General features: G+C 39.2%; 1 protein-coding gene and 1 long non-coding RNA gene across 3 annotated transcripts; one reads left to right on the top strand and one right to left on the bottom strand.

Annotated features, from left to right (window-relative positions):
• The first annotated feature begins 45738 nt into the window (after window positions 1-45738).
• Window positions 45739-129208, top strand: tox3 (TOX high mobility group box family member 3). Of its 2 annotated transcripts, none has more exons than XM_057837546.1 (7): window positions 45739-46361; window positions 93188-93250; window positions 106543-106794; window positions 123404-123670; window positions 125292-125522; window positions 125680-125760; window positions 125847-129208. In XM_057837546.1, the coding sequence occupies exons 1-7, from the start codon at window positions 46260-46262 to the stop codon at window positions 126609-126611; spliced, it is 1761 nt and encodes a 586-aa protein (XP_057693529.1). In that variant the 5' UTR covers window positions 45739-46259; the 3' UTR covers window positions 126612-129208. The 2 variants fall into 2 exon arrangements, with proteins under 2 accessions (XP_057693529.1, XP_057693540.1); XM_057837557.1 differs by having other exon boundaries at window positions 45740-46361; window positions 123407-123670.
• LOC130916677 (uncharacterized) lies at window positions 57894-102708 on the bottom strand. Its single transcript, XR_009063324.1, has 3 exons — window positions 102551-102708; window positions 102106-102328; window positions 57894-58383 (listed from the first exon to the last, which is right to left on the bottom strand). It is a non-coding gene; the product is annotated as an uncharacterized LOC130916677 (long non-coding RNA).
• Window positions 129209-144179: the final 14971 nt, after the last annotated feature.

Raw genomic sequence — 144179 nt, 5'->3', positions numbered from 1 at the left:
TTTTTTTTAAAATAAATAATTTCCCAGTGTTAAATAAATTCCTTTTTTCATTTTAAACTTCAATATTCAATTCAATAGAGGTGCACTATAATTATCGTTCTGATAATTTTCGGTCCGATAATAGGAATTATGACGTCATCCGAGATTATTACCATATTGGCCCGAATATAAGACAGTGTTTTTTGCATTGAAATAAGACTGAAAAAGTGGCAGTCATCTTGTATTCGGGGTCTAGACATTATACCCATTCACGACGCTAGATGGCGCCAGATCTCATTGAAGCGAATGCTGAACTTGAGGAATAATGTTCTGTCTGTCATGACAGAAGTTTTTTAGTTTTTTACAAAATCCTTAATAATTACTGCCGTTACTATTGCAAAAAGCAATTACAAGAGGAAAACAAATGCATTATGTATTTTGCATAGTGTACCTAAATGCACCGCGGGGCTGACGGCAGAGTGAGAGAGTGCAGTTGACTTTCTCTTTTCACGTCCTGTTGTTGCTATCGGTTGGCGATGCGTTTTTTTGTTGCACAAGTTCTGAATTAAATGATTAAAAACCTGATGAAGCTGGTAATGTCTTTGGCGATGGTACCAGAATAATAATTGTTACCTTAACGTATAAAGACTGGAGAACAGAGGTCGTGGGAGTATTGTGAAACAGTTCATGGACGTCCACCCCATGCTCATATTTTTCCATCATTCCGTCTTCATTTCAATGGTAAGCCTCACCTTTTCTTTTTACATCACCTGCTTTAACATTCTTGGAACCCATGTTGATTTTTCTCACAAGAAAATCCGCTGTGCGTCAGTCTTGCGGGAAAACAATTAAATTTCGACGCTGTCATGAATCGTCGTATTTCGAGCATTTCGTCTGATGTAGAAACAAATGGCGTCAAATTTTGCGTCGGATGTTGAAAAGATCGTGCGTCGAAGCAAACGTATGTCAAGGTACTACTGTATATAATAAACACACAACTTGATGGTTAAAGAAATTAAACCTTTGAACTATTAATATAAAATTTGTTTGAAAATACTGAAGTATTTTAAACTATGTTACAGTAACATGGAAGGTTAGCAAGAAAACTTCCCAGAGATAATAATCTAAGGCAAAACCTCTCAATTGTAAGGTAGATGTGCTAACCATTATACCACTCCACTGCCTGATATAATGTTTCATCAATTTCTGTAGCAAGGTTTCCATCTAAGCCATGAAACAGTTGAAAAGCTCTACACAAGGTCCTCGAGGATGCAAAGCAGTTCGGCCAAACATTCTACATTTGCTTTGTCAACTTGGAAGAGGCTTTCCATCATGTCACTCTGGGGTGTTTCTGCAAGTTGCTTCTGGATTATGGGTTACTGGATTTGTTTCCAGGAACGGTTGGAATCTGAAAAGACTATCTTTGTTGCTGATTTTGTGTTTAACTATTGTGAAAATAATTTCTAAGTGGAGGCAATGAAGGAGTACCTTTTGGTGACATAAGTACACTGATGATGTCGTTCTTTTGGCGTCTTTAGGCAACAATCTACAACTCTCATTTGAATGTTTTGAAGTCATATGTGGAGTAGTTCAAGTGTCTTTCAGTCTTGAGGCTCCAAACAAATGAAGAATAGAAATGACAGGCAGATGGTGCGGTGTCTGCAGTCATGTGGATTGTGTATCGGTTTAAAAGAATTTTAATTTACCAGTAGATTTACTTTCACGGCCTCACCAATGGTCGTAATCACTGAAGATGTAGTGGTGCATTTGGCTGACTTCGTGGGATCAATTACGACTCAGTGGCGGTGTGATTGAGGGTGCGAGACTGGCGACCAGTTTAGGGTGTAGTCCGCCTTTCACCTGAGGTCAGCTGGGATAGGCTCCAGCACCCAGCGACTCTGACAAGGATAAGCAGTGTTGAAATTGGATGGATGGACCTATGGTCTTGAGCTGCTGGCAAGAGGAAGATCATGTGTACAAATAACCGAAAGGATTTTCCGCTGCGGGGTGTCTCAGTCTGTCAGATTTCAAATTCAACATTCTTGGGTTCTGTGCAGGCTTGGAGTGACGTCAACTTGTTAAAATCCTCTGACTGGTTGATGGTTGGAGAAGGAAGAATGGTGTATTTTTTTTTTTTTTTACATTCAATTTTGATCTGAACTTTTAATGAGAAACTGGACATTTTGATGAACAGATAACTCATTTTAATCTGGAAGAGGATTCATTTGGCACTTTTGGAGTAGCACGGTCAAACTAGATAGATCTCACTACACAGTTAACTACCTCAATAGCGGGCGACTGCGTGCCGGATGCGGCCTCAGCTCGCCAAATCCGCATAGCAATCACACCTGCTTAACGTCAGTGCGCCAGATGTGGCCTGAATCAGCACTATGACAGTCCAAATGATAGTTTACGCGCTGTTCTGGGGCAGACTTTGCTGACTGGACGTGCTCAAACTCCCGCTTAACGTCAGTGCGCCAGATGCGGCCCGGATCAGCACTATGACAGCTCTGCCTTAATTGTAGCCTTGATTGCACAGATGGGTGAGCTGGTACCAGGTGCCGCTGATCATAGTCAGCAGCTTACTTAAACCGGTCCTTGGCCTCACATCATCGCCAGATCAACAACTCACCAACAGGTATGTGACTTTCAGCTAACAAAGAATCTTGTAATCCTGATACTGAGCTCATTTTTGTGTTTTTCCCTCCCAGATCCTGTACTGCTTCCCTGGCAAAACGCCTGCCTGCTCGTTCACCTTTTCTATCACGAAACTGCCCACCAAATTCTTCGGACACTGTCTAACACTCCCTCTCATCATCAATTAATTAGGTCCCCCGTTATCCCACCACCTTAACAAATACAATGTTTTTTGCAGTCTAACAATGGGTCATCTCTAATGTTGAGTTGCTTGTTCCAATTAAAATATTTTGTGAAAAAACAATGTTATATTGTTATGTTGTTGTATGTTGCATTAATATTTTAGCATTAATAAATGGCATGAAAAGGAAGTGTTGTCAGTACTGCTTTTAATAAACAAATTTAATTTGCAATATAAGCACATTACAGCATGATGCATTGAATTAAATGGATTCCAAATTTAATATTGAAAACTGTTTTGATACAAATCTGGGCCAGATTGGTAAGATGTGTGCCATATCCGGGCCATACATTAGTTTTGTGTCTGCTACTTTGGACCAGTTCTGGCCCAAAACTGGTGCTGATCCAGCAAGTGACTTCTTACTGAGTTTGGGCTATTATTCAAAAAGACACTGGGGTGGATCCGTTTTACGAAGTTGGGCCGAAATTTGCAGTACATCTGGCCCATGTCCGCTCCAGTTATATTTTGCTATCTGGGTAATAAGCCCTGAGGAACAAAAAAGAATTGTCAGCAACTTTGGTGACTTTGATGTACAGTGGGGCAAATAAGTATTAAGTCAACCACCAATTGTGCAAGTTTTCCTACTTGAAAAGGTTAGAGAGGCCTGTAATTGTCAACATGGGTAAACCTCAACCATGAGAGACAGAAAGTGGAAAAAAAAAACAGAAAATCCCATTGTTTGATTTTTAAAGAATTTATTTCCGAATTAGAGTGGAAAATAAGTATTTGGTCACCTACAAACAAGATTTCTGGCTGTCAAAGAGGTCTAACTTCTTCTAACGAGGTCTAACGAGGCTCCACTCGTCACCTGTATTAATGGCACCTGTTTTAGCTCATTATCGGTATAAAAGACACCTGTCCACAATCTCTGTCAGTCACACGCCAAATTCAACTATGTCAAAGACCAAAGAGCTGTCGAAGGACACCAGAGACAAAATTGTAGACCTACACCAGGCTGGGAAGACTGAATCTGCAATAGGTAAAACGCTTGGTGTACAGAAATCAACTGTGGGAGCAATTATTAGAAAATGGAAGACATACAAGACCACTGATAATCTCCCTCGATCTGGGGCTCCATGCAAGATCTCACCCCGTGGCGTCAAAATGATAACAAGAACGCTGAGCAAAAATCCCAGAACCACATGGGGGGACCTAGTGAATGACCTATGAGCTTGGACCACAATAACAAAGGCTACTATCAGTAACACAATGCGCCGCCAGGGGCTCAAATCCTGCACTGTCAGACGTGTCCCCCTGCTGAAGCCAGTACACGTCCAGGCCCGTCTGCGGTTTGCTAGAGAGCATTTGGATGAGCCAGAAGAGGGAGAATGTGTTATGTTCAGATGAAACCAAAATAGAACTTTTTGGTAGAAACACAGGTTCTCGTGTTTGGAGGAGAAAGAATACTGAATTGCATCCGAAGAACACCATACCCACTGTGAAGCATGGGGTGGAAACATCAGGCTTTGGGGCTGTTTTTCTGCAAAGGGACCAGGACGACTGATCTGTGTAAAGGAAAGAATGTATGGGGCCATGTATCGAGAAATTTTGAGTGAAAATCTCCTTCCATCACCAAGGGCATTGAAGATGAGACGTGGCTGGGTCTTTCAGCATGACAATGATCCCAAACACACAGCCAGGGCAACAAAGGAGTGGCTTCGTAAGAAGCATTTCAAGGTCCTGGAGTGGCCTAGCCAGTCTCCAGATCTCAACCCCATAGAAAATCTGTGGAGGGAGTTGAAAGTCTGTGTTGCCCAACGACAGCCCCAAAACATCACTGCCCTAGAGGAGATCTGTATGGAGGAATGGGCCAAAATACCAGCAACAGTGTGTGAAAAGCTTGTGAAGAGTTACAGAAAGCGTTTGGCCTCCGTTATTGCCAGCAAAGGGTACATAACAAAGTATTGAGATGACATTTTGGTATTGACCAAATACTTATTTTCCACCATGTTTTGCAAATAAATTCTTTAAAAATCAAACATCGTGATTTTCTGTTTTTTTTTCCCACATTCTTTCTGTTATGGTTGAGGTTTACCCAAGTTGACAGGCCTCTCGAATATTTTCAAGTGGGAGAGCTCTCACAATTAGTGGTTGACTAAATACTTATTTGCCCCACTGTATCTTATTGAAATATGTTTGTTTTGTGCTCGATAATGATATCTTAGTTTAGAGTTTTGGAGTTGGTCTGGGGGAAGACAAAGGATTAATTATTGTATGTTTCTTGCTTTAGTAATCCAGTACAGTTCAGAATTTTTTTTATTTTTTTTATTTTTTAAACATAGATAATAGCGAACAAAAGTCTTAACATTTGATCGGTGGAGAAGGAGTCCAATTAAAGTCAGTTTTTCATAATAATTGCCCTATGCAGATACAGCATGACTACTGCTCTAAGAAAATAGGCGCTGCTGCATTGTTTGACTTTTTAAGTCATAATGAAAAAGAACATTGCAGACATTGTGCTTTGAAAACGACCGGCGTGCTTGTGGGGTTAATAAGTAACACATTTTGTCACCTGTTATCAGCAGCGAGATAAAAACATCAGTATTTGTGATATTTCATTCTCGGGAGTGATTTCCTGTCTACACAATGACAGCGGGCTAAATTGCGCGAAGTGGGGGGAAGGTGTTTGCAGTAAAGAATGTTTGTATCATATTCATTTTACAACAGATTATGTGACGTGTTGGCTTTTGTAAAACAGCCACTGATGAAAAGGTGAGAATCTTCAGCCAGACACAATGGGAGTGTGTGCGTGCACGCTTGTGAGTGCGACATCTGAAATATTACCAACACCAATTCATCATTTTCACACTTGGATAATAGAAAGCAATCTTCCTAGCCGTCCGGGCTCACACTTCTCCAAGAAATCATATTTCATGTAAGGGAAGACATGCTCTGCGGAATTTCTAAAGTGCCAATCACAAAGTGTAAACACTCCAAAGCCTACAATGCAAAAGGATACATGGCAGTGTATCATTCGGCCTCATGGGAGGTGTGGAATAAATATGTACTGTGTAGGTTTGACCCCCTAGAAAATGTATTTCTGTTGATGCAGAGCACATCACAGATAATATGACAACATGAAAAAGTGGGAATGTTGCACATGAGAACATATTTCAAAGAGTTTGGACGTGTTCAGTATCCCTTAAAATGTGGCTGGCAAAACACATACAGTAAGTTGGTTTTTGATACCTTTCACTCATTCTGTTCCACGAAAAATGTCCATGAACACTTCAGAATATCTTGGGTTTCCTTTTCTGCTCAAATTGATGTGTGATTGAATGTTCTTCTAAGTTAGAAAAATAGATTAAGTTTCCCTGTTTTAGTCACAGCTATTGCCTTAACTGGGCCGTGATCATTGGCTAAACTCTTCCTGTATGATGTGAGGAAATTTCATAAAACTTTCAGTTGTGTACTTCATTTGCCAAATTTTCTTTTTTTAATTGGTCAGTAAGGCCAACGAGGAAAGTGTATCAACACTATTGATCAGGTAATGGAACGGAGTCTGACGAAATCATTAAACTACAGTGGTGTTGCTAGGGTCTCTTGAGGCTCCAAGCAAGAAATTCCTGGGCTCCCCACCTCACCTGTGCACACTGCAAAAATGCTTTTTGCACACATAAATGCACACTAAATAAGTAAACAATGTAAAAGGCCACATCAAAAGAAAAATTAAGTTGCCAGACAACATATACAGTGAGGAGCAGAAGTATTTGCACCCCTCGTGATTTTGCAAATTCACCCACTTAGAAAATAGGTAGAGGTCTAAAATTTCAATCATAGATGCATTTCCACTTATAGAGACATAACATAGACTTCATAATGATATTGACAGGACACGGGGTGCGGGGGCGATTAATAGGGGGCCTGCCTTGTTGGTGTGGCCGAGTGGAATCACAGACAAAGAGCTTTTTTCGTTGACGATTCATGTGAATAAATGCTTAAATCCCTGAATTCTTTATAGCTATGGACGTAAAACATTCTCAATTGTTGGTTAAAAGCAAAAACGTGAAATTAGTATTTATTTTACGTAAATATGTCGAAGTATGATGCTAATCTGTCAGTCAATGTGGCGACCGCCATATCTTTTCCGGTTAAAAATGTGTGTGAAAAAATGCTTAAACCCCTGAATCATTTATAGTTATGGATGTAAAACAGTCTCCATTCTCGGTTAAAAGCAAAAAAACAAAACAAAAAACAAACAAAAAAAAATGTGTAGTTAGCATTTATTTTACGTAAATAGGTCGAAGTACTATGCTAGTCTATTAGTCAATGTGGCGGCCGCCTTGTTTTAACTGAGCTTTTCCGGGGGAAATTCTTGTGAATAAATGCTTAAACCCCTGAATTTTTTTTATAGTTATAGACGTAAAACAGTCTCCATTCTTGGTTAAAACCAAAAACTCGATTATTGGTTAAAAGCAAAAAAAAAAAAAAAAAAAAAACCTGCAGTTAGCATTTATTTTACGTAAATATGTCGAAGTACGATGCTAGTCTGTCAGTCAATGTGGTGGCCGCCATATTTAAACAGAGCTTTTACGGTTAAAAATTTGTGTGAAAAAATGCTTAAACCCCTGAATTTTTTATAGTTATGGACGTAAAACAGTCTCCATTCTTGGTTAAAAGCAAAAAAAAAAAAAGTGTAGTTAGTATTTATTTTTTGTAAATATGTCGAAGTACAATGCTAGTCTGTTTGTCAATGTGGCGGCCGCGTTATTTAAACAGAGCTTTTCCGTGAAAATTCTTGTGAATAAATGCTTAAATTGCTGAATTCTTCATTGATATGGACGTAAAACAGTCTTTATTTTTGGTTAAAGGCAAAAAAAACATGCAGTTAGCATTTATTTTACGTAAATATGTGGAAGAATGATGCTAGTCTGTTAGAAAATGTGGCGGCAGCCTTACAACAAAGAGCTTTTTACATTGCGAGTTCTTGTGAAAAAACAAACAATATAATAATTACCTTGAATCCTCGAACAAATCACTCCTGAGACAATCCTTCCTGTTTGTATGCGGCTTTTTACGCAGCCACTCCTTGGTCAGCTTGGCTGTGTGCTTTGGATCATTGTCATGTTGATCCAGCCACGACTCATCTTCAAGTTTCTGACTGAGGGAAGGAGGTTGTGGCTCAAAATCTGACGATACATTTCTCCATTCATCCTCTGCTTTATACAGTAAAGTTGTCCTGTCCCCTTTGCCGAAAAGCAGCCCCAAAGCATGAGGTTTCCACCCCGATTCACAGTAGGGATGGTGTTCTTGGGATTGTACTTATCTTTCTTTTTCCTCCACACACGATGAGTAAAGTTTGCACCAAAAGTTCTACTGTCGTCTCATCTGACTACATGACTTTCTCTGACTGCGCTGGCTTGAACAGGGAACCTTCTGAGCAATGCACGGTTATAAACCATTGCACTGTAGTGGTCTAATAACAGTAGCCTTTGAAAATGCATCCAGCTCTCTTCAGGCCATTGACCAGCTCCTGCCGTGTAGTTGTAGGCTGAGTCCTCATTTTTCTCATCATGAGTGATCCCCCACAAGGAGAGATTTTACATGGAGCCCCGGTCCGAGGAAGATTTTCAGTCACGTTTAGCCTTTTCCATTTTCTAACGATTGCTGCAACTATTCATTTATTCTCACCAAGCTGCTTTCCAATTGTCCCATAGCCTTTTCCAGCTTTGTGGAGCCCAGCAATTTTTTTCTCTGGTGTCTTTTTAAAGCTCTCTGGTCTTACCTTACCTCTTGACTGTGAGTGCACAGGTGACAATATTGAGCTCAAACGGGTGTTGCTCATTGGGTGTCACAGGTGGACTGACAACTCTTTGAGTGTCATAATTATTGCTGATTCTCAGGGGTACAAATACTTATAAACTCTAGTAAATTACACATTAATTATTTTGATTATTAAAAAAACATACAATGTGATTTCTGTTTTTGTTATTTTAGATTATGTCTTTATGAGTGGAAATACATCTATGATTGAAATTTCAGACCTCTACCTATTTTCTAAGTGGGTGAACTTCCAAATCACAAGGGGTGCAAATACTTCTGCTCCTCACTTTATACGAAGCACTTTAATAGGAAAACATTTTATAGTATAAATACCGTATTGGGCCCAATAGAAGATTATAAGACGACCCCCTCTTTTTCAAGACTCAAGTTTGAAAAAAAGACTTTTTGAACACCAAATTATTTTTTATACAAAAAATAATTACAGTACATCTGAAAGAAATGATTATAACAACATATTTGAGAGAAAAAGCATGTTACTTTGCCTCATTCAAATCTTAATATCTGAACATTTAAATATGTAAACTAAAGTGCAATCACATTCGTAAATGAATGGCTTCTGGTTTTTGAAATGTAAACAAACCAATCTATTGTGATAAAACAGTAAAATTGCAATAACTGCATTAACCATCAAAGTGAAGTCTAACTGTAGCTGTAGTTTGAAACAAATCTGAATAAGGAAAAACATTGCAATAAAATAATGCAAACTGGTTAAACTTGAGAGTAGCTGAGATCTGTCATGACAGAACATCGCTTCAATGATATCTGGTGCCATCTAGCATCGTGAATGGGTATAATGTCTAGACAGCGAATATAAGACGACCCCCACTTTTTCAGTCTTATTTCAATGCAAAAAACACCATCTTGTACTCCGGCCAATACTGTAAATAACGTTATATAAAATAAATCTTCTCAAAATTACAAACCTAAGTTTCACTTGTCACGAAATGCGCGCCTAGTGCAGGCTGCTGCAGCAGATGGAATGGAGCCCCAAAAGGGGGTTTGTTACAGCAGTGTTATTTCAAATGGCCAATTCTTGTCGTTTCTATGATGTGGAGTTTGGCAGCCCTCAAGGGAGCCCCTATATTTGCTGGGGCCCCGAGCAACTGCCTAGTTTGCCTGTCCGCTAGCCCTGTCTCTGTCTACACTAGATAATCTCTAAGTGATAGTGTAATCAAATTTGTACAGCGATTAGCTTTTTAGGTGTTTAATATTTTAAGTAGCAACTATGAGCAAATGAGCTGCTAACTTTTAATCTGTTTGACAGTAAAGTCCGTGTCAGACTTGCGCCGTCAAGGAAGACCTGATTTATGACCCTGCGCCATAGCCTGACGTGCTCCTATTGAATTTTCAAACCCTAGCGTTACGTCGACGCATATGACGTGGCAGAAATGGACTGTGATTGGCCTGCTCAGACTCTTGTTTTTGGTTCAGCACGAAATAACCGCCATTGTTAAACATTATTTTTCTACACGCAAAAATGGACCAAGCCAACGGGAGTATCATCAAAGAGCAAGTCTTGTCAAGACATCATAAAGATTGCCAAATGGCAAGGTCAGTGATTGAATAAAAAAATGGAAGAACCACTGAGACATGTGTGTTCGGAATCGAGTGGCCACATGAAGCGGTGACCCAGTCGGGCAAAAACCTTTTATCACTTTATGTCGCGTTTTCGGTTGGTGCACTTCATCATTTGTTGTGTACATATGCTGTGAGTCTGTGACTTATTTACGTGTCACATTTCAAGTATATGAAGAATAAAGCATAGGTTTGGTGTCAAAAAAAGTTGTTTTGATGTTTCATTTTCAATAACAGACAGTTCACACACGATACATCATCACTGATTGAGAGTGTCTCGGTGCTTTTATGATAACGTTAACATCAAGGCTTCCAACGCAGTTTGGGAAGTTCCATAGAATCCAGAAATCTGCTATGGCTTCCCACTGGCTGGTTGTAGAGAATGGCAAATATATCGGGCTGGAGGGCTTTGCAGACCTCAGACAAAACGCTGGATGTAGTGCTCGACGCCCGTTTGAAACTAGCAGCCACAGCTAGCTGGTTTCCACCCGAGACTAGAACTCTCCCAGCGGCATCAAAAGTTGGACAGACCGTCTCGAAACGGTCTTCTGTGTCGCCTGCGCCTCAACATTTGTATGATCAACATTTATTCAATGTTGATGAGCTGAAGATCCACATTCAAGCGTTCCATCTTGCAATGTTTATTTTTTTTCTCCGTTAAACTAGACAAGAGGAAGTCAACAAGCATGCCCCATAACCGTATAAACATAACGCCACACCCCTCTACTGGCTTGGCGGCGAATTACACAGCAACGCGTCACCTGGCCGAAGAACCATCGAATGACGAATGACGCCGTAGTCGCTGCGCCGTCCTCGCAACACGGGAGGATAACTCTAAATAATGTGCATGAACCCAGGTCTATATGGTTCCTATTTGGCTATTTGATGGAGGTGTTTATGTATCTGAAGTGGATGACAGACCACTATTTGTGTAAATACACAAAGTTCACATTGTATCAGCACTTTGTCACAACTAATGTACTATCAAGGTTCACAACTGAGCATGTTTTCTTTTCAACACATTTATGCTCTCGTCCCTCGGCGTCTCTCTATATGTTTCCGCAGTCTGACTGTTTATGTTCTTATCCACTGCAGACGGCAGTGTGTTGTGATTGTGCTGCTGAAAGGGGAGAGAGATAGAGAGAAGAGTGGGGGGATGGGTAAAAGTAGGAGGAGAGTACATGCCAGTGAGTGTCCCAAGCCATTACAACAAGGGATATTTCTGCTTGACTGAGCAATTCATTCTCTACATGTCACATTGAATTTCTTCCATTATAAAACACCGCTGCCTTTTCCACTCCAAAGGCAGATTGCCTGCACCTCTTTGGCCTGCTGAAATATTGCCTCGTTCGCCCTCAAACCATCTTTTCTCATGGCGAAAAAACTTGTGAGAGGTGTTTGCAAACAGTGATTAGTCTATGCTCACTCTCAAGGTTGCGCTTCATGAGGTGAGCCACGCATGCAAATATACACGGATGGAAAAAGTTTTCAAATGAGCGTTTGCTTATGTAAATGCGGCAACCACCGAGTGTAAAAATACTCTTGAGAGCAAGTACAAAAGCAAAGGTGGCAGCACATTATGAATGGAAAATAGAAAAGATTAGTAAACATTTTAGTTCCTTAAATAATGATTAACTGCTAATTGGTGCCATGCCCCAAAGGCCACAGCTTCCACTTAGGATTATTAAGTGATTTTCTGATTTCTCACCAGAAAGAAATACAAAGTGGTTGTAAATCTCAGTACACAGACTCACACAGGACTTTCAATATTTAAATACTGAGATTATTTGATCTCTGAAGCTATCCAAGTCAAACTTGGCTCAACCCCAACATTAACTTTGTATGTCAGTTGAGCAGAGGTGGGTGGAGTTGCCCATAAAATGACTCAAGTAAGAGTACTTCAAAATAATATTACTCAAGTAAAAGTAAAAGTAGTCATCCAAAAAATGTACTAAAGTACAAGTAAAAAAAGTCTCCATTGAAAAGAATACGCAAGTAATGAGTAACATTGTGAGTAACTGCTTATTTTTGTTTGACTTTTTTTTTCTCTAGTAATGATACTTTACAATAACCAATTACATAACCACTTTAAGCCAAAGAAATACAAAAAAAAAAAAAAAGACAGAAAGGAAGCATTATTCGTCCAACGACTATGAGTGCCCTCAGTGGAGAAAATAGTTCCTAGTTTGGATAGTGATAAGTTTCTTCATAGTTACTATTATGAAATTAAAAGGATCATATCTCCAGTTTTCCGTGTTCAATTGGTGCCATATAAAAACTGGGAGAGATGTTTGAATTTGCGTTTTCGAGGGCAGCACTCTATGTCAAATACTTCCATTTTTTACAGTGCTTTAAAGACTCAACTTGATTGAACAGGGTTTGCGTGATCATAGAACAGCTAGCTTGCATCAGATTTGTGTAATGGAGTCATGTGATTATTGTTGCAACATCTCATTGGTGAAATTGGTAGAGCTACTCTTGGCATCGCTGGAAAAAAAAAAAAAAAAAAAGATAAATCTAATTTGTAGAATAAAGAGGAAAAATGTAACAACTCTTGTGTAGCCAAAGTAGCAGAGTAAGAGTAGTGATTTTTCTTCATAAATCTACTCAAGTAAAAGTAAAAAGTTTGGCTTAGTCAAACTACTCTTAGAAGTATACTTTTCTCAAAAAAGTTACACATACACAGAGTTTAAAGGGGCATGGCCGCCCTGGTGGCCGAAAAGTGTCATTGCATGTAATTGACTTTTCTACAGTGTATCACAAAAGTGAGTACACCCCTCGCATTTCTACAGATATTTAAGTACTGTATATCTTTTCATGGGACAACACTGACAAAATGACACTTTGACACAATGAAAAGTAGTCTATATCCAGCTTATATAATAGAGTTCATTTATTTCCCCCTCAAAATATAGCCATTAATATCTAAACCCCTGGCAACAAAAGTGAGTACATCCCTGTGAAAAAACGTACATACCTAAATGTCCAAATTGAGTACTGCTTGTCAAAAAAGCCCGCCTGTCTCATCAGACCATAGGACATGGTTCCAGTAATCCATGTGCTCTGTTGACATGTCTTCAGCAAACTGTTTGCGGGGTTTCTTGTGTACTGTCTTCAGAAGAGGCTTCCTCCTGGGGTGACAGCCATGCACACCACCTTGATGTAGAGTGCAGCGTATAGTCTGAGCACTAACAGGCTGACCCCCCCACCTCTTCAATCTCTGCAGCAATACTGACAGCACTCCTGTAACGAGTCACAGGACATTTTGAAGAGAAAATGACAAGCAGTATTCAATTTGGACATTTAGGGACGTACGTTTTTTCATAGGGGTGTCCTCACTTTTGTTGCCAGGGGTTTAGATATGCTATATTTGTAGTTATTTTGGGTGGAAAATAAATGAACGCCGTAATATAAGATGCACACAGACTACTTTTCATTGTGTCAAAGTGTCATTTTGTCAGTGTTGTCCCATGAAAAGATATACTTAAATATCGAGGGGTGTACTCACTTTTGTGATACACTGTATCTATGATTTTAAAATTAAGAGTTTTCCGGTAAAATATTGTCCATAAAAGTTGTAAAGCCATAAAACAAACAACAAAAATGAATGAAATGAACAAAAAAAATATATTTTTATAGTGGGTCAAAATTATTTTCCGAACAGATCATTTGACTGGCACCTTAGACCGTCATTTGCTTTGGATAGCCAAAACCACCTGAGGACAGAAGAGGTAAGATGGATATACGTAATTTATTTAAACCTTAGCTTTCAAAAGTGACAACAACTACTGAGCAAGAACCAAGGATTGAAAATGTGGATCATGAAACACCAGAGAGTAATGCCAAAATGGTGAGCGGAGTTTCAATTTGCCCCACTAAAGACGCTAATTGTACAATTGAGCCATCGCCGGCGGGCGTACCATATTCAATGGATGATGATCTTGGCGAAAATTATAGCTTTCCTAAGCAGCCTGATTTAGAATTCCCCTCAAAATGATGGGAAACAAAAAAACGCTCATTTTCAACTTATTATCATAAATATTCTTGTAAGTTAATTTTATTCCTGACACTACGTTTCGGATGGTTTTCATGAAAATATCTAAAATGCTTCAGCAACAAAGCAGTCAAACACATCTAAATTTGCATGGCATTTTTTATTGGTTTAGGTGAAATGGAACTGATTGTGTAGAGTTTGTCCATAATGTATTAAATCGATCAGAGGCCCTCGCAGTAAATCGAATTGTGGCATACTTTGTAATATCGGCAAATATTACAGTGGGGCAAATAAGTATTTAGTCAACCACTAATTGTGCATGTTCTTCCACTTGAAAATATTAGAGGCCTGTAATTGTCAACATGGGTAAACCTCAACCATGAGAGACAGAATATGGAAAAAAAACAGAAAATCACATTGTTTGATTTACTTGCAAATCATGGTGGAAATAAGTATTTGGTCTATACAAAAAGTTCAAGGCCAAACGTTTTCTGTAACTCTTCACAAGCTTTTCACACACTGTTGCTGGTATTTTGGCCCATTGCTCCATGCAGATCTCTTCTAGAGCAGTGATGTTTTGGGGCTGTCGTTGGGCAACATGGACTTTCAACTCCCTCCTTACCCCGTGGCGTCAAAATGATAACAAGAACGGGGAGCAAAAATCCCAGAACCACACAGTGGGACCTAGTGAATGACCTACAGAGAGCTGGGATCACAGTAACATAGGCTACTATCAGTAACACAATGCGCTGCCAGGGACTCAAATCCTGCACTGCCAGACGTGTCCCCCTGCTGCAGAAAGTACACGTCCTGGCCCGTCTGCAGTTCGCTAGAGAGCATTTGGATGATCCAGAAGAGGACTGGGAGAACGTGTTATGGTCAGATGAAACCAAAATAGAACTTTTTGGTAGAAACACAGGTTCTCTTGTATGGAGGAAAAAGAATACTGAATTGCACCATACCCACTCTGAAGCATGGAGGTGGAAACATCATGATTTGGGGCTGTTTTTCTGCAAAGGGACCAGGATGACTGATCTGTGTAAGGAAAAGAATGAATGGGGCCATGTATCGAGAGATTTTGAGTGAAAATCTCCTTCCATCAGCAAGGGCATTGAAGATGAGACGTGGCTGGGTCTTTCAGCATCACAATCATCCCAAACACACAGCCAGGGCAACAAAGGAGTGGCTTCGTAAGAAGCATTTCAAGGTCCTGCAGTGGCCTAGCCAGTCTCCAGGTCTCAACCCCGTAGAAAATCTGCGGAGGGAGTTGAAAGTCCATATTTCCCAACAACAGCCCCAAAACATCACAGCTCTAGAGGAGATCTGCATGGAGGAATGGGCCAAAATACCAGCAACAGTGTGTGAAAAGCTTGTGAAGAGTTACAGAAAACGTTTGGCCTCTGTTATTGCCAACAAAGGGTACATAAAAAAGTATTGAGATGAAATTTTGGTATTGACCAAATACTTATTTTCCACCATGATTTGCAAATAAATTATTCAAAAATCAAACAATGTGATTTTCTGTTTTTTTTCCACATTCTGTCTCCCATGGTTGAGGTTTAACCATGTTGACAATTACAGGCCTCTCTAATATTTTCAAGTGGGAGAACTTGCACAATTAGTGGTTGACTAAATACTTATTTGCCCCACCGTACATATTTGTATATTTGTCTAAAGAGATGACATCACATTGGAGCGTCATGAAATTGTTGATTTACACCCTTATTTTATGCAGTTACTGTACTATTTTTGAACCAACAATATGCATATTACTGTATGTACACTGCCGTCTTGCCAAGCTCAATTAGAATAGACTCTATATCTCACCCCCCACCCTCATGGATAAAAATCAACTATTGAAAATGGATGAATAGATAGATATTTTCAAAATCTTTCGGGAGAACTATTGAACTACTTTTAAAAGGGTGCAGACACTCCTAACATACATAAATTGATATACTTATAATGCACTTTGTTATTGTTAGCGTGTAGTGACATGCGAGCAAGTGTTTAAGTTGAACCGCTTGCATGGTGTCTCATCTTCCTTCTGACACTTTCCCCAAAGCCCAACTTCACTCCGTGAGCCTCCCGACAGCTCTGACAAGAACAGCAACAGAGATTGATGTTGCCTGGCTAGAAAATATAACAAGAGCAGGGCAATTATGTGCTGTGTAGCAGCGCACCAAACGGCCCTGCCTGCATTGTTATCGTTCACAATATCGCCAAGGTGTGTTGTGGGGAGTAAATGGATTGTCTGTGAGAACGTTTCATCCCCTGCACTTCAGCTCTGTTCAATCTCACTCACTTTTTCTCTCCTCTCTTTTATATGACTGCATGTTGCCTGTTAGTTTACTCTGAGGAAACTACATTGCTGATTTCACGCACTGCACGCGCAAAGGCAAGAATGCAACCTATTTTTGGCGTAGCAAGACACCATTTATTATCATCATGTACTAACGTCCACATTAACCGGCTCCAAACAGTATTCCACATGCAGATGAGAGGGAAGTTACACTACAACACAATATTATGTACACAGTGTGATTGCTTTTACCAGCACAGCGAAGGCATTCATGCCTCAAAAAGCGCTGTCATTTATGAAGACTTTAAGGACACAGTCCAATGCATGTCCAATCGAATCGAGTTGAGAGAGTTTGTCAGGGCGCTGGCAGCTCGACACTAATGGAAATGACATCTTTCAGAGACAGATGGGAAAAGGGTCGAGGCTTCTATTCGTCTACACTAAGTCGTATCAAGCGATTAAACTCACAATATCACGTATCCTGACTTTCAAATAACTTGAAACCAAAATAAGTTGGTTTATTATCTTTGTGGGGAAGATTTTTTCTCTCCGGTTGATTATAATGCAGCCGCACAAGTTGATGTGTTATTCTGTGCTAATTATACAATGAGATATACTGTATATATTATAATAACTGCACAGATTCGACAAAACTTATTTGCACAAGAAGTGGCTGGTTCTGTTTATTTTTGCAACTGTAGCATCTAAATCTGGCAAAGAAAACACAGGTATGGGGGCTACAATGGAGAAATGAAGTTAAATGTGATGTATTTTTTTCCTGTAGAATGACATATCCAGCACTTACAATAACTAAACAATCCAAACACTAAGGAGCGATCACCCGTCAGAGTCTGGCAAATCAAATCCTTATTAACTGGTTTTATCTCATTCACTCCCAGCCATTTTCACCGGAGCAAGACCCTTCGCTCCTGGCCGTTTTACTGGATTTTGACTGATTTTGCAAGGCCCACAGAAAATTCTGTTCTATTGCTATCTAAACATGGAACCCAGCAAAAGAAAGATTAGACCTTCTTCTATCAGCAGATAAAAAGTTAGTTCATCTTTTTCCATTCTTTCGAAATCAGCATTAGAAACTAGCTTAGCTTTAGCAATTTTCCAATTTCTGATGGAAAAACGGAGAAATTGAGCTTTTTGTGAAAGCATACATTTCAAACATAACTTTGACTTACACACAGCTATTTTTTTTTTTGCTTTAGTTACATCCCAAACATCTGAATAATGTTTTCCTTTTATAAAATAAGACAAACAACAAGCCAAATAGAGCTTTTGATAGCAAAGTAACAATTTATTTAGACATAACTAACTGAAAGATGACGCTGTTCTGGCCGTGACAGCCGGTTAAACTTTTCCCTCATCGCCGTCTGTCTCATAAAGAGTCTCTGCGGGGTCTGCTCGGGAGCAGCATGGACTCAAAGGCATCGTCCGCTGCATTACTGGTCCCAATTGTTCTGCTCGGTCGTCCAGCGCCTGGAATCCCGGGCGTCCTACCGGTTGTTCTGCTCGGTCGTCCGCTGCCTGGCATCCATTTGGTCGTCTTCTGCCGGCGCCCAGCCGTGTGGCTTGGCCGTTCGTTGCCGTTGAATCGGGTTGCGGGTCTTTCCAAATGCACTACTGCCCTCCTGTGGCCAGTTTTATTGCTATAAAATGGATTTTCAGGTTTGTGCTTTGGAGCTAAATTGAATCACAACCCAGAGATGTATTTTTTGGGGAAAAAAAAAAAAAAAAACGTAAAAGACGTATAAATTCGTCTTTGCAACACTGAAACAATTAAAAATAGAACGTATTTATATGTTTTGGGGAGCAAATGAGTTATTGGACCCACTGTATCAAAACTCTGCAGTTACAGAAACTCTTTCACATCCCCAAGTAAACAAAGTCACATAGATGTGATATGATTCAATCTACTATCCATTTTTTACAGGCAGAAGGCCTGTCAAATTGCCGTTCATAGTGTTGTTGGGGATGTGTACCCTATCATTTCTTATCGTTGATCCGTTATTCATGAATGGGTCACAATGAAATTTGGTAGGTATATTCTAGGAGTTGATCCTCAGAGCTGAATTTATTATTATTATACTTTGTATTAGGGCAGAATAATTGCTTGCCACTGACAATAAAAGACACCTAATTAATTCATTCGCTGCCAGCCTCTCCCACTCATATTGGATTGGACCTCTAGTGTCGTCAATGGGAACCAATAAGTTATTTACTTGCATACTTACTGTATATTTGCCTGTCGGTTAAACGTTAGCCAATAGAGGGAATCTGTGCATGTTATCACAGCTCTCCGCCTGTAGTGGCACAGGAGTGCTTGTTTTTTAAACATGCATGGTAATGAGTCAGAATACAAATCATCTTCAAATCTTATCGGCTGCTTGCATTTAACTCCTCTCTCTGGACTTAGTGTTGCTTGTTGCAACTGTACGAATTAGGGATGGGAACCTCAGGGTACTTCACATAAATATCCAGTTTGCCATGCAAGGCTCTCGATAATGATAATCTGATGACATCGCGAAACGACTATCGATACATTGGTCAGAAAATCAATCTACGATACAAGTATTAAAATGAAAAACAAAAACATTCATAATAGGAATAAAATACTATTCATTGCGTCCTCCAGTGCACCTTTTCTGTGCAGCGTTGCTGTAAAATGTAAATCTATTGCATAGCATTTAGCTGCACATACAGAAGGAACAAATACAAAACAAAATGACTTTAACAAGTTCAGGTCCAATTACATAAATAAAATATTTCTTATGGATCATGTAACTTAGGTTATACTGAGCACAAAACATAACTTGAACAAGCTCAAGTTTAGCATTAAAAATAAAAAGCTTCAGATTTTGGTTCACTAATTCAAGGTGATGTCGCTGCAAGTGGCTGCGCATATTCTTTGTGTTCATTGTACCATATTTTTGTTACAGTTCTTCCATATAGAAAAGTCCTTGTCCAGTTTAGTTCCTTTCATATTAGTGTAAAATCCCAAGTGTATCCACACGTGTGATTTGTAGGCAGCCAGTGCATCTTTTATGTTTCTCACATTTTCCTCCGCCATTCTCTCTAAACTTATATTTCAACCCAAGTTGTGTCTTCTTTTCTATACAACTTCCATACTCTTCACCTTCATCACCACTTGGACGACCCCCCCCCCCCCCCCCCCCCCCGGACCACCAAGGAGTTCCCCAAAAAACAAACTTGAATTAACAGTTTAGAGTGTCCATTGTATGTCCACTATTCTGTCAATTTTTCTTCCCCGTCGAATTGATATTCAAAGCGCTACTGGCAACCACACCCCCCATCACCGGTCAAATGTCCATCGAGTTGATCTACCATTTTGAATACAATGTCTTTGCTGTTGTTGATGCTGCAAATGAGTAATATTTTTAAAGTATATTAATTTTATAGAGGCATTGGAACACTAACCTTTGTAAGCAATTACGTACTGTATGCACAAAAGACTAGAATAGAATATTGATGATATTGTGAGATAATAGTGTATAAGCCTACAAAATACTGTGTATATATATAATATATACAAGCCTATTGTATATATATAAGCCTACAAAATACTGTGTATATATATAATATATACAAGCCTATTAAAATGCTAATCATAGTAGAATATTATTTAAAGGAATTTATAAGCACTTCTAGTGATAGTCTTATTTCAAGGACGTTATAACCCTGCTAAAAAACACTATACCTGCTAGCATACCTCTTCAACATTATTTAGAGGACATTATAAACCTGATAAACTGTCCCACCGCTTCCCATAATCTTATTGGTGTTTCGACAGTGGGAGTACCCAAATACGCGTGTCTAAACGTAAGGTAGATTTGTACAACAGAACAGCTTGCATCGATAGTCCCCGCCGTCGAGTTAAACTGCTGTCAACAACGGGGAGTTTACGTTGACGACGGAAAATCGAACACCACTATATGCCAAGTAAAAGTATCAGTACTTGGCAGGAGTGTATCGATGACCTATCTGGTCAAAAAAATATCACGATATATCATCATATCGAGATATTTTCATATTCTTAACACAAATATTGCACTTGTCATCCATAAGCAGGAAAGAAGGAGGCTTTTTGCGTGAGAAGACGTCATCTTTTTAAAACATAAATCCAGAAAGTGTGAAAAAGTGAGTGTAAAGTATGCTGTAATTCTACAGGATATCCTTTTGGCATTTTGACAAGCAAATCAAACATCCATCCATCCATCCATCCATCTGCCGCTTAATCCGGGGTCGGGTCGTGGGGCAGCAGATTTAGCAGGGAAGCCCAGACTTCCCTCTCCCCAGCCACTTCAATCTCCTCTGGCGGGATTCCAAGGGGTTCCCAGGCCAGCCGAGAGACATAGTCTCTCCAGCGTGTCCTGGATTGTCCCCGGGGCCTCCCGCTGGTGGGACATTCCCGGAACACCTCTCCAGGGAGGCGTCCAGGAGGCATCCGAATCAGATGCCGAGCCGCCTCAACTTGTTCCACTGCATGCGGAGGAGTAGCGGCTCGACACCAAATCCCTCCCGGATTAACGAGCTTCTCATCCCATCTCTAAGGGAGAGCCCGGAAACTCCGCAGGAAACTCATTTCGGCCGCTTGTATCCGGGATCTTGTTCTTTCCGTCACGACCCACAGCTCATGAACATAGGTGAGGGTAGGAACCAGTGTTGTTAATCTTACTGAAAAAAAGTAATTAATTATAGTTACAAATTACTTCTCCCAAAAAGTAATTGCGTTAGTAACTCAATTACCTGAATGTAAGAGTAATTAGTTACTTGGCAAAGTAATTGGTGATAATTACTTTTTTTTTTTTTTTCCTGGGGAAAAAAAAAAAAAAAAAAACATTGGCCACACTATGTGAAGTTTTTTGTGAAGGTTTTTGGTACAATTGGCCCGAGCCCAATTCTTTACCCTAATTTACCCTTTACCCTGAATCAACTGTTCAAAGTTGTTAAAATTGCTCCCATTATTGCATTAGTTCCCTTCTCTCTACTTTCGACATATGAACGTTTTAAAACTGTTTCATCATTTAAAGATAGATTCAAGTCAAGATTTTGCCGATTTAGAAGTATTTTAGATGAAAAGTTACTTAGGTTCGCTAGGAAGGTTCTCTACAACAGAGCCGTCCTAAAAAGTCTACTGCTTTAAGATGGCGGCTGTCTACTAACGCATTTAGTGCCATGTCTGTCATTTTGCATCTAGTTATATCTATATACAGTACATGTGATATCTACCATGTCTACCATATCTACCATAACATGCGGGGCGTAGTTTGTAGGCTATGGGCTACAACATGTATTATTGGAGCTACCTAGCATCGCGTTTGCTCCTCGTCACAACTTTCTTGCCTCCTCCTCACTCCTGCTCTGCTCTGTCGTCTCGGTGAGTCCGTCTCCCTCAGACTTTTTGACCAATATAGTAACGCATAGTAACGCATGCCTTTCCGTCCTCATTAACGGTAACGGCGTTGCCAAGATGAGAAAAGTAATTAATTACATTACCCACTACTGAAAAAAATAACGCCGTTATTAACAACACTGGTAGGAACGTAGATGGACTGGTAAATCGAGAGCTTAGCTTTTTGGCTCAGTTCTTTCTTCACCACGACGGACCGGTGCAGAGTCCGCATCACTGCAGACGCTGCACCGATCCTCCTGTCGATCTCCCGCTCCCTCCTACCCTCACTCGTGAACAAGACCCCAAGATACTTGAACTCCCCCATTTGGGGCAGGATCTTATCCCTGACCCGGAGAGGGCCAGGGCCACCCTTTTCCTACTGAGGACCATGGATCTGATTTGGAGGTGCTGATCGTCATCCCAACCGCTTCACAATTGGCTGCGAACCGCTCCACTGGGAATTGGAAGTCACGGCTTGATGAAGCCAGCAGCACCCCAGCACCACACCAGGGGGCCCGGGTGAAGAGTTGTAGTGTAAAACACAACTCTGTAAATATTGATCACTCGCCACTTTACGAGCTGTCACAAATCCAACATTCAGGACAGAAGATAGATACTGTGTCCGTGCCTCATATGGTGAAGAGTAGAAAAAAATAGTACCATAGGAATGAGACCAAAGAATGTAATACATATAGCCCCCGATAGCAGTGAAAATAAAATAATTCCTATTAAACATATAAAATGCGGATTATTAAACATCAGGTCAATCTCTCCCAAATCTCCGTTAGTTAATGATTTAATTGGGGATTATAATATTCATATTTTGGCCCTGACTGAAACTTGGCTTCAGCAGGATGACTTTGTCAGACTTAATGAATTCACACCCCCAAGTCACGTGAATTTTCACACAGCTAGAAGCACAGGCAGAGGGGGAGGAGTGGCAGTAATATCACACTCTTGTTTACGTCTGAGCCCAAAAAGTAAAGTTAATTACATTTATAACTCCTTTGAAAGTCTAGTACTATCAATTATTGATGCTAACTGGAAGAACCAAAAACCAGTTATTTTCATAGTGGTTTACCGTCCCCCTGGTCCCTACTCACAGTTTTTGTTAGATTTCTCTGACTTTTTATCCAGTATTTTGCTAAACTGGGATAGAATTATAATTGTAGGGGATTTTAATATACATGTTGATGATAACGTTGACTGTCTTGGTAAGGCTTTTAATGACCTACTAGATGGGACTGGCTTTATTCAAAATGTAAATAAACCAACTCATAAAATGAATTGAACATCATCTGCAAAAAGCAGAGATTTAATGCTGAGGCCACCAAACCGGAACCCCCTCAACGCTTCGGATGCGCCTAGAAATTCTGTCCATAAAAGTTATGAACAGAATCGATGACAAAGGGATATGGAGGTAGATTTGTGTCTTTATTATTCAATCAAAAAAAAAGTTGCTTCAATCAAATAAAAAGTTGCTTCAATCAAAATATATATTTTCAATCGAAGAAAACGTCACTTCAATCAAAAAAATGTGTTTAAATGCAAAAATAAATTTGAAACTCACAAAAATATATTTGAAAACTATTTTTCTTTGATTGAAAAAAATTTTTTTTTTGATTGAAGTCAAGTTTTTTTTGATTGAAACACCATTTTTGATTGAAGTCATGTAATTTTGCGTTGGGACCACATTTTGGCTAGGACATTTGTGTCTTTATTATTCAATCAAAAATTAAGTTGCTTCAAACAAAAAATATATATTTTCAAAAGAAAAATCACTTCAATCAAAAATTTTAAAAATATTCAATCGTAGAAAAAAAGGTTTCAATGTGAAAAAATATTTGAGACTCAGAAATTCGCATTTGAACACTTTATTTTTCATTCAAACTGTTTTCTTTGATTAAAGCAATCCTTTTTGTGTTTGAACCATATTAGGGGTAGGACATTTGTGTCAAAATCATTCAATCGCAATAAAAGTTGCTTTAATCAAAAAACTATTTTTAATCAAAGAAAAAAATAATTTGCAAAAATATATATTTTTTTGAAAATATTTTTTTTAATTTGAAATATATATATTTTTTATTGAAGTGTCACTTTTTTTGAAAAGCAAAAAGTTTTAAACTTTTTTTTTTCAAAGTGGAAAAAGTTTTGAACACACTTTTTTTTTTTGAAGTGGAAAAAGTTTTGAAGGCACTTTTTTTCGATTGAATCATTTTGACACAAAGATTCAACTTCAACGCTAGTTCCGGTGTGTTTGAGTGGCAGCTGATTGCCCCAATGACATAAAAGTATGAAGCAAGCATAATGGCCACCAGGGCTCCATCAAGCTATCGGAGTCTGTTGGGGGTCTAAGCCGAATATAGGGCACCGGTACGGGCGTGTGACATCGGCATTTCACCGGAGTACGGTGCCCTGTTGCTTAATGTGATTTAACACGGCGAACTTCACCCGCTGCCCTGACGTGACGGTTGGCAATTGGTTCCAACCGGAGTGTCCGCGACGCGCCGGTACGGGAGTGGTCGGCGAGTGGCCCGACACTAGCCTGCCCAGTAAGCGAGTGGACGACCAGCGAGTCCACGCCGGCAGCCCCATCGCTTCAGCTTTGAATGAGTGCCATGTCATTCGCGGGCCGTCCACTCGACAGCCGGCGCCTGGGGGGTGATATCGGGGTCCGACCAGTGTGCCGCGACAGGGCAACGTGCCGTTGCGGGTACTCCGGTGAAATGCCGATGTTACACCCCCGTACCAGTGCCCTATAATCGGCTTGGACTCCAGGAGACTCCGATGGCTGGATGGAGACCTGGTGGCCAATGGCCATTATTCTTGCTTCATACTTTTATGCAATTGGCGCAATCAGCTGCCACTCAAACACACCGGAACTAGCGTTGAAGTTGAATCTTTGTGTCAAAATGATTCAATCGAAAAAAAGTGCCTTCAAAACTTTTTCCACTTCAAAAAAAAAAAGTGTGTTCAAAACTTTTTCCACTTTGAAAAAAAAAAAGTTTAAAACTTTTTGCTTTTCAAAAAAAGTGACACTTCAATAAAAAATATATATATTTCAAATTAAAAAAAATATTTTCAAAAAAAATATATTTTTGCAAATTATTTTTTTCTTTGATTAAAAATAGTTTTTTGATTAAAGCAACTTTTATTGCGATTGAATGATTTTGACACAAATGTCCTACCCCTAATATGGTTCAAACACAAAAAGGATTGCTTTAATCAAAGAAAACAGTTTGAATGAAAAATAAAGTGTTCAAATGCGAATTTCTGAGTCTCAAATATTTTTTCACATTCAAACCTTTTTTTCTACGATTGAATATTTTTAAAAGTTTTGATTGAAGTGATTTTTCTTTTGAAAATATATATTTTTTGTATGAAGCAACTTAATTTTTGATTGAATAATAAAGACACAAATGTCCTAGCCAAAATGTGGTCCCAACGCAAAATTACATGACTTCAATCAAAAACGGTGTTTCAATCAAAAAAAACTTGACTTCAATCAAAAAAAAATTTTTTTTCAATCAAAGAAAAATAGTTTTCAAATATATTTTTGGGAGTTTCAAATTTATTTTTGCATTTAAACACATTTTTTTGATTGAAGTGACGTTTTCTTCGATTGAAAATATATATTTTGATTGAAGCAACTTTTTATTTGATTGAAGCAACTTTTTTTTTGATTGAATAATAAAGACACAAATCTACCTCCATAAAGGGAAGCCTTGGCGGAGTCCAACCCTACTGGGAATGAATTCGACTTACTGCCGGCAATCCGGACCAAACTCTGACACCGGTCGTTTAGAGACCAAACAGCCCTTACCAAGGGGCTCGGTACCCCGTACTCATGGAGCACCCCCCATAGGACTCCCCGAGGCACACGGTCGAACGCCTTTCCCAGATCCACAAAACACATGTCGACTGGTTGGGCGAACTTCCATGTACCCTCGAGGACTCTGCTGAGGGTGTAGACCTGGTCCACTGTATCACAGCCGGGACGAAAACCACACTGCTCCTGCGGAATTCGAGATATGACTTCCTGACGGACCCTTCTCTCAAATCAAACATACTGTATGTTAAGACATCTGCTTTAAATTCTGAAAAATAATTTATAGTTTGTCCCCTGAATAGATTCACACACATCCTAGCATAATTAAGCAGCAAAAATCAATTCCATTAGAGAAATATTATCATCAGCGCCATCAGCAATTTGTTTTGACTCGTTAAATTAGGTTGATTTAAATTACGTTCCATCGCCTTGATTCTACTTCAGCTTACATTAGCAAATAAGTTTCACTTATTAGATGTCTGCATATTACTCTTCTCCCCGAATGACTGCGAAGGGAGCGAGAAACCGTGAGGAATTATAGCGGATTGAAATGAACTGTTTGCTGCAAATCAAAGATGTGTCACTCAAGTGCAGACACCCTCTCTTATTAATTTATGAGCGCGCAGATGAGTCTCACTCTCTTCGGGCTGGACATCTCATCCATATCAGCAGAGTGGCACATTTATATTCCGTCAGAGATGAGGTTACATTTAGTTTTACACCTTTGTTGACATTTAATTCAAAAGACAACGTTCAAGAGGGCAAGGGTATTCTCCGAGTCGTTTTAATGTGTTTCAACATTCAGCCGTTGTAAAAAAAAAAAAAGAAAAGAAAAGAAAAAAAGAACCCCAATTTTATTGCGATAATGGAAAAGTAGACTGGAAAAGTGGATTTGGAATTGGTTTGCACATAATATCGGGCCGCTATAAAAATGAGATTTGCAGCCATGGGGGAAAACAAATCAAGCTCCTTTCTTCAGTTATTGGAGCATGGAAGAGAAAATGCAGTTATTTTAATGTAGCTGGGAAAAGTGCACTGTGTTCATAGTGTCTGTCTCGATGCTCTGAGCCTGATGTGATTGTGAGTCAAGAAACATGATTGTCTGTAAATGTGCATTGGCAAAATGACACTCCCCCAGCCTTTTCCCCCTTGCCTATCTAAAATATGTATTTTACTGCAGCACAAACAGTCAAACACAACAGATATAAAATGTGCACGTTCAAAATAACAAAGCAAGCTATTTCTCAATATCTGATGGGACTGGTAGAAAGAGCCTGCAGGTTTTCCCTGTGTCCAATTGTATGCAACGGGCCGTATGTAGATTTAGATTTGTCTAAGCAGCGTACTATTTCACTTCAAGCTGAGTGTACAGTTGCACTGGAGGGCATACATATGCAGGAGGAATACGCTTCCTGTGATATAAACACAGGAATATGGCCAGTGACAGGCATTAGTGAGCTGGGCCACATTGGATCAAATAGAATAACCTGTCTTTGATACTACAGAGGCGTCGGCATCATTACTGTGATTACAGCAAATGTACAAGGGACAAATAGGACTCGTTATAGCTGCTTTGCCAGCTTTTTTTATGCTGTAATGCACTGTGATGATTGCATCACATCTATGCTTCCCTTCAAAAGCATCGGAACAATGAAGCCAATTCCTTTTGGATGATGTGACCGATAATGGCACAACACATACTGTGAAAACAACGAAGGAGTTCATCAGGGACAAGAAGAGGACAGTTGTAGACTGATCAAATCAATGACCAGACCTAAACAAAATAGAGCATGCAGTTTTCAGTTACAATGCTGTACTGATTTAACATAATTCAAGGTTATAATGTCAGATTAAACAAGAATGAAATCCTTTAAAAAAAATAAAATAAAATGTTTATGACCCAAATTTATTTAATCTTGTAATTTTGACATGTAAATATTGCTTCTAGGGATGAAATACACAGAGATGAGTGGCGTTTATTTTAATATATTTTAGTTACTGAATAAACAATACATTTTCAGTTAGTTATTGTTTTTCTTTTTCTTAATTATTTTTAATTTATTTCAATAAATGATTTTTTTTTTTTTTTTTTTCAATTCAAGTTTTCGTCATCTCATTCTTCGTTAACGATGATAACCTTTCATCCAACAATGGAATATATACGGCTCTGTGAAGAGACTGCTACACTTAAACACACTTGATAGCTTGAAATAGATGAGTTTTGTTTAGTCTTTTGGACAAAATACTTATTAGTCTTCGTCATACTTTAGTCATTTCAAAATGTGTTCGTCTTTGTCTAGTTTTAGTCAATGAAAACTCAGACAAATATATCTAGTTTTGGTTGACAATTACTCAAAATGTTTTCGTCTGTGAACTTAACTAACTTATAGTTTTAGTACAAGAATAAATAAATAAATAAAAGGTTTCCAACAATTTCGAATGAACATTGACAGAGGAGCACATAATTGTAGAGTTTATAAGGACATCACCATCTTTGTGATGATGATACACACTCAGCAGGACAGCAGTAAATTATTTTAAATTCATTCAACTCTACGTCACCAACTGTATGTAAAATGTTTTCCAAGAGTTTAAGACGACACTCACCATGCTAAATTCTAAAGTGAACACTATGCTAACGCTAGAGGTTACATTTAGCATGTGATGATCGCACAGCCGAACCGGTGAGTAAGTATGTGTGTGTGTGTGTGGGGGGGGGGGGGGGGCAGCACATCACATTAGTGACACGACCAAACACTGCTACTATGCGTGCTAACTACACATACTATAGGAAAATGTCACACATTGTGAACTTTGAATTGTGAATTTTATCTCCTTCTCGTCTCGTAAGACCAAAACTGTCATTCCTCTCGTCATGTTTTATTCTCCCAAGACGCGTTTTTAGCTCGTCACCATCATGAAAAACTTGTCCGTCGATAAAATATTTTCGTTATCGTCATCATTGACGAAAACAACACTGCTGCAAACGCCCACTTGTGTAAAATTGTTGAAGTAAGTCTTGGGTGTAAAACTTTGAACCCTGATCTTGGGCACTGTGCAATATGCTTACATACTGGACTTGTGACAACTCTGATACTACAATATACTTTACATAAGAGGTCAAAAAAAAATTTGCAGGGTCAAATCTATGACATTTATAGCTAAACTGACATGGAAAAGTGCTGTGTGCGTCTCAAACTACTACTACTACTATTGCACACAGTGGAAAATGGCAGAGTTGACTTTGACCTCCCATTCCAGGTACAGCAATGCAAATAGTAGATTTGAGCAGAAATAACAAAGTAATCTCAATAGAGTTTACCCAACATGTTGAGATTACATTTGGTGATTAGGTTTTGTGAAGATGAGCGTGGCACATGGAGCTTAATTACCATTTAAAAAATAGCACAGAAGAACGTATTTGTCTTCATGTTGGTACTCTGATATTTTTCACTTACTCACAGCCCATGTGCATTGTCAAAGAGGAGGAGGAGACATTTTTTTGAGCATGCAATAGACAGCTTTGATACTGTGAATTCATACTATCCAAATAAATTGAATGAGTTTATTTAGAGAGCGTTCATTTCCTTTAGTCTCTGGAACCTAAGCAGCCAACAGAAATTGACTTCTTTCAATTGAGAATGGAAGTGCTGTTCCTATGTTGTGAGGCTCAGGAGACAGTGCGAAAGTGGGTTCTGTTATCACATATGAAGGTGAAAAATTCTGAACCAACTCTATCCTCAATTCCATGCCATTTATACTGAAATATATCATCAGACCATCACTGCAAAGTGCAAGCTTTTACTGACAGGGTGACAGTGAATACAGGATTCGGAGTGTTTTAGTCCTTATGTTCAGCTGTAAAGTCACATATAAAAAACAAACAAACTAATCCTTCTTGTTTCCATCCTATTAGGCATACCAAGAAATTTTTGCTTGCAGAATAATTGACTGTGTTCTAGCTAAGAGCTATTAATCATCCCACATTGAAATTTCATTATTAAAAACTCATTACGACGCAGCATTTAGGGGACATACACAACCACAGGAGACACACATAATGTTTTCTTGCGAGCCAACATTTCCGCAATAACAGATGTCCTGTCAAAATGTAAGGTAATTAATGTTTGGCGGCAATGGAATAAATATTTAAGACATTCGAGACTCTGTATGTGTGTGTGTGTTTGTGCATGTGCTTTTAATTTAAGTTTGGAGAGTGAGCTGCAGCTCAGAAGAGCCACTTTACACCGCTTTAAATCAGCAAATCATTAAAATTTCACACAATCCTTTCCCTACGCCAAAACTGCCATGCGGAATGAAGACATGCATCCAAGTAACTGTTCAGCACTGTGATTTTAATTTTATACGGTTAACAGAGGCAGATGTACGCTGTTCAATTTAGATGAATGACTGCACACAGCTGCGCTTTGACAATGAAGAACCCACTTTAAATCAAATGTAAACATAAGAAATTGATTATTCGCAGTGTGGAATAGCACAACTTGAACTTTAAAAAAAATAAATAAAAAAATAAAACTCAAATCATTAAATGAAAAAGTGAAGCACATAATTTAATACCCTCCCGCGTTTAAATGGAACGTCAATCAAGTATGAGCTTTATCTTGGAATGGCCTAATGGGATATTCAAATGTCCTTTTTCCAGCACACGGCACACAAGACTAGTGCTAATTAGTAGGAATGGTTAGCGCTAAGATGACTAACGTGGCCGAGGACAGATATTTAATTGGGAGTAATGTAATGAAGTGTTCTGCATATTTGTCTTTGTGTAGTCCTTGCACCATGTTGGCTACCAACGTGCAATTAAATAAGTTGGTTTTAGAAACATGGGTTTTGAATGTGAAGACTACATTTATTTTGGAGTGTAACCACATGGAAACCAGAAAAAAAGTGAATATATCGGTTGGCCCTTCACGATGCATCACGCCAGCCAAAGTTAAGGGCGTATTCAAACCTGCACCTTCGTGGTGCGCACCTTTTGGGCATGTGTGAATACAAAACAGCTCTGGTGCGGACCAAAGAGCTGGTCCAAGACCTCGCAGGATAGGTGGTCTCGTTTCGCTTCCAACCGTCCGGACTATAGCTGAAATCAACATACTTTTGTTTTTTTGGTTCGCATCAAAATCTGTGGTTAGCAGTACGTTGGCTAATATGAGTCGGGGTTCAACGTAAAGCAATGAGGAGCCAAATGTAAATGCACGTTTGCAGTACTCTGGAGCTCTGTGATTGTTTCGATCCTTATTTTACCAGGTTACCCCACCCAGACAGTGTTGCCAACTACCCAATAAGGAAAGTAGCTATTGGCTGTCCAGTGTTTCCCACAGGATTTTAGGAGACTGCGGTGGGAGGGTCTCTGACCCTCGGGGTAGGGTGTGTGTGTACATTTTCAAGCCTGGTGTATCTCTTTAGGGCATTTTGAGACCACTGAATGTAATATAAATTGCTGTATGCGGTGTCGCCGGATCGTGCCAAATGCAGCAGAATGCAGCAGACAGTAGTCCCGTAGCCTGGTACACCAGACTCAGCGGCAATATGTTCCAATCCGCGGTAAATTCAGTTTTACATGACCAAAAACACATCGAGTCGCTAAAACCAACAGTCTGTCTCGCGCTAGCCATGTTGAATATGTTGAAATGTCTCTCGCTAGTTTCTTGTCGCTTAACCGACGTCGCGTCAGCCCGTCACTGATTGGCCTGCTCCGCTGTCTATTTGCTGTGGCTGGCTCCGCCCTGGAAATTTTTTTCTGCTTAATGGTGGCCAGACTCATACTCTCATAGCCAGGCATGAAAATGGGTCAGGGGTTAAAAAGGTGAGAAGGGTGTGGAGGAAATATGTTCCAGTACACTGTACACCCCAACAAAATATTGAGCTCTGTCGACCCACACTGTGTTTCAGCAGGGCCGTGCAGAGACCGGTGGAGGGGCGGGTGCTCGTAGATCAAAAGGGGCACATGAACAAGTATTTAATACACCTTAAAACAACATAACTTCAATTTTAACCAGCTTTAGATAATAATTTGCTGCGATTGTGACATACTTTAATTGGGAGGGGGCAACAGTGAATAGAAATCAAAACTGTCATCAACACTTTCTGGCTATGACTCAGTCAGTCTGCCTATTTTCTTCCTTCAACCTCTGCATCAAAACTTCCTTCCTCAACTTGTTCATCTGAGAACAAACCACATCAGATGGTCACTGAGCCACCAACAGCAGTTTTCTTAAAACTATTATTTCATTATTATCCATACTTAACAACTCTAGCACCTAATGATTAATAAAGCAATGACATAAAATCTTACAGAAAAATAACAATGTAATTGTGTTTATAATTGGATTTAATACCCGACTATCCTTGCAAACTTGTTCTTACCAGGTCTGCTATTCACCCAGCTGATGAAGTATCCACTGCCTTTAGCAGCCTCATCTAACTCCTTTTTTATCCCTCAATCTCCCTTCCCTACGGGGCATGTCTATGTAATGAAATATAAATATTTAAAAAAACAAAAAAACAGACTCCCGGTGGATTTTAGTTTTAAAGCTTTCTTAATTTCTTTTTCTCTCAATAACGATGGAGGTAGATTTGTGTTTTTATTATTCAATCAAAAAACACACTTCTATCAAAAACAAAGTTGCTTCAATCAAAATACAGTATATACTTTTAATCCCCAAAAAGTCACTTCAATTAAAAAAAATTGTTTTTGATTGCAAAAATAAATTTGAGACAAAAAAAGCATTTGAAAACTATTTTTCTTGACTGAAACAAATTTTTCCATTGAAGTAATGTTGTTTTGCGTTTGGGCCACATTTTGGCTAGGACATTTGTGTCTTTATTATTCAATCAAATAAGTTGCTTCAAACAAAAAAAATATATATAAAAAGAAAAACTTTGCACATGTGTCAATCACCGTTTACCAAAGCCTGAGAGGGTTTGAGTAGACTCACTATGAAGCATTTAATAAAGCCAAGCATTTTCTTACTAATTTATTCTTGTTTAAAAATAATTCGGTGGGCCAGTAACATGTTTAAAACTTATCATAATTCTTACATTTTGAAGTGCTTGAAAACCATCTATAAATGATACTTTGGTGAAAAAAGTGAAAAAAACATGTCTTGTATATATGTATCTTTTTTCCAATGCAAAATCTGAATAAATGCATTGAACACGCACAAAAAAATGGGGGGGGGGGGGGGGGGGCGCTACTTCGCGGTTTTCACTTATTGCGGCAGGTTCTGGTCCCCATTAACCGCGAAAAACGAGGGATCCCTGTATTTCTGAAAAGCTTTAAGAAGCAGGACTCATACCCACCACTCGTCGGGCCGGTGTTGTGCCGACACCGGCCGTCAGCTCAAGTCTCAGCCGAAAATAACGCGTTTCAGGTGGACGACGGGAGCGATGCGAGGCGCCCCCCCCCATCCGAGAGCATGCCGCTTAATTTGACTCAACAGTGTGTTTCTTCGTTTATATTACCGCTAAATACACAAGCTTGACGCCAATTTAACGGGACCTATTTTTTTTCATGGGAGATTTGGCTAGCTCTGGCAGTGTTCAACGCAAGCTGCAACGAATAGCAGTAACTTTTTTATATCACAAAATGTGAAAACGATTGAAACCATTACTCACCAAATTCAATCTGCTGGCAAATACAGGCAAGTGTGGATGCTGCGCTCTGGTCTGCCCCGGTGTGGATAAGGCCTGCATTTTGTTTTCGCAGCTTTGCAATGGAACCAAAGGCTCACCGAGCACTCCATGTTCACGTAAGGAGTGCGCGCGTTTGGAATAATGGAACGCAGCTTGGGCCGATGATTGGTTCTCGTCAGCGAAGCATCTAGAAGGATTTGCTGACTGTCCAAGTGTCTCTTTTTTAAAGAACCGATTTCTTAAGTGCTCAGTTTACGTACTAAGTTAATCACATGATGATAATAATAATAATAATTAAATAAAACCTCCCGACCCCCCCCCCTCCAAAAAGAATTTCTCCTCGGATCTACGCAATTCACGTAGGTCGCCCTTTTTGACTTCAAAACGGCGAATTTCGCCGAAAGGTGAGAGATTTTCATGCCTGCATAGCACAGCTATGAGTCTGGTGTACCAGGCTAGTAGTCCCGTCTATGAGCGCGACCTGTTGGCGCGTGTGTCTGTGTGCTCTCGCTCGCGCGGGTAGTAGAGTGGAGTGGGCTACAGCTGTGTAATCGGCTGACTGACGCATCTGATTTTATTTATTTATTTTTTCTTCTTCTCGGCGGGGGGGCAAACGAGACTGTGGCGGCCCGCCACATTCTCGTTCATTGGTGGGAAACACTGCTGTCCTAAAATTCGCTTGATGATGGAATCACCTAATTTGCATAGTAGGCAATTTGCATGTAACTGTAATGGACGCTGTAGAAGAGAGGAATAACGTTGGGGGGAGAAGCAAAAAGTGAGTAAAAAAAAAAAAAAAAAAAAAAAAAAAAAAAAACTACCCCAAATATGTTTAGAACTACAAATGAATGCAAACCCTAACTTTTTGTGAACATTGGCAAACTAAATGGACCAGAACTACAATACAGTACAATAGACAAAAAATGGTGATGGTAACTTGTCGCTAGATTTGTCGCAAGTCGCTTTTGACAGAAAAAAGTCACCAAGAGGCTTTGGGAAGTTTCTAGATTTAGCGAGAAAGTTGCCAAGTTGGCAATACTGCACCCAGACCGTTTTGTCCAATGATTGAACGAGTTTTGCACATGTCAGTTTGTTGTCAAATGCTGAGTCGCTTGCTCAAATTGCAATGTGAAAAGAAATCGCATCAAAAAATTCCAGACCAAATGTATTTTGGTGCGGACCAAAGAAAGCAAACTACGGCCTTTCCTGGTGTGAATACACCCATAGCCTAACAATTGTTCAGACAAACAGGCAATTTATTTTTTTTCTTTTTTTGTTTCGCAAAACACCTTTGTAATGTGACACGCAGTCGCATAAAACATGTGACATGTCGCAGTGGTTAGGAAAGTAAATATGCTGCCTTTGGTAGTTCTCAGTACTCATGCTTTTGTGGCAATTTCGAGGATTTGTTCGTCTAAGCCTATAGTTTGTTTGTCAAACAGTAGTGACCTTTTTTTACCTGTTAATGACGTAGTGATCGGATGTGTATGAATGAGCATTCATGCAGATATATAGCATAGATACTCGATCTAATTTCTATCCACATTTAACTCATTTGCTCCAAAAAACTTATAAATACGTTCTATTTTTAATGGTTGCAGTGTCCCAAAAACGTATTTATATGTCTTTTACGTTTTTTTTCATAAGAGACATCTCTAGGTTCTGATGCAACTTTGCTCCAAAGCACAATGCTGAAAATCAATTTTAAAGCAATAAAACTGGCCACTGGAGGGCAGTAGCGCATTTGGTAAGACCCGCAACCCGATTCAACGGAATGAACGGCCAGGCCACACGGCCGAGTTGCCGGCGGAAGACAACCAGGACGCCAGGCGCAGGAAGTCCGAGCAGGACGATCGGGGGGACGTCCAGGACGCCAGGCGACGAATGACCAAGTGCGCCAACCAGGAGGATGTCCAGGATTCCGGGCAGCCGATGACCGAGCAGAATGACCGGGACCACCAGTGCAGCAGACGATGCCGTTGAGCCTGTGCTGCTCGCGAGCAGAGCCCGCGTCGCCGTGCTTGGCCGCTCGCGTCCCCCGCACCCTCCAGTGTCCCGCTACTCAGCCGGAAACGCGCACGGCCAAACCAGTTCCCCCCCAGGAACACAAGTTCCCCAGGCGAACTCCGCCACGAGGCAGTGGCCACCACAAAAGAAAGACTAAAAAAAAATCATCTTGATGAGACATTACAGGTGTTGACGAGGGAAAAACCCCACCCCGTCCACCGAGACAGCCGCGGCGGCCACAACAGCGCCATCTCCCAGCCCAACAATCCAATCATGTGCAAATAAATTGTTACTTTGCTATCAAAAGCTCTATTTGTCTTGTTGTTTATGTTATTTTGTAAAAGGAAAACATTATTCAGATGTTTGCGATGTCACATAAGCAAAAAATAGCTGTGTTAAAGTCAAAGTTATGTTTGAAATGTATGCTTTTACAAAAAGCTCAATTTCTTTTTTTTCATCAGAAATTGGAAAATTGCTCAAACTAAGCTATTTTCTAATGCTGATTTCTAAAGAATGGAAAAATATATGCACTAACTTTTTCATTTTTTCCTGCTGAAAGAAGAGAGTCTAATCTTTCTTTTGGTGGGTTCCATGTTTATATAGCAATAGAACAGAATTTACTGTGGGCCTTGCAAAATCAGTCAAAATCCAGTAAAACTGCCGGGAGCGAAGGGCCTTGCTCCGGTGAAAATGGCAGGGAGTGAATGAGTTAAAAGAGGCCCAAGTCACACTTGAAAAAATCGGAATTAAACTCCTCACACTGTATGAAAAAAATCAATTTCACAACTATAGACAATTTAGAGGTTTCTATTAATCAACCACAGTACGCATGTTTTTGGAAAGTAGGGGGAAACTAGAGTTCTTGGTAAAACTCCACACAGGAAGGTTGGGGCCAAGATTTGAACCCTTGGTTCTGAATTGTGAAACAAATGTGCTAACTGGTCATCCACCGTACCTATATGAAAAGTTTAATTGCTTGTGTAAAGATTTACAGATACTGGGAGTGTGGTTGTGAAATAAAAAAGCAAGGTTATCTTTTGTCATCTGATTTTTTCTAAAAATATGTTTGAGTGAGCAGTTGTGTTTTAACTATATTTACATAATAACTTCCTCATGCCCAGAGTTTCTTGCCGATTATTGGGCTGCTTAGCTTCTAGACGTCATGAAGTGCGCCTCAGTTTTACAACCGAAGTCTCCAATATCACTACAAAACTTTGCGAGAAAGGGCGCTCATAACTCTTCTTTAAAAACAGTCGCTGGGAGCGTTGGAGAAGTTACAGAAATATCAAGAATGTAATAAACATCTGTTAATAAAAGCCATACTCTGCATTACACTACATTACAAAACGAGTGATTTGCACCAGAATGTGAAGAATATATGTTAAATGTTCTGTCATTATTCATTCTTTGATTATATTTTGACCAGGGAATGCCAAAAACATGCTACTAAGATTCATGAAAACTGTTTTTAAAATGCCACCTTCAAACAAAATGAGCCAGGAACATAATTGCTGTTCCTGAGAAACTTAATAGGAGGATTAACTTACATTTCCTGCTTTGATTTTAGGTGACCTCTCTTTTAAAAGACCAATAAGTTTTTTGTATTGATACTGAAAAGCAGAGCACTGACATTATTGGCTTGAAAAAGTCGTTACATTTCTTTATTACTGCAATAACTTGTGACATTAGAAATACCCCCTTGTGGATCAATATACTGATGGGAGTGAGCTAAAAAGATGAAACAGTTTAAAATTCCACTGCTGGATTTCATTTTTAATGAAAGATTCATGGGAACCCTTGAATGCCTTAAATGTCATTAACCTTGGAATCAAAACAAAAAGAATTCCACTCAAACTGTGTCATGTACAGTGGTGATTGCTCTAAGACTGTGAGGGAACCTCAGTTTCCCACAAAATGTCAAAAAAATTATTAAGTGATCAAATGTACACTGTTCTTCGTACATGTCATTGACTACGGTATATATGTGCTACAACACGCTCAACTTTTGTTCATAATTAGCTTCTTATCACTGGTTACGATGCGCCTCGCTTTTCATTCATTCGCGTAGCTTCCCAGTCCTTTAAACAATGTGGACGCTGTGCGTCTCCAGAGTTCAGAGTGCATTGTTCCACGACAGCGAAGTGAGATGAGTTATTGGCTAAAGGCTGGGTTTATCCAATTCATTGGACGCAGTGCGTCTCTTGGGTATTTCGGTAGTGGGCAGGGCTCAGCTGGCCCGGACGTTCTGCTTCTCTGCGTAATGATTGGATGATTTGTCTGAGGCTGAACCCCTTTTTGATTGACAACGAAATGAACGAATCAGTGATTTTTTTTTTTTTTTTTTTCTATTAACATCCACGGGAAGCATTTTTCAATTCTTATTCTGTTGTTTTGAGTCGAAATGGAGACTTTGTTAATCATCCTAGCGACACCTACTTTATTAAAATCAACTGCCGTATTTTTCGGATGATGAAGAGGAAAAAAAAAACATATAAGTCGCACTGGAGTACAAGTTGTGTTTTGGGAGGAAATTAACTTGATAAAATCCAACACATAGAACAGATATGTCACCTTGAAAGGCAATTTAAAATAAAAATACAATAGAGAACAACATGCTGAATAAGTGTACAGTATGATAATGTTACATGATGCATGAACAACGAAATGCGAACGTATCCGGTATGTTAACGTAACATACAGGGGGGCAAATAAGTATTTAGTCAACTACCAATTGTGAAAGTTCTCCTATTTGAAAAGATTACAGAGGCCTGTAATTGTCAACATAGGTAAACCTCAACCATGAGAGACAGAATGTGGGGGGAAAAAAAACTGGAAATAACATTGTTTGATTTTTAAAGAATTTATTTCCAAATTAGAGTGGAAAATAAGTATTTGGTCACCTACAAACAAGAAAGATTTCTGGCTGTCAAAGAGGTCTAACTTCTCTCTAACGAGGTCTAACGAGGCTCCACTCGTTACCTGTATTAATGGCACCTGTTTTAACTCATTATCAGTATAAAAGACACCTGTTCAGTCAGTCACACTCGCAACTCCACTATGGCCAAGACCAAAGAGCTGTCAAAGGACACCAGAGACAAAATTGTAGACCTGCACCAGGCTGGGAAGACTGAATCTGCAATAGGTAAAATGCTTAGTGTAAAGAAATGAACTGTGGGAGCAATTATTATAAAATTGGAAGACATACAAGACCACTGATAATCTCCCTCGATCTGGGGCTCCATGCAAGATCTTATACAAGAGCGGTGAGCAAAAATCCCAGAACCACACGGGGGGACCTAGAGACCTACAGAGAGCTGGGACCCCAGTAACAAAGGCTACTATCAGTAACACAATGCGCCGCCAGGGACTCAAACCCTGGACTGCCAGATGTGTCCCCCTGCTGAAGAAAGTACATGTCCAGGCCTGTCTGTGGTTCGCTAGAGAGCATTTGGATGATCAAGAAGAGGACTGGGAGAATGTGTTATGGTCAGATGAAACTAAAAGAGAACTTTTTGGTAGAAACACAGGTTCTCGTGTTTGGAGGAGAAAGAATACTGAATTGCATCCGAAGAACACCATACCCACTGTGAAGCGTGGGTGTGTAAACATCATGCTTTAGGGCTGTTTTTTTGGGACCAGGATGACTGATCTGTGTAAATGAAAGAATGAATGGGGCCATGTATCGAGAGATTTTGAGTGAAAATCTCCTTCCATCAGCAAGGGCATTGAAGATGAGACGTGGCTGGGTCTTTCAGCTTGACAATGATCCCAGACACACAGCCAGGGTGACAAAGGAGTGGCTTCGTAAGAAGCATTTCATGGTCCTGGAGTGGCCTAGCCAGTCTCCAGATCTCAACCACATAGAAAATCTGTGGAGGAAGTTGAAAGTCCGTGATGCCCAACGACAGCCCCAAAACATCACTGCTCTAGAGGAGATCTGCATGGAGGAATGGGCCAAAATACCAGCAACAGTGTGTGAAAAGCTTGTGAAGAGTTACAAAAAACGTTTGGCCTCCGTTATTGCCAACAAAGGGTTCATAACAAAGTATTGAGATGAACTTTTGGTATTGACCAAATACTTATTTTCCACCATGGTTTGCAAATAAATTCTTTAAAAATCAAACAATGTAATTTTCTGTTTTTTTTTTTTTTTTCCCCCCCATATTCTGTCTCTCATGGTTGAGGTTTACCCATGTTGACAATTACAGGCCTGTCTAATATTTAGAAGTGGGAGAATTTACACAATTAGTGGTTGACTAAATACTTATTTGCCCCACTGTAGCTTTTAAGAGTTATTCAGATAATTATAGCATAAGGAACATGCTAGTTTACCAAACCATCAGTGTCACTCCAAAACACCAAAATTACATGTGAAATATTATAATATTGTGTTAATAATTTCACACATAAGTCGCTCCAGAGCATAAGTCGCACCCCCAGCCAAACTATGAAAAAAAAACTGCGACTTGTAGTCTGAAAAATACGGTAGTTAAAAATTTAGCTTTTATTTCTGGAGGTTTTCTTCTTTTTTTATTGTAGCTGATTGTGTTTGGAGAATTGACTTCTGGCACTCTAGTTTCTTTCCCTACAGAGCAGCGGGAGCCCCTCCACTGTCACAAACCACTCACAGGCGGACACACTTTGAGCTTCCCCTCATTGAAATACCAGCATCCGCCACTGGTTACTTGTCAAGACAATTGTTTATTGTTGTATTAGCAATCCATATTTTACATTTGTATCATGACTATATTGTTTAGTTTTCAGATCCACCTAAAATAATAATAATCCTTATCATTGTGGGCTGTTGTAATTAAAACAAGCATAAGATTGTCTTTATTGTTTTCATTTGAGAAGCAATTTGTGAGGTGTCACACAGAATCAACAAATGTCGGATGTTCGCTGTAAACAAAAGATTATTAGACTAATGAATTATTTTGCATTTATCACTTATTTTGTAAGTGGTCCTAATCGCACCGCTCTACTTTAATTGCAGGCGCTAGTGGATGATGATAATTTGTTTTCATGTCGCTGCAGTGTTGCCCGGCTAAGGCGGAAATGGCATACGGTGGAGAAGAGTAACTCATCTTTGCTTTTCCCAACAGCAGAGGAGAGAAAAGGAAATGAATTTTACCAGCTTGTTGCACTGCTAAACAACAACAACAATAATAATAAAACACAGAATAAGGTGGGGAAAATAGACACACAATGATTGTGTTACGTGGCCAAAAGAACATCCAATAACCAGGCATGAAGTGGAAGCTTGCTTATCTGATGTGTGCTGTGTGGGAGACGGTTTGGGATGTTTTATGTGTCACTTGAATGGGATTTGATTGGGTGGGCGTATCTGCAAGTGTAGCAATGTTTGGTTATGCATGCAGATGGGTGGAATGTGGGGGAAAACGATATCAAACAGGAACACGTTTTGCATGTAGGCCAATATCAATGTGTCCGTAATTACAAAGCACATTTCTTGGCGACGCTTCCGGATTGTTGACCATCGCATGAGCAAGGAGGCTGGAGAGTGCTCAAATGGGGATTATCTGCCTCGAGCACAGCAGCACACTGTAAGACATTGATTACGCTCACACACAAACATGCCAACACATATCTTGCTCACTTACATTGGCTTCTCTGTCTTGTACAAAATACTCTGAAAGGCACCGCAACTTTGACATTTAGTTAAATTGTTAGATATATTCCATTATTAGATTATATTAAAAAAGTAAAATAATGACTAAAATTTAATATTTATTCAAAACAGACAACCAGATATATTGATGCTCAAAAATGAAAATGGTACATTTTTAAGTTTAGTTGAAGCTATACTGGCAATGGAAAATATAATTATATTGTTTAATGTTTTTAATAACAAATGTAATAAGAACAAATTCATACTGTTTAAACTGTTGTAACATTAATATCAGTGATGTAAAGTGATTGATTCACTGATTTAAGTCACGTTACAGAATCTTTAATCATTTTTACATGTTGCCTAAAAAAGCTCATGAAAGGTTGAAATTAGGGGTGTGCCATCTTAGGCACCCCACGATTCCATTCGATTACGATTCAGGGTGCTGCAATTCGATTATTGGATGATGATCACGGTATCGATGATGATCACGGTTATCACGGTTATCGATGCATCGTACATTACTAATTAATACAGTAGCCAAACAAATTCATGTCCATTATTTATTTAAAGGCGGCACGGTGGCTGAGCCGTTAGCACGTCCGCCTCACAGTTCTGAGATCAAGGGTTCAATCCCAGGCTTTGGCCTTCCTGTGTGTAGTTTGCATGTTCTCCCCGTGCCTGTGTGGGTTTCCTCCGGGAACTCCAGTTTCCTCCCACATCCCAAAAACATGCATGGTAGGCTGATTGAGCACTCTAAATTGTCCGTAGGTGTGGGTGTGTGAGTGAATGGTTGTTTGTCTCCTTGTGCCCTGCGATTGGCTGGCAACCGGTTCAGGGTGTCCCCTGCCTACTGCCTGTAGTTAGCTGGGATAGGCTCCAGCACCTCCACGACCCTTGTGAGGATAAAGCGGCATGAAAAATGAAAATGATATTTATTTCAAATTCAACAGGAACAATGGAAACATGCCCATACAACAAAATGCTGCCCTCAAGCTGCTTTTTTATTTTTACAAGAAAGTGCAAAAACATTAACCATTTTAAAGGGAGTACTTATTTCTCTCAACAATACAATAACATTTACACAGGTGGAATGAATTACGCATTTTCTGGAAAGAAATAAGACTTCATTTAACCAATATACTTTGTTTTCACAGATTTCTGTACTATTTCACATGTTTGTGGTGTTACCGCTGTAGTCAATCATGGTTTTACACATTCTGCATATGAAATACACGTTAGCAAATTAGCTAATTAGCTTAGCGCTCAGCTCTTACTGTTAACATCTCAAATGCAACAACAGTAAAGGCTAAACAGTACAAGAAGGTTCGTGTACTCACCTCTTATAGATGCAACAACACACTCAGGATATTTTTCAATTGAAATGCCTTAAAACTACTGCTGGACAACTAAAAGACAAGGAGCAACAAACTATCTCTCTTCCCCTCTTGCCTCTAAAAAATAACTTACCTGTCTTATACACAAATTTATTTTCCAGTGTTTTAAAAACGAGTAAATCTCTCTCTCAGTAACCGGCAGCATCCATCATAACATGCGTGCGCCCGTTAACGGTGCCTGGGCGGCAGACGTGTCTTGAATTTCGTTCTGCTACGAGTTATAAAGTTATGAGGGAAAATTCATCGTTTTTGAACGTTTATGAATCGTAATTGAATCGTCACGTGCCGAATCGAGATGCATGTAATAATCGATTTTTTGGAACTCCTCTAGTTGAAATTTATTTGGCTCTATAGGGTAAGCAGCAATCTTTTTGGGGAATAGGATGGAGGAGAAAAGGTACACCAGGATGTTTCAGGAGGAGCCTAGCCTAAAAACATGGAACGGCTGCAAAAGAAACTTCTCTGACTGGTGTGCGTGTGGCAAAAAAAATTTGCAATAAAATTTTTTTTTGTTTTTTTTTTGAAAGTGTGCTAACTTTCAGGGACAAAGAAGGAGGTGTGTGGCTTGGAAAGTTTGTAAAAGCTCCAATAAAACTCTATAACAGCAACAGAGTCACAGGTCTCCTATATACTGTTGGATGGATTTCCTAGAAGAGAATTGTTTGTATGTCATATTTTGCAGACAAACAACAAAGCTTTTCTCTTGTGTTATGCTCAAGGCTGACGACATTGATTTTTAAGTTTATTCACACTTTTTTGCACCCCCCAGAGTCAGATGTGACAACCGCACAGTAAGACTTCTGTTTAAAAAAAAAAAAAAAAAAACATGGTCGTAAGTAGCGAGGTAGAAATCCATCATCAGTCAATATATTTGACAAGGAGTATGGAGCGAAGACTGTTGTTAACTTCTCTCGCTAGCTGCCAACTGGTTGCTTTTAAAGACAAATATACTGTTCATTTTGTGTGTTTTATCACCTTCATCTCACTTAAAATGTTGGATTACACTGCTGATGAAAAGCAGTGACCTATTTATTAAAACATCCAGGAAAGAAAAATCTGTGACTCCTCAGAGGAGTAACCTATTTCTTCAGACAATGTATTATTAATGCTTGCAGAACTTTGTAGTTTAACGACTTGTATTTGTGTATGACTTGAAATACTGGAATAAGCATGGAGATGCAACGATAGCATTAGTTCGGGTTGTGGTGGCGTGAATAAAATGTAACCTACGAGAAACTCTGGTCAACAGTACTAATGCTACACTGCTAGTTATTCCCTTGCAGTGGGAATGTAGTTTTACACTGTTTTAATTTAGGTGCGATACATGCACTCGGTTTGCTCCAGTGGCAAGCAAAAACGTACAGCTTTTCGCAAAGCAATTTTAACCTCAACATGTTTGTGTTTTGGTTATAACTTGTGACAGTGATTTTTAGGTAGTGGTGCACTACTGCCAAAAAGTGACTTTAAAATGTATTTTCGGTTTCTGAAATACTTTTTTTTTGTTGTTGATAAAATTAAAAATGAAACTGTTCTTCGATAGTTCAAAGTGACGTTGACAATATAGGTCCTCTGAAAAAATGCAATGGGTGACACTTTTGTTCATGTAGTCGGAGGCTCAAACCTCCAGTTTACAAAATGAAGTCCCAGAAGGGTTTGAAAAAGTATGCAGTAGAGAATATTTGACCACTGGGTCTGGCTCCTCTGGTTGCAATAGTGAAGCAGTTTACATTGACACTTAGGCCCCTTTCAGACTTATATCCCGGTAAAGTCCCGTGTTTCACACATGGAGAGATATCCCGGGAATAACATGGGAAGTACACTTTCACAGACTTGTCCGTGTATCCGACTCTCTGTGCGGGGGGGGGGGGGGGGGGGGGGGGGGGGGGGGCGGCTGGCGCGATTTAATAACCCAGACATTACGTCAGTTTTGGTCAGCATCGGCAACAAAATAAACCACACATTTCCATAGATGGACGATGGACTCTGTTCCCCCGGCTCTACTATCTAGTAGCAATTTAATTTTGTTATGTTTTCAGTTTTTTAATTTTGCTATTTCCATTTTGCCATGTTAATAATTGCGATGTTTGTTTATCGCCTCAGTAAATGTCCGCTTCATCTCCGTGTCAGTCTACCTGGGAAATTGCTTTCACACATAACACATTTAAATCCCGGGATTCTAACAGTGTTTAGGTTCACTGGTCATTGAGATCTCACCCATAGACTGATGTAGAGAACACGTACCAGCCAAATATCCCAATTGTGGGTTCCATGTACGCGAAGGAAAACATAGCGTCAGTCATGTCAGCGCCCTGAAGCAAACTTAAAGGGGAAGTTCAGGATTTTGACATTAGGCTTAATCTTCGAGTTAGCGAAGCTATTGATTTCAACAAATTCCATTTCGTTTGCAAGTTATTTGTGAGTTTCACTACTTGTCAATATTTTTTAAAATACTTTTTTTCTATGTTATATATATATATATATATATATATTTTTTTTTTCTTCCCTATAATCTTTTCAATTTTATGTAGATGTGTGTTCAAGAAGCTTGATTGCATGTACGTATATAATTTTGATAAGGTGATGGGTACAACACCTAACTTCACAAAGAGATATCCTCCAAACCCTTTTTGTGTTAGATATATATAATCTTTTTTCTCACTATTTTGCACTGCAACCTGTTTTGACCATAGTATGTGTAAAGGCCAAAAACGCCTATGACCATACCTGCGCTTTGTGTTGAATTGTCAATCATAAAACTATTCAATCTTATTTTTTTCTATTGAATGTTTATCCTAACAAGTTGAATAAATATTATCAAGCTTCAAAACGGTTGGTCGAGCATGTTTGGTTGTCAATGGGACATCAACATTACAAATTTTGAAAAAAGATTGTCTTTTTGGGTCCAAAATGTGGATTATAATTGGTCAGTGAAGAAAACAACAGTTTGGACATGAAGTTCAAGGTGTCTTGAAAAAAGGGACCCAACTTGGCCATTGTAAACATTTTTTTCTTTGAAATATAAAGGCAACATCAAATGCATGTAAATTCGGCCAAAATAGGCTTAGGTGTTAAAGGGTTAATGAGTTAATAGCCTAAGAAAAGTTTTTAAAGGGAAACTTAAAAATATGCCGTGACAAAACGTTTTATTTTTTTCCCCCCAACATGTTGAAACTCAATATTTGTGTCAACCAACTTGGCATTATGGCGAGACTTTGAACAATTGTACATTTAGCATCATGTTAGCATGGGCGTGTCTATCCGTGTAGTCTCCTCCGCACACTTTACCTTGTTCTCCTTTGGAGTGTTCAGTCAGAGCTGAAGGCTTTAACAACAGCACATCACTTCCACTCACCGCGTGTCGTTGGAGTCCCAGCGCTATCTAGCTCTTCATCTTCCTCCGCTAAGTTGTTTTAACTTCCTTGGCAATGCGTCGGGAGTATTAACTTTTAACTTGCGTGTGAGAAGGAGCAGGAGGAGAAGTAGGAGGAGGAGGTGGACTCGCGCGCACTCGAGCCTTGCTCAATCACCCACTCGCTTGCTCCCACCCGGTCTTTTGTATCCAGCAGCTGCGTGTACATGCTCGGCCACTGGCACTCCATGAGGGGCACTTTCTTTCAGCCTTCCTGCAGGGATTCCTCGCGCGTAGAAGAGGGATAACCCAAACTTCTACTACTATATCATTTACTACTTCTACCAACACCGCCATCACCACCAGGTTCCGCGGTGCACTTTGGATTGTAAAGCCAAGAAAAGCACCCCGTAACCCGGTGCGCCCCAGTCTGGCGACCCCCTCTGCGGACTTTTGCCATGGATGTACGTTTTTACCCCAATGCTGGAGGAAATGCTATTCCTGGAGAACCAGGAAACCTGGATTTCTCCCACTGTTTGGGATACTACAACTTCAACAAGGTGAGAGGGGCTTTTTTGGTGATGTTTATCTTAAAAGTAACACCATCGTGCACCTCTTGCTAATTGACATGTCCTTTTTTGTGATTTTCACTTAACCTCGCTGCAATTAAAGCAACTCAGGTGATTTCATATGACGCACAGGCAAAGTTTTGACAAACTTTAGAGCAACAACTTCAAATCTATTAAGAGCAGCAAAGAATTGGACAGGAAGCATGAATTTTCTGCTACAGACGTGATTTATTAAACCACAAACGATCGATATCACAGCATTTTACAACCTGGGAAAAACAAAAAGGACAACACCAATTCTGATTGCGATCCATTTTTGGACCCAACGCCATAGTTTGGTCAACATTGAACTTGAAGTCATGCCATGAAGCCATCCAACTAAACAAGCATTGATTATGTAATTGTATTGAATTACAAACTGTGAAAACTTATTCATTGATTTGAAAATGATTTTTTTCTGATATTGTTTAACTACATTTACTTGAGTTTTGTTTGCAAACATCATTTCCAATCATAGCCTATACATATTTACATACATATATACAGTAATTAGCATTTCCTTTATTTGCCTCTTGCTTTGACTGTTCTTGTAAATGCTTGAGTAACAGTTTCTGATAATCCTTCCTCTTAAAATAATTTCAAAAAGATTGTTACCAAATAATATTTCAAACAAACAGCAGAATTCCAGGCTGTTTTTGCACACTCCCAGAACAAATTTTTTCAAAGCCAGTTAATTAAGAATTACAAGGAGTCCTCGGTTTATTACAGTACTGAAATTGGTGTGTTATAAAATGATTTTGCACAATGCATTATTATACTGTATGTCATTAGGTAGCTCGAGAAGTTATGACCATATTTGCTGTTTTTCGTTTCTTTTAAATCATGAGCACAGCAAGCACATTATTTACTTATAAAGCCATCTTATTGTCACTGTTACATTTGAACATGATTAAATATATGCTTTTGTATTAACTTTACAATTCCTCGTTGATAGCTTCAAATGCTTTGCCAAAGTTTGAGCAACTGTTTAAAATAATAATAAAAAAAAAAAATGTTTTTAGCAACTTGTTCATATGATAACGGAGTTGTGGAAAGTAAAATGCTAACATTTTGAAAATCTCACGTCATAATTCCAGTTTGAAAATACACAGTAGACATGCTTGACTTGACTACGTAACGTTCCAAGTAACAATGGACGAACGCAAGGCCAGTTGTGGCACTTGGGTCTTTGGTTCATGATGGGTGTCTCATTTCAGGTTTTGACGTTACCAATGGAATACAAACATAGCTGAGTTACTGCAGTACTTTTTAAAATTCATTTTTTATTTGATAGTTTTATATCATTCGTTCTCTTGAATGTTTCCTACAAATTTTTACTGTATGGCTTGACGACTGCGTTAGCAAGCATAGGTTAGTGATGGACTACGGTGCGTTTGGACGTATTTAGATACTTCCGTAGTTTGAGTGTCGAAGTACCAGTAGTGTGTTGTGGCAGTGGTGATCCATCACTTTGACAGAAAAATAATCTCACAACTGCAATTTTTTTTGTTATGGTAAAGTCCAAACAATGTTTCTGCTCTTCTAGGTTATCAGGTCTATTTAGCCTCTGCTGCTGAGGAGGGGGAAAAAAACAGTTGCCGGTTTTGTCGTACTGTTTCATCAGCTGAATTGTGGCCAACTTGTCATATGTGCCCAATTTCATCATGTCTTCATCAGTCCCCAGAGTACACTGCTTTGATTCGGCTTTATTTCTTGTTCTTCATTTGCTCCTAAAGTCCCCAGGTCAAGTGGAATCATTTGTGACATTTAATTGACCACAATGCAAAAGAAGGTTTATCCTATATACTGTGTCTATCAGTTATAATAGAAAGGAAGTGTAGGTTAGAACACGCACAAAGCAAGTGTTTCATGCAAATGATTACAGTTTGCATGGCGAACACATGCTATCTCTTTTGCATACATCAGTCAAGCTGTTCCTTCTGTTTGTTTTTCACTTTGCAGAGCTTCAAGTCAGTTGGTGTTAAAACCACTTTTAAAAAAAATCTCTGAATAACACCCTGACAATATCTTAAACAACAGAAAAACAAACACACAGAGGCACTTCTTTTGTGACATGAGTGGCTCTTTTTTAAATTGACAGAAAATCAAAACGAGTGACACAGAGTTAATTAGGCACTCTAGTGATGACTAATGGAGCTGCAATGGAGGCGGAACGAGCTGTGACTTACAGAGGAGAGTAATCTGTAAAATGATTTGGAGTGGGAATTTCATCATTAAGTGGAATCTATAAAGTTCAATGTACCTTATGTAGTTCAGTCTGTAAAATGATGAAAACAAGTTTGGGAAACTGGGGCCGTAGAAAAATTAGGTTTCCTTTGGCATACTGTACAGTGACATGCCAAAGTTAGGGTATACCCTGAGGTCCCAAACCTTTGCTTGCCACTTTATCCATAGACAAGTTAACATGCATATACAGTAATTGGAAAGTGGGAAGATAAGCATTAGACGAACATTAAAAGTTAAGGCAAGAAGGCTTTATAGATTGGAACCCAGAATGTCAGAACTCCGAATTTCTTACTTTGAAAATAAGTTTTAGCCAGTATGCCGAATAATTCTGTTCCATTTACTGTCAAGTGTTGACATCATTGCTCTTCACTAATTGGTTGTTGTGCTGCTGACTCAGCATTGTGACTCAAGGTTATATTTTTCATTGCCTCTTTGGATAACGTGAAACAACACTTCCTTGTAGACAGTAACAAAGCTGCTTTCATTGCTAGGAAAACATCAGAGTTTAGTTCTATATACTGTATTCAGTGTTGATCTCTTCGATTTAAGCACACGATGTCTGACAGCGAAGGTTATGTGTTGATGTCTCAGCACTCAGCACAAGATGAGGCACTGTTTGGGGGGTGTCTGGGTTTTTGTTGTTTGTAAAGGCAGATGTGATCAATTTAAATGCTTTCATGAAAAAGATGCAGAATATACCTTAGATTTATGACCATCTGGTATGACCCCACTTTTTTTTAAATAATGTTTCAGTTACAGTATCCATATAGTGTGGGATTTCATTGCCTCCTGGCGCAGAGAGATTGAAATTACTAACAGATGTTCTGACAAACTCTTCACCTGCTCTGGTGCTAATGCTCGAATGAAAAGGAACTCCACTAGAGCTTAAACATATGGACTGGCATGTACCAACTTTGTGTGTGGGGGTAAAATGGGGGGTACAAATGAAAGGAAATACATTAGCAAAATCAAATAGTAGTTTCTTCATAGAAACATTTGAGTATACAAGGCTTGAAATGACATAAATATATAGTACATGCTATTAGCTTGCGCTGTAGTATAGTATTGTACTTCATTACATTTTCTAGAGCAGATTTTTTTTTTTGCTGATCCACGTGCTCCATAAACCAATCAAAAATCACATTACAGTATAACATTTGAGTTAATGTGACTTTGAAATACAAAACTAAATGTATGTAATGTGTATATATATATATATATATATGTGTGTGTGTATATATATACACACAGTGGGGCAAATAAGTATTTAGTCAACCACCAATTGTGCAAGTTCTCCTACTTGAAAATATTAGAGAAGCCTGTAATTGCCCACATGGGTAAACCTCAACCATGAGAGACAGAATGCGGAAAAAAAAAACAGAAAACAACATTTTCTGATTTTTAATGAATTTATTTCCAAATTAGAGTGGAAAATAAGTATTTGGTCACCTACAAACAAGCAAGATTTCTGGCTGTCAAAGAGGCCTAACTTCTTCTAACGAGGTCTAACGAGGCTTCACTCGTTACTTGTATTAATGTCACCTGTTTTAATCATTATCGGTATAAAAGACACCTGTCCACAACCTCAGTCAGTCACACTCCAAACTCCACTATGGCCAAGACCAAAGAGCTGTCGAAGGACACCAGAGACAAAATTGTAAACCTGCACCAGGCTGGGAAGACTGAATCTGCAATAGGTAAAACGCTTGGTGTAAATAAATTAACTGTGGGAGCAATTATTAGAAAATGGAAGACATACAAGACCACTGATAATCTCCCTCGATCTGGGGCTCCATGCAAGATCTCACCCCGTGGCGTCAAAATGATAAGAATGGTGAGCAAAAAATCCCAGAACCACACGGGGGGGGACCTAGTGAATGACCTACAGAGAGCTGGGACCACAGTAACAAAGGCTACTATCAGTAACAGAATGCGCCGCCAGGGACTCAAATCCTGCACTGCCAGACGTGTCCCCCTACTGAAGAAAGTACACGTCCAAGCCCGTCACTATCACTGTTTACTATCATGGTTTGGTTGTATGTGTTTTTTCTTTTCAGTTTACTGCCACTATTAGGAAAAGCAATATAAAATTGTGTTTACGATAGGTGACACTTTCTTCCAAAGGTGTTATTGCTGCTGATTTACCCTTATACTGAATGTTCATTGTCCCCTTGAACTCTTCTAGTACATGATGTGTGTAAAACACAATTTTTCAATAACGTTTTTTTTTTTTTTTAATTTCCATTCCTATTTTTTTGCAAGCCACAGATGATCCCATTGAGTCATTTATATTTGGGCTGTGAAAAAAATGGCCGTTGAAGGCTTGCAGCTGTAATTACCTGAGGCATTTACTAGGTCTGTAAAAAGAAACTGATCCTGACACTGAATAGTTGCAAAAGCACTCTCTCCCCTCTCCCCAGTCCCATTGTGTCCTTTTGTACTGCCTTCTGCAGTTAGCAGTTAAGGGGTTAAAGCTTTGCCTCTACTAGTGGGCCTTGTGCATCCCTCCAGTGTACACAGCTGGTGCCATTTCATCACACACATTCTAAACATACATATCCAAACACAACTTAAACTGTGTGCCCGGAAAGAAGGAGTGCGTATGTGTGTATGTGCGTGCACGCGTGAGTGACCTCACAAGCTGTTTTTTCAAGCCCCACAGTTGACAGATAGGACTCCAGGGTGCGTGTAAAATGTGTAATTGTACAAGACGTGAATAGCTGACGCTATTTTTTTTCTTGAGCAGCCTTTTAATTGTAGCCTGTCAGGAAATGTAGTTTGCCAGATTTATTAAACACCCAATTTTCCCACTGAGATGAGAGAGGGTTTATTTTTAGTGCACCGTCATTGGCACAGTACTCTTGCATTGAGCTCCCATATCTGAAGTTCTCGATGAGGACAAAAACTGACAACTGCACAGTACGATGATACTCATGACCATCTTCTTGCAAAGTACAGGGTCAAGCACTGGTAACTGTGCATGTTAACTTTCTTAATAGTCATACCTTGGTGAAGAAAAATATGTTTGGATTTGGAGTTGTGGGGAAAAAAAGAAGCAACACAACCAACTTTCGTACCCAGATGAAACCCAGCTGTAGACATCTTGGCAAAACATTTCTGACAGTCGACACTTACTGAGGTTGCAACAGATACACTATAAAGATGGACTGTTCAGAGTACATCTGTTTGTTCTGCACGTTGTGTTTATCCATGGCTCTAACTGGATTGGGTGTATTACTAACTTGCTGTGCAACTACAGTATATACTGTACCTCTGTTTGTGTTGATCTGGTATCCTTTTGTAGCATCTTTAGAGGATCAAAGATGACTCTAGTCAGTGAACTCCATTTATTGGCAACAAAAGCATAGGCATTGTATAGAACAGGTGACACCAGCTAAATTGAAAAATCTTAACCTGGCTTAATGTTCATAAACAACAATCAGTTATCACTGAAATGTTGGGGCTTACATGGATCACTCTAATATTTGCTGTTTTTATGGTCAATGAAAGTTAGATAATACAAAACAAAAAACAAAAGAACAGAAATTCTTAAAAAAAAAAAAAAAAAAAATATATATGTCAATCTCTTTGCAGATGCTTAAATTGGGAGCATGTATGCCAACAAATCAGGGAAACCTAATCATTCATATGTACCACAGAGAATACTGCTTTTAATGGGAGATTTTGGGGGTGGAAACATGAAAGGGAGTTATATTCAAGAAACTATGGTATCTTTGGTACCTTTTGCCACAATAGTTTGTAGGGTTGTGACCGACCCAAGGATAAAGTATTTTCCAAACGTGATCTTAAACTTCATTTAAAAAGTAGCTCGGCATTGGGATTTAATATTATTATTTTTTTAACATTACTACTAAGGTTGTAACAGTACACGGTGGAGGAGTTCCAAAAAATCGATTATTACATGCATCGCGATTGGACACGTGACGATTCGATTACGATTCATAAAGGCTCAAAAACGATAATTTTCTCTCATAACTTTATGACAGCCGCTCGTAGCGGAATGAAATTCAAGACACGTCTGCCGCCCGGACACCTTTAACAGACGCACGCACGTTATGATAGATGCTGCCTGTAACTGAATGAGAGATTCACTCTTTTTCAAAAGACTGGAAAATAAATTTGTGTATGAGACGGGCCTTGGCCAGTTAAAGACTGTGCTGTTTTAGGCTTCCTCGTTAAACTTATCAATAGACGAAGGCAAGTGGATAAATCCATAGATATGTCTGCAATTGCTGCACGAATATGTTAACCCACTTAAAACGACACAATCAGACAATGAATGTTGAATCTACATGTAAGTCAGCTAGATATTGTCACTGTAACCCGATATGTGCTTTCAGCAGAAAATATGGATATGTTCATCTCTCTGGCAAAAAGCCTAAAACTTGGATAAGTACATTTGTCATAATAATAATGAATTTTATTTCTAGAGCCTTTTTACAGATGCTCAAAGACGCTTTACAGCTTAAACAAAGAATCCAGCAAATGACATAAGCAGAATAAGACAATAGATAAAAACAGAACTATCATTTAAAATCGAGTTTGAAAAGGTGGGTTTTAGCACTTTTTTGAATCGTGTGAGGGTGATGGGTTTGGGGAGTGAGTTCCAGCGGGAGAGGGCAGCAAGTTCATGTTCATGGTCATGTTCAGGTTGTTGCTGCTAAGGACTCAAAGCTAATTTTGTTTGTTCATTCATAATTTTAAGATGTTATAATTGTTACAATTATTTGTTTTGATTTTATGAACTCCAAGAGAAATTTATTTGAAATATCATCCAAAAGGGTCACTTATATTTATCTACACAAGTTACCTTTTCCAAGATAAAAACATTTTAGTTTTTTGTTTCTCCCCTGCCTTTTTTTTTCCTGAAAACCGAGCACTTCAAAACCTGAACCAAAATTACATTTAGCGTACTGTTACACCCCTAATTACTACATGTTGTTCTAGTTCTTAAGTATCAAAGACAAACGTTTAAAGAATTCAGTTCGGTTAAAATAAAGTACGTTTAGAGTAGTAGGCGACACAATTAAAGTCAGCTTCAATTGAAAATAGACCACATGTCCCAGCCCTAAAATAATTAAACACTAACATACTGTAATTCATGTTTTCCACCAATCATTTGAAACACTCCCTCAAAGCCAACTTTTAAAGCCCCTAAATGATGTTTGCACATGTTGATTGAGTGCTTTTTACGCCCGAGCTTACGTGCGAACCCACAGCTGCCTACGAAGTCTGCTGCTCATATTATGCTGCTTATCTCTCAGTTGTGAGGTTGTACAATGTAGATAGATGGTTGTTAGGTTGGCTTCTATGGACACTTTTTCCCCACCACTGCAATGGTCTCTTTACACTCAGTGTAAATCTAAACATTGGTTTTAATTTTAAATACTGTATAGGAAAGCATTGCTTCATTTATGTATTGCATCTGTGAACATTAGATTTCTACTCAAATCTTTAAATTGATAATTTTATTAGCAATGTAATTTCATGTTCCTCTTCCATTATAAAATATTTAAGACATGTTTACATTCATTTGCCGTGAGGTCAGCTTTTGCTTCCTCATAATGTGCGCGGCAACCATCTAGTGAACCATCCTCATGTCTAAGACAAGCAGCGTGCTACAAGCATGCCACTCTACTCACTCTTCTCACTCTTGCCCATTGGTACAAGAGGAAGGCAAAGCACTTCTCGACAACACTACAAAAACATGGTCTTAAATGCCCCTGTGATTGCATCAAGTTTGCGTTGTCTGTGCCAGCTATAAAAATTGATCTCGACTCCCTAAATTTTTGTTTTTCACTTTGTATCAATACTTCAAAGTCTTGGTATCGATCTTCCATGGTGTTGCTTAACTCCAAATATTGGCCTTATCTCAGTTTATGGAGTTGAAGATTAAAAGTTTACTTCTTGCAAAACAACTCAGCAGTTTTATTTTTAATCTGAACTATCAAACATAGCATACATACTGAAGTCATCAATGGGAATGTGTTAACCTTATCTATTGGTCCTCCAAGAAGTAAAAAAATCGGACATCAGCAGGGGGCCAAGAGTGCTTGACATTTAGGGGCAGTTTACATGGCGACTCTGCGACACAAAGACGCAATGACTAAGTAGCGGACTCGCCTCGCCTGCATATGGTGTCGGCGAAGACGAACAATTCTGAATCCTGCCTCCAAAGTGGAAGAATCTGATTGCGTGGGGTTGAGGGGGGGCTTCCTCGGCATGCATATCAAAGGCTCCTGCGGCGCAAGACCGCGCCGTAACGCCAGCACTCGTACACGTCACATTGGGCGTGCGCAGCGGTGCTACTAAACATTAAAAACAGCAAATATGGCGGAATGTCGGCTTTAATTTACTGTTTTAATAATATTTTTAAATTAAATATGTTGAACGTTTCAATTTTTGTGCCTTTTTGAACAAAAGAAAAATGACATTGCTTCGAGTGGGCGGGCATATTTTTTTCCGGGCTGAGGGAGCTCAATGGGGTGAAAGTGCATCATTCTCTGTCGCCCTGTAAATCTGCACTGCCCCCTAGGGCCTGGCAGGAATACTACATCGTTTTCATGCGGAATTGCGACATTGTTCAAATGGAGACGCAAATGAAAATGCAAATTTGAAATTTTTCGTATTCTCGTAGAGTCACCATGTAAACGACCCCTTAGGGGTCTATGGATAAGAGTTGATAAAGTGCTACTGTACATGGTAACATGGCAAGTTACTGATTTAATAGGTCACTTTATCTTTAGCTTCAAGGGGAAATAAACCTTCTGTCAAAGCGTATATATTTAGTATAATTATACATTGATTTATTTTAGCTTGCCACATCTTTGACAGTCTTGATCGTATTAAAAGGGGAGAAAAGTTACTGTCCAGCCTTAGAAGCTGCTTTTATCCTGAGTGAAGAAGCACTTCACAATAGCACCAGTCAATCACTTCTAGTTGGTTTATTCAATAAGTGTGTCCCTGCAGTGGTTAGGATACATCCATTTTTAAAGCTTTCCAGATGGGGCAGCACTCCCATGTTTCATAGCTGTAATATCCAATCCCTCTAATGGGCTCATGGGCTATATTAAAACAGTTGTCTTTTAGCTTGACATGCTTGATTTAAACCCTGTCCCCCCTTTTGTGATAAATGCCCTCCCCTCTCTATTCACTTGGTCCTATTTTGTTGCATTCCTCTAAATTTTCCTGCAGGTTATCTTCAAGTCAGCTTATAATCATGATGAATATGTTATATTATGAATATGGAATACACTGTAGTGTATACTGTAGATGGCCCCTGCCAAGCCAGTTTAAACAAATATAAATTTATATAAACCTTCATTCCAACAACAGGGTTAAAATTTCTTCCTCCTGGCCTGCAGGTGTGTTTTGTATGATTTATCTGTGCAACACAGCCAACCCCCCTTCTTCTACCCTCACATGACACATTCCCATAATGCAACGTGTTACCAGGCTGCACTCAAAAGGACTGACAAAAGCAGCAGGTGTGCAAATATCTCTCAGAGCCATTGAACAAAGAGCTTCAATATTAGCTTTAAATAAAAATGCTCTCATTATAATGGGTAAATGGGTGCGCGGCCGAACATGGAGCTTGTTTATCGTTGCGATGAAAAGATAGTGTGGCAGTGTTGTTAAAACAGTGGTCTAGTGTAACTAAGTACAACTCAATCAGCCGGTACCTTGACGACTGTTGAAAAAACTTTGAGTATTAAAAAAAAGAAAAAAAAACAAACAAACTTAATATGTACCTGATGAATGACATTTATTATGATTTTTTTGGGTGTGGTTTTACCTTGTTTTGGAAAAGAGCTTTTTGTCACCAGTTTCAGATCAGTACTAAATTATACATTGTCATATTGGATATGCGAGAATGTATTTGCACCAACATTTCATGAGATCTCCTTTACACTCCCCACATGTATTTTAATTAATAATCCCTCAGGGATGAAGATGGAGCACAGATAATAGGGTGGAGATAAATATTAAGTGAACAAAAACCATTTTTCTTCAAAGGCTGTGTTAAGATTGCTTGAAACACAAGGAAGACTACTACTGATTGCACCATAAGCCTGCACATAAGTATGTCATAACAATACTGCAGCAAGCCTTTTGACCCATCCATATTTTTCGTGAATTCAGTCCTTTTACAGTATTTCCAAGCAGGATTAGACTGCTGTAATGAAAATACCACACTGATAACGGTATTTGTGCGACAGCATGATCATTTTGTTAGACATTTTCCTTATTTATGGTGACAGACAGTTCTGCGAGAGTAATTTATATAAATAAATAAGACTGGGATTAAAACACAGGGTACTGAAGGGGCAATTGTACTGTAGGAGAGTAGTACCTTTAGTTGAGTTGTGGAATTATAGAAATTTGCACTAGAAAAAGTCATTACAATCCTGGGACAAGGAGTAAAATCGTTACTTGGGTCATTTTCAAGTAAAACTCAGTAGTGAGAAGATTGAGCATTCCCAATTTGGTGGTCTGATTTGTTAGCTTGACAAATGTCTGGTAGATTCACTGCTTTTGAAATACACCTTAGTTCCTAAATTAAACCCGCAATTCTTATTTTCTGGAAGTTTTGATTTTTCTAGCTCACAATCTCTTACTTTTTGGTCTTCCCTTACACTGTCAATTAGGGTTGGGCATCGAGCATCGATAACACTAACACATAACACTTTGATGCTCATGGAATCGTTCGAATTTTAAAATTTCGATTCCTTTTTTTTTGATGCCCTGACCACCGAGCGGAAAAAAATTGCTCTAGTTTAAAGACTGATATTTATATACAAGTTATAATTAGCCCTGTGAGAAGTTCATTTAATTTCAAAAACGTAGAGAAGTTAGGACTTTAATATAAACTATGCAATTTTTTCGACCCTGCATTTTTGTTTTTTTTGACCCTGCCTCTTAAAAGAATCTGAATCGGGAATCGTTCGGAACCGGAATAGAAACGTGGAATCGGAATCGGAACCGGAATCGTTCAATTTCAAACGATGCTTAGACTTTACTTGCCAATGTCAAGTCCAACCTAAAAAGACCAGACACTGAAATATCAATTGTCATTATACTCTAAGGGGGTCAATAAAATTCTTGATAACACTTTTGATTTTTAAAAGTCCACAGCATGTCCTAGTTGTTTCCTTTGGCGGCTAAATGCTTCTGTGAGGCGGGTAAGCAGATGAAGGCCTCGACATTGGTAGAGTTTGCCCCTAATGACACGTCTTTTTTTTTTTTTCCCCAGACTATTTGAATTGACTTTTCTAATACCTGTGCAGGAAGTAAAATTGTACATTTGATGTATTTTCCTGACTGATAAACAAAGAGCATGGCGGTGTGATTGCGCTGTTTGGAAGGCATTACTGGCAGCTGATTACAGTGTTAGGTCAAAGTTAGCCAAGGTTAACCATCCATAATGAAACACTTTGAAAATAATGATACGCCGCATGGTTTTATGAAGGCCTACTGCTGGCTGCTTTGCTCCACGGTGGTGACCTTCAGCAGCTCCACTGACTAATCGAAGCTAAGCACTCCCTGTAGCTAAGAGACTCCTTTAGCTTTCTGGCAACACAACTTTCAGATGTGTTCATTTCTTTTATTGAGGGTCGTCGGTGTACTTCACCTTGAAGCTGATCTTCTTTCTTCCCAAACAAAAAAGTTGTCCAAACAAGACTTAAATTCCCACCAGTTGATCATCCTGAGAACAGAGGTAAAATTATACAGTTCACATCTGTTTGGGGATTAACAACACAACCAAATTGGACAGCCATAATCAGAAGCACATTGTGTTACTAGAGTTATTTCATGGAATGGGGCCTGTTAAAACAGCTACATATTGGACATCTGGATTTCTGTATATTAATGTTTCATATCCAGGACTGAGCTCGCTTCATGACTTTACACAGTCGTTTCTTTACATTCACTTGTATTTGTGTGGGTGGGTAAATACACATGTACAATAGAATATGTGCGTGTACGTATGCCAAGAACATTTGTTCTGTTTTGTACTTGTTCTGCATTTGCTGTGGATGAAAATCCTGGAGCATTGGATATCCATTAATCATTTGCATTGTACCATATCGATACCAAGGATGTTAAAATAGGGAAGGCTAATTTTTTTTTGCCTTGTAATTCGGACAATGTTTTATACCTGTCCGCACAACGTTTAAGGTGCGTTTATAAACGCCACACTCCAACAAGGTACGCCTGCATTTGCGCAGACTACGCCTGCGCAAAAAGCAGCAGCCTCGTGGGTGACGTCATCGTCTGTGCAGGTCACTTCTGAACCGGAAGCTAATAATTTATGGGCGTTGGTCGATGTCTTCTCCGGACATTTTCAAGCGTAAAATTGACAAACTCTTTTATTTGTAAAAAGAGGAGCAGGAAAGCCACGTCTGTACCATTCGCCTCCGTTGTTTACGATGCCGTAATGCCAAACATAAAAAGGCGATGGCGCGCCCCATGACGTCATTTCCGTTGGCTCCGATTTTACGTGGGCAGCCGGCAGCTACACTACGCAGGTTATCTGGCGTTTAACAAATTAGCTGGTTCTCTAGCCCGAGTAATAGAATATCCGGACAAGAGGTACATTACTGTAGCTGACATGCCGGATAGTATAATAATTAAAACGTTTAACGCCGTTATCCGTCCGAGTGTAGATGTAGCCTAAGAATTATAGGGGATGACACGAATAATGAAATTCTGTGGAAAATTGATTATAGAATTAATAAATATTGCAAAAAAATATTGACTTTTTACACTGTGCATAGAGATGTCCCATCACCTGATTTTGAGAATCTGTCTTTTCTGATCCAATTTTTTCGCAATGTTTTGCTGACACAATCCTATTCCGATCCGATACCCACTGCATATTTTTAGACCAATGAAAATAATGGAAACATAATCATAAAAGCAACCAGCATTACATATATCCTTATTATTATGGTTTACAAAATTAATTTTATTGCTAAAAAACGTTTTAGCTTCCCTGCCATTGGCTGGCAACCAATTCAGGGTGTACCCTGCCTACTGCCCACGTGAGGAAAAAGCGGCATAGAAAATGAATGAATGAAAACGTTTTAGCCAACTAGTTCATACACTGTAAAAAAATAGGAAAAAAAAATAATAATAAAGTTGTGCTAACATAAAGGTACTATGAAATACTACAGCAAGTGACTTTAAAATGTTGGCAGACCATTTTTTGGACACAAATCCATCCAAACGGGATATGAACGGCTTAATAATGAAATTAAATCCTAATGTGTCTTATTTTCTCAGATGGCTTCCACTATTAAAATCTCCAAACAACAGATGATGTCACACCCAGAATGTGCTGTAGATTTTTGCAGTTTGCTAGCATGCTATGGATAGGCTTTCTATTCTCTTGTTGCCGCATGAACTGTCTGTCATTCTGTGAAAATGTTCTCTCTAATGCAGCACTAGAACGCTAGACATGATCATCAATTCTTGTTGTGATGTCACACTGGGCACACATCACACTTCCCTGATGCATCGTTCTGGGTGGAATAACTATGAAATGGTTAAAAAAAAAACTGATTTGAGTGCAGAGGTTGCGCTAGACTTTTTCGTTGTCTGTCATTTTGACTGACAGTGTCATAAAAATCCGGTCATAATCTATTTTTACCCGTCACTTACATTTTTAAAATGATAATAATGACATATTCAATAGTATTTAATTTTCATTCATTTTTAATTAATATTCTGTCTGAACAAGCTTAACAAGAGGCAAACAGACAGCGGAGTGCACCAATCAGCGACGGGCAGACGTGCCGTTAGCAAAGCGACGAGGGCAGGACGAGGGACTTGCGCGCAGAAGTAAACATACAAGGAGAACGGAGTTTATTCAACATGGCTAGCGTGAGACAGACTTTTGTCAATGTCTCGTGTCGATGTGTTTTAGGTCATTTAAAACTGAATTTACCGCGGATTGGAACATATTGTCGGCTCTCCCGCCATCCGTGTTGTTGTAGAGACGACTTTCGGCGCGCAAGAGTGACGTTGCTCGTGAAGAACACGTCACGCAAAGAAACAAATCTGATTTGTCGATTGATTTTGTACCTACTCGAGAGGCTGTGTCCCAGACTTTTCTCTCAGTGTTTGAAAAATACAGGGAGAACAGTCTGGCCGTGCCAGGCAAACACTCAGTTGCCTGTACATTTTTCCGAGTAAGGCCAACGACGTCATGCATCAAGAGAGACAATAGCTAATTAATATGCTCACTCGCCACCCTGTGGTCTGGGGTGTGAATTGCAACCTGTCAAAATGACGGATGAACTTCAGTTTTTTCCGTCACCGTTTTAAAAAACCGGTCAACGACGGAAAATATTCGGTTAACGCGACCCCTGTTTGAGTGCCAAATTCATTTTCAACATGTACAATTACATTGGTGCAGTATTTTTAATTTTTTGACAGTCACCATTTCATAGCACCTTTAAGATATAAACTATAGGGTTATGTGCATCGGGTTGCTCGCTATCTCACCCTCGATTTTTGTGGGAAAGGTCGCTAGTTACATTCAGTGAGGTATACATTCAGCCTGGCACTTTCATGTTTAATAGATATTCACTCGTTTTGATGCTTACAGAAGAACTGACGGGAACTAATTAACAAATAAGAAAGAACATTGCCTGAATTCTTTCATTCATCAATGCAACACTCTCATAAGAGGCAAACTTCAAGTGGAAACAACAAAGTAGTAAATCAAAGTGGTTTCCTTTGCCAAGTCAGAGCCCTTTGGGAGTTACCTTGGTGCTTAATTAAAATCCAGAAGGATCATGTTTTAAGTGTAGGTGAGCGAGCACTGAATTACAATGACAAATCACACCCCAGAGCATTAAGTGCCTTTTTTTATTCATTTCTTTTATTTTTTTATTTTCTTATTTTTTCCTCAAGAGTTACATACTGTTATTTCTTTTGTGTTGCATGAACTAGACGTGACAGGGAGTAATTTTTGCCGCACTGTGTTGCCTTTCCTGTCTGGAGAACATTAAAAAACAGGATTGACATACTATATTAATCTCGTCATTATTCAAATAGGATTAAAAGGAATTATTAGACATTATTGTGATGGCTTGCTGTTTGCATTGCTTTGTACAAGGCATTACAGAATGTAGTCATAATATGCTGTATGATTGCAAATTGAGAGATTCATGGTGAAAAATGGCTGTTTTTGAATTCGAAAATCTCATGAAAACAGGATTTCCATCTTATTCTTCGACGAGAAAAATAATTTTTGGACTGGCTATAACAGTGCTTTTTTCATTATGCTTATATATGCACTTCAATGGCTGTCATGGGCTATTGTGGCCCTCCTTTGGTCTATTATTATTTTGGTCTTTCAGTTTGTGTTGATGACATTTCCAAAGTGACACAGATTTATCTTGGATCTCAACATAAGATGCATAAAAAAACAACAACAAAATATTAATTTTGATTTAAATCACTTTATCTGTCCCCATTGGGCAATTTTAAAATGGCATGACACTATCTCATATACCAATAGGCCTGCATAATTACAGATTTGGATTTTTTAAAAAAAAACAACATATAACAGTGGTTTTATGAAAACACTTGTTTGCTTTCTTTTTTTAATAGAATAGGTGAATTAGAATGCATTTAGATTCTTAACGTTCAAGAAGAGGAAGGATGTCTTGCTCCTCTGCGTCCTGCTGCCTGGTCTGTTTACGAAGAAAAGCCACTCAAACACAGGGCACAGAATGTGAGAATAGTCCTTAAAAATCACGAGTGCTGTTTTTCTTGTCTGTTGATCACTCAGGAAAATGAGTGTGTGGATGGGCTGTTCAATTAGTTTACTGTAGACCTTCACTGTGTTCGATAGGCGGTTTCTGTGCTGTAGTGTCATGGAATGAAACAGCATATAAAGCTCAAGGTTATTGTATTTTCAATAAAATCATAATAGAATCTTATGACAATGCTCTTGCTGACTGTAAAGGATTTAAGGTTCTTTAGTGAGTACTAAGGGTGTAACGCAGTACTTCTCAAATGGTGGGGCGCGCCCCCCCAGGGGGGCGCAGAGCGATGCCAGGGGTGGCGCGAGTGACCTCGGGGAATATGCTTTTTTTTTTTTTTTTTTTTTTTTTTTTTGCCGTACTAGAATAAAGTGTACTTGCACATCCACTCCGTGGGTGGCAGTGGCGCTCTCATTTTCATAGTGCGTGCAGTATTTTTTAAGTAAGCAAGAGCACACGGAAGAGACTCATGCAGAGCTGGCCTCACGCAGCGACCCACGGTCTTCTCCGGTTCTCACGTGTCCGGCTGAGAAGTGCCGTTTTCGGCTTGGGATCGTCACGACCACCGCCCTCACCTACGGTTCGCCCTCGGCCGCCGAGAATGCGCTTTTTTTCGGGCCGTTTGCCTTTTGGCTTTGACTTTTAATACAGTGGGAAATGAGGAAAGACCACTGTTTACTGAGTCTAAAAATGATTATAGCGGAGAGTCTGAAGCCAAATCAGTTAAGACGCCACTTAAAGACATTAGACCTCAATCTCATTGATAAGCCGCTTGATTGTTTTTCAGCGAAAACGTGCCGAATATTGCCAATTGTCACAATCGTCCCGCTTTGTCAGTGTTATATCAGTAAACCAGTGAGCACTGTGGTGAATCAGCGAAAATAAAAACTTTCCTTCTGTCCAAAGACATCCCCCCCCCCATTCAGTTTTGTTTTTTTGATCAATTTTTTTGGCATGTTGTCCTGAAGAGTAAATGTTTCTAATCAATTTAAATTTGTTATTATTTACTGATTTTATTACATTTTATTTTTCAGTATCAAATGGTCAAAAATGTACCTTGAGTGTATTTTTACAGTTTGGATGTGCCTTTTTTTTTTTTTTTTACCTTAGGCAAATTGATGCGCTATAAGTCTTTTCTGTTACACGCAAAACAATGTTAATAAAGTTATACTTTATTATAAATTGATCTATGTTACTTTTTTTCTTTGATAGAAAAAAAGGACACAATGTCAGGCTGAGGCGTACTTATAATTGTAATATTATAGACAAATGATACTATTTACAGTGGCGGCAGAGAGTTGGGGGGGGGGCGAAACATTTACGTCTTCCTTGGGGGGGCGTAACAGAAAATAATTGAGAAGCACTGGTGTAACGGTACATGTATTTATATTGAACCGTTTCGGTACGTGTTGCTCGGTTCGGAACGGAGGCATACCGAACGAGTTTCTGACGTAATGTAACCCTTACTTTTCGAGGCTGTGAGTTGATCGGGTTACAGTTTCTTTGTGTACATTATATTTACTCTGTCATCTCTACTGTAATGAGGACCAACACGGTAGGACAGTATAACCCAGAAACGTCAACGGCGCGACAACGTGGCCGCCGCGAGAACGCAGTGAAACGCGGGCGTTAAAGTCAATCAGCCAATGCACACCAGTCGCAATGCGGCCGCATGTTAGACGCGTCCCAGATGCGGCTCAACACGACGCACGCAAAAAGAACGGCAGAGTTTATTATTTGACGTGAGACGGGACCCTCCTGCGTCAATACTACTACCGGTAGCTAGGATCGGGCAGACCGGAAGTCACTCGTGTAAAAATACGGTGGATCCGGTCGATTTTCAAACCAATATGCAATCGTAATCCTCTTTTTGAGTCCATCAGATCTCTTGAGTGGTAGATCGGGGCACAGTTGACTTGTCTTTGTTGATTTACTGCTGTCTTCTCTGCTGTAATAATAACCAACTAACCCAGTGTTCAATACAAAACCCTCCTACCACGACAAAACAAGTAGGAACTAATATTCACATAGGAACTAAAGTTATACAACATAAAATATACAATATAAATGAATACTACATCACATTTGTAAAAAATAAACACATAATAAAATACATAATAGCCCATTTAAATAAAATAAATTGAAATGAGCTAAAACACCTGTAATTAAATAATAAGAATAATATACAGATTCTGCTTACACAATTACATTTATTAATTTCTGTGTGGCACTTTAACTTAAGAAAATCCACCAATAAAGCTTTTGAAAACCATTCATAAGAAAAAAAAAAAAGTTTGATTTAGGCATTTCATTTGTAAAATACATGTTAAAATCTTTGTCATTGGGATTGCTTTTCTCTTTAGCACAGGACTTCTTTTTTCTTCTTTCTTTCAGAAAGAAAGCCGACCTATACGCGGGGTCTGAAAGGCAAATTGTTGTTGGATTATCTTTAAATACCCGCTACTTTTTGAGCAGAATTCTAGCTTTGTATAGGCTAATGTTCCAATTGTTGAAAGCACAAATGTGTGTAATAAACAACTAGCACATTTATATTTTGCATTTTGTTTTCTTACTGTACCTAAAATGAACCGACCCGTTACCTCAAAACCGAGGTACGTACTGAACCGAGATTTTTGTGTACCGTTACACCCCTAGTGAGTACTGTCTCTCATGGAAATATTTATTATTTCCTATGTGTTAGAGTAAAACTGGAGCATTTGTCAAAAATAATACCCAAGTACCTGTACTCCTCCACAATCTCAATGGTCTACTCCGGAATTATGGTGATGATGCCTTTATTCATCTGTCTATGTTTAGGTGAAAAGTTCAAGATCATCTCTTTACTTTCATCTGCAGTATGTTGATCTCAAGGCAGGAGCTGCCACATCACTCCACAAAGTCCTCCAGAGCAGGAATGGGAGAATTGTGTCAGTTTCACCAGATGATAGACTGAGAATGGTCAGGGAGAGAGGGGACACAATCCTGTGGTGAGGTGAAAATGATGTCAAACAGCAGTGTTTGACATTGAGCTGTCAAACCCACATGAACCAAGTTGTGGTGCAACGCTCATAACTAATAACTTGTCAGTCAAATTTTTGAAAATCTTATTTGAGGTTTTTGGTGGCAAAATAAGTATTGGCACTTTTTTTCTGTTTTGTTTTATGCTTAATTTGTTGAGTCACTGATGGTGTAGTCAAGTCTTAACTTTGACTGACTTGGGTGCAGGCATAATGTGCGTTCCCCTTCAGAGATAGTGGGACCGGCGGTCCATCTCTATATGTGCCGTTTGACTGAATCTCTACCAGTTTAGGTTTCAATCAAACTTTTGCCTAAAATGGTCTGAAATGAACTTCAGCAGCCTGCAACCCTTAACAGGGTTAGCAGTGTTGAAAATTGATCAGGGAATGTTGTGTGAATGTATTAGCATTGTATCACTAATCTAATAATATAGTGATTACTTTGTGCTCATGTGGCAATATGTCAATAATCAGGTTTAGTGATATACTTATTGGAAAGTTAGTTGAGCAGACAAAAATATGATTTGCCTATGAAATTATCATTCCTTGCGTGCAAAAACTTTGGATGGATAATTTTTTCAGAATGGGTTGAACTAAGGACCTGATTTACAAAAGGCTTTCAGAAGCAAGTTTGGCATAAACCTGGTTGTGCACGAATGCTGATCTATTTACTGTGTGCAACTGTGCTTCCATAATTGCTGCACATTAACTTTACATGTTGTTGGAAAGGTATATGGCGGAAAACACTCAAGTGACTTGAAGCTCCGCTCTGAGACCCTCAATTTTCAACTTTCAAAATTGTCCGAAATGCATGTGTGATACATCATTGGAAAGCCTAAAATCTCAATTTTCTGGGGGAACAAAAATTTAGAACAGGGAACAGCAGAAATCGCAGACAACAAGGAGTGGTTGAGATTTTCTTTTTCATATAGTTACCCTTTTAAAAATTATTTTTCAATTTTTTTGTTTGGATTGATTATATATCAACTAACATATCGGGGGAAATGCGACAGTAACAAAAAAAATACAATTAAGCGATAGTTATAAAGTAGATATCTGTGACTTTTTTACAGACGGCAAAATTTTCATTCAATTGATAGACATTTTGAAAAATAAATATAATTACTTCTTTTTCTGGCTAGTTTGAAACAAAAGCGGTTGCGCGACGTCTGTAAACGGGGGTTTTCAGTGTAAAACGGACAAATTAAAAATAGTTCGGAGGCTTAGTGCACCATGAATCTGCTATGGCAGCATATAGACATATTGTTCTATCAAACACAACAGTTCTTTTGGCTTAAAATACAGCAGTTAATTTTAAAGAGGTGTGCAATAGCAGAAACTGCTTTTTCAGTCTTGTCTGTGTTTTCCGCCATATACAAATACGTGTATTTAGCATGTGCAATGTGATATACCATAGTTTTTGCAAAAAGAGAGTGCTTTCTTGCTCACATAAACATTTTTTTAATGTAATAAAAATGATCACAGCTTTGCAGCAATACAATTTTGGAGCTTCTGATGTAAAGGGTTTCAAAGCTGACTTAAAGCCAATCACATGAAGGAATCATGCTATCATATGACTCCTTTCAACTTCGCATTTCCATGTGTCTGACAATGCATTGTAACAACTGATGCCGTGTAGGTGTTGCATATAATAAAAGGTGATTGACAAGCATTTTATGGTGTGATGAACACCATAAAATGCATCTATCTGGAATGCTAGAGGATAAATAGCAGCAACAAAGATCAAAGGGGAAAAAAATGACATGGACATTCCACGCTGATGTAGGGAATCAAGGGATGCACATAATTTATCATCTACCTCTTGAAATCAAACTCAAGCAATAAACTTCACGTTGCTAGCATCAGGGCTGTCACTTTGCATGGTGATTTGTTTGATCAATTTTACAATAACAAAGATTAACTCTCCTTATGTTCCGGTTAATATGTCCTTCTGACTGCAGTTAAATGACGTAATGACAAGCTGGCTGTGAGATTTGAGTCTTCTCCAGGTGCTCCCACCGACTTCAACATTTGAATGAATAGTTTCCCAATATTTTTACATCGGCGGTTTACCCTCCAGGGCTTATTGCCCATCCACCTGACTGAAAGAGTTTGTACTTTTTTTTAAAGCATTGACATAATTCTGTCATAGGTGTAAATAAAAATTCAAGTCCATAAAGTCCATGAGCAGGCTGACCTTATCTAGTCTATTTGAGAAGAGAAATTTGCCTCCTGGTCCAAAAATGCAGGTCAAGGCTCAAGTACAGAAAATGTCAATGGACCCCTTTCTTTTTAAAACTACTTGCAGTGAAGAAACAAGGGGGATGGGAAATGGTGAGGGCTCTAACAGGAGGTGTAGATGGGGGAGGAGATCAATATTGCTGGAAGGGGGAGATGGACATTCAGAACAAGGTTATTTCAATATGTTGTCATAGCAGAGGAACAAGAGCAATTCATATAATGATGTTCCTGTATGTGGGCGTGCATCAAATGGTCTTTATTCATAATCGCTAATTTAATTGTGCTCATTGTGTCAGTTGTGTGCTACAAGCTTTACTCCCTGGGATTAATTTTATACTTGATCCAATCAATCATGAAATCAATGAAGGAATAGTGGTTTACCACAATCTTGTTTATGCTGTGTTTTAACATTCCATTGTGTCATTTTTTTTTTTTTTTAGTCCAGTTCTAATCACTCACAATACTGTCTTATACAGTCAATACCCCAAAGACCTAACTATTGGATGCCCAAACAATTACCTTGTTGTGGTGGCATACGAACACCAACAACTAACAAATAAGTACATTCATTTATCTCAAACCTCCATCCATATTAAGACAGTCCATTCATCCAAATGCTGCCAGAGTCCGGATAAATTTCCTGCTCTCCCTGTCTTTACAATGTCCCTCTCCCCTCAAATCACATTCCCTTGCAAGTTGCATGTGTTAGATCACATGGCCATGTGAGAAACCTGAAATTGTGTGCAATAATCTGAGAATAGGGCTCCCACTAGGGAACTTTATTGTCCAAGTCTCTGCACATTATTATCGCGGCACAGCGAATGTCATGAACATACACTCAGGCTTGTCTTCATATTTAATGTCCAACTGAAGGAATATGGATATTTTTTATTCCAAACATGTAGCCTAATGGCACCTGTAATTTGATGTAGGCCTATAATGATAATTACTTTATCGATTTATCGTGCCATGTATAAAAAAGTGATCGTTTTTCAACATGTGATGCAGAAAATTACATATACCATCACTAATCATTCACACTGCCTCGTCGTTTCCTCTTTTGTAAACCAACTATTGTATCTCTGGGGGAGACGGAACTCACGGGCAAACACACAGAGGGTGTAGAGAATAATAGTGTAGTGTGCATGTTTTAGCGTCATTCTGGTCCAAGTATTTTTTTCATGAACTTAAATTGTTTCTGTGATGATTAAGCTCTGTTGCAATAATTATGTAAGCAGTGAAAATAATTAAGGATACCATCTCTTAATGTAGTTTCTGGGAAAACATCTTCCTCAAATATCGTGACTGGACAAATGGGAAAAACAATATCTGTATTTATACTATGTAATATTAATGGTTGCAATTGATATTTACCCTACAACTGGGTGTCAACCATCCATATACAGTATCCCTGTGTATATCTGGGAAAACATGGTCATCTTTCGACAGCTACAGCGTATGCACTGTATGCCATACATTTAATACATACTTAAAATATCATTTCAGAGTCATCTGACAGCACTAACCTTAAAATATACACTATCTAACTGACCATTTGATTTAGAAGTGCTAGCCATTTCATAATGTATAACAAAAATCTTCAATAGACTATGGCTAGAACAAATTCTACCCCAACCTTCAAAGCTCTTTAGGTGCTAAAATGTATCACTTCAATATACTTCCATGACACCAATTACTACTTAACTATTTCATTCCCAGCCATTTTCACCGGTGCAACCCCCTTCGCTCCCGGCCGTTTTACTGGATTTTGACTGATTTTGCAAGGCCCACAGAAAATTCTGTTCTATTGCTATATAAACATGGAACCTACCAAAATAGAGATTAGACTCCCTTTCTTTCAGCAGGCAAAAAAAAGACAAGTTCATATCATTTTCCAATCTTTAGAAATCAGCATTAGAAAATAGCTTAGTTTGAGCAATTTTCCAATTTCTGATGAAAAAAAAGAGAAATTGACCTTTTTGTGAAAGCATACATTTCAGACATAACTTTGACTTTAACACAGCTATAATGTTTCCTTTTACAAAATAACATAAACAACAAGACAAATAGAGCTTTTGATAGCAAAGTAATAATTTATTTACACATAACTAACTGAGAGATGACGCTGTTGTGGCCTCGACAGCCGGGTAAACTTTTGCCTCATCGCCGCCTGTCTCATAAAGTTGGATTTTTTTGAGTCTCTGCGGGGTCTGCTCAGCGGGCAGCACAGACTCAACGGCATCGTCCGCTGCATTGGTGGTCCCAGTCGTTCTGCTCGGTCATCCAGCGCCTGGCATCCCGGGCGTCCTCTAGGTTGTTCTCCATTCGGTCGTCTTCTGCCGGCCCCGGCCGTGCGGCCCGGCCGTTCGTTGCAGTTGAATCGGGTTGCGGGTCTTACCAAATGTGCTACTCCAGTGGCCAGTTTTATTGCTTTAAAACTGATTTTCAGCCTTGTGCTTTGAAGCTAAATTGAATCAGAACCTTGAGATGTCTCTTGTAAGAAAAAAAAACAAAAACGTAAAAGACGTATAAATACGTCTTTGGGACACTGAAACTATTAAAAATAGAACGTATTCATACGTTTTTGGGAGCAAATGAGTTAACTAACAGTCAGGGCTTTGTCGGCATGTTGTGGTGTTGCAGAAAGAGCACCAAAAATGTGAATAGGTGAGTAATTAAGTGAAAGCTAGGAACACATTCCAGAGAGACCACAAAGATGTCAATTTGTGACCAGGTGGGGGTTTACTGTATTCACAATTATAACAATATTAAACTTTAAATACTAAATGCGTGAAATAATTTTTGTTTTTACTCTCTGGAAAGATATAGCAATTAAGTTATCGAACTAGTTGCAGAAAAAGTTGTGTCACACAATCTGCATTTTCCACATTGTCATGATTTCTCTTTAATTTGGCCCGGCTGTTGCCGTTTATTCCCTGCCAACTTGTTGATTGTCAGTTTTTCAAAGACACATTTCTGGAGAGCAGCCCGAGAGTATTTGCAGTGCCGGACCTCTGTCGGGGAGTGCCAAGCAACACAGCCACAAATTGGAATGTGGCACAGCTCCGGGAACACAGCCAACATTTAAATTAGACAATAACCTCTGCTCTCTCCATATTGCTTCTCTTTTCCAGCTGCAGGCCCTGGCTATTTGTCTAATACAGTTGAGCCCAGTGCTATATAATACACTGATATACGAGTCGTCACTCGGCAGTTTGTGTGTTTCAGATTTTAGAGATTGAACAACTGGTCATGCTTACATGTTTGCTGCAGGTTTATGCCATGAATACTAGCGAGGACAGAGGCGGCACTGGGACTCTGTCTCATTAAAAAAAAAGAGAAACAGATGAGAATTGAATGCGTTTATTGATATTCTGTGTTTTTCTTCCACCCTTTACCTTCAATGCGCTGAAGCATGCAAAGCAAACACAGCACTTCATACGGAACTAGTTTAACTGGATTGAACATGACTTTGCATCCCAAATGAGTTTGCACTAAAAATAGGTTGACAAAAATTTGTTTCTTTTGCTGGCAAGATAACATTGGGCTATGTTAATTTCACATTCACTACACCTGTTATAAAAGGTATGTTATCCAATAATAGCGCTGTGTGTGCGTGTGTCAGCCTTTATGTGAATCCATAACTTGCCTATTGAATCACCAAAAGTAGAAAGAGAACCTGCAGCAATTGCGTGAAAGGGAGTAATTGGCATGTGTGAAATGTACAGTTGCACACCGGCATTGCATCATTGTGCCCCCGGCCACAAAAATATAGCTCGAGATGGGTTTATGTAATGGTATGGCGTATCTATAAAATATATATATGTTTGTAAATACTTAGAGTAGAAAGAGTGCGGTGTGAAAAAACACGTAAAGCGATGAGGTGGACACTTTGGAAACAAGTACAAAAGTAAATTAAAATACACTAAAATGTGAATCGTTGTTGTTAGGATTGGAAATCAAGCATCCCCTGATGGAGTTGCCCTTTGGACTGGGGTGTTGCACAGAGCACCATTGAATCTTAATTACGATGGATTTTAGTACCCAGTTTGGTTCCATATTTGGCATGCAAGGTAAATATTTCAAAATATCAATGATTTTCTTATATTGGTGTACTGGTACGCGATTTGAAGTGGGCAACAGTTGGACCTAGATACACAAATGTGTTTGTACCACAAATTAATTGTCCCATTCTTGGTGGATAGCTCTACTCATCCTCATAGCAAAGTAAGTTTATTCCTGAGAGAATCTTGGAATTTATTCAAAGTTACAAGGAACAAACAGCCTCAAGACGATGTGAGGGCTCAAGCTGCGACAAGAGCCCACCATCAGACCTCTCATGTCGTTGCCTCTCGAGCCCGTGTGTTCATGCACTCGCCCCAGCCATTGTGAGAAGACTGCACCATATTTCTGAGGCCCTCTTCATCTCCTAAGCTTCTTTTGTGGCTGCCGGCCAATGGCTGCGCACCCTGCAAGATCAAAGATGGCACCCCATTTATCTGGTTGCTTTCTTCTAGGATTGTCTCATCTCAAAGATGGGAGGCAGTTCGAAACAACAGGGATGTTGAATGTTGACCTACACAACTGCAGTGTTGACTTACTGACATAAGCTACCAAACACAGCAAAAACAAATGCTAACCTTGTTATTTAATTTTTAAATTTAATTAACACTTGATACAAGTTAATCGGGCAGTCATACCATTAACTATAATTAGAACATTTTAAGTCAAATACGAATTTGACTATAACTAGCATTGAAGGTAAAAAATCCAACCCTAAGGAATAAACCAACACTAACAATAGCTTGCCTTCAACAATGTTGTAAAGAATGAGTCCCATAAAAATGCATTTGATTGGTCATAGGAGTGGATTTCATTGACAATTGGATGGCAAGTGGATTTATAGCAGGATTTTAAACCGCACTGCCAGGCTTCAATAACACTCAGTGGTCAATGCACTCGCTGAGATAATCAACAAGACTAGAAATGAACTAAACCATTGCTGTTCTGAGTCTGAGCCCCACCACTGAGATGACATACAGTGATAATCGGAACAAACTTCCCCTTGGCGCTGCCTTTCTTGAGGACTGGCTGTCCTAATAGTGGAAGACAGTGCTGGGTCGGGGGAGTAATGATTTTAGCTTTAAACTGAATTAACTATTGATTCAGCAGCAGCTCGTCCTAGAGCCTGCTGTGTTGAAGTGCTGTTCTGTGGACTTGGTTTTTGAAACATAGCTCGCTCTACACACGCACACATATGAGGAGATACAGTACATTTATATATGTCAGCTCAGCACTGTATCTGCGCTAGCCTGCTGGGTGTGAATGGTCCCTGTGAGGGATTCAGAAGCAGCTGCACTGTGTTGATGCTAACTAAATGAGCTTGTAGATGAGTACAGATTTTGGCGATGAAATGTGGTATTGTTTCCCACCAGGATTTGTAGATGTTTTTCCATTTTTTTTCATGTTCAGGTTTGCTGTTTTATTTGGAACATGTTCTTAAATCCTTATTTCCATCAAGGGGATTTCTGTTAAATTCTGCAGAGGCTGTCGGCAGGATGGTGATAGCATGACATCATTCCATGCCAGCATCTAAAGTACGAAATAATAATTATTCACCCTTTGTAATCACTATCTTTTTATTTTGCTTATTTAATCAGTGCATTGAACCCTTACCCATTTATGGTTGGCTTTCCCACAGATTTACCCATTTGAAATCCTGTAAGCAACCATAATTTTCTTTTGTATTATTGTTCTCGAGTATAATATGCACTCCCAAAATCGCACTTTCACAGCTTGATTTTTCTTTTACCTTCATAATTAACAGGTATGGTACACACCAGAAAAATAGCTGGCATCCATCTAACCTTTTGATTTTTTTGCCAATCACAGGGCACATATAAATATAACCATTCACACCCACATTCCCACAAATGGACAAATATAAAAGTGTTAATAAAAAACTTATGATGTAAATGGTAAGTTGGAATGTGATGGGAAACAGAAGGACTCGAAGAAAAGCCACCACCTCAAAACTGAGACCGATATGCAAACCAGTTTTTTGCCATGCCTTCCTCGGATCCATGCTTAAAGTTTTTACTACAATCCACATTACCAATGGATCCCAGATGTCCGCAGACAAATTCCTCTTTAAAAAAGCAATATTTATCTGCTCGTTGAAACACGTCACCATTTCATTATAAAACCCTGTTAACACCCCACTCCTGTTGACGAATCCTTATGTTGGTAAAATTTGTTCGCATATTAGTCTATTACAAAATTACAGGTGAGCTTTTCTACTGTCGTGTAAACTTAAGATGCTAGTCTTGCAAGCAAGACAGTCCTGACTAGGTCTTTCATTCATTGTACTGTCTTGACAACCTTAAGTGTCTAAGCACTTTGCAGCCATCTGATGACTAAGGGGCGAGACACACGGGAGACGACGTCGCTTGCGTTCAATACATTTTCTATGGCACGAGTGCGAAGAGGCGAAAATCGGCAACGCTCTTGTGGCGAAGCGATATTTGACTTTCATGCACTTCAATTTTCACGTGACGCGATATAAGAAAATAGGAAATGGTTTCATTTCTGTTGCTGCCACCTGGCACTACAACCAATCAGCAATGGATTTATTGATCAACAAATCATCTGTGACGACACTGGCCAATGCCGAAATTGACATCAACACGCCACACTTTGTCAACATGGGGGGGAAAAAAAACTGTCAATATGGACATGTAATTTTTCTCTTGTATCTCTTGTACGTTTGCTGTTCATTACAAGTTGCAATGATTGTATAACATTGCTTGTCATAAATAAAAACAAATAAACAAAACATTGTCAACTTGGAGGACCGCATCATTTTAGCAGTGTGCGACCCGCACATACTTCATGATACCTCTCAGCATGATTTCCATGACATAAATAAAAAAGCCTCAGTATGGGAAGTTATTAGATGACGGTATTCTCCATTGACCATGCTAGTTTTTAAGATGAGGTGGATCAAGAGTCATTTCTTTATAAAGTAAGGTTAAAATCAGTATCTCCGTTAATTCCAACAAAACGTTCTGCCATAGCATGGTTGCAATCGGAAAACACCAGAATTTTTTAAAAATTCCCTCCAAATTCATAGCCGATCAGAGACTAGCGATGACGCACAGACAGAAGGCGGTGCGTGCCACTGTAGCTTGCCGCTGCAGTCGCTGTCGCTCAACGCCTCCCGTGTGTCTTGCCCCTGACTCATGGAAAAGAGGCAGGCACTGCAGATGTGACCAGGAAGTGACTATCTGCTTGAATACAATGGCGGCTTGCAAAGCAGATGTTGTGTATAGGTCAGTTTCCGAAGTTTTATCATAAATACTTTTAATTTCCTCATTAAAAGAGGAGCAAAGAACATCCCTAAAAGTTTTGGACAGGAAACAATGTTTTTGTGCTTTTCTTTGACCGATTTTGTCAAACTGTGGCTTAATGTGGATTGGTCAGTGATGAGTGTACAAGAAGAGCCATCGTCCAATCATCAGCTGTTTATTTTTAGAAGCTTCCTCCCTTGATATTTCAACTGGATCTTTCCCAGATTGATATGTGTAATATATCTGTAGCAGATACATATATGCAACAATCAATCTAGCGTGCCAGGTTACTATAACGCTGAATTCAAGGTGGTGTTATGACAAATAGAAATGGCTGCAACAGATATGATAAGACATATAAATATGGAGACACTTTGGCTAGGTTCATACTGTAGGTCGTAATGCACAATTCCGATTTTTCGTCATGTCTGTTTTTTTGGCGTGCCCTTTTAGACACGCGTTGAGCAAACCGACTCGCATGTGCAGAAGCATCAAAACAATACACGTCACGACACATGCTGGCTGTCATCCGTCATTCCAGGGTGATCATATTTTGATTTCCAAAAATAGGACACAAATAGCAGACATTAATAATCCCCTTTTAGTCTTTTATTCAAAGTTGATGTGGATTGATAGAACGCATGCACGCGCGTGCATAACGCACAAACGTTATGTGTGTGTCAGTTTGCCTTAAATCGGCCATGTAAACAATACTAAAATATTGCTTATTTGCGCACATAGAGAAAACCGAGCATAATCAGGCTTATCTTTTACATCATTTTATTTTTTTGACTGTCAAACTTGCCTCCTGCGTAGAAGCTGAGTTCAAGCTAGTTACTAGGGTGCTACCACTAATGCACAGCTATGACTGCCTTCCTGCCTGCCGGTCTCGCTCTTTGCTGACGTAATTGCTGCATGAATTCCGATTTGGGACACTTCGCAGTTCAGACCGCCGCCACATTGTGGAAAAATGTGGCCCAGATCGGATTTAAACCACATATAAAAGTGACCCAGATCGGATTTAAAATGGTCCAGTTATTTGCGACTTCTCCTGTTAAGACCATCAAGTTAATGCCTCACTCGAGTCGAAAAAATATGAAAAAATCGATTTGTGCATTAAGACCTGCAGTATGAACCTAGCCTTACAGTAAGCAGTGAAAATCAGTGTTGTCCTAATTCGATACGCAGTATCTTTATGGGCGTCCGGTACGGCTCTTGGACGGTGGTAAATGGTGTTATACTTGCACAGCACTTCTCCACCTTTCAAGGCACTCAAAGCGCTTTACACTACATCGCCATCCACCTACTGGTGACGCAGCACCAGGATCAATTGGGTTCAGTATGTTGCTCAAGGATACTTTCATAAGGGTGGAGAATAGAACCCACAACCTCTAGGTTGGGGGTTGGGGGACAACTACTCTACCACTGAGCCACACCACCCCCAGTGTTAGATATGGTCATAGGATTGGTTTCGTTCCAGTACGTGTGTGTTTTCAGCACAATATTTGTTTGTGTTTAAAACTACCATCTCTATAATGCGTCATTTTTCAAAGGACCTGGCTCAGCTGGAATATCATTTATCAGTAATTTATGTGTTGCTGGAAATAGGTAGCTTGAATTAGTTCAGTGGTTTCTAATTTTCTAACATCAGGCATGAAAATGGGTCAGGGGTTAAAAAGGTGAGAAGGGTGTGGAGGAAATATATTCCAGTACACTGTATTGTATACCCCAACAAAATATTGAGCTCTGTCGACCCACACTGTGTTTCAGCAGGGCCATGCAGAGACCGGTGGAGGGGTGGGTGCTCGTAGATCAAAAGGGGCACATGAACAAGTATTTAATACACCTTAAAACAACATAACTTCTATTTTAACCAGTTTTAGATAATAATTGGCGGCGACTGACATACTTTAATTGGGAGGGGGCAACAGTGAATAGAAATCAAAACTGTCATCAACACTTTCTGGCTGTGACTCAGTCAGTCTGCCTCTTTTCTTCCTTCAACCTCTGCATCAAAACTTCCTTCCTCAACTTGTTCATCTGAGAACAAACCACATCAGATGGTCACTGAGCCACCAACAGCACAGTTTTCTTAAAACTATTATTTCATTATTATCCATACTTAACAACTCTAGCACCTAATGATTAATAAAGCAATGACATAAAAATCTTATAGAAAAATAACATTGTAATTGTGTTTATAATTGGATTTAATACCCGACTATCCTTGCAAACTTGTTCTTACCAGGTCTGCTATTCACCCAGCTGATGAGGTATCCACTGCCTTTAGCAGCCTCATCTAACTATTTTTTTTTAATCCCTCAATCTCCCTTCCCTACGACGCATGTCTATGTAATGAAATATAAATATTTAAAAAAACAAACAGACTCCCCGGTGGCTTTTAGTTTTAAAGCTTTCTTAATTTCCTTCTCACTCAATAACGATGGAGTTAGATTTGTGTTTTTATTATTCAATCAAAAAATAAAGTTACTTCTATCAAAAACAAAGTTGCTTCAATCAAAATACAGTATATACTTTTAATCCCAAAAAGTAGCTTCAATTAAAAAAAAAGTTTTTGATTGCAATAATAAATTTGAGACAAAAAAAGCATTTGAAAACTATTTTTCTTGATTGAAACAAATGTTTCCATTTAAGTAATGTTTTGCGTTTGGGCCACATTTTGGCTAGGACATTTGTGTCTTTATTATTCAATCAAATAAGTTGCTTCAAACAAAAAAATATATATAAAAAGAAAAACTTTGCACATGTGCCAATCACCGTTTACCAAAGCCTGAGAGGGTTTGAGTAGACTCACTATGAAGCTTTTAATAAAGCCAAGCATTTTCTAACTACTTTATTCTTGTTTAAAAATAATTCGGTGGGGCAGTAACATGTTTAAAACTTATCATAATTCTTACATTTTGAAGTGCTTGAAAACCATTTATAAATGATACTTTGGTGAAAAAAGTGAAAAAAACATGTCTTATATATATATCTATCTTTTTTCCAATGTAAAATCTGAATAAATGCATTGAACACGCACAAAAAAATGGGGGGGGGCGCTACTTCGCGGTTTTCACTTATTGCGGCGGGTTCTGGTCCCCATTAACCGCGAAAAACGAGGGATCCCTGTATTTCTGAAAAGCTTTAAGAAGCAGGACTCATTCCCACCACTCGTCGGGCCGCTGTTGTGCCGACACCGGCCGTCAGCTCAAATCCAAGCTGAAAATAACGCGTCTCCGGCGGACGACGGGAGCGATGTGAGGCGCCCCCTCCATCCGAGAGAATGCCGCTTAATTTGACTCAACAGTATGTTTCTTCGTTTATATTACCGTTAAATACACAAGCTTGACGCCAATTTAACGGGAACTATTTTTTTTCATGGGAGATTTGGCTAGCTCTGGCAGTGTTCAACGCAAGCTGCAACGAATGGCAGTAACTTTTTTATATCGCAAAACGTGAAAACGATTGAAACCATTACTCACCAAATTCAATCTGCTGGCAAATACAGGCAAGTGTGTATGCTGCGCTCTGGTCTGCCCCGATGTGGATAAGGCCTGCTTTTTAGCTTTGCAATGCAACCGAAGGCTCTCCGAGCACTCCATGTACACGCGTAAGGAGTGCGCGCGTTTGGAATAATGGAACGCAGCTTGGGCCGATGATTGGTTCTCGTCAGCGAAGCATCTAGAAGGATTTGCTGACTGTGTTCTTAAGTGCTCAGTTTACGTAATAAGTTAATCACATGATGATAATAATAATAATTAAATAAAACCTCCCAACCCCCCCCCCCCCCCCAAAAATAATTTCTCCTCGGATCTACGCAATTCACGTAGGTCGCCCTTTTTGACTTCAAAACGGCGAATTTCGCCGAAAGGTGAGAGATTTTCATGCCTGTAACATGTTATGACATTTAAACTGCACCCTATAAAATAATGGCAAAGCTCATAAAATATAAAAAAGAGAAGCAAGTGTTCTGTCATTTCCAAGCTCACGTATGCAGTTGAGGAGGCATTGTTTGATCTTTTAATGATGAGCGCATGCAGACATTGATGGTCCTCAGCTGCAGATTTTAGCATTCCCAGTTCATCTATACCGATGCATGTTACTTCATCAGATTTGGGGTGAAGATGGGTCATATCGGTGCAATATTGTGTTCACCCAAAAGGTTGAAATAATTTTGCGCGGGATAATAGCTGCAAAGCACCTTATTTCCCACCGGACTTTCTTTCACACAAATATTCTTCTGCTGTGATTTAAGAGGGAGGTGAGAAAAGGCCAGAAAACAAATCAAAATTGACACAGACAAAAGGATATATACTTGTATTCATGCCGCATGCTGGGTTTGAATAGACACTGGTGTCTGTTCACACAAGCACATCATCCGTGTAGAGCTCTTAATACTCCATCTTATTGAAGAAATATGCTCTTTGTGCACAAAGAGGAATAAAAACACTTGTGGCTTTTTCTTTATGCTACTAAATTTCATCAACCGCATCTGCCATAAGCCACCATTTTCTATTAAAACTGTAATGCATTTTTATTGAAAGGGCATAATGTCATTGGCTCTTGACATTTCAGTTGAATGAATTTAAGGAGTGGTGACTGAAAATAAATCGACTTTTCTCAATCTTTTACTCTTGTTATGCTGGTAGCAAAAAATTCAAATCTATTGAAAAATAACATTTGGACCTTCTCGGGGGAGAAATGAGCATTTCTTGTTTCTTTCGTCACCCAAATCTGAATGTGTCTTCAGCCAGGTGCTCACTCAGTGATTTTAATGAATGCTTCACGTATGGGAGTCACAAGTGATGTGACGAGTGTGATTTCTGTTCTTACAGTGTTGTGTAATCAAGATGCTCAACATACAGTAACTGCATATTGCATATTCTTGGACAATCATGAGTCTTCTCCATATATGCTACAATATAAAAACTTTCTTGTGAGGATAAATGAAACAATAGTTGTAGGACAAGGAATACAAGGAGCTAAACTAATAATAAATTAATAGATTGTGGTATCAAGCTCTTCTTGTTATTTTTATTGGGGTGAGGGACTTGTAACATGCATCCTAGTATCCAGTTCCCTTTCTATTTGAGTCTGGGAATAGCGCGAGCGTGAAATAAATGAGTGAAATTAAAACAGTCATTCAATCTAGATTCTTTTCAAGATTTTAAAAAACTTTTTACGGGTTCTGTTTGTGAGTGTGTTTTTTTTTAGTTCATACAGTGGCCTCTTTATCCTATAGACCCTACCCACGTGACGTCACAACTCCGTCCTCCTGACTGGTACCGCCCAATTGTCCGTCAACACATCGTGTTTACCTGTTACGGCTACGTACATTCCTCCTATTTACGGCGTGTTTTTCTGCTCGTTAACATTAATAATCAAAATGGTGAAGGCGTGTGTGGCGGTCGGTTGCAATAACAGAGAAGATAGACGGAGAGACTTGAAGTTCTACCGGATTCCGAGAGACCCGGAGAGGAGAGAGCGAGATGTGCTGCTGCAATTCGACGAGAAAACGGCTCCAAACGATTACCACAGATTATGTAGTAGTCATTTTATATCTGGTAAGATGCATTTAATATATATTTAGAGGGTTTTGGGCTGACAACCACAATTAAGATCATTGCTAGGCTAATCGCCGACAACATACATGTATGTATGTAGTGAGAGTGCTATCGCTAAACCATATAAACATTAAAAGCCCTAGCTCTATTGACAAATGACATGAAATACATTAGACTTGACAGTGGATGTTAGCAAGAACAAAACATTTTGAATTGAAAATTTCGTAACTCACCTTTCCAAGCACAAGATAGATTCCTGCCGAATTTTCGTGTACGAGGACCTGTTTCACCCAACCAGCAACGAAGTATTTATAAGCCTCCAAGCTCTTAAAGTTTTTCAAACTTTCGTGAGAATAGGCTGATTTTGTGTGGACAAGATAGTTGTTCATATCAGGGTAGCTAGCAGATGTCAGGCAAATACGGCGGAGACAGCGGGTCGAAAAACATCGATTTAGGCATCAAATATGGATCTGGCGAATGGATAAACTGAAGCTTTTCCACATAACGCCTTTTATGCAACGCATCAAGTGAGTTTACGGCATCCGAAAGCACCGGGTCTTCCATGAAATGCATGATAAGTTGCTCGATCAATTGAGACCATTGATAATACAGACACAAAATGACGGAAAAGGGGGCGGAACAATACAGCGATCACGTGATTTTGTGACGTCGGTGGGTAGGGTCTATAGTAGCTTGAAGCTCGCAGGTGCTTGAAAAATTAAATGCATTTTGTATTTCGCTGCACTATACGTGTACTTTTCTTTGTTAAGTGTGTTTAGCTTTACTGGTTATCTCAACTGGATGCAGTGAACCAATTGAAAACCATCAACATTGAACTTGGTATGAGGGAGTGTTTGCATAGTTTGATTAAATATGACACGAATGATCACTGAAATCTATCATTTTTTTCCCTCTGATGCGTTCTCCGTGCAGTTTTAAAAAGTACAAACAGACAAAGCACATCAGAGAGAACATAACCCTCCACTCTACATATATAGACACACATTCGTTTGTCCCATTATTTTTAATTACAGAGCCTTCATTGTCTGCGTTGACCCATTTTACCGTCAGCTGCATGGCCCCTCCAATCACACTTAATTTCATCTGGCATTGAACTCTAAGAACATGCACCTCCTCCTCCTATTTGAAAAAAAAAAAAAAAAAAAAAACAAATTGGGAAAAACAATCCCAATCTCCACTGAGGTCTTTCGGCCCCCTCTGCTCACAGACACGAAACAGCTTTTAGCGGTGAAGATTGATACAGGTGGCAGAGGATGTTTTCTCAAGGTCTTCACGGAAGAGATTAGCAAGCTCTCTTAAAAGACCCCCTTGAAAGCCGATAAAAACACAGCCCAGCGGGGACGTCACGCTGCTAATTATCATTTCGACCATTGGCTTTTTCTCCCCATAATGAAAATCCTGATCAATGTCCGGGCTTTCGCTGTACAACTCAACAATAACCGTCTGTTGATGTTTATGTTTATGACACATGGCTAACTGATGTATAAACACTTGCATGCTCATGAAGTTGTCATCCTCATTAACCGGTCATGTATGACATGTTGGGTAATTGTCTTGACTACTTCAGATGACACTTCAAAATGTGCATGGAACCGGCAACTACTGTATAGAGAATGTTGAACAGTGTTTAAAGCTTTTTTTAATGCAGCACAATTGTATTGATACAAAGGTTTACACAAAACCCCGCAAAGAAAGGATATTTCTGCAACGGTGCGCTATCACTCAACAAAGCAGTGCCAAGCAATTCTATAATTATGTTGACTACTCCCCTGAATTCCTCTCCGGCTTTGCTACTATCTCTCTCCAATGGCTGTATTTTTTTCTAGATTGAATTTGTCCCTTAATTCTGTGTCAGTGCTGTCCAAACAAAAGAACATGGCAGACAGAAATTACAGCTTTTACAGGCTTTTTATAGTTCTACCTGAGAAGACAGAAAATGGTCTGTTCAACCTTCCTCCCCATTCCAAGTCGATGTATTTTATACCGAAAAGCAACATTGGACAAAAAAAAGGTTGATCCATGCTAGGCTTCAAAGGCATGTTGAAAGAGGATTCTGATACTACTCTTAAAAGTAGAAAATTGTCAGCTCCATTTTAACCTTCCGTGTCCTTTTACTGAAAAGCAACACAAGAATAAAGTGGAAAAATACTTTTACAATAAGTGGAGAGGATATTCTGATACTATATCGGTAGGCAAAAAAAAATATTGGGTAGACTTTTTCTGTCCATTTAAAGTCTCTGCCATTTACTGTAATATGAAAAAGGCTTTCAGCCAGCAACAAGTCACTCACATGGTTTGAAAGTGTGTTGTATTGCAATTGGAGTCCCGAGAAAATGGACTCAGGGTCCATTTTCCATCGAGTTATATGGACTGCCCCTGTAGAATATGGACCCCAAAAATTGTACCTTATGACTAAGAAATTGATCCAGCCATTTATTATATTATCATATACATACAGTGGGGAGAACAAGTATAGTGTATCAAATACTTGTTCTCCCCACTGTATGTCAATGGCTAAAGCTTTATTAAGCTGCCCTGGTCTAGATAACAAGCGAGCAACCCCTAATGATTAATTTGACAAAAAAATAACTTTTACAGAAAAAAATGCTGATGAGTGTCATGTGAGGATTTGCTAACTCAGAGGGGATGCATTTTTATTGTCTAGATTTTTTTTTTCCGGATACAAGACTAGTACCATGAAACACGGTAATAGCATATTTGCACTTCAGATGCCACTTCACCTCCAGTTAGCTAAAATTGGTTTTTCTATTATCATTTATTTTCAAATAATGATGGATTAATGTTACCTTTTACACTGAAAACTTTAAATTGTTTGTTAAATAGTATCATAGACGACAATAGCTAGTGCATATGTAGCAGCTAAATTAAAATGAGTAAATTTTCACATATGCAAAGTTTGTAGGATAAATGCTTATGGTTTATGTGTTGTGATCCAATAAAACTATCACAGTGTAATGCACAGTATGTAGTCTCAAAACCTGATACAGGGTCACAGTTTCCCATTGCAGCCTGCAGGTTTTTCCCCCTGCAACGGTCCTTCCTAGTTGCGTTTATCTATGATGCACATGGTGTGGCGGCTCTTAAACCAAAGAGCAACACAAGAACATTTGGTTTGTTGCTTTTACAGTGTACAGGCAACCCGATAGAGACTTCCGGTCCTACCGCTGAAGTTGTAAAATATCCAAATTAATTTCATCCCTTAATATCATCTCAATAAAGTTTTTAAAAAGCACAAGCAAGCCCGTCGACCGGGGGGGGGGGGGCGGCTACCGGGTATGTTGTCTCAGGACCATAAGGGCCGCTGAATGACCCTTAATTTATTTTACTTTACATTCACATATTTTTTATTTAAATCATTGTCTGATAAATGATTATGTTCAATATATACTTAAACATTTTAACAAATTAAATATTTCAAATATATATTTTTTCCTTTTTTCGCACAAGTCCTCCCCCCGCCCCCCCGTCTTAGCAGAAAATGGTTTGACCCCGCTCTGGCGCACTCAAGTACTAAGCATTTTCCTGTCTTTGCCAGTGACTGTAGCTGGAGGACAGCGAGCCTTCAGTAAAATGATAATAAAAACCTACCTACGTTCCACCATATCACAAGGCAGGCTTAACAACTTAGCCATTGTTACCAAACTGCACTTTATGGTAAGTTGCGGTGCTCTCAACTCCGCATTGTAGTGTGGAGTGGACGGGTGGACGGCTCGTTTGTCGTCAGTTCGTCCAGGTCTTCCTTCAGGAATGTGGCGATGTGCATAAAAACGCAGAGACACGTTGAATGGCTTTTTGCTGGAACTTTTTTTAACAATGGGGACGCACAGCCACTCATCTTAGCGCTACCGCACAACCGTTCTCAACAACTCCTCTCTCACCCCCTTATGATCGCCCACCTCTTCGTCTGCGCCAAATTGGTAAAGCCGGTCATATTGTAGAGGACAGCGACCCCTTGGGGATGCCGGTAACGCCATGCTCTCCACTGAGGCTGAGCTTGCTCAAAAACTGGATTTCACTGATGTTATAAATGACTTTGCTGTCAAAAAATCTAGGCGCATCACTGTTTGAGAGCTTGATAACCCCAGGGATGTGGAGGGGGCAGGCAAAGGATGTTTAGTTATACTGTTTTGTTTCTTAGCAGGCAATCATAGCAATCTCAGTTGTATTGTATTGTAGCCTACATGGGACAATAGATGGAAATTGTTTGTTTATATTGTTTCACATCACATTACGGTCTGTTAAATTTGACTGTCCATCTCAAATTAAACAATTTGAAAATTTACACTGTCATTGCTTGCAAATTATTAAAGTACTGCGTATGTTGTCGTGACAAGCCTGTGCCATAGTGGGTGGGCCCTATAATGGTCTCTTGTCCCCAGGCCCCAGCAAGTCTGTTGACAACCCTGTGCACAATGAATATTTCTGGGAAAAAAGGAAAGTATTTTAGGGAGTGTGATAGCGGGCTTGTACTTCCTCTAAAAGCTGAGAATTGATGGGTTGACTTTCCTCATCCATTTCCTGTCACTTATTATACAAGGCTGTATAAAAGCCTAAAGGTCTTGGCTCTTACAGGCAGTGTGAAAGGGACTTCTGATACTATACTTCTCTCCTGCTATCAACTTCAGTGTTCCTCCTGTCTGACTAGACGAGGATATCGCTGGAATTCCAATTTGCCATCCAAGTGACAGCGTAACACTTTCCAAGATAAGTTCAGCTTTTGGGTTAATTACTAGTTTGGTAAGTGAGGCCGTATCGTACAAGCGACACCCTTGGTACGCGTGTCAACCAGGGTTGAGCAGGACATCTTCTGGTGCGATGGCACCAGAGGCTGCGAACCACCTGCTCTGACAACCGCTTCTCGTTCATGCGGAACTCTGTTAACATAGCCCCCCACACCCCGCCCCCCCCCTCTTTCGCTCCCTCCAGGGCACAGACTAATTAATGGATACCATTCCTAGTTGATTAGCCCAAGTCCTTTCGGTAATTACATTCGCATACTAACCGCTTGGAATAAAAGGAGATGGGGAAAAAATGGACACAAAAGGCTGGAAAATATATGAATGCACTTCATGCGTTGTCTCTGATCTTAATTTATTTCCTCTATTGTTTCGCCCCCGCAAAGATAAGACATTGTTTTATTCCGTCTTCTCATCAAGTTGAGCTCCTGGTGATGTTTTAAGACTGATGGAAAATAACAAGTTTAATGAAGAACCCGCAAATCTAACACCACCCCCCGAATCCAAATCGGGTCTTGCGTGGGTCGGGCCCGCTCCACACAGAGATGCATTGTGCTGCCGGACCCAGCTGCTAGCCCATAATTCTTCATTCTATGTCCTATTGTTCCGACCTTTCACCACGCTTGTGTCCCCAAAGAAAGGAAGTTGCTGCCACTTTTCTAGCAGGCAGTGTGCGGGTCAGAAAGGGGGGGTTCGGAGGTTGTGAAAACAAAACCTACAAAGTGTTTGATTTTAGTAGCTTACACACGCATGTGGCACTCGTTGGAAATACTTTTTTTTTTTTTTTTTTTTTTTTTTTTTTAAGATGTTCTGGGACAGGCTCTACACAAATTAATTAAAATCTCTAACATGTTTATTATAAAAGTTTTTATGGATTTTTTTTTTTTTTTTTTTGACAGATCTTTGTGGTGCTAATGGGTGAGGCAACACGATTGTAATGTTTTGTCTTGAAACATTTTCAATTAAAACTTTCATGACTTTTTGAAGGGTATGTAATTAACTGAGCGTGTGTTCCAACTCTGCCGGGATGTTGAAGAGGTTGGTTTGCAATAAAAGCTGACTTTTCTAAGGGTGATGCAGGGAAGGATTGGCGCACCAGCAATAGTGGAATATTGAAGGGGATGTGTTGACTAAAAAGACTGCCAAAAAAGCATTTGCAGGATGTGTGCCAGCAAAGAAGTGTGGGTTCTTCTAATCTGTTAGGACAGGGGTGTTAAACTCAAAATTGTCATGGGCCACATCGTAATTAGGGTTGCCTTCGGAGGGCCATTATGTCGGCCAACCCATTTAAATATTTCACTTATTAGCATTGGCTGCCATTGGCGGCACTAGACGTCCAATTCACTTTAACTGCGAGGGGCTGGCATTTGATTGCTGCCAGCCCATCACAGTTAAAATGTATTGGCAGTGAAACCTAGGGCCGGCATGATTAATTAATGACTAATGGACAGGTAATCAATTAGCAAATGAATTGACAATTATCATGATAGTCTATGAATCGTTTAGAGACATTGTTGACCTCAATTTTGTCCAATCCTCTTTTTGTGCCACTTAATAGCAATGATTTTTTAATTAAAAAAAAAAAAAAAATCATTAAATATCAATATCATTAAAAAAGGAAAAATATGAATATTCCTTTATTTTGGTTAGTTATTTCATTTTTGTTTTTCATTAAGTAAAAACAGTAAATGGTTTCTTCTGGAGTCATGGATCTTTGATCGAGGGCCCCATAAATTTCATATAAATTTTATTTTAGAGAAGAGCAGTGTTGGGCATGTTACTTTAAAAAAGTAGTTACATTACTCACTACTCCTTCCAAAAAGTAACTGAGTTAGTAACTGAATTACTCTATAGTAAAAGTAAGTAGTTACCAGGGAAAGTAACTATTTCCGTTACTTTAAAAAGAACTTGTTGTATGTCACCGAATTTGAAATTTTCTGAGCAGTATTCGAGTCAGTGGAATAGAGAAGAACAGACAGTTAACTTGTTAGGTTCTTCAGCAGATTTGAATTGCTTACCACAGATGTCGACAAAAGCTTTGCCCCGGGACTTAAATTACACATTACATGCAGGTTCTTTCCTTTAATCTCGACAAACTTGAAATAGTGTCTATATCTCCACCTCTTAAAGGACAATTTTTCTTCTGAATGCTCTGCCATCCCGACCCTGTGCATCTGTTTTGCGTGTGTGTTTGCCGCACGCGCTGTTCCGGTTTGCTTTTGAAATCACCGGCTCTGATTGGCTTATCATGACACATGACTCTAACCCTCAGCCAATCACAATCACTTCCATCGCATCTCTCGAGGGGCTGCGTTCAGGTAGGCTGGTTTCCCGACAATTCACGTCACCTTCAAAGCATCTGCCGTCCTCAAGATGGAAGCAGAATTATTGCTGGCTGACAGTGGGAGATGGGAACGAGGCTAGCATCAGGTGTAGCAAACACAGAAACATTACCAAACTTTGGAAAGCATTGTCTAATTGAATGAGCAGGGACAAACAGCTTGGAGTCAAAAGCACGTGCGCTATTGTCGAACCTGAACGCACCCCAAGTCTTGGATGACAAATCAACAGAGCAGAGAGTCGGCTCGACACGGCTGGTAGTTTCTTCAATTTATTCAGAGTAAGTAACGCACCGCTTTTGACCGTCAGTAACGGTAACGGCGTTGTAATGGCGGAAAAAGTAATTAGTGAGATTACCCCGTTACTGAAAAAATAACGGCGTTACGTAACGGCGTTATTTATAACAGCGTTACTCCCAACACTGGAGAAGAGTAATCAGTTGTTTCACAGAATTTTCTTTTGCGGGTCGGATTTGGCCCATGGGCCACCAATTCGACACCTGATGTTAGGATGCTGACAGGTGTCTTATTATTATTATGATTAGTTCGGGAAAGGCTGCATCCAATATGTTTTTTTTTACTTGTTTTGAGGACATGTGCTAGTTGTGGGAACCTCTTGGTACCTCACAATATGATTCGGTTTGCAATACAATATCGAGATACAACGATTATCGATACAAGTCAGGAATTCATTCTACAAACAACTAATAAAGAGGAAAAATAAGGTATTTTCATCCTTCTGCTGTAGGTTTATTACTAGTAGATGTCGAATCCATTTGAACTGGGAGGGTGGCAGCGAGTGAACCCCTCCCACTTCAAGCGGGCCCCTTCCACTTCTATGGCTGTCAGTGGGAGCCAATGCCAAGCAACGAGGTAATCTTGGGCCATTTCAGGTCATTCATTACCTTTTTCATTTACCATTTTCAGTCACTTCCTGTGGATTTTGGGTCATTTCAGGGTCACTTCCTGTTGACTTTGGGGCATTTTATGATTAGGCAGTGACGCAAACTCAACTGGAAATGACCTGTAAATGCCCTACAATGAACAGAAAGTGACTAAATGCTCTGGTTTCGAATGTACGAACGTTCATTCGCCCTTCCCGGTCTTAATGGATTGGGCCTAGAGCACCGTCAATGGCAGCCATAGAGTTAACTGAGACAATATTATGGTGGAAGGTTTTGGTAGCAACTTTTTTTTTTTTTTTTTTTTTTTAACATTGACATCTTTTATAAAACAATATCTCGACTCTTGGCATAAACATTTTGATAACCTTTTTGAGATGCAAAGTATCAAGATATATCACCATTTTGATATTTTGTCACACCCCTAGCGTGTCCATGGATGAGGGTTTAGCTGCAAGTCTGTAGAAATGCTAACAGTTTTGCATGTAGTTTGCAATAAAAGCCAACTACTTATTCGTACATTGTATTGTTGAGTGTAGGGATGGGAATTGATAGGATTTTTACTATTCCGATTCCATTATCGATATTGCTTAACGATTCGATTCTTTATCGATTCTAATTTGGGGAAAAAGAACAACAAACGTTTTGATTGGCATCGAGTTTGTTTAATCAGAACTCACAACCTTACAAACTCACAACGAAATCAAAAGAGGCCCAAAGCCTCAATGTTAACTGTGGCAATAAGTGGCAAATACACAAGAATGTGTAACATTTTACTGAAACATTTATCTAATAGAAATAAAAAATACTGGTATATATTGGGAGATAGGTTGTTGTTCTGCGTTTGGCAATATGTCTTGAAGCAGGGGTCCCCAAACTTTTTCCTGTGAGGGCCACATAACTTTTCCCTTCTCTGATGGGGGCCGGGGTCAGTTTGTAACAAAAAAAAGTGACGATTGCAGAAGTTCATAAATGTAAAAAATTATTGTTTTTCAGAAAGCCACAATCAAATAACCCTTTCTGGATTCTTCACGGAATGAAAGTAAATAAAATAAAAATAATAATATAATAATAATAATTAATAATAAAAAACAAAATTAAATAGATAATAAGCAAATAACCCGCTCTGAATTCTTCAAGGAAAAAGGCCAGGAAATAAATAACACGATTGAGAAAAAAAAAAAAATTCAAAATGGCCGGACCAAATGTGGAGGCGGGCTGTATTTGGGCCGCGGGCCGCAGTTTGGGCACCCGAAGAAATACCGCATCCAAGCGAGTGAGCGTGCGAAGTGAGAGAGGGAAACACTTCTACGAGCCTACGTTCTTTGTTAATGTTAATATCTACAGAGGCAACGCCTGTATGTATAGACCCTACCCACGTGAAGTCACAACTCCGCTCTCCTGAATGGTACCGCCCACTTGTCCGTCAAAACATAGTGTTAACCTGTTACGGCTACGTACATTTCTCCTATTTACGGCGTGTTTTTCTGCTCCTTAACATTAATAATCAAAATGGTGAAGGCGTGTGTGGCTGTTGGTTGCACTAACAGAGAAGATGGAAGGAGAGACTTGAAGTTTTACCGTATTCCGAGGGATCCAAAGAGGAGAGCAAAATGGACGGCTGCAATTCGACGTGAAAACTGGGCACCAAAAAAATCACCACAGACTATGTAGTAGTCATTTTATATCCGGTAAGATGCATTTAAGATATACTTAGAGGGTTTTGGGCTGACAAATAACCACAATTAAGATCATTGCGAGACTAATCGCCGACAACATACGACGTAGTACGACATAGTTTCAAATTCAAGATGTTTGTGACTTCCCTTTCTTCCACCATCGTTATTTTTTGAATAATATGTAGCTGGTACCAAGTGAAAGAAACTGGCCTCGTCTACGGAGCTGACAAATAACCACAATTAAGATCATTGCGAGGCTAATCGCCGACAACATACGACGTAGTACGACATAGTTTCAAATTCAAGATGTTTGTGACTTCCCTTTCTTCCACCATCGTTATTTTTTGAATAATATTTAGCTGGTACCAAGTGAAAGAAACTGGCCTCGTCTACGGGGCTGACAAATAACCACAATTAAGATAATTGCTAGGCTAATCGCCGACAACATACACGTATGTATGTAGTGAGAGTGCTATCGCTAAACCATATAAACATTAAAAGCCTTAACTCCATTGACAAACGACATGAAATACATTAGACTTGACAGTGGATGTTAGCAATAACAAAAGATTTTGAATTGAAAATTTCGTAACTCACCTTTCCAAGCACAAGATAGATTCCTGCCGAACGAGGACCTGTTTCACCCAACCAGCAACGAAGTATTTATAAGCCTCCAAGCTCTTGAAGTTTTTCAAATTTTTGTGAGAATAGGCTGATTTTGTGTGGACAAGATCATTGTAAATATCAGCGTAGCAGATGTCAGGCAGACAGGGCGAAGACAGTGGGTCGAAAAACATCGATTTGGGCATCAAATATGGATCTGGCGACTGTATAGAACGAAGCTTTTCCACATAACGCCTTTTATGCAACACATCCAGTGAGTTTACGGCATCAGAAAGCACCGGGTCTTCCATGAAATGCATTTTAAATTCCTCGATCAATTGAAAACAATGCTAATACAGAGACAAAATGACGGACAAGTGGGCGGAACCACACAGCGAGCACGTGGTTTTGTGACGTCGGTGGGTAGGGTATATAGTCTTTTGTGTTGTTGTTGTTGTGTTTCCACTCGCGATCGGACACTTAAATCCAGTTGTGTAGTGGTTTGAACGATGTGCTAATGCTAGCGAACGAATGCTAACCATACTGTTATTAGCAGCTAATCATCGCTGATTTACGTTGATGCAAACCTGTTTGTTATTGGGGACGAAATTGATTTGTTTCATTTCTATTTTTAGTTTCACTCTTCAAGTGATGGTTGAATAAAGTCAGCAAATTATACCAACGTCTTCTGTATCGTCATTTCGGAGTTTAGCTAGCTGTGTAGCTGTCTCGGTGAGGACAGTGCAGTCTATTCCCTCCCGATGCAGTTATCTCCACCTTGCAATGACTGCAAGTCGCTTTGTTGTAATTTTTCCTCGTGAAGTGAAGACACACTTTCGAGCGTTTGAACCTACGTGCTGTCATTGTTATGTTTATGGCTGCAATGCTCGTGCTTACCCGTCGTAACCTTTCATTTTCACACTCTTTCCTGGTGAAGTGTAGTCCAACTTTGGAGCGAGTGGTTCTTGGCGCCATGCTAGTTTGATGCGTCTGGACAACAAGACACGTCACGACGCAATACGCGTCTTTAAGAATCGTTGAAGAGATCGTTAAGGCTTTTTCATTGTGATGTCGAGGCCTCGAAACACTCGGAACCGGTTCCGAATTGGAATCGGATTTCGATTCCCATCCCTAGTTGAGTGTACAGCAGAAATAAAGTTTTCAGACGTTTTTTGAGGGTCTATGATAGGGATGTCCCCATCCAACCACATGATCGGAAATCGGGCCGATCAAGCCTTTTTTCAGAGAATTCTATTAATTAAAAAAATATATTTATGTTTTCTGTTTCATGCTTTTATTGCGTTTGGTACTTAAAGTTAACGATGATTGACAGGTTTCTAGCTTTGATCTTGTCAGAGAACCCCGGTAGCTCTACGATCAAAGGGACAAATGTGTCAATCATCGTTAAACTTACATAAGTGTGCTGTGGCAACTCATTTTGTAACTGAGAAGCTATTCTCAGCAGTGTGAGTGGATTTGAGTGGACTCACTCAATGAGACATTTATTAAAGACGCATTTTTCTACGTTATTCTTGTTAAAAGTATTTCATACTATGAAGGCGGCAAAGTGGGACAGTAACATGTTTGGAACTTTTGTTCCAAAACAAAAAAACATAACTTTTTGTTTTCTGGTATCGGATAAGGACCTTATATCGGCAGATTCTCAAAATCAGGTGACTCTGGTTTAAAAATATGCGAATAGTGAATTAGGATCACCAATTCTATGGAATGTTTAAGGGTTTGTGATACAAAGCTTTTCTGACTTTTTGAATGTGCAAGAAACAGGGGGGTATGCCAACTGTTCAAGGGGGTGTGTAGCTTGTGGGAGTTTTAAAAAGACTGGTCTAATACCAACAGCTATGACTGCCAACATTCACATTAACTCGCTCTGATTACCCTGGATCACACGACCCCCATATGTACACACTCGACCTCCTGTAGTATCCCTACTCACCCACAGGTTATTTGAAGTTAACAAACCGCTAGTGCATCTTGATACTTGTCTTTGTCATGCAAACGCACTTAATTGTCACCCACAAAAGCGCTGAATAGGCAGTGCGGCATTTCATTACTTACCACTTTGAATCATCACTGAATGACACAATCATCGAAAGCCGAAGTGACGGCGTGTCCTTGTGAAAGCGTCAAAAGCGGGTCAGGGCCGGTGTGTAAATATTGACTGCGTTTGAGTGACAGCTTTCCACGGTGAGCAGCTCAGAAAGTTGATTGTGTTTTTGTCATCTGTTTCCCCATTTAGTTCCAGAACAACAACTACATGAACATGTCAGAAGCAAATGGCACCCTGCTGACTGCTGGTGATGTGAGTATACATGTCTTTGAGCAATTATTTGAATAAATTGGTTAATTTTATGCTTCTGCTATATGGCGATTCCTTCTTGCCATCACTGGGATTATTCTGCAGTGGTCTTAAAAATGCACAGAAAGAAAGAGACAAACAAGCTGAGTTTAAGTCTCAAGAGATTCGGTGATGGCAATTCAAACCTCTTTTTTTTCTATGTGACTTTCTAAGCATATTCTCATACATCAACCTTATTTGGAAATTCATTTCTTTTGGTTGTGATGAAGTGTCTGTGAAATTGAAAAATTGTGTTATGCAAACAACAAGTAGAAAAAACATACTTTCTCTTCCTTGGCAATCATACGGAATGATTTCTATTCCATCCATTCTTTTCATTGGCTCCATTCCATGAATAATAGAGTTCTTTTTCATTTCTTTGTGCCTCATAATTCACTACTTATAAGCACCAATTCCAATATAAAAGCCACGAGGCCCTCTCTTCTTGTCATATTGATGAATTCCCGTTACTCCGCTCTGTTATTTATATTGCCTGAAACATTTCTGCCTCATCTTTTGTCCTGAGACTCAGAGACAACACAGGTAGCTTAGTACTCACATCTTGCAATGTCTGCTGCTGATGTCCAATGAGCTGACATTGATGGGATGTGACTGCACTCAGTGAGAGATCCTCTAATATACTAGAAATATGACAATGTACTTGCCCGCTTTGCTCCGTAAAGACTTATTGAAGAAGTAACTCTTCAGTTCTGTCTGTTAGCATGGAAGTAAATGACATTGTGTTTTGAACTACGAGACATCTATTTGAGCGACAGGTAATACATTTTTCCATCTTACTGCTATTGGTCGGCAGCTATTGCATATATTTAGAGTGCTTTTGCATTTGCTTTTTTTTTAATGCCTGGCGTATCATTTACCTGATAGACGTAGAGAATGAGATACGATGACCTGGCCATGCCTGTTAAAGCACACTTCCTGTCAGGGAAAAAGGTTTGACTGCTTCCCTTGGAGTAAAAGATACAGTCCCCTTAGATTGTTTTCCACTCAGATGTATCACTTTACTTGGCCAATTACATTAGAGATAGCTAATGAACTATAAATATGTAGAAATGGACTACAAATTTGAAATAATGTTGATTAGGGCTTTCGGTGGATGATGTTGTCATTTGAGCAGTTGCACTCTGGCTGTCTGCTGATTTGAAACTAGATCCTTAATCCTGCCTGTCATTGATTCTCAGGCCAGCTACATTCAGTAATTACATGCTGCTGCCTTCAACATGTCTTGGTTATTGCATCTGCGAATTGCATTAGTACATTTATTGAAGGGCTGGGAGTATTGCCTGAAAAGCTTTTTGTTCTCTCTCTCCCCGAAAGAGCAGCCTGATGGCACTTGGATAAAAAGAAAAAAAAAATCTGCTGGCGAAAATCCACAGATAACAATTCAACCTTCTTTTGCTGTTTGTTCCTGTATTATTGTAATCTTCTTATTGCTCTTCAAACAATGTGTATTATATATGAAGCGAATCATGTTTTTTTTAGACAAGGGTCAAAGAGGTTTGAAGAATATGGTAAACAGTTTTTAAAGTTCATATTGTACAAGGTCAATCCAAGAAATAAATCTTGCGACAAATGTTTTTCACTATTAGGGGAAAAAAACAGTGCGCCAACTCTCGGGTGTAGCTGAATGATTATTTGCATTTTTTTTAAAGTAACACTCTCTGGTGTAAAAGCATTAGAACAGTAGGGACAATTCATTTTTTTCATGCTAAGTAAAAACATTTGGGTTTACCATTAATGGATTAGACATAGGTAAAGATGTTTTGAAATACTGGCCAATTGTTGATTTGTGAACTATCAGTGTATCATTCGTTCATTGTTTACCTGTTTTAGAATCCAAAATCGGAAAACGTAGAATGACTTACTTTATTTTTCGTTTGCAAATCAAAAATTGGAAAACAAACAACGAGCACGAACTATTTTTCACTGTTTTGATTTTGTTTTGAAATTAAAAATAGAATACGAGAGAATTTAATTATCATGATATTTTTGTTCAATTCATTTTTGGTTTGAACATTTTCGATGTGTTGTGACCCGGAAGTTGTTGACTTTGTTTTCTTTAGGAATGTCAGTCAGTTTCTACCGAATGATTCCATTGATAGGGTGAATCGAGTTGCACGATAGCTACGTTTTACAGTAATTATCACGTAATGTTTTTATCAAGGATGGCAGATGTATACGTGCTTTTTAAAGACTGAAGGGTTTCTAGATCAGTGCGGTTAACTCATTTGCTCCCAAAAACGTATAAATAAGTTTTATTTTTAATTGTTTCAGTGTCCCAAAGACATATTTATACGTCTTTTAAGTTTTTGTTTTTTTTTTCCATAAAAGACATCTATGGGTCCTTATTCAACCTAGCTCCAAAGCACAAAACTGAAAATCCATTTTAAAGCAATAAAACTGGCCACTGGAGGGCGGTAGCGCATTTGGTAAGACCTGCAACCCGATTCAACGGCAACGAACGGCCAGGCCACACGGTCGGATTGCCGGCGCCCGGGCAGAACAACCGAGAGGACGCCCGGGATGCCAGGCGCTGGACGACCGAGCGGAACGACAGGGACCACCAGTGCGGCGGAAGATGCCATTGAATCCGTGCTGCTCGCCGAGCAGACCCCGCAGAGACTCAAAAAAATTCATCTTTATGAGACAGGCAGCGATGAGGGAAAGGTTTATCCGGCTGTCGCGGCGACAACAGCGTCATCTCGGCGACAACAGCGTCATCTCTCAGTTAGTTATGTGTAAATAAATTGTTAGTTTGGTATCAAAAGCTCTAATTGTTGGGTTCTTTATGATATTTTGTAAAAGCAAAACATTATTCAGATGTTTGGGATGTAATTAAAGCAAAAAAAAAAAGCTGTGTTAGTCAAAGTTATGTTTGAAATGTATGCTCTCACAAAAAGCTCAATTTCTCTGTTATTTTTTTTTCATCAGAAATTGGAAAATTGCTCAAACTAAGCTTTTTTTTTAATGCTGATTTCTAAAGAATGGAAAAAGAACTTACTTAATGGAACTTACTTTTTTTCCTGCTGAAAGAAGATAGTCTAATCTTTCTTTTGGTGGGTTCCATGTTTATATAGCAATAGAACAGAATTTTCTGTGGGCCTTGCAAAATCAGTCAAAATCCACTAAACGGCCGGGAGCGAAGGGCCTTGCTCTGGTGAAAATGGCTGGGAGTGAATGAGTTAAAGACTCTTCTCACTGGAAATAAAGTCACCCATAAATGGAATCATCCGGTGTAGGCGCACTATCCTAGTCCCCTCACTATCCACTCGCGGGGGCCTGCGCTTGTCAGTGACGTTCCTTATTCTCGCTATATGAATATACAACATTAGCATTTGTTAATAATACGCTCTGTGTGTAGTATCATCCATCGATTTTCCTTTTTAAATGAGCACTCTTAAGTGAACGCAAGAAGTAACAACGGGAACATTTTAAAACAGGCATTTCACGGGAGAGCATTTCGACTCTTCGGCCAATCATATAGCGAGAGCGAGTGGATAGTGAGGGGAAGAGGATAGTGAACCTACACCGGTAAAGGCTGACTGACCTTCCTGAGAAAAAGACAGCAACTTCCGGGCCACAACACATCAAATATTATACAAAACAAAACCGAATCGAACAAAAATACCATGCTAATTCCATTCTTTCATATTCTATTTTTTAATTTCAAAACAAAATCAAAACAGCGAAATTAGGCCGCCCTTATTTGTTTCTGATTTTTGATTTGAAAACAAGAAATGAAATAACAAGTTGTTATCCGTTTTCCGATTTTGGATTTCAAAATGAGAAATGAAGTAACACGTTGTTATCACTTTCCCGATTTTAGATTCTAAAACCAATGGGGAATGAAGGGATGACACGCTGATAGTAAACCCAACCGTTATCCTGATATAAGCAACACCGAGGGGAATAAATTCAAACACAAACAAGCTGATTATTTGCAACTGAATCTGAAGTTTTATTAACTTTAATCCCTTTTAGGTCTATCTGTTCCAATTTTGCTCACATTTTTTTTTTTTTTTATCTACGAATATGAATGCCTGGAAATAAATAAGGAATATTTGATCTGGTCACATAAATACACAACAAATATTTATGTAGGTTGGTTCTTTTGTATCAAACTCACAGATTTACTTTTTTTTTTTCCCTTTCTCTGTATAGCACTCGGTGATTTAATTATGATTCATCTTTATATGTATGAGCTAACTGGTACTAGTGGAAGTTACGGATAATTTTTGCAACTTTCACAGTACACATACAATCATGGAAATGTCTCATTAATTTGTGTCTGTACTGCATGTATACTCTTTTGATTAGAATCCTGCCTACTGTTTATTGCGTGAAGCCCATAAGAACTCCGAAAATATCCTTTTCCATCTACAAGTAAAAGAGTGCTCATGCTAGGCGTATCACATAACTCATAATCCTGTGGCTGCCAGTGTTGCCAACTCCTCAAACATGTACTGTATATACACCCACATCCTGTGCCAGCAGTTGTTTGGGCACTTGGCTCAGCTGAGCTTTCCAGAACTGTTTGAATGCATAAATAGTCCAGCAATGAAACAAAATTAGACCGTGTTTTTTTTTTTTTTTTTATCTTCGATCACATCCCCCTCCCCCCTCTGAGCCGTTTCTGGTGTGGAATTAGCTTAGCTTTATTGGAAATGACTTGCAACACCGTTACACTCAGCGACGTCCAGCAGGATCTGACACCTCCTCTCCCAAAACACCCCGGAGAGGGTCTTTTCTAATGGACGGGAGACATATTTCAACCCCCTTGTTCTAAATGAGATCTGAATGCACTGAAGGCCTCTTGTGCAGATGTTGATTTGTATACTCATTAACATGTAGAGAGAATGGAGAGCAGTGATACTGGTGCCTGTTTCTATCACTGCGATGTAATCAACTTCCTTGCTGTTCATTAAAAATTAAAACTGTAGCTGTGCAGTTTTTGTCCCCTTTAAGTAAAACTTACTATAGTTTTTTTTTTTCACTCAATTTTCCTTTCCCTTCCAATTGCATTGCATATTACTTTATTAAACTCTGGAAAACAGAATTTGTTGGTTTTGCAACAGAGTCAAGATCATGTATGCAACAGGGAATCCTACATTTTCTCCAGACTTCCACTCAACAGCATCTTCGCCACCAAAATTCGTACAAAAGTCAGCAGCATATTCCACACACTCACTAACCCAAGAGTAAACCATAAGTCGGGTACAATATTTTTTCTTTGGAAAAACATTTGTGGGCCACAAATATAAGACAAGCCAAATGAAAACATACATAACATGTAACCACCATGTGATAAGGAGTTCTTATGCTATGATGAAAAGTAATGAATTGCTCATCATTTGTAACCTTGTAACACTGGATGTCAGTTCGTCTGAAACGGGTCGGGAACCTATGGCTCGCGAGCCAGATATGGCCCTTGTGACGGCTGCATCTGGCTCGCAGACAAATCTTCAATTATTTAAAAAAAAAAAAAAAACCTTATGTAATGGGAAAGGTGCTAGGACCTCGGGGAAAACCTGGCGGGCGAAAGGGCCACAGGGGAAGCGTTAAACAGAGCAACCAATAAGGGGCGCTCACATTTTTTCCTTTGGCAAGCCAGTGATCAGGAGACATTCAGGACAGATGCGGCAGTGGAGAACGCAAAAGTCTGATGATGCTTGTGGCAGTCGGTTAAAATAATAGCTATGCATCTGTAGCGTGGTGAAGACAGAGATTAAATGCTTCAGTCTGTTGCTACACATTTAATTTTGTTTTATTTTCTATTTTTCTTGTACAGCTGAAACAAGAAAAAAAATGTCCGTCTCACATTGCTGCACAGACGGCTGATTTCTTATTCGCTTTAAAATGCGAATTCTTATATAATAATATTAATAAACAAATACAAGTTTTTGTGACAAAACATTTAACTTCTGTATTTTAGACACTACTAGCATTCACTCGTCATCCGCTCGCCATTACGAACACATCTGCAGTCATACATAAACATACTTAACGATTAAAATATTTCTGAACTATATTAACACTCAGTACACATCACAATAATCCTAAAATGAAGCAATCTGCTAATATACACAGTCAAATTATACTCTTTCTCACCTGAAACAACAAAAACTCCTTTTAACAACGTTTGTCTCACTTTGCTGCACAGACGGTTCATTTCTTATTCGCTCTAAAATGCGACCACTTATTGCCCATGCACGCCAAGAAGCAAATGCCGCCCCCTGCTGGTTTAAACGCATAAGTACAACAGTCTTTTCAGGCTGAAATTTGTGTGTATATTTTCCATAAAAACAATAAATTAAGATGAAACATTTTAAACATAGGGTGAATCTATCTGTGGATACAACAAAATATTAAAATAACTTTTTAAATATTATTTAACTATTATTTAATATAATTTAATTATTATTATTTATATAAGTTATTTAAAATATTTCAGAGACTTATTGTTCTTTAAAAGTGTTGAAATTACATAAAATGCAGATATTACTTGTATTTTTAGTTTTAAACATATCGTAAGGCTCTCACAGAATTACATTTAAAAATATTTGGTGTTCATGGCTCTCTCAGCCAAAATGTTCCCGGCCCCTGGTCTAAACCGATGAAACGCCAAAAATAGCTAATCTGAGTGACATGGCAGTTGCTGTCAAAGTTATACTAAAAACTTAGCTTCCGTGTGTTCATAAACATATGCAATGTGTTTTAAGGTTCACTAAATAACCTTGGAAAATGAACCAGTCAAATATACTACCACATTGGTACGTCAACATATGAACGCCTCGATATACGATACTTTCGACATCCGTCGTAAAATTTAACTCCTATGACGACATGCTTGAAATACGTCAATTTATAACAGTGTTGCTATTTCATTGTTTTCCCGCAAGAAGGCAGCATGGCAGATTTTCTTGTGAGAGAAATCAACATGGGTCCCAAGAAGGTTAGTGCAGCTGGTGAAAAAGGTGACACTTACCATTGAAATTAAGGTGAAAATGATAGAAAACTGTGAGCGTAGTGTGCGCGTCAATGAACAGGCTCGACAATACGGTCGGAATACGTCTACGATCTCAAATGTCCTCCTTTGTCCTCCGTTCGCCAGTGTTTATAAGTTAAGGTGACAATTATTATTGTAACATAGGCAATGAAGTCGCCAGCTTTGTCATGTTTTTAATCATTTATTTCAGAACTTGTGCAACACAACACGGCTACTGTCCGCCGTTGCCGACAATAACAACGAAACGTGAAAAGAAAAAGTGAAAAGTTCTCACTGTTCCACACCTCTCGTCAGTCACAAGGTGTAATTAGGAACAGCATGCAAAACACTACTGCCACATTAAAACCCGATTCTTTAAATTATTAAAATAATAACATAATAATAATAATAATTATTATTATTATTTAAAATTATTTTTTTTGTAATTGCTATTGCTATTTGTGGTTGTACTTGCAGTATTTGTGAAGGATTTATCGTAGAGCTGCTGAACAAATTCATCTAATTATAATGTATTCTTATGGGAAAATCCCGCTCGATATACGACGATTTCGACTTACAAACCAGGTCCTGGAACGAATTGAATTCGTATGTAGAGGTACCACAGTATTATCTTATCAAGCATGCGCAGATAATCATAATTCAATTTTACGTTAGTATTGTATATAGATAATTTTAACTATTTGCTTTTAAATTCAACTGGCAAATACAGTATCAAAAAATCCGAACCAAAATATATACTAACACAGTGGCAGTACATTTCATGACGTATATGTTATGAACAGCGCAAAATGAGCTAATGTCCTATGCTAAGTAGCTAATATCCTTTTCCATAGCATAAATGATTCTACAGCACATTCCTACTTACAGACAAATTAGGGTTACTTTACCAACGTAGGACTGGAACTAGCTTACTACTATTACTACTTCTCCACTTGTGTCAGTTTAGATTATTAACTTTTGGTCACATTTGATATTTTTTTCATTGGCATCACCAGGAATTGTTGAGAGGACTGAAGCTTATGACAGCAGAGAGCTTGCAGCAAGCAGTTCTTACTGGAAGTGCTTGTAATCTATTCAGCACTCAAGCAGCCAGAGGCTGGCATTTTGACAAATTGGACTTTAGCTCTTGTGAACTGAAGGTGAACTGCTTCTGTTTTTATGAATGAAAGCTGTATTAACGGTTCCTGCCATTGGTTGCTTCTTGGTTATTAGTGTTGATCTCTATGTCCTTATTGACTAATGATCAGATAGCGGTCAAAATAAAATTGTATTAGAATATTTTTTCAAGACTAATAGTAGCATCATTCTACAGCAGTCGTGCATCATTTTGGAAAGAATTATGAAAAAATATGACTGCTAATGTGTAGCCCCTACCCACGTGACACGCTGGGTGGGCTCTGGGTTCGAATTTTTTTGTGTAAGTGGTGCCGTTGCTAGAATTTGAATAAAGTATGAAAAAACAACTTAAATGGTTTGGTGCCTCCACTTAGTAGAATTTTTAAATATATTTACCCTACTAAGAAATAATAAGATTTCAGTCTTTCATTAAAGTAAAAATGTGTATTTTGTTTTAACTCACACAACCGAAATACTTTAAACTTTTCACACACTCATATATAAACAGAGGAAATCAAATAATGTATAAAGCAAAAAAAAAAAAAACTTCCCACCATTAAAAAAAACGTTGCAGGCCTGAGTCGTCGCTTGTGAACGTTGAGGTCAAAAACTTAGTGACCGTTTCGCTTTAACAACAAAAAAAACAATACGTGCACTTTCTGTGTGTCTCAGTACTCACAGTCAGATGTTCTTGAGAGAGAGATAGATGGAAGTTAGAAAGAAGAAGGAAAAGAGATGAGAGATGGGCTCTGGTTGGTGGCAAGATGGTTGATGACCGTTGAGAACGCTGGGAAGACGCATGCAGCCCGACACGCCGTCGACGCCCGTTTTTCCCCTCGGTGGTCCTCAAGCAATTTATCCAAAGAACGAAAAAAGGTCCAAGGAGCACGCACGTCGTGTCCCTTGACAAACAGATATTTACACTTAGCCAGTGTAAAATATTCAATGCTAATTTGAAGTCTTTTTGAGTTCAAAACCAGCAAAATGTACACACACACACTATCACAAGGGGAAAAAGTTTCCACTAGCGCTAGCATATTAGCACATGCTAATCGCTAGTAACGGTTAGCTTTTTCTTTTAGCTAATAAAAGCAACATGAGTTACATTGCTCATTTTAATTTACCTTCGGGATGTTTTAAGGTCCACACACTGTAGATAAACTCCGTATTTATCGTTGTGTGACGATAAAAAACTCCAGGACAGACGTTTTCCTCATTCATTTGAGCTCTGCTCGTCTGCTTCGCTCGTCAATTTGCCTCGTTCTCCCAAAGTCCCTCCCCCTTGTCGTTCTCCCCGTTGGAATACAACATCAGGCCACATACAAATAACCAATCAACAGGTTCATATGAGATGAATGACAGTTGGGAAGGAGAGAAAAAAAAACTGCTTAACAGACATTACTGGTAAACAATATGACATCATCATAGTGTAAATGGATTATTTTCAACATTTTAACATTCTTGAACAACATTTTAGAACTTTTTAATAACTATCTTATCTATTTATTTATTAACTAATTATTGAAATAGTGTAGTGTTTTTTCCCTTGGGTTACAAATGTACTAATAATTTGTCCTATTTTAGAGGCTGTGTTGCCATCTTTCTTCTCAAATACCATAGTTGTGCCAGAAATAATGTTTGTATATTACTAGGGATGTTTAACACCAGATGCAATGTTGCAAGGTTGTCATAGCATAATGAACATGTCATGGACTCAGTTATTTAAAAAATCATTTGTTTTTGAGAAGGCGGTATTCCTTAATGATTATCCTAAATGCTGTATTTTGGCTTCCAAGCCTATTATTTTGTGGAACAGTCCAGTAACAATCATTGTAATTGCTTTGACTAGTTCAATCTTTTAAAAAAAGATATGTATTAACTCATCCACTCCCAGCCATTTTCACCGGAGCAAGGTCCTTCGCTCCAGGCCGTTTTACTGGATTTTGACTGATTTTGCAAGGCCCACAGAAAATTCTGTTCTATTGCTATATAAACATGGAACCCACCAAAAGAAAGATTAGACTCGCTTCTTTCAGCAGGGAAAAAAAAAAGTAAGTTTATATCTTTTTCCATTCTTTAGAAGTTAGCATTAGAAAATAGCTTAGTTTGAGCAATTTTCCAATTTCTGATGAAAAAACAGAGAAATTGAGTTTTTTGTGAAAGCATACATTTCAAACATAACTTTGACTTTAACACAGCTATTTTTTGCTTTAGTTACATCCCAAACATCGGAATAATGTTTTCCTTTTACAGAATAACATAAACAACAAGACAAATAGAGCTTTTGATTGCAAAGTAACAATTTATTTACACATAACTAACTGAGAGATGACACTGTTGTCGCCGAGATGACGCTGTTGTTGCTGCGACAGCCGGGTAAACTTTTCCCTCATCGCCGCCTGTCTCAAAAAGATGGATTTTTTTTTGTCTCTGCGGGGTCTGCTCGGCGAGCAGCACGGACTCAACGGCATCGTCCGTTTTACTGGTGGTCCCGGTCGTTCTGCTCGGTCGTCCAGCGCCTGGCATCGCGGGCGTCCTCTCGGTTGTTCTGCTCGGTCGTCCGCCACCTGGCATCCTTCCGCCGGCGCTCCGACCATGCGGGCCGGCCGTTCGTTGCCGTTGAATCGGGTTGCGGGTCTTACCAAATGTGCTACTGCCCTCCAGTGGCCAGTTTTATTGCTTTAAAATGGATTTTCAGCTATGTGCTTTGGAGCTCAGTTGTATCAGAACCCAGAGATATCTCCTATGAAAAAAAACGTAAAAGACATATAAATACGTCTTTGGGACACTGAAACAGTCTTTGGGACACTGAAACAATTAAAAATACAACGTATTTATACGTTTTTGGGAGCAAATGAGTTAAGATAATCTTTTTAATCGTTAAGATCGCATTAATAATTTAGATAACATGTAAAGACACCTTCGACATCATCATGCCTCTTGGTGTTAGTGTGGTCATTGTGAGCTTATGAATGTACATCACTTCCGCGAATTAATGCAACATTGCACACACAACATTGCACATGAAAACCACACCTACAGTGCCTTGCAAAAGTATTCGGCCCCCTTGAATCTTGCAACCTTTCGCCACATTTCAGGCTTCAAACATAAAGATATGAAATTTAATTTTTTTGTCAAGAATCAACAACAAGTGGGAAACAATCATGAAGTGGAACAACATTTATTGGACAATTTAAACTTTTTTAACAAATAAAAAACTGAAAAGTGGGGCGTGCAATATTATTCGGCCCCCTTGCGTTAATACTTTGTAGCGCCACCTTTTGCTCCAATTACAGCTGCAAGTCGCTTGGGGTATGTTTCTATCAGTTTTGCACATCCAGAGACTGACATTCTTGCCCATTCTTCCTTGCAAAACAGCTCAAGCTCAGTGAGGTTGGATGGAGAGTGTTTGTGAACAGCAGTCTTCAGCTCTTTCCACAGATTCTCGATTGGATTCAGGTCTGGACTTTGACTTGGCCATTCTAACACCTGGATACGTTTATTTTTGAACCATTCCATTGTAGATTTAGCTTTATGTTTTGAATCATTGTCCTGTTGGAAGATAAATCTCCGTCCCAGTCTCAGGTCTTGTGCAGATACCAACAGGTTTTCTTCCAGAATGTTCCTGTATTTGGCTGCATCCATCTTCCCGTCAATTTTAACCATCTTCCCTGTCCCTGCTGAAGAAAAGCAGGCCCAAACCATGATGCTGCCACCACCATGTTTGACAGTGGGGATGGTGTGTTCAGGGTGATGAGCTGTGTTGCTTTTATGCCAAACATATCGTTTTGCATTGTGGCCAAAAAGTTCAATTTTGGTTTCATCTGACCAAAGCACCTTCTTCCACATGTTTGGTGTGTCTCCCAGGTGGCTTGTGGCAAACTTTAAACGAGACTTTTTATGGATATCTTTGATAAATGGCTTTCTTCTTGCCACTCTTCCATAAAGGCCAGATTTGTGCAGTGTACGACTGATTGTTGTCCTATGGACAGACTCTCCCACCTCAGCTGTAGATATCTGCAGTTCATCCAGAGTGATCATGGGCCTCTTGGCTGCATCTCTGATCAGTTTTCTCCTTGTTTGAGAAGAAAGTTTGGAAGGACGGCCGGGTCTTGGTAGATTTGCAGTGGACTGATGCTCCTTCCATTTCAATATGATGGCTTGCACAGTGCTCCTTGAGATGTTGAAAGCTTGGGAAATCTTTTTGTATCCAAATCCGGCTTTAAACTTCTCCACAACAGTATCCCGGACCTGCCTGGTGTGTTCCTTGGTTTTCATAATGCTCTCTGAACTTTAAACAGAACCCTGAGACTATCACAGAGCAGGTGCATTTATACGGAGACTTGATTACACACAAGTGGATTCTATTTATCATCATCGGTCATTTAGGACAACATTGGGTCATTCAGAGATCCTCACTGAACTTCTGGAGTGAGTTTGCTGCACTGAAAGTAAAGGGGCCGAATAATATTGCACGCCCCACTTTTCAGTTTTTTATTTGTTAAAAAAGTTTAAATTATCCAATAAATGTTGTTCCACTTCACGATTGTGTCCCACTTGTTTTTGATTCTTGACAAAAAATTAAAATTTTATATCTTTATGTTTGAAATCTGAAATGGGCGAAAGGTTGCAAGATTCAAGGGGGCCGAATACTTTTGCAAGGCACTGTATGTGCGTGAACATTCCCTTCTTCGAGAAGCCATGTAAGTAAATTAGGTTTGTCGGAAATCTTTAATTCCAGAGGCAGACACATTATAATGTTTGATGAAAGGTATAGGCAAAGGGAACAAAATAAAGAAATACTCCTGGCCAAGTGTAATAATCTTTGAGAATGTTTTTGAACGCCACCCAGTCTGTGATGTTTACAGTACTTGCAGCACAGTTTAACCTATCATCTTGCATCTCTGAGATAAGGTGCCGTTATCGCACCTCCTCTCGGGCTGCTATGATTGTCAGTTGAATTTTCTAATTCTTTTTTTTCTTGCTTATGTTCCTCAAAGTGGACATTAATAGCTTCAATGTAAGATTTTAGTGCACATAGAAGACAAGTGTATTCCCTTGCTCCTAAAACTCTTTAAGAATTTCAACCAATGTTTTTTTTTCTTCTTTCTTGTAGACCTTTCACACACCCAGTCTTGGGGATGAGGAATTTGAGATTCCCCCCATCACACCTCCGCCAGAAATAGAGTCAGGCCTCGGACTGTCTGATGGGGATTCGCCTTTCCACACCATGCCAGAGCCTCCTGCCCATCAGAGGGGCTCCCTGATCCCTCAATTCCCACCTCAAAGCTTGGATCTACCCTCCATCACAATATCGCGCAACATGATGGACCAGGAAGGGATGGGATTAAGCAATGGCCAACCGGTGGTAAGTGTAACTTTCTTTGTTAATGTGTCAGCAATAACAGCATGAATGTTTGGTATTCAATCCATCTGCACACATAGTTTTTCTTGTGAAAAACGTGGCAGTGGTCGAGTAGGTATTAATCTGTTACCATTTGTAGAAATTGTTTGTGTATACACCTGATTCAGCATGTTTTGTCCAAGTCTATTTTGAGTAAGGGGTGCAAAATTCCCTGGAAACTGGAAACAATGAATTAGATAAATGGGCTACAACAAATGGGAACTTCTCTCCATTTTCTAAACTGCCTGTCCTCGTTAGGATCATGGGTGAGCTGGAGCTTATCCCAGTTGACTAGCGTGAGGTGACCCATACCTCCATTACCAAAGGTGTCCAACTTTAAACATTTCCCATCTTCTCTTTCATTGGGAGCTAACAGAAATGTAATTGAACTTTATTAGAAATGTCTTATATATATTTGCAAAACTAGCCAGTTAGAACTCAGATTTAGAGAGATAAAAATAAATAAATAAATAAATAATACTGTATGTATTGTATCATCCATAGTACTTTTCCCTGACACTAGACGGTCAATTGCAAAGCAGCAGGCAGGCCTGTGAGATTGTTGTCTCAGGTTGGAAAAAGGTGTTCTTAAATGCCATGGCGGGTTGAAGCATTGAGGAGGAAAAATGGAAATGTCAGCTAGAAGACTGCTTGTCTATTAGAAAAAAAATGACAGATTCGTTTAGGGTAGTAGAAGTGAAAGGACACAAGCATAATTGGCCCAGATAATGACGGTAGTGAGGTGCTGTGAACAATTTTAATGTCTTCCCTATGAGTTAAATGTTATAAAAGTAAATAATTGGAACACATTTGTTCGACGAATACAGTGGAAACTGCAAAGTAAATATGTTTCTTAGAAAAAAATGTAAAGTGAGTAAAATTTTCAAAAGTATGTTCCAAATGATATTTGGGCTAATAGCTAAACTGGTTGTTGCCTTCATCTATCAACTTCTGGTGACATCACAAAATAGGTAAACAAGAAGCCGACATACCCCGTAGATGCTAACATCGACAAGATTTTCCTGTTTGCTAGTTTTGTTTGACTTTTGAGCCATATTTTTCCATGTTCCAGTGCATTTATTTACATTCCATAAGGAGAGAAGGGCTATAAACTCTTAACAGCTTCTTTTTCTTGCCTCCGTGCTCCAGGGCCCACGAGATAATTGCTGCTTTTTTAAAACATCCCGTACAGTAAGTGAGGGCCCCACAAGGCTTGTGCCTAAAGAATTTTCATTTCACGGTCAGTTAAGCTTGGTACATCTGGAGGAACCTTGACACAATTACATTCTGGACTGTTCTCACGACTTGCTGGAGGATTAGATTTTGATTCCCTGGCATTTATTCCTCCTTTAAGACCATTTGCATGGCTCATGTGTCTGATTGGACTCTTATTTCAAAGCTGAGAAAGTAGGTTGCCGCTCGTTATCGGCCATCGCACATTCTGCCGCGAGGAAAAAAAATGGCAATGGCCCTTCATTTTCTCCTGAAATGGGACCAATTCCCCAAAAGTCTTGCCACAATGAGTATTGTCACTCCTTTCACCTGATTATTTTTGCTTTATCTTCAAGAAAGAACTTTTTAAATAAGATAAGGGCTGTTCTTAGTTTGTAGACAGTGATTTACGAGGTCTTTAGAGGGGTGTTTTGTCATTGTTGTCAGCACGCTGATAAAGGAATGACAGGCTTATGTACATGATGACAAGCTCATTTCATTGTTATGGCTGCAGGGGCCAACACATAAACAGCACAATATTGCAATTACATTTTTCATTTGTCTTGTTTGCTTCCTGCTCACTTTTGTCAAGAATTCATGCAAAAATCTGGGTTGTAACAGAATATGCAGCAGTTATCCACATTTGTATTTCATACTAAGCCAAGCAAAGGTGCTATATACCACAACTACAGTTTGTGTGCTTTCACGAACACAACTAGATAATTAGATGACATTTCCTCCAGTATTTGGTGTCACATAAAAGGCTTGTCAGATAGCGACAATTACTTGGCTTTTTGATTTTCAAATTGCCTTTGAGTGAGTACCATGTGTTAAATTCACACAACACTCCCAGCATTGCAGAACCCACAAAAGGTGAGAACATGTCAACTTTTAGGCGGTACAATATGAAAGGGGCATTAGGGCTGCAGCTATCGAATATTTTAGTAATCGAGTATTCTATTAAAAATTTCATCGATTAATCGAGTAATTGAATACAACATATTTTTTAAGGTAAAAGAGCAATTGTAAAAATACTTGAGAAAACAAGACATTTCACCTAACATTGAACCATTTAGAGACAAAGTCTTCATTTTAGATGTACATTGTTGAAAACAGCCAACAATTGCATGTCATTTGTGACTAGAAAAATAAAACAACAAATTCACTGCTTTCACTCAAAAAACTTAAGATCTTATTAAAAAAAAAAAAAAAAAAAATCTTATTTCTTACCTAAAAATGTCATTACTGTTGGTAACACACGTCACTTAAAAGTTAGGTGCTTTTCCCACGTGCTTTGAATTTCCATTTCCACAAGCTATTTTTTAAGTTCTAGTTAAGTTTTAAATTTAAGTCTAAATTGTAAGCCCTGATAGGATTGAGTTTTTGCAGTGTTCAAAATAAATGTATGATACCTGCTGCATTGGAGCACATTAAGCACCAGTGCTACTTGGTATTTTATCCGTCAGTGACTATCAAGCTAAAATTGACAGTTAACTTTATTATGTTTTTATTTTACACCCTCATCACTATACACCGCTGTGTTTTTACAGATTAAATAAAGCCTGTATGAAAGATGCGTTAGCCACGCATAGACAGTAGCCATAATTAATACAAACCTAGCCCTCCGCAGGGCTAACGTTATGTTAGCAAGGTACAGTAACGTTAATCTTATTTAATAGAGCTACGTTAACTTAATTTTACCTTGTCCCGAGTACTGCTCCTCCGTAGTGTCTTCGATGAAGCAGGGGCGAGGCGGGAGTGGCGTGCGGTGGTCGCGGGGTCCTGCCGGGGCTACGAAAGCGTCGGCGGGGTCGTGGGTAGCCAATGCTGGGCGTGGGTAGTGTTATGCAAGCGCTGTCTTACATTAAATACATGAAACAGAAGGAGTTGGAACCTCTTGGTTCCTCACGATACGATACGATTTGCGATATAAAGCTCACGATAATGATGATCTGACGATATAGCGATACGTCAGTATAGACCCTACACACGTGACCCCCCCCCCACGCCCCCGCGCCATGTTGTCCGTCTAATTGTCATGTTAATGCATTAGCGCTTCGTAAATTCCTCCTATTACGGCGTGTTTTTCTGCTCATTAACATTAATAATCAAAATGGTGAAGTCGTGTGTGGCGGTTGGTTGCAGTAACAGAGAAGATAGACGGAGACACTTGAAGTTCTACCGTATTCCGAGAGACCCGGAGAGGAGAGCGAGATGGACTGCTGCAATTCAACGAGAAAACTGGGCACCAAACGATCACCACAGATTATGTAGTAGTCATTTTATATCTGGTAAGATGCATTTAATTTATATTGAGAGGGTTTTGGGCTGACAAGCACAATTAAGATCATTGCGAGGCTAATCGCCAACAACATACAGTTTCAAATTCAAGATGTTTTTTTCTTCCGCCATCATTATTTTTTGAATAATATTTAGCTGGTAACAAGTGAAGGAAGCTGGCCTCGTCTACGGATCATCAGTTAAACAGGGGTGTCCAAACTTTTTGCAAAGGGGGCCTGATTTGATGTGGTAAAAATGTGGGGGGCTACCTGGGCTGATTTACGTAGAACAATACATTTAAAGAAATTTTAGCAAGCCCTTCTGTGTGTCACATTTGCTTTATTATTTTTTTTAATACATAATTTCAACAATCTCGCCTTTGTGGCGTTCTCTTTCGACCCTCGGGCTCTTGCGAAATACTGCTGCTGTGAAATTAAATTAGCTTCAAGTTGCTTTAATTTCTCATTGCGTATCTTCCGCGACTGTCTCTTTGCAAATGAGGCAGACACAGTTGTGTATTTTATTGAAGAAATAGTCCAATATGCACCTATCCTTGACGCGTCGCAGTCACCTTTTAAAAAATTTTTTTTTTAATTGATTGTCGTCATTTTAGAAAATTGGAAGTAACACGGGGTAATGTTGCTTAGAGTGCTGCTCTTAATGTTTTTCAAAGTGTCGTGAGAATAGGCCGAGTTTCTGTGGAAAAGATAGTTGTAGATATCAGGGCAGCAGAGAGGGGGAAGACAGCGGGTCGAAAAATATCGATTTAGGCATCAAATATGGATCTGGCGAATGGATAAACTGAAGCTTTTCAACATAACGCCTTTTATGCAACGCATCCAATGAGTTTACAGCGTCAGATAACACCGGGGCTTCCATGAATTGCTCTATAACTTGCACAACTAATTGAAAACAATGAGAATAGGTCTAAAAAAATACGGACAATATGGCGGCCGGATACAGCGACATGTCATTTTGTGACGTAGGTGAGTAGGGTCTATATCATTCTAGGATATTCTACAAAAAACTAATAAACAGAAAAACAAGCTTCTGCTGTGATTTGGAATGAGTTTATCACTAGTAGACGTCCAATCCATTTGAACTGGGAGGGTGGCAGCGAATGAACAAATGTTCATTCGCTGCCATCCCTCCCACTTCAAACGGATTGAACAACTATGGCTGTCAGTGGCAGCCAATGCCAGGCAATAAGTAATTTTGGGCCATATAAGGTCATTTACCTGTTGATTTTCAGTTACTTCCTGTTTATTTTAGGGTATTTTATGGGTCACTTGCTGTTTATTTTGCGTTACAGAACAGGAAGTGAGCTGGGAATGACCCAAATGAATAGGCAGTGACTCAAACTCTACAGGAAATGACCTGTAATATCCTAAAATGAAAAGCAAGTGACCTGTAAATGCCCCGAAAATCGGACCGAGTGACTGTGAATGCTCTGGTTTTGAATGAACGATCGATCGTTCCCAGTCTAAATGGATTGGGCGTCGAGCACCGTCAATGGCAGCCATAATTTTATTTTATTTTTTTAATTGACACCTTTTTAAATCGATATTTCGATTCTTGACTGGAGCATATCGATAACCTTTTGGGATACAAAGTATCACGATGATATATCACCATTTCAATATTTTGTCACACCCCTATGAAGCTGTGTTTGCCTTTGTCTCCAGCTTGAAATGCTCTTACACTTTTGACATTTTCTGCCTTTTCTTGGTGCATTTTTCTCGGCTTTCATGGGCATCTCTATATCCATGCATGGCTGAAATCAAATATATCTGTCGCGGCTGTTTTCTTCCGGTACGTACGTGACGTCAGCGCATTTTGCCGCATTACAAGTAGTCAGGGCAAAACATGATGCTTAGAGCTGGCAAAATTAAACAATTCCTCGAGGCTTATAAAATTCCTCGATCAATTTTTAAACTCGAGTTATTCAAGTAATCGTTTCATCTCTAAGGAGCATAAGATGCAAATGAATCGAATCTTGCTTTCAGATACAATTTCATTCTCCTTTTCGTGTCGGTGTTGTATAAAAAACACTAACATAACCTAAATGTGAACTGTTAGGCCAGTGTGAAAGGGGTTTCTGGTTCTCCCTCTAAAGAAAGAAAATTAACCTAAATGTGAACTGTTCGGCCAGTGTGAAAGGGGTTTCTGGTTCTCCCTCTAAAGAAAGAAAATTGCCTTTTGATGAAACGCCCTTCTCCAAATTTGTTGTCTTAATGCAGAACAGCACCTAAGAAAAATGTCTCAAACAGTGTCTACTTTTTTTTTACCGGCACTTAGGGGCTTCTGATACTACCTCCAAAGGCAGAAAATTTCTTGGTCTGTATCCCATTCTATGCTGGTGCAGTTTATATATGCAGTAACCTAACACAAAGTCTGTGAAATGTCTGCATGTACAAGCAGTCCCCGAAGTCTGTCAGTAGGCAGCACCCAATTCTTTGAGTACAGTGCATAGAGAACAGTGAGAAAGGAAGAGAAAAAAAACAGACTTTAAAAGGCAGTGAAAAGGAGGCTTCTAAACTACCTCCGAAAGCCCAAGGAGACTTGGAATCCTTTTTAATCTAGCTGCAGTTTATATAGAGCTGTAACACCGAAAAAGTCAGGAAAGGCTTACTTTTACAATTAGTTTAAAAGAAGCTTCTCTCTTTCTGTAAAAACGCCAGCCTGTGAATGTACCTGTTCTGATTTGCAAAAGTTGATACGTTCAATGCCAAGTAATCCGCTAATTTCTCGTGCAAGGCATTGATTTCGCAAATTGGATACATTGTTAGTGCCAATGTAGCACCTGATAAAGAAGTCGTTATTCATCTAATCTGCTCTTTTAACAAGGCCTGAACTCTCAATTTTGTTTCACCTGGTTTGTGATTGAACTCAATCGTACAGAGGCTTGTCAGTGTTGCTTTATTCACAAATTCTGCTCCCTTATTTGACTCAGTGAGGGTCCTGGGCTCCGTTTCCAAAGAACACCTGGTGCCTCCGCCATGTCTTGACATGTGCAAGGACACAGAGAAAATTGCCTCGGTCTTTTCTTTGATTGGATTACAAACATACAGTCGTTGTCTTGTAATGCAATCTCTGTTTCCCACTGTCATGTCCATCCACCCATCCATGTTCTTTACCAATCTTCTTGTTCAGGGTCACGTAAAAGCTGGAATTTAGTGTCAGAAGCAGAGTTGCATTCTGACCTGATCACCTGTCAAGCAAGAGCATTAGTCCAAGGCATTTAATAGTTCCTGTAACGTTATCGTCAATGCTAACGTACATGGCAGGTGCCATGACTGGTACAAGAATATGGCAGACTTTGAAAGTGGTTATCTTGGGTTCCCATCGTAATACCTTTTTATTCTCCTCAGTAGAAGCAGAATATATGTTGTGTGAGGCTGTTAGTTTTGATTCATCACCAAATACTGTTGAATGAGCTAACTGAAACCCATGGAAATGTAACAAATTAAACCTTTCATTCATTTGTAAAAACAACACAACCGTGTGGTTCCTGGTGTTGTAAGAATCTAAAATGGAAGTTATCGCTGATAATCACTAATACCAAAATGCTTGTCAGTTCCTTATTTTTACCATTTGATGCTATGTGGACAATGTAATAGCATTGCTATTCACCAAACAGAAGTGTTGTAGCAGAAAGCATGGATTCAGCCTCTCATGAAGCTCTACATGAGCTGTACATCAATTTAAGAGAGTGGATTTTTTTCACCCCCCCTTCTTCTTTGGTTTCCTTGACGGAGAGCCCAAGTGACACGTGGGCTTGGTCAGAAATGATAGATATTCATGCAGTCATGCAATACTTGTAATGAAGTCTCGGCTTGACCTTCTGCGTGATTGACTATGATTTACCACAGAATCACAATAAATGTTTAAATGCCCATAATGCATCTGGAAGATTAGGGGGAGTGGAGAGTTGGCGGGTGTAATTCAAGAGAATGGCATTCATTCGGAACAGCAATACAGAAAATAGGCTGAAAATTATTGCCTTTACAGGAAGGCTAAAGAGGGTTCTAATACAACCTCAAGAGACTGAATGTTTTGGCCAGTGACACAGGAAAAAATGCAAAAAAAGGTTCACTTTTATAGTCCGTGTGAAAAGAGCTACTAATAGTTTGTGTACCGTTTATCTCATTAGAATCGCAGGGATCTTGGTGTGACTCTAGAGATACATAGGCATTCAAATGGAGGACTGTCATGCATAATGTAGGACGTATGGCCAGCCTAACTGCTTATACAATTAGTATCGCAGGTATGCTAAAGTCTCAGCTGACTTAAGGCTGAGTTATGCTTCTGCGGCAGACCTACGCCGTCAAGGCAGACCAGATTTACGATACGCGCAATGGCCTGACGTGCACATCCGCAGAATCCTGACAGTGCGTCATGTCAACGCATGGTGACATGATGCAAATGGACTGTGATTGGTCCGCTCAGACTGTTGTTTACGGTTCAGCACGAAATCGCCATCATTTACAGTCATTTTTGAGCTACACTCAAAAATGGACCAAGCCGACAAGAGAATCACTGATGAGTTCCGCAAGTACGACCACCTGCACAATGTTTCGTCAAGGCATTATAAAGATTGCCAAATAGCAAGCAATTTGTGAAAGGAGATTGCTGAAAATACGGGGCTAGAGGTCAGCGAATGCATAAAACATGGAAGAACCTCCGAGATAAGTATGTGTGTGTTCGGAACCCAATGGCCACACGAGGCGGTGACCAAGCCCGTCAAAAACTGCCACCATTTTATCACTTTATTTCGTATTTTGGTTGGTCCACATGACCATTTATTTTGTTCATATGTTTGGTGTGACTTATTTACATTTACACTTCAAGTATGTCAAGAATAATGCACAGGTTTGGTGTATAAAGAGTTGTTTTGATGTTTAATTTTCAACAACAGTTTACACACTTGATACATCATCACTGATTGAGAGTGCCTCGGTGCTATTATGATAACGTGTTTGCCATCAAGGCTTCCAACGCAGTTTGGGAAGTTCCATAGATATCTGTTATGGCTTCCCACTGGCTGGTTGGAGGACACAGCAAAAAAATCTGACAAAACGCTGGGCAACGCAGCTTGCTGGCTTCCACCCGATGCTAGAATTCGTAGTGTGACTGCAAATCTCTGTGCGGCATCAACAGTCGGACAGAGCACCTTTGCAACCGTCTTCTGCGTCGCCTGCGCCTCAACATTTTAATGATCAACGTTTGTTGTCAATGTTGATTAGCTGAAGATCCACATTCAAACGTTCCGTCTCCATTGGCATTGTTGTGTAACCGGAGGAAAACTCGAGGAAGTCGACAAGAGTCCCCACAAACCTTACAAACACAATGCCGCACACCTCTAGTGGCTCTAGTGGCAACGCGTTCCCTTGCCACAAAACTATCGAATACTCATAGGCGCTGTAGGGTCTACATCGTCGCTACGCCATCACCGCAACGCAGAAGCATAACTCAGGCTTTAAGCTTCACTTTACTCTTCCTTTCGTCCTCTCTGACCAAAGCTATACAGTGCCTTGCAAAAGTATTCGGCCCCCTTGAATCTTTCAACCTTTCGCCACATTTCAGGCTTCAAACATAAAGATATGAAATTAAATTTTTTTGTCAAGAATCAACAACAAGTGGGACACAATCGTGAAGTGGAACAACATTTATTGGATAATTTCAACTTTTTTAACAAATAAAAAACTGAAAAGCGGGGCGTGCAATATTATTCGGCCCCTTTACTTTCAGTGCAGCAAACTCACTCCAGAAGTTCAGTGAGGATCTCTGAATGATCCAATGTTGTCCTAAATGACCGATGATGATAAATAGAATCCACCTGTGTGTAATCAAGTCTCCGTATAAATGCACCTGCTCTGTGATAGTCTCAGGGTTCTGTTTAAAGTGCAGAGAGCATTATGAAAACCAAGGAACACACCAGGCAGGTCCGAGATACTGTTGTGGAGAAGTTTAAAGCCAGATTTGGATACAAAAAGATTTCCCAAGCTTTAAACATCGCAAGGAGCACTGTGCAAGCCATCATATTGAAATGGAAGGAGCATCAGACCACTGCAAATCTACCAAGACCCGGCCGTCCTTCCAAACTTTCTTCTCAAACAAGGAGAAAACTGATCAGAGATGCAGCCAAGAGGCCCATGATCACTCTGGATGAACTGCAGATATCTACAGCTGAGGTGGGAGAGTCTGTCCATAGGACAACAATCAGTTGTACACTGCACAAATCTGGCCTTTATGGAAGAGTGGCAAGAAGAAAGCCATTTCTCAAAGATATCCATAAAAAGTCTCGTTTAAAGTTTGCCACAAGCCACCTGGGAGACACACCAAACATGTGGAAGAAGGTGCTCTGGTCAGATGAAACCAAAATTGAACTTTTTGGCCACAATGCAAAACGATATGTTTGGCGTAAAAGCAACACAGCTCATCACCCTGAACACACCATCCCCACTGTCAAACATGGTGGTGGTAGCATCATGGTTTGGGCCTGCTTTTCTTCAGCAGGGACAGGGAAGATGGTTAAAATTGACGGGAAGATGGATGCAGCCAAATACAGGAACATTCTGGAAGAAAACCTGTTGGTATCTGCACAAGACCTGAGACTGGGACGGAGATTTATCTTCCAACAGGACAATGATCCAAAACATAAAGCCAAATCTACAGTGGAATGGTTCAAAAATAAACGTATCCAGGTGTTAGAATGGCCAAGTCAAAGTCCAGACCTGAATCCAATCGAGAATCTGTGGAAAGAGCTGAAGACTGCTGTTCACAAACACTCTCCATCCAACCTCACTGAGCTCGAGCTGTTTTGCAAGGAAGAATGGGCAAGAATGTCAGTCTCTCGATGTGCAAAACTGATAGAAACATACCCCAAGCGACTTGCAGCTGTAATTGGAGCAAAAGGTGGCGTTACAAAGTATTAACGCAAGGGGGCCGAATAATATTGCACGCCCCACTTTTCAGTTTTTTATTTGTTAAAAAATCCAATAAATAAAATAAATTTTGTTCCACTTCACAATTGTGTCCCACTTAGTGTTGATTCTTGACAAAAAATTAAAATTTTATATCTTTATGTTTGAAGCCTGAAATGTGGCGAAAGGTTGCAAGGTTCAAGGGGGCCGAATACTTTTGCAAGGCACTGTATCTTTCACTCATGTATAATGATATTCACGAGTAATGCATTGATATTGTAATTTTATCAGATTCTAGGCACAGCTGCTACATTGCCAGCTTGACTTTTTCATGAAACGTAGATTGTAACCATCCAACCAACTAACAGTTATATACTGTATTTTTTCTACCATCAATTACAAATCCAAAAATAGGTGACTCAGTTTTGAGATTTAAAATAATTAGAACCACAGCGGGCTAACTTGGTCTGTTTTTTTTCTTCTTAAAGGGTATTACAACACCTGGGGAAATGCTAATATTCCATCATTTATCCATAAACGCATGCCTTTTGGATTCATATCATGCCACTTCGTGTAATTACACACATCGCAACACCAAGAAAATGATAGCAATTTGGATCGATTGTCAAGCTAAAACGACCGGAGCCCGAGATCCCGGAAATCGAGCATATTGTGTGTGTGACGTCACAACAAGGAAACACCCGGCTCAGTGCTTAGTACTGAATGGTGGCGATGATGGCGGACAATTTTGTTTCTAGTTGGAGCGACGAATCCGACATAACGAACGTTCTTCTAATGGTGACGAGGAGAGTTATTAACCTTTCTTTGGTGTTTTGAGTTATCAATTTGAGCCCAAACGAAAGCCAATGCAGCCTAATGAAAGGATCATTGAGGGGCGCAATCACACTAATGAAACACCGGCAACAGTTCGTGTGGGAAACACCGAATGGTTTGTTTTGCATTTCTTTCTCTGAAGCTGATACACCGTGACCGCAAAATAATGTATAGAATAATTATCATTTATTGTGCTAACACAGGTTTTCGCTCTGCCAGCCGACACAAATATGAATGGGATTAGAGGATTTGTTCTATATATTTTACGAGCGATAATTTATACATGTGTCCAGTCCTATATCCAATGCATGATGTTTTTTATCATAAACGAATACTCACTCTGGCCATTTCCCTCCTTTGCTTTGCCTGGGGTGGTGGGGTGGTCTCATCAGAGCCAGTCATCGTCCTCTTTCTTGATATCTCGGGACATTTAGGTGGCTGCGCGTGTAGGTGCGCACCGCATCTGCTTTCAGCAGCAATTTCTTAGCAAAACCTGATTTCATTTGTCCATAGTTCAAATAGCTTTCAGGTGTAAAATGCGTACCACACAAAACCATGCCGGAGGCTGGGTCTGCAAAATTAGCCCTCTTAGCACGGACGAACTTTACTCAATGTCTGCGTAGTCCAGCTCTTTTTCTCGCGTTCGGGAACTCATGGGTACTACATTGTGACAAATGGCTATTTGTACACCACATAGCATGACAGGTTTGAACCATTTTAGCGATTTTTTGACAAAACACGAACGCAACTCGCATCTCGTCGATAAACAACGATGGCACCTGCCTCGACCTTTTGCTTCCTTGTTGTGACGTCTCCGCCCCATTCGGCTGTTTCCGGGATACTTTCGGAAATGTTCGTAATTTTCTATCTATTTTCGATAATTGCTCATGAATGTGATTTATTTTTTGTTAACTTTATTAATATTTGTTATCTTGCCACATAACAGTTCTATTGATATCTCACAGCCCTTTAGTATTATAATACACTTCAATAATATTCTGCTGTTTAGTCCTACCAACAATTTTAGCATGAATGTCAAAAAATGTTTTTCTGTTTGAACTGCAAAGGCTACTTTAAAAGGGCCTCATCGCTGAGTTGAAGCATTTGCCGGAATTGACAATGGTGTTTTGCTCATTTGGCTTAAGTACAGTTTCTGAAAATTGAAGGAAAAGGTGTGTTTGTGTAAAAAAGATACATAAATAAATAAATAAAATAAAAAAAGATGTAGCCGTTTAGAGGTCTAGTAAAGAAATATGTGCAGAGCACTGATAAACTATCTTTAATAGGACTGACCTTTCATGCTGGCAAAAGTTACTGGGGGATTCATCCACCCATAATTACCATATAGATGATTTTTAGCCCTCTGCTGCCACAGAACATTTCCAAGAGCTCTACCCATTGATTGAATGGAAATTGAACTTGTTAACATTCTTTTCAGTGCTCTTACAGCTTAGCACACACAGCCACAGTTAATAAACTCTACACCAATTTTTTGATTGTCTATTTTATTTTTGTGATATCTTTGTCAGAAGCATATCACACAAGTGTCATCCAAACGCAGAAAGATGACTTTCATTTTATTGCTTTCATTTGGCAAAAGAAACACACAAAACAAACTTTTCCCCTCTCCTTTCGCCAATGTTATTTAAGGAATATTACAAAGTGAATTAACATTTATCGATTACACATTGCAGCTTGTTTGGCCGCTGAGAACCGGAGATAAGGACTTATTTGCAGATTTAGAAAGGCTATCAAAACATCTCGTCAGGGGCGCTGACAAAACCACGATCAAAAATGCTAACGAGAGGCGTGAACTGGCAGCGTTCACTTCCCGCACACTTGAGACGGCTGAGTACTGAGATGATTTGTGAGTCGTTATGGTTACTTGCTGATTCCAATCAGATGCCTTGCGTTCGTTGTTGTTGCTACAATCTATGGGCGAACAGCACACATGCAATACATTTAGTGCATGTTGTTGGAATTTTTAAAACATTCAATAGAAATACACTAATAGAGTGTGCCTTGTGATTGGCTGGCGAAGACTCCATGGTGTACCCTGCTCCTCCCCCCAAGTCATCTTACCATTGGGTGCATTTACATACACACAATCTTGTCGATTCGTGAGCATTATGCTCCGAAGGTGGACAGCCAATCCACCAGCAAAGACGAAAACTTCCGCGCGATGTTTTTGGTCACTTTCACGTAATCTTTGATGTCTCGTTGTATCAACCAGCTCCATATATGCCCCTTATCTGATTTTAGGGCTATTAAAATTTGCATAGATCGTGCCCGGACATTCGATACGTTTTGTGCATGCAACCGCACTCATTGACCCATATCAGAATTAATAGATTAAACATAAAAAGAAATAAAAACCCACCCAAAAAAATATTACTACCAATTGGTTTCTGCCATACAGTACTGTTGAACTGCAATAGAAAATGACCAATAGATCATACTGCAGCATAATTTCAATGTGTATATGAAAGAAATGTTCCATCCATTTTTCATTTTCATTAAATAATTGGTTATTTGTTTGTTTTCTAAAAAGGAAAAATATGTAAAATATTACTCTTACGGAATTAAACACAGCTACCATATTGGCCCGAATATAAGACTGTGTTTTTTGCATTGAAATAACACTGAAAAAGAGGGCGTTGTCTTATATTCGCGGTCTAGACATTATACCCATTCACGACGCTAGATGGCGCCAGATGTCATTGAAGCGATGTTCTGTCATGACAAATCTCAGCTACTCTCCCCATTCACGACGCTAAATGCGCCAGATATCATTGAAGCGATGTTCTGTCATGACAGATCTCAGCTACTCTCAAGTTTAACCAGTTTGCATTATTTTACTGCAATGTTTTTCCTTATTCAGATTTGTTTCAAGACTACAGTTACAGTTAGACTTCACTTTGATAGTTAATGCAGTTATTGCAATTTTGTTGTTTTATCACAATGGATTTGTTTATTTACATTTCAAAAACCAGAAGCCATTCATTTACGAATGTGATTGTACTTTAGTGTACATATTTAAATGTTCAGATATTAAGGTTGGAATAAGGCAAAATAACATGCTTTTTCTCTCAAATATATTGTTACAATCATTTGTTTCGGATGTACTGTAATTATTTTCTGTATAAAAATTAATTTGGTTTTCAAAAGGTCTTTTTTCAAACTTGAGTCTTGAAAAAGAAGGGGTCGTCTTATAATCAGGGCCAATACGGTAATTAAAATGATATATGTTCTAAATTATTATTTTATTGCTTAAATAGTGTTTTATATGAATAATAAATATATATTACTAAAGGAAGTCAGAAGGAAATAAACAGTTTTGCAGACAACACCCTAAGGAAGAACTTTAGAGGTTCCACTCTGTTGGTTAGCATTAGAAAATGTTTAAGGAGCATTCTGATATAATCAGCATATCCCAAACAAACGGCGCAAAGGCCCATTGCCCGGCCTGCATCATTGCCATGCAGATGGCCTCGACTAATGAGCTCAGCATGCGTCTTTTTATGGCTCAAAAGGCAACCCGTCATGTTTTCAGTAATAACAAAAGCAATTGGAAATGAGGTGGATATGCAAATATAATCACAAGATTGTATTTATTTTTCGTAAGAAAACAAAACATTTTTTTTCTCCATAGCATCTTTCTGTCACATGTAAATAGATACCTTCCATCACTCCACCGATTGGATTCATGATAACAGTGAAGTGACAATAATTTCTATTTGTCTTTAAAAGGTGTTACAATATTTCTGTAAAATGGGCAAGTTCAATACAGCCTCTTGCATTGTTTTATGATGTGTTGATTTAGGGGAAGATTGAGTTTGTGCTGCTGAATACCAGATGGACTCAACCAGAAGGAACAAATCACCTTTTTGTGTTGCACTCACATCTCCTCCTCTGTTCCATTTCAGCTCTCTGATCTGGCAGCCCTTTGGGGAAGGCTGTTGGTTTCAACCTAGCTCCAATCAATGCTAACCTGTGCAAACATGCGCCTTGCACATGGCACTTTCAAGAACCTGTTATTGCTTTTCATAGACTCTTTAAAGAGCCAGTTTCTCAATCTCAAAGACTCTTTCAAGATCCAATTGTTTAATCTCGAGGACTACTGCAATAATCTGCAATTCTTTCTGAAAGACTAAAAACCTGTTTGTTTCGTTTAAAGGCTTAAAGACACTTTTAGGAACTTGTTGGACTATTTCAACAACAGGCTGTTTCGTCTTCTCAAAGACTTCAGAGCATGGTTTTTCCATGCATGGCATTTGGTTCTTGTCAAAAACCTTCAAAAACACATGGTTCGTATCAAAAGACTTGTTTAGGATATGTTTCTCTTTCTCATTTACTATTTTAACAACCTCATTTATTTCACAGATTTGTTAAAGAACTGGCAGTTTTTTCTATTTTATAACCAGTTCTTCCATTGCATAAACTCAAGAAACAGTTGTTTCTTAATGACTTTTTTTTTTTTTTTTTTTTTTTTCAAGAAAACACTGTTCCCCTTTATATACTTCTTTAACTAGCTGTGAAAGCCTTTCAAATACCTTTTTAGTGTAAAAGTACTGTATGTCCTCCAGGGCTTTTTCAATGACTAAATATATTCATTCTCGAAATGTCAAGTTGATTTCTCCTAAATCCCCAAAACACCTCCAGAAAACTCCTTCAACATGAAATTTTTGTTTGTAAATTTAGCAAGACTCCTTCACACACTGTATGGTTGACTAGAAGTTTCAGTCTAAAACAGTGTCTTACTGTAGTGCATTCAAAACTATGATTTTTCTCTAAACACAGTAGTTGTCTGGCTTTATCTCTTAAGTGGAATTTTTTGGATTATATTTTTCACTTTATTGCTTCTTCTAAATTACCACAGTTGTCATTGAAAGCATCATTGGGTTGAAAATAGTTTTCATTGATCATTAATTGTGCTATATTTGTAGGGGTAATCCTTTGTATACGGTATGAAAAAGCACATAGAGGATAGTTCATCTCTGCCATACTTAACAGCTTTGTTACAGATTTCAATCCGAAAATACTTCCAAGTGAGAAGAGTGCCTGATCTGTTACTGATTTGAGTCACAATAATTTATCATGGCTTCATAGCCAAGTCATTCATAAGCTTTGTATGGTGACACTTGATCTACCACATAATCCACCATCCTTGACCCCATTTCCTCTCTTGAACAGAGATACATAATCTTGAGCTGCATGTGTGGGAAGATCCAATTTAACACAATATCCAACTTAAAATGAAAGCAAACGAATAGAGCATTACCATATTAACAATGGACACCTTTTCTTTTGTGTCACTCTAGCAGAATGCTGGACCGGCTCATATCCGCCAGTATGCGGCTAACCCAACCATGCTCATGAAGTCCATCGCCAACATGAGTGGCCCGAATGGGATGATTTCACGTAATCAGCTGACCACCATCAACCAGTCGCATCTCAACACACAGCTGAACCTGAACATTGGCGGAACCAACATTGCCCACACTTCGCCGTCGCCTCCAGCCAGCAAGTCTGCCACACCATCACCCTCCAGCTCCATCAACGAAGACGAGCAGGACGACAGTAACAGGGTAAGGGATAAGTTAGATGTCTGCTAAAATGCCTAACACTTAAGGCAGGGGTCCCCAAACTATTCCATATCGGGCCACAGTGGGTGCTGGATTTCTTTCCAACAAAACAGGGCGACACATTTGCACCAATCTGGTGTCTTACAAGTGTAATCAGTTGATTGTAGTCAGGTGGTACTTGTTTTAGCAGAAATCTCATTGGTTAAATGTAGGGGTGTAACTGTACACAAAAATCTCGATTCGGTACGTACCCGGTTTTGAGGTCACGGTTCGGTTCATTTTCGGTACAGTAAGAAAACAAAATGCAAAATATAAATGTTCTAGTTGTTTATTACACACCTTTTTGCTTTCATCAATAGGAACATTAGCCTATACAAAGCTAGAATTCTGCTCAAAAAGTAGTGGGGATTTAAAGATAATCCAACAACAATTTGCCTTTCAGACCCCGCGTACTCAGCTTTCTTTATGAAAGAATGAAGAAAAAAGAAGTACTGTGCTATAGAGAAAAGCAATGATTTTAACATGTATTTTAAAAAGGAAATGCCTCAATGAATCTTTTTTTTTTCTTTTTTTTCTTATGAACGGTTTTCAAAAGCTTTATTGGTGGATTTTCTCAAGTTAAAGCGCCACACAAAAATTAATAAATTTAATTTAGTAGGCAGGATCTGTGTATTATTCTTATTATTTAATGACAGGTGTTTTAGCTCATTTAAATTTATTTTATTTAAATGGGCTATTATTTATTTTATTATGTGTTTATATTTTACAAATGTGATGTAGTATTAATTTATATTGCATATTTTATGTTGTATAACTTTAGTTCCTATGTGAACATTAGTTCCTACTTGTTTTGTTTTGGTAGGAGGGTTTTGTATTGAACACGGGGCCGTGTTGGTTATTATTATAAAAGAGAAGACAGCAGTAAATCAACAAAGACAAGTCAACTGTGCCCCGATCTACCACTCAAGAGATCTGATGGATTTAAAAAGTGGGTTACGATTACATATTAGCTTGAAAATCGACCGGATCCACCGTATTTTTACAAGAGTGACTTCCGGTCTGCTCGATCCTAGCTACCAGTAGTAGTATTGACGCAGGAGCATCAAATAATAAACTCTGCCGTTCTTTTCGCGTGCGTCATGTTGAGCCGGTTCTGGGATGCGTCTAACACGCGGCCGCACTGCGACTGGTGTGCATTGGCTGATTGACTTTAACGCCCGCGTTTCACTGCGTTCTCGCGGCGGCCATGTTGTTGCGCCGTTGACGTTTCTGGGTTATACTGTCCTACCGTGTTGGTCCTCATTATGCTAGAGAAGACGGAGTAAATATAATCTACACAAAGAAACTGTAACCTGATCGACTCACAGCCTCGAAAATTAAGGGTTATATCACGTCAGAAACTGGTTCGGTGCGCCTCCGTTCTGAACCGAGCATCACGTACCGAAACGGTTCAATACAAATACATGTACCGTTACACCCTTAGTTAAATGGTCTGTGCTCGATCGGTAGGAACAAAAACCAGGAACCACAGCGGCCCCTGAGGACCGGTTTGGGCACCCCTGACTTAAGGCATTGTTGTCATTAAGTATATGTGTCTGAGTGAGATCAATCATCTTTGGTGCAGGTGGTTGGCGAGAAGAGACCGGCACCTATCGATCCCACGAAAAAGCCCAAGACGCCCAAAAAGAAGAAGAAGAAGGATCCCAATGAGCCTCAGAAGCCAGTGTCTGCATACGCTCTGTTCTTCAGAGACACCCAGGCCGCCATCAAGGGTCAGAACCCCAATGCCACCTTTGGTGAAGTGTCCAAGATAGTGGCGTCTATGTGGGACGGTCTAGGGGAGGAACAGAAACAGGTACGTTCAACAAATTATGCACTAGCATTGATTGAGAACGCAAATATCTTGATTAGTATTGTTCATATTAAAGCATTTTTTAGATAGATGGAATAGTTTTTATTATGTGACATTCAAATCTGGCCACTCACTGATCTCCTCTGTTGTGTTGTTGTAGGTGTACAAAAGCAAAACCGAAGCTGCCAAGAAAGAGTACTTAAAGGCTCTGGCTGCATACCGTGCTAGTCTGGTATCCAAGGTAAACTATATCTCTTATTTCCTAAAAGATGTTGGATTGTGACACCTCAGTTGATTGGTCTGTTTATATATTTTTCTTGAGTTCAGGCTGCAGCGGAATCTGCTGAAGCACAGACAATCCGCTCTGTACAGCAGACCCTGGCTTCCACCAGCCTTTCTCCAGGCCTGGTGCTGCCTTCACCACTCATTCAGCACCCCTCCATGCCCTCGTCCTCCCAAGCCCTCCAACAAGCCCTACCCCGAGCCATCGCCCCAAAGCCTCTGCAAATGAGACTCGGAGGCAGTCAAATTGTCACTTCGGTCACAGTTTCCCATCAGAACATGTCCCCGGTGATGCCGCAAATGCTAAGTCAGATGGGCTCCGGCGGGACCATGGCGCATTCTGCGGCCGCCTCACAAATGAGCCCACCCATGCAGCATCAGCAGCATACCATGCAGCAGCAAATGCAACAGCACCTCCAACACCATCAGATGCAGCAGCAGCAGATGCACCACCAGCAGATCCAGCAGCAGATGCAGCATCAGCACTTCCAGCACCACCTCCAACAGCAGCTCCAACAGCACCACATCCACCAACAGCAACAACAGCAACAGCAGCAACAGCACTTGCAAATGCAGCACATGCAAATGCAGCAGCAAATGCATCAGCAGCAAATGCAACATCTTCAACAACACCAGTCCCAGTGTTCCCCGCCGCAGCACTCGCCCGGCACACCTCATTCTGTGGGCTCTGCGTCGCTCGGCAGCCCCCAGCCGGCTCCTCAGCAGCAAAATCCTCCACCGCAGCAACACCCCTCCCAGATCCAGGCCCACGCCCACGCCCAGGTCCTTTCCCAAGTCAGCATTTTCTGAGCCAAAATCCTCCAAGGACATTAGAATAAAAGCATCAGTTCAGGTTGCTTTTCAGAGTTGCACTTAAGAAGTGTGTCACATTTTAGAATGTTATATACCAAGAAGAACCAGTGTCCATTGTTATAGACGGATATGCTCTCACTTGTAAATGTGAGGCCAAAAGGGTTTGATGGGGTATCGTCCAAGCTAGGACAGCGTTTACAGACACTCCCTAATTTATGAACAAATTACGTTCCAGAAGACTGAACTGTTCTTTTCCACTTTTTCAATTTCTACTACATGTACCTGTTCATCAAAAATAAAACCAATGAACTAGAGATGCACGATAATATCGGTCACCGATAATTATCGGCCGATAATGGCAATTATGACGTCACACAGATAATGCAGATAAAACGAAATTCAACCGATAATGCAATCCGATAATTATATACTTGATTTAGCCTCCAAATGTGAGCAATCAACAATTTTGTCCAATTCTGCTAGTTTTAAGGAGGTATTTTTGCAGTGTAGTAATGTGATATATGTTAGGAATGGCTTACTTTGAAAGGCATTTTTGTGCAACTTGGTTGTTTACTCTCCAAGTAATTGTTGCCAAAAGCTTACCATTACACAATGTCATTGCCATTGTTTAGATGTTAGAATTTACTACTTGATCACATTTGATGTGGAAAAAAATAGCACTAAATTACATTTTTGCACAGTAACATTTGATCTTTGTACACTTTAAAATTTTACATATTTGAATAGAATTATCGGCGTGACATTATCGGTTATCGGGTGGAAGGGGCAGGAAATTATCGGTTATCGATATCGGTTGGAAAATGTATTATCGTGCATCGCTACAATGCACACATTATAAATGTATGTTTCTAATGACTTTAATGTTGCAAGTCAAGGTACCATTGTAATGTAAAACATTAATGTTCTCTGATCTTGCCTTTGATATAACAACTATAGGAAAGTGGCATAAACCTATTTCGATTCGACGTGTTTTTGAGAAATAATCCATGACAGTTTGAACCAGTTTTCTCTTTTTCCTCAACATAAATACATGTTTTTTGTTTTGTTTTGTTTTGTTTTTTTACAGTTGTTAACGCATGAAACTTCATCTTCGGTTCCCCTTTGTGTGATTTAAAACGTTATGTTCATGTTTGTTTTACTGAATGGATTCTTTCCTTGGCCGTTTCTCAATATGTGTCCATACTTGTGTTCTCATGTGATCGTGATCTTGAGTGCTCGTGAAACGTCATCAGACCCGGACCGACTACTGTTCCATGACTAAGTTCGCATTAAAGTCCCCGGATGTTGTCCTCGAACCAGTCAGCAGACTCGAGCGTTTTCTTGGAGTTTAGATTCATTTGCAGCAAAACAAGCGAGCAATCAGCGAGTGAGTACTGAAGTACCCAAGCAAAGCATTCAACATTTTCCCGTTCTTGCCAAGTTTGTACTTTTTGTGTTCTTAGATTATAAAGTACTTCCCAAGAACACATATTCTTGTACTTGAGTATTGAGAAATGGCCTTAACTTTATGCTCTTGCTTTCACCGCATCTGTTGTAGGCCCAAGTTCTTTATTTTACATGGAAGTGTTTGTATGTTTGAAATATGTCTCATGTAAGATGAGAAGTTCGTAAGTACGGGAGTTTCTGTATTCGTTTGTTTGGGACATCTTTTAATTGTCAGTGTGTACGCCATGTGACTGTCACTGTTTTTTATTTAACGCAAAAGCTTTATTTATGAAGACCAGAGGCGATGACAAACGAGAGGGACGCTCGTGAAGTGGCGACTGATTGGACTGGTCACAAGTTGACCTGAAAGATCACGTTTCTGTCACCTTGTTGTCTGAGTGTAGATGTTATCTGCTGTATATGTTTGTGTAGAAGCAGGGCTGTTACTGCCCCCCCATTCGCTCATAATGTCCTGCATTTTGACATTTCACGACACCTGTTAAAAAATTTAAATGTTTTTTTTCCTTACAAAAAATATTTTCTGATCCATTTCTCAAGGCAGACACTTTGGAGGAGAGTTATGTATTTTTACCTTGAAAATAAAAAAATAAATGAATAATACAAATATAGCAGAGCCAGTTTTCTGCTGCACTGCCAAAGCCAACTGCAAAGTAATTAAAAATTAAAAAAAAAAAAAAAAGTATTGGAGGTATTTTTGCCAGTTGTACAGTTAACCCTAATGTAAGTTACAAAAAAAAAAAAAAATCAAGAAAATGTTGTACATTTTTCATATCACTTGTTGTAAAGTTTTAATATGTGAGGCTTTAATGAAAACATTGTTCAAATGACCTGTGGATTGCTATATCACATCATACATTTTCTGCTCTTTTTCTACTTTTTTTATGAGTTACAAAATAGCAACAATCAGTTTTTCTTACTACCTTCGCTTTGCCATACAAGTAGACAAGACAGCAACGAAATCAGACATTCCATTACATCTAACAGTAGCCATATTTTTTTTTGTATGAAGTATATATTTCTGTGTGTTCAGAATTAAACTATCAATCACAAATATTTATTTGAAAGGGTCCCTTTTGTTTCAGGAGTTCTGTCTTCTATCTTGTTAGCTACTGAAAATAAACACTGATGAAAGTGAATGATGCCCACATGTGTTTGTTCAATCCATTTCCAAATTTCGTGTTGAATTTATTATATATATAATTTCTAAAAGTCTATTTTACGTTATCCCGCCAAGTTGTACTAAGAATCAATTTAGACGGTTCTAAGAAATATCAGTATTTTGATGAAACTGAAACAAATGATAAATGATTATTACTAACGGATAAAATTGGCATCAACCCACTCAAACCTCTAATTTTAGGATTTAGAGTGAAATACTGTCATCTGAACAAGTGTCCCGTTTGTCCAAAAACAACAAGGTAGTAACTTAATAATCACCAGTTTAAAACAATTTCATGTTTTTCGACTAAATTAAAACATTTATCCTCCTCAGCAATTTGTATTTTCTTTGCATTTGTAGAAATGTTTCACATTTACAATACTGTAAGCACAATCATGTTTAAGCATCACACTGCAATTTGCATTCCAGGCCAGTAGTTGGCGATGAGTTGGCAAATCCATGAATCAGTCAACGAGTAGGTGCAACCGTGGAAAAACGTTCCATTGCTGGATCATTTCCAAAAACATCTTCTGACTTCGCTTGAGTGGTGTATTTACTACGGAGCCCCTATGGTGACATGGAAGAAGAAAAAAAAAACAGAGAGGAAAAAAAAAGTTGACGTTAAAAAAAAAAAATTGTGCCTCTAAAGGGACACGAAAGCTTTTTTTCTGTCAAAGCAAAAAAAAAAAAAAAAAAAAAAAAAAAGCCCTGGAAAGAAAAAGACCCGGAAGTAAAAAAAAAAAAAAAAGAAAAGTTGAGGTTGAAGCAAAAAAAAAAAAAAAAAAGCCTGGGAAAAAAAAAACGAAAGTAAAAAAAAAAATAATTGCCCCGAAAAAAAATAAAAGACCCAGAAGTAAAAAAAAAAAAAAGAAAAAAAAAGAAAAATCACATAATTCCACTTTTTTATACATGTGTTTTGCAGGTAAACAATGGCAACAATGGGGCGTGATCACCCGTGGAGCAGGTTAATTGAGTTTTACTTTGAAATAGGCCTAAAATATGATGACATAAGATCAATTCTTGATATTAAGCACGGTTTCCAAATAAGCAGAAGACATTTGAAGCGAGTTTTAAACTCAACCAGACATTTTCGTCGGTAAACGTTCTGTGATTTGGCGGTCCTTGTTGACTTCATTCGCTTTCCAAAACTCAAACTGACCTGGAGGCACAACTATCTTCCAACATTTTTTTTTTTTTTTTTTTTTTTGCTTCGATGTAAAACAAATATTTTTTTGCTTCAACCTCAACTTTTTTTTTTTACTTCCGGGTCTTTTTTTTTCCAGGGCAATTTTTTTTTTTTTTTTTTTTGCTCAGACCTTTTTTTTTCTTTTGTGTGTTTTTTTTTTTTTTTTTTTTTTTGACAGAAAAAAAATCTTTCGTGTCCCTTTAGGGGCACTATTTTTTATTTTAACGTCAACTTTTTTTTTTCTCTCTCTGTTTTTTTTTTTTCTTCTTCCATGTCACCTTAGGGGCTCCGTAATTTACGGCTTTGGAGACTTATATGTAAGTTATCTGCTTTTTGGTGACACGTAAATGGTGCAGTGTACATACGGTGGCCGGATAATGGCTTTACAAAAGAAAAGGCGAACGCCAATGACCACAAGATGAACGTAAAGTGACGAACACGGAAGTAAATTTACAGCCATTACTGGATTGATTAAAACAAAATAAATAATTAACGCTTGCACTTATTTTTTGGATACTTCTATTCTGATATATACACTATATATTTTTAAATTAACAATTTTTTGCAATTATTGATTTTCACACAGAGGCCACGTGAAATTATTTTGCTGCAAGAGCAGGACCAAAAATAATTTGAATTTAATTGTTTTTAGCATTATCTTTCATTGGTGTGACAAAACAACAATAACAACTACAAACAAAGAATTCATTTTGAAGTGACTCATTCAGTTGCCTGAATAATTCCATGTCATGATTAGAGGTCGACCGATAAGGGATTTTTAAATGCTACTACTGGTATTAACATTAAAAAAAAAAAAAAAACCCTCAACCGATGGCACACGCATGCTATTTTTAGACCGTGACGTCGCATCATAAAGCGGAAGTGGAGCCAAAGTGGGACATTATAGAACCGCCCTCGCATAGAAACAATGTTATTTGTGCTACTTTTCTCCGGTAATCTTTCAAAAACGAACATGTCGATCACACAATGCTTTTTTGGAACTTGTAGAAACGACTGTAGACATTACGACATATGAAGGATGTTTTCTTCATACGTTTCTCGAAACCAAAAACTCGGGAGGAAAAAATGTGAAGACTCAGTCAACTTGCGCGGACTTTAACACCAGCTCGGTGAATCCATTCACATTTCATATGCAGTAAACATTTTGTTGGGTTGACATGATCTTTCAGCGGACAAAGAGGAAAGCCATTTTTATATTTTTAACTTATTTTTTAGCATGACGTTGTGCCGTACTGTTTCTTTCTGACAATGAATGACCTGAAAAGAATTACAATGGTATCTGACTGCCACTGTTACCGTTTCTGTTGTATAAAAAAAACAAAAAAAAAAAAAAAAAACAGCTTTAGTAAGGGGAAGTGTAAATAAATTATAGAATTAAGATTTGTTAATAATGAAAAAATTAAAAGTGTTCGTTGGCTGTCACAGAGTAGGATTTGCGATCGCTACACAAAATATAAGTTCCCCCCAAGAACGGTCAGAGACGTAGGACGTAGGACAACCAGAAGATATAATATTTAGAAAAGACGGGACTGATGGTGAATGATAGCTTGTTGAAACAGGAGAATGTCATTGTCAGTCGCGTAAGAAAAAGGTGTTGATAAAAAAGCTAAGGCTATGCTGAGGTCGGCTCATTTTTTTCGTCTTTTTCAGCTCTCGACACTCAAGCCATCTCTTTAACTGAACATTTTTATGTACTTCCACATCTTTGCAAGTGAATTTGCCACCAGGGACATCATTTTCGGAGAGAATTGGTAAGTTTAGCTTTGTAAACAACTCCTTTGTACACGATTTCCATTCATTTCCTATTGGGGACAAACGGTGGTATGTCCTCCCTTAGCAACATTAGCTAACGTCATGAATATTAATGAGCGGAAGTGACGTGTTGCTTGTGGTACGCCATTGCTGATATCCAATGCCGATATTTGAAGCCAACATACTTTTTTATTTATTTATTTTAAGCAAGTAGATTATGAAAGGGATTTTTTTTAATTGCTTCAACAGCTTCAACTTTACAGTGATGACCTGAGACTTAAAGGATTAATTTGGTCTAGTGCTACTAAACAAAGGAACGCGATGACGATGGTCTCGGTGGCTTGGAGCATTAGCATAGCATTTGTGTTTTCCTTAGCATTAGCATTTAGCGTGGCAAGCGTCATCTTAAAATCTTGGGCAACTTTTTTTTCATACAGTTAGTGGCGTCCAGGTGAATTTAATAATTGAAAATGATGGACTTTTTTCCTGTTGAGTGTGCATTATCATCACCATAGCCCTTTTCACACACATATCCAGGGAAATTCCCATGTAAGGTGAAGCGGGATTTACTCGCGTCATTGCTTTCACGCATGTAGAGATTAGGAGTGTTAACCTCTTGGTACCTCACGATACGATACGATTTGCGATACAAACCTCACGATAACGATGATCTGACGATATTGCGATACAACGATTATCGATACATTCGTAGAATATCCTAGAATGATTTTATGACCAACAACTAATAAACAGAAAAACAAGCTTCTGCTGTGAATTGGAGTTTATCACTGGTAGACGTCCAATCCATTTGAAATGGGAGGGTGGCAGCGAATGAACGAATGTTCATTCGCTGCCACCCTCCCACTTCAAATGGATTGAACGTCTATGGCAGTCAGTGGCAGCCAATGCCAGGCAATGAGGTAATTTTGGGCCATTTAAGGTCATTTACCTGTTGATCTTCCATTACTTCCTGTTGATTGTGTGGTATTTTATGGGTCACTTCCTGTCGATTTTAAGTTGCAGAACAGGAAGTGACCTGGGAATCACCCAAATGAATAGGTCTCAATAGGCCTCAATAGGCCACCCAAATGAATGGGACTCAAACTCAACAGGAAATGACCTATAAATGCCCTAAAATGAACCACAAGTGACCTGTAAATGCCCCGAAAACCCCAAGTCTAAAAGGATTGGGCGTCGTGCACAGTCAATACAGCCTTAGAGTTAACTGAGTCACTATTATGGTGGAAGATTTTGGTAGCAACTTGTTGGTTCCTTTTTATTTATTTATTTTTTTAGACATTGACACTTTTTAAAACGATTTCTCGATTTTGGCAGGAGCATATCGATAACCTTTTGGGATTCAAAGTATCACGATGTATCACCATTTCGATATTTTGTCACATCCCTAGTAGAGATGTCCCGAGAGTGATGCTGGCTGGACACTTTCACAGACTGCTCCCGTTTTGCCCACTGGCGGTCTCTGTGAGGAGAAGATTACTGACGCGATTTTATAACCCAGACATTACGTCATTTTTGGTCGGCATCGGATGTCACCAAGTTGGTGAAATTGTGTTTTGTTCCAGAGTGAGCGTTGCCGACGTCGTAACTGCTGCCAATTCAAGCTCATCGATCGCATGTATTTTTGTTTGCGGGGCAGCGGCTCTGTGCCCGCGTCTTCCGGTGTGCACTGAAGCCTCGGGTGCTGACCCGGGTGGAGACGCCGCGGGTGCAGATCTTGGTGGTAGTAGCAAATATGTATTTAATAAACCCTTGAATGCATCACTTCCTCGGCTCTACGATCCCATAGCAATTTAATGTCATTATGTTTTCAGTTTAATTCAGCTATTTCCAGCTTTCTATGTCGATGTTTGTTCACCGCTTTTCGTCTTACTGTGAATAAAGAGGAAGTGGTAATCGGCCCATCATGAAATTTACGTCATTAGCCATCGTGCTGTGACCTGGGAATTTAACGCCTGCTTACACGCACAGCGCTTCCCGGGAAAGTTCAGGACATGATACAAAGACGCGACCCGTGAAATGTCCGCGTAATCTTCATGTCAGTCGACCCAGGAAATTGTTTTCACATGCAACTGCTGCACGGTTAAATCCCGTGATATTCCCCGTGTTTCGGAGTGTGTGAAAGAGGCTTAAGTAGGTAGATGCTACAATACTGTAAAATAATACGTATATAGATTTTTTTCTCATTACCAAAAATAGTCACTTGGCCTAAGCTTTTCTTGAATGACGTATCCATGAACCTTGTGTGATGTTTTTTAATCAAAGCAACTAGCGCAAAGATAGAAGAGGCAGGAGATACAGAGCCTCACCTGCATTTTGAAAAATATACCGATATCTATTAGGGGTGTGATGTCAAGTCACGGTTAAATATGTACCATGGCACGGGGGTCACTGTTCGGTGCGGATTCAGTACAACAGGAAAGACAAAAAGGCTTTTTTCTTCACAAGCATTCAAAGGTTAAGTTTGGAGACTGTTACACTCTTATGTAGGTGAAATTAAAAAAAAAAAAAAAAAAAAAACTAAAAAAAAAGTGTGACATACATTTATTTTTTGGGGAGAAAAAATCAGTTCAACTCAATCAATTAAAATAAGCATCTTTGATTAAATATGCTATAGAATATATAATGCAATAACATGTAGATCATTAAAAGTAACCTCAGTTTGCTGAGTAGCTAATTACTCTTAGAATGATGTAACTGAGTTACTTACTCAATTACTTTTGGGGAGAAGTACCGAATGTAAGACGGCCCTGATTATAAGACGACCCCCTCTTTTTCAAGACTCAAGTTTGAAAAAAGACTTTGAACACCAAATTAATTTTTATACAGAAAATAATTACAGTACATCTGATTATAACAATATATTTGAAAGAAAAAGCATGTTATTTTGCCTCATTCAAATCTTAATACCTGAACATTTAAATATGTAAACTAAAGTGCAATCACATTCGTAAATGAATGGTTTCTGGTTTTTGAAATGTAAATAAACCAATCTATTGTGATAAAACAACAAAATTGCATTAACTGCATTAACCATCAAAGTGAAGTCTAACTGTAACTGTAGTCTTGAAACAAATCTGAATAAGGAAAAACATTGCAATAAAATAAGGCAAACTGGTTAAACTTGAGAGTAGCTGAGAGCTGTCATGACAGAACATCGCTTCAGTGATATCTGGCGCCATCTAGCGTCGTAAATGGGTTCAATGTCTAGATCGCGAATATAAGACTACCCCCGCTTTTTCAGTCGTATTTTAATGCTAAAAACACTGTCTTATATTCGGGCCAATATGGTAATTTGTAACTACTTTTTAAAATTCAGATTAAAAACACTGATTGTACTTGCGTTCGAAGCATGTGAGATCTCTGGAATGTATCTATTTGTCAACGGGATTTCACTCATCCCCCAGTCTTCAATGAAGCAATTATGCAAGTTTTTGGAATGCTGACCACTTGGCCGGCATTCTGCTCTACTCTGTTTGTATGAAGAAATCTGATGACTTGAAGGTTTTTGTCCTTTGTGTTTGTTCCTGTACAAGGTCAACATGTAACTGCTAGTTGTCTTCATCATAATAATAACAGCACAGCCCCCCTCCCCCTCCTTCACCCTACCATCAGAATAGCATCATTTCCAACATGTCCCCAAGGTTGGAAGAAAGGAAGAGGGGGGGGGGTGAGTTTCAGGGATCTTGGCAAACAATAATTATCATATCTTCACAATAGGCTGCCCAGAAAGGGCTTTCCCCCCTTTTCTTTTTACTTCTTCCAAAGGCAACTGAGAGGATTTCAACTTACAAATCAGCATAGTGAATTGAGTCTGACTTCAATACGTTTCTAATTTGTTTTCCTGTTAGTGTCTCTGTGTTAGGGGGGAGAAAAATCAAGTAAAAAGGCCAATTTCTTTCGCCATGATTAGTGAAGAGGCAAGAAAAAAAATCCTTATGATGTGATGAAAATTAAAAGAGCCGAGGCACGTGAGTTGAATGTCAATGCAAGATCGAGAGAGAGAGCATAAGTGAGAAAGAGCGAGCCCCGGTGTCCATGGCGACCGAACACACGCTTTTAAAAAACACACAATAATGAGCCTCTGGGAAATAGCTGTTATTATTATTCCGAACGGATTCACAGCCGAGGCCCCATAAATAATGCATGGAAGAGCTCCTCTTTGCTCCTGGAAGTCCTCAGAGCTGAGCTGGTCAGTGTGTGGACAAATATCTCACAGCCGCCCCAATCATAAGGTTACTGCTCCGTTTCAAAACAAATCTTTTAGTTGAGGAACAACTCCTTCTCATTGCCTGACTTCATACAAGCTGACCCGGCTACATAAATATTCAAAATAACTGTAAACAATACATACTTTGATATTGTACACGTCTTTGTTTGAAGTTATTTAAAAAAGGGCCAAAGAAAAATAACTTTCAAATTGTATTTGCCTTAATGCGATCTGTAACTTGTAAAACTAATGAAAACAATGAACATAAACAAGTTAGCTGATGTGGTTGCACAAGTGTGCATGCACCCTTTTTAACTGGGAATATTGCTGTGTTCCGCATTAATCATTCATATTCAGAGCCTGTGAATTCATTGGCTGCCATCAACGGCGGTAATGTTTTCGTCAATGATAACTACTGTATAACGAAAATATTTCGCTGACAAACAATTTTTTTCATGACGATGACTAGACGATAACAAGCTAAAAGGGAATCTCTGGCATGAAGCCGATTCGATATGTACCTAGATACACAGGTTACGATTCGATTAAAAAACGATACATTTTTAAGGCCGAGCGATTCGATACGATTCGATACAGTTTAAGAACAATACGGTTCCATACAGAGTGAAAACGATACGATAGTAAACATTTGTTGTGTGTGTTCGTACAGTATTTTAATCATATAAAAAAGATTAAAGAAAACAACATTTCATACCAATGTAATGTTTTATTTTTTCATGAAAAATTAAAAAAGCTTACTATATGACTGTCATTTTGTTGGATGGGATTGATAATAAAATAAAACTCCAGTGACAGACAACAATAAAGTGCAGCAATTCAATTACTGTATTTCCTGGTGTTTTGAACACAATAGGTAAGTAATTTAAGTGCAAACTTTCAACGTAAACATCTTACAAGAAAAAATATCAATTACATGCAGCAGCTCTAGAAAAAAAGAATTAAACCTGCTAGTGTTATCATAAATAACTAAAATTACGCTTTACCACTGATATAACTGGGGGAATAATAACATGGTATTTTAGACAGACAGGTCTATAATTATTACTTAAACCTGATACACAGCAAAATCATTCACTTATGCCTGTGTTTCCACATTTTTTTTATCCCTCATCACTGTTTATATCTTTTTTGAAGGGCAGATTTTTCTTGAAGAAGATCAACTGATCCACATGTTCATGTTTAAGTAGACTGCGTTTCGTGGAAACAATATGCCACCCTTTCCACCATTGTAGTGGGTTAAAAACTCACGATCTCTGTACCGCTTCACACTTCACACAAGCTCTGTCCCATGCGAACAGATCTGGCTCCCTTCGTCACTTCAAAGTCCGACTTTTGTTTTCTTGGGTGCGTTGAAAATCAATCGCTGCACCTCGCTGGCGTGGTGCGCAAAGTGTCCATTGTTTTAGCATGTTGCTTCGTTGCCACTACTAATTTCGTTTTGGGCTGTGAAGAAAACGCTACGGAACATGCATTACAATGGTTTTGTTAGCTCTCGCGTTGTTATGACACGCCCGTGATGATCGGAAAATGACGGTGACTACTAACGGTTCTGCCGAAATGAATGGGAAGTTGAGGCAACCACGACAGTGGTCACAATCTAAGTGCGCTGTGTGGTGAATGACACAAGCGCAGCATGTGAGGTAAAAGCTAAATTATTATCATATTAAGCAATGCATTGAACTAGGCATTAGAAGCCGATTCTTGTGCTCGCGATAGCCGAATTCTATCTCTACTATCGGTTCATTGAATATTTAATGGCTAATTACTGTGGAATGGTAACTTTACTATCGATACAGCTGTATCTCTTACCTGTAAAACCGGATATCCGGTCGTATCGGTTTATCGTTCTCTAGTTTACTAAAAATGTGTCCTGGGAGACTAAAACATAACGACACGAATGCCAGTTTTTGTCTGATTAGATGAAAATGCGCCATAGTTTCGGTCACATGTTCACAATGTGTGACATTATACACTGCTGGCCAAAAGTATTGGCACCCCTGCAATTCTGTCAGATAATGCCCAATTTCTCCTATAAAATGATTGCAATTACAAATGCTTTGGTTGTAATATCTTCATTTATTTTGCTTGCAATGAAAAAACACAAAAGAGAATGGGGAAAAAAAATAAATCATTATCATTTTACACAAAGCTAAAAAAATGGGACGGACAAAAGTATTGGTACCCTTTGAAAAATCATGTTTTCTCTAATTTGTGTGGTGGCAATAACTAAATCACACTTGCAGTCAGTTAAAATGGATTAAAGTTCACTCATCCTCTGTCCTGTGTCCTTGTGTGTAACACATTGAGCATGGAGAAAAGAAAGAAGACCAAAGAACTGTCTGAGGACTTGAGAAGCAAAATTGTGAGGAAGCATGGGCAATCTCAAGGCTGAATGTCCATCTCCAAAGACCTGAATCCTGTGAAGACCTGTGTCTACTGTGCGCAGTGTCATCAATAAGTGTAAAGCCCATGGCACCGTAGCTAACCTCACTAGATGTGGTCGGAGAGGAAAAATTTACGAGAGATTTCAACGACAGATTGTGCGGATGGTGGATAAAGAACCTTGACTAACATCCAAACAAGTTCAAGCTGTCCTGCAGTCCGAGGGTACAACAGTGTCAACCTGTACTATCCGTCGGTGTCTAAATGAAAAGGGACTCTATGATAGGAAGACACCACCTCTGCCTGAGAAACATACAAAAGCCAGGTTGGAGTTTGCCAAAACCTGCCTGAGAATGCCAAAACGGTTTTGGAAGAATATTCTCTAGTCAGATGTGACAAAATTAGAGCCTTTTGAGAAAAGGCATCAATATACAGTTAACAGGGAAAAAAAACGAGGCCTTCAAATAAAAGAACACGGTATACACAGTCAAACATGGTGGAGGTTCCCTGATGTTTTGGGGTTGCTTTGCTGCCTCTGGCACTGGACTGCTTGACCGTGTCCATGGCATTATGAAGTCTGAAGACTACCAACAAATTTTGCAGCATAATGTAGGGCCCAGTGTGAGAAAGCCTGGTCTCCCTCAGAGGTCACGGGTCTTCCAGCAGGACAATGACCCAAAACACACTTCAAAAAGCACTAGAAAATGGTTTGAGAGAAAGCACTGGAGACTTCTAAAGTGGCCAGAAATGAGCCCAGACCTGAACCCCATAGAACACCTGTGGAGAGATCTGAAAATGGCAGTTTGGAGAAGGCACCCTTCAAATCTAAGCGACCAGGAGCAGTTGGCTAAAGAAGAATGGTCTAAAATTCCAGCAGAGCATTGTAAGAAACTCATTGATGGATACCGGAAGCGGTTGTTCGCAGTTATTTTGTCTCAAGGTTGTGCTACCAAGTATTAGACTGAGGGTGCCAATACTTTTGTCTGGCCCATTTTTGTAGTTTTGTGTAAAATGATGATGATTTTTTTTTTTCATTCTCTTATGTGGGTTGTCATTGCAAGCGAAAAATGAAGATATTGCTATCAAAGCATTTGTAATTGCAATCATTTTATAGGAGAAATTGAGCATTTTCTGACAGAACTGCAGGGGTACCAATACTTTTGGCCAGCAGTGTATGTGTACTTAGCCTGCATCGTAGCAGTGTCTGGTTGTGCAACTCGTGTGATATGCTGCATAGCCCCCAACTCATCCACTAGTGTCCTCTACAGTCTCCCCATTGCGTGTTTTGAGACACACTGAAAGATTTGCCTTCTTATCTTGGCAGGAGAGAATATGCAATGTTGCTTTAGCCTTTTAAGGTCTGTGCTGAGTGATCATCAAACTAAATGTAACACATTGTGTTAGCATAGCATTCGTTTTCGCATTAGGCTACAGCTAACGGTGAGCGTCTTCTTAAACTTTTTTCTACATACAGTTCATGGCATTGGTATGATTAATTAAAATAATGTAATGTTTTCTTTTGTATTTTCACGTGATAGATTTGTAGATGCTACAATATGTACTCGTCTGTCAATGTTCATACGAAATAGTTGGAACCCTTTTTTTTTTTTTTTTTTTTTAACTTTTGGAGTGAACGTTTTGAATTTTACAAAAATATTCAGTCAACATCGAAGAAAACTAGACAAAGACAAATACATTTTGAAATGACCAAATATGACTAATACTAATAAGTATTATTGTCCAATAGACTGACTAAGAAGAAAATTAAAAGGGCTGCCAAAAACAACACTGATCAATGGTGATAGACGAACCAGAGTTGCTCTAAAAATGAACTGTTTTTGCATTGACCACACAGTAGCCTTGGCATTTTCCCACCTACAACACTCAAGTGAGGAAACATATCAACAACCTTCATAGAGTTCTAATGGCTTTAATGCTTTAAATTAATTTATTGGCTGCCATTGACCGTGATGGATGTCAATTCTACTTTACCGGAGAGGGTTGACAGGGACCATTCACCAATAGATTAGACTTCCATTCCTGTCAATGGTACTGAAATATTCAAATTAATCTCTGTTCCCTTTAACACCTTAAAGTGCCTGTGACACGAAAAAGCATGTTTATTTCATAATACACACGGTATTTTATGCTCCTGAATGAAATGGACCGCTTGGATGCATGTGGAAGCGATCGCTATATTTATTTAGTTTTTTGAATCACGCGCTATGAAAATGAGTGACTTCCGGCAACAGTCTCGAGTTGAGAAAGAGAGCGCTGTGACGTGTACAGAGGAAGGAGTCCTCATCACTATACAGCCGTACTGTTGTATGAGAAGGACTAAGGATTCAGCTGATTTTGCGGATTAATACGTTTATTTGTCGCATCACGCCAGCCAAACGGCTAAAGAAAAATCTTGCTGTATGAGGGAGAGGCGTGTGCACCTTTTTGGCGTTTCAAAAGGTTCCCATTCACCGGTGGATATTGGCCAAAACAAGCCCTACTACTGTGGGATCATGGGACTAACGAGGAAGTGAGTAAACATCGTGTTTTGTATTATGTCAAATACTGGGATCATTTTAATACGGAGGTGGCTTGCATTTTGTGACTGACATGCTCCTTGTCCCCTCGGCCGACAACCGTCGGCTTGTCGCACATCCCCCTGCAGGGCAAGCACTATACTCGGCTTTTGCCCTCTTGGTATACCCGGCGTTCTGTCAAATTTTCCACCCGATCAGAAATTGCTAATTTGTGTTAAAAATAGCTGCGAATGCAGCGATTACAAAGTAAACACTACAAAATTTCTTGAAATAAAGGACTACTTACGTTTCATAATGGATAGGCATGTAAAAAACTCTCCTCATACACATTAGCTGCAGGTTAGTTGCAAAACAACTGCAGCGTCATGTGAAATGATTCGGGCTAGTTATGTGTGATTTTCCGCTTTGAAGATTTTGAAACATCACTCGGTTCAGGTTAGCATGTCGGCTAACTGTCACGCCTCTTGGTTTGTTTACATTCTCCGAAGCCAGGGGAAGGGAAATGACATAAGCCCGATTTAGGTGTCATAAAGTATCGTTCGGAAGGTGCGACAGTAAAGGTGAAGTCGACAGTTTTGACCATTATGGAGTAATTTTGCCATGTCGTCCTCAATAAATGCATTTTTATTATTTCATATTCCATTTAGCACAAGACTGTTATATGTCATGACCATGCCATTTATTTAGCAATTGGGGAAAAATACATGCATAAAAAGAATATCCTGTAAAAATATCGGAGTAGAGAGACTGAAACAATAACATTTTGCGGCTCTCTTCATCGCGTTTTCCTCGTTCTGAATAATTCCCCCTCAACGGGCTGACTGGTCCTTCTCAAGCCATTTATTTAGCTATTGGGGAAAAAATACCTGGATAAAAAGAATATCCTGTAAAGATATTTGAGTAGAGAGACTGAAACAATGACATTTTGCAGCTCTCTTCGTTTTCCTCGTTGTGAATAATTCCCCCTCAATGGGCTGCATACTAAATCAGATGAAATCGTGACTCCGCTGACGTCATCCACCTGTTGGCGACGCTAGAGCCCTATAATGGTAGGCGTGGCTAATCGGCTGATTAAAAGACTAATTTCTCGTCATCTGCGCTTTGCTAAATTGTTGTATATAGTCGCATCGTCTCAAAATATGATTCTAATTTACATAATAATCCTATTTAAGACTTTATTTTCCTGTCGTAGGCTACGCACTTTAAACCTTTGGAAAAATAAATGCCTCACCCAAAGCATCACCTGACATTCTAAAGTCAACTAGTCATGTTAGAGCTCAGCAGTCTCATTGGTGGAGTTCATAACTCTGTGCTTTGGACTTATGAAGTCAGCCAGCTTTTGCCCCCCACACACACACCTCCAACAAAAAACAAAATGCTGAGTTAGCAATGCGCTGATGAAGTTTCTATGTGAGCAAGCAAGGCAGTGGGTGGGTGTGTGCCTGGTGGTCAGATGGTCAGTGTCAGCAGGGCTTTTGTGGCAAAGCATTGTTTTTGTGCGCCCGACGGAAAAGTGACAAAAGAGTCAAATAAATCATTAAAATTGCAAATCCCTTTGCTTGCACATCTGACTCTGCACTCCCACTCTAAGTGTATGTGTATGTGTGTGTGTGTCTGTGTGAGGGACGGGCGTACAATTAGGTCATCCTGTGATTGTATTGCCTATAATGAAAGACCTTATTCTGTCAAAAACTGCCATGGGGGTGTCTATTTCCCATATATAACTTATAACTACAGTCATAACTAAGTATTAGTAAACGTGAAGGACTCGCTGCACAAATTGTGTGGCACACGGGAGAAATGGATAATGTCACTGACAGCAAGTGGCCTGCAAGATTTGAAACACAAATCTAAGTTCAGATGATGTTACATGATGATGACCATGTTGTCCCCGGTCACTGGAGCAGCTCTGATGTTGTATTCATGTCTGCTTTATGCAGAGCGAAGCCGCCACGTGGGAACACAGAAGTGATTGATAGTGCTCTAATATGCTTCATCCTGCTGTTAATGAGGGCAAATAGCCCTTTTCTCCTCAGAGAAGTTCACCATTAACACACTCAATAAAGGCCAAGAAATACGGCTGTTTCTCTTCAATTTCAAAATACAATTGTTGTAAGCTACAAAAAACTAACTCCATTGAATGCATCAGTCAGAATGAAAAACGGAGGACAAGGAGTGAGCATCTATTTACTTGTCAAAACAAGGGCTACCAATTTGATTCAATTAGGGAAAAAAAACACACAAAACAAAACTGAGCGACGCAACCAAGTAAAGACAGTGGTCTGTAGGTTTGCCAACCGTTCCTTGAAACACTGAATCATCTCGTATTCATAAGCAAAAGTATGCATCCCGTATTGAGCTTTCAAGGGACGCGCTTTATCCCGTATGTTCATAAAACTCGAAAATAGTGTGTTATTTATAGAATGAATGAATATTAGCCTGGTGCTTTACAATAATATGCAGGGAAATGCATTCCCCGGCCTCTCCTGCTTTTGACCAATGAGCTAACGGAAAAATGACAATACGAAATCCCACTCATCTCATTGGTCAAGTTACTGTCGCTAACAGAGTGTGGGAGGGGTTTGACAGAAGCTTGAGTAAAAGCATGTTAAAAATAATGGTCATGTTTTCTTGTTCTGTTCTGTGTACTTATTTTCACAATTTGTATTTTATTTTTGTGTTCTGTCAATTTCATTTGTATTACCACAAGTTACGGACATTACAATACACAATGAATAGGTTGCCGCTGAACCCTTCACACTAGGCTGCCGCTTGTTTGAAAAGGTGTTAAAAAACAAACAAAACAAAAAAA

This window comes from Corythoichthys intestinalis, chromosome 1 (genome assembly GCF_030265065.1).
Source record: "Corythoichthys intestinalis isolate RoL2023-P3 chromosome 1, ASM3026506v1, whole genome shotgun sequence".
Taxonomy (NCBI): Eukaryota; Metazoa; Chordata; class Actinopteri; order Syngnathiformes; family Syngnathidae; genus Corythoichthys; species Corythoichthys intestinalis.
This window is presented reverse-complemented; position numbering and strand designations above follow the sequence as displayed.

Bases quoted from the DNA above. Each gene is read 5' to 3' on its own strand.
- tox3 (XM_057837546.1), top strand. From the start codon at position 46,260: ATGGATGTACGTTTTTACCCCAATGCTGGAGGAAATGCTATTCCTGGA. The intron at 46,362-93,187 runs GTGAGAGGGGCT...TTCCCCATTTAG, and splicing joins GATACTACAACTTCAACAAG to TTCCAGAACAACAACTACAT. The intron at 106,795-123,403 runs GTAAGTGTAACT...GTGTCACTCTAG, and splicing joins TAAGCAATGGCCAACCGGTG to CAGAATGCTGGACCGGCTCA.